General features: G+C 39.0%; 2 protein-coding genes across 5 annotated transcripts; one reads left to right on the top strand and one right to left on the bottom strand.

The window, feature by feature from the left end:
* Window positions 1–40861: 40861 nt before the first annotated feature.
* APIP (APAF1 interacting protein) lies at window positions 40862–67799 on the bottom strand. 3 transcript variants are annotated; one of them, XM_082058447.1, is made up of 8 exons: window positions 67682–67799; window positions 67249–67443; window positions 54284–54384; window positions 51285–51333; window positions 49922–50039; window positions 47438–47573; window positions 43522–43689; window positions 40862–42971 (listed from the first exon to the last, which is right to left on the bottom strand). In XM_082058447.1, exons 2-8 carry the CDS (start codon window positions 67282–67284, stop codon window positions 42872–42874), a joined length of 708 nt encoding a protein of 235 aa, XP_081914573.1. In that variant the 5' UTR covers window positions 67285–67443; window positions 67682–67799; the 3' UTR covers window positions 40862–42871. The 3 variants fall into 3 exon arrangements, with proteins under 3 accessions (XP_081914573.1, XP_081914572.1, XP_081914571.1); XM_082058446.1 differs by lacking the exon at window positions 67682–67799 and having other exon boundaries at window positions 40862–41620; window positions 42849–42971; window positions 67249–67674; XM_082058445.1 differs by lacking the exon at window positions 67682–67799 and having other exon boundaries at window positions 67249–67674.
* On the top strand, window positions 67730–141371 carry PDHX (pyruvate dehydrogenase complex component X). Of its 2 annotated transcripts, none has more exons than XM_082058444.1 (11): window positions 67730–68019; window positions 78384–78467; window positions 93075–93175; window positions 103629–103834; window positions 105899–105997; window positions 110882–111065; window positions 112582–112729; window positions 123606–123664; window positions 126050–126208; window positions 129727–129791; window positions 140587–141371. In XM_082058444.1, exons 1-11 carry the CDS (start codon window positions 67878–67880, stop codon window positions 140618–140620), a joined length of 1281 nt encoding a protein of 426 aa, XP_081914570.1. In that variant the 5' UTR covers window positions 67730–67877; the 3' UTR covers window positions 140621–141371. The 2 variants fall into 2 exon arrangements, with proteins under 2 accessions (XP_081914570.1, XP_081914569.1); XM_082058443.1 differs by lacking the exon at window positions 140587–141371 and adding an exon at window positions 135696–136099.
* The last annotated feature ends 2808 nt before the right edge of the window (window positions 141372–144179 follow it).

Genomic DNA, 144179 nt, shown 5'->3' with positions numbered 1-144179 from the left:
GGCGTATTAAGCTGCAGTAGGCCATATAGCACATGTTAAGCCTCTGATGCCTGATTATCTGTGTGGGTGGCTCTCTTTTAGTTGCAGGCAGAGCTGGGGACAGAGGTCAGTCCCCTGCTGAAGGTCTCTGGAGAGGTGCTCCCAAGAAACCAAGAAGCTACACGGTCCTTCTGTGTGGGGGGAGAAGTTGGACAAGTCCCTTCTGTGGCATTTCTGAGGGCTGTGCACTCTGGTGAAAAAAGCACAGATCTTTGAACTCCAAACTCCCAATATTTCAGCCAGAGAGGCTGGTTCCCCAGCCTGTTGAGTTAAGAGCATAATGCAGAGGGAGAGTGAACCTTCTGGGCCTACTTCTTTGTTAATGAAGACAGATTGTACCATATATTTATTCTTTGTATTGACTTTATCAGATTGAAATCTTATGGGTCTGGTCTATTTGTGAGAGCTTTGTGTGCATTGTTCTGCTGTTTGGTTTTGATAAAATGTGGTATTGTACTTCATGTTCTTTAGCTACGTCAAACGTTGCTTCATGGCATTAGTCCATACCACAAGTTGTGCAACATATTGCAGCAAAAATATTGATGCTTCTTGGGGACTAAGAGTGCTATTTCAGTACAAGTTAAATCAAAGAAGGGAAGGCAGATTTGGAGGAAGAATAATTTCACCACAAAATTAATTTGGGCAGTTTGATTATAAGCAAAAAGTCACTTCTGTTACCCGTGCAAGCATTATGCATTCATCTTTCTAGAAACAAACTTTTTTAAAAAAACTTTTCAGTTCTAATCTCAAGATGAACCCAAACAATAATGAAAAAAAAGCAAAAACTTTTGGGTGGAAGACCTTCTGAAAGCACATTGAACCAGTGCTAGAGGAGAGAATGACAAGAAATTTTACAGTAGCTGGTCTCTCCCCCAGTGCGTATTCTCAGTTAAGTCTCAAGAATTAGGACAGTTCAAGCCAGTATGAACTGTGCAGTGTTTCTCTCACCAGACCAAATTCCTATAATGCTGCTGAAATGAACGGGGTCATAGCAGAGGTGGATTTGAACTGTTCTGCACTGTGCTGGTTTGACTGAAAATGAGTTAATTTTCTTTATGCAATTAGAAAACTTTCTTTTTCATAGATAGCATGGTCATTATTTGGACTTAGTTTGAGACCAAGAAGGTAACACCCCAGGACAGAGTTAATGTTCTTAATTGCTCTGTTCTGAGAGCCAAGGACATTATGAGGGCTCTGCCCACAGGTGTGAGGCATCAAGGAAGGGGCGCATCGGTGGGTCAAACCTTGACTGACATCCAAACTGATCAATAAGAGTATTCCATGCCGTTAGCTTCATACTTCATATTTAAAGAGAGTTTGGATCTTTCAGTCTCCCTCTCCTGTTTTCTTTGGCTCTTCTCTTTGCTCTCAGGGGAGTGCTGTTTGGGACTTTTGTTAGTTCAGCCTTTTGCCATCCTGTTGCTTGCAGAGGTCTCCGGGTCTTCCTGCTTTTTTCTCTCTTCTCTCTCCAGGATTGGCTGTTGGGACCAGGTGTTGCTTTCCTGGGACTGGCTGTTCAGTGTGAACAGAGTTCACAAAGAATTACATTGAGTATCTTTTATTTTATATTCTATTTCTCTTATATATATATTTACCAGTAGTGTATTAGTATTTTGTTATTTTATTAAACTGTGTTTATCTCAATCCAGGTTTCTCCCTTCCCTTTTGATTCTCTCCCCTACTTGGGCGGTGAGGAGGGACATGGGCGAGCAGATACCATGGTTGTATTGCTAGCTTGGGTTAAACCACGACAGAGCTAGTACTTGGATATAATCACTCTGGGAAGCTCTGAAAGGAAATAAATACATATGGTCTCTGTGGCTATATCTGAGCTGCTAAATTTGTCAGTGAAGAAGCACTCCTCGCTTGTTTATGCCATTACCACTCTCACAACAATCCTGGCACATGTTTTGTCACTTTCTCAAGGAGTTCCCAGCATGTTTTAGGTCTAGTTGTTCCCTTCTAGTAGCCCACATGGGGCAAGAGAGTTTGATGGCCCCAGGGACCACAGGGTTTAGTTTGCCTGGTGGGCATAGTGGCAGGATCTGCTAACTGAGTGGACTTTGCAGTCCTGGGGAAACAGGGGTGACAAAATTGGCTGGCACTTGGGCACTTCACGCTGAAGGCTGCCATTTTAGCTGAACCCTTGCTGAGCTTGTACTACTGGGTTTTTAGCCTTTATAGCAAGAACATAAAGTTTATTTCCCCTGCAAAGTACAAAGCTCCTTCCTGCCCTAGTGGTGCCGAATTTATTCTTCTCCTTATATTTCCTAGGCAAGAAGGACACAACAACACAAATGAAATGGTCCTGCTTACAGGAGAAATGCTGCCTCCATTTCTCTAGGTAGCAGCCAGATAATGCTCTCACATCCACCCTTTGGACTCATGAGATCTACCCATTCATGCTGGGCTGATTTAAGAGATTACCAGCATGATGGCTGCCACACCTGTCTGCCAAGGGTTAATTGTACTGCAAGAGGGGAGGTGACAAGGCAGAGTACCAACTTCAGATGCTCTCTAGGTGATAAATGCACACAAATTGCTCTTCTGCTTTTGGTTTGTGCTACTCTGCCTTTAAACGTGGCAGTGTGAGGTGGTGATTCATGACCCATCAGCTGCAGCTAAATAAAATCTGAAATTTCATTTCCAGCATAACCTCTTTGAGACTGACTCTGTCTTTTTTTTTTTTTTTTTTTCCACAAAGCCCAGTCCATACTGAGACTGCCGGTTGCTACTCTGATATTAGCACTACTAATATTAGCCACAGCAATAATAACAGCAGTGAGTACCTACATGAACTAGACGATGAGCTTATGAGATGCCACAGACACCTTTTATCATACAATGCAAATGTTTATGTCATACAGCCTAAATGCCTTGACTCCAGCTGAAAACCAGACTATTGGCTTTCTCCCAGAGTATTTCTGGGTATCAGTGTTGGGGTCATAGCGCCACATGTTAGCACAGAGTCAGGCTATCTAAATCCAGCAGGTCAAAGAGAGATGTTCCACACTTATGCAACAATTTGTTCCACTGAAATGACTCCATCTTGCTCTAAAACCAACACTTATACATATTAAAGGAATCTCTACCCACTAGAGTTTTCATGTGGTGTTTTTGCTTATTAATTTCCTGAGTCCTCGGGTCATCATTTGCATTGTTTATCTTCCTCTCTTTTATGTATGAAAATACTGAGGCTAATTGCTATGCTATTACAAAGGCCTCTTGAAACAAAGCAGGTTTGGAGGATAATTCAGAGCAGGTCCTCAGTATACAGGAAGTTCAGTTGTCCAAGTAAAAGATACCACACAAGTTTACTGGCTCTGTTATTGGTTATGTTAGTCTCTAGTAGTTTCAAGGCTTCATGAAGAAAGAGGCAGCAACCTCCATTAGTATCTTCTGTATCTGTTGCTATGAACAGATCAATTTATGTTTTGCATAACTATGGATCTTCTTTTGGAAGTAGGTCTGCCTTCATTTTACTGACACTGTTTTACAGCTGTTGATATCTTTAGGGACATAGATTCAAAACTGTATTTAAGCACTGTGGATAAGATGTCTTGAAAAGATGATGGGAGGAAATCCTGCAAAGTCTGGTAGAAATCTTTTCATGTGATACATAATTTTTTGTAGGTTGTTGTAATACATTCTACTGAACTTTAAATAATTATATTGCTGTAGAAGAGCTTCATAGATTTTTTAAAGTTTTTACAGAGAAGTTAGCCATGAAATTCTACAGTATTTCCAGGAGGAAAATGAGAATATATGCCTTTATTATGACTACTTATCCCAAGGCTGTAGTAAGATAAACAAAAACCTTAGCCAGTGAAAGGAGAAAAAGCTGAATATCCCATTGCAGATTCCTTGCAAAACCTGTCTTTTTCTTTAGCTGCAACTGTTAATTGCTGGCAAATCATAGCAAGAAATGTTGTAGTGAAGCAGGAACCATATAAAAGGCACTGCATTTCTAAAAGCGGCTCCTATATTTATATGACACAAAGGATTTTTTAATATAAGCTTTGATTTTTTCCAGGGAACTTAGTAGTTGCAATCAAAATGGAACAAATCTAGTAATGTCAGAAATATTACTATAAATTATTCATGAAATACTGAAGAAAAAGAAGATGGAAAACAATTGTAGACATCCATATGAAGGGGCTGGAGGGGCGGTTGTGCTTATGTATGTTGAAAATATATTTTTATTCTTCAATAAAATATAAGTAACATAGGAAAACCTAACAATGATGTGGCAATTGCCAAACAGATCCTGCAGAAGTTGTGCCATGATTTTACCCTGAAAGAAAAGATGGAATATCTGTGCTAGTCTATGAAATCTAGTGTTTGATTCAGATGGACATTCCAGGAAAATTACTTCCACATAATACGTTAATACTTCAACAACAAATGCACTGGCAACTGTAGCAATAACCAACTAGAGCATTCAATAGTCAAACAACATTATTCTGTGGTAATTACCTCTGATAGAAATTCCTTTGTGTTAATTTTATGTTTACTTTAAAGCAGGCTCATAATAAAGTATGCTTATAATGGCATGACTTTTTAACTATATATATTTGCATACTGTACCTCATCAATGTAAAAAAAGCCCCAAGAAACCAAAAGAAATAGTAATACTTAGAAGCAGAATGGGTAGGAGAAATTTAAAAAAATAACAAAACCTCTAAATCACATGGAAATGAACATGTATCTCTCTTCCTACTTTGATGCCTAGATGAATAAACAAGAATTACTTTCACCTTTTTTTGGTAACAGATTCTTTTACAGAATTATATATGTTTGGTTCATCACCGAATTATGAGCTGTAATTAGGTGTTTCCTAGGTGCTGTGAATCACAGAATCACAGAATGGTTGGGGTCGGAAGGGACCTCTGGAGATTATCTAGTCCAACCCACTTGCTAAAGCAGGTACAACTAGAACAGGTTGCACAGGAATGTGTCTAAGTGGGTTTTTAATATCTCCACAGAAGGAGACTCCACAACCTCTCTGGGCAGCCTGTTCCAGTGCTCTGTCACCCTCAAAGTAAAAAAGTTACTCCTCATGTTTAAATGGAACCTCCTATGTTTCAGTTTGTGCCTGTTGCCCCTCATCCTGTTGTTGGGCACCACTGGAAAGAATGTGGTCCTCTTGACACCCACCCTTGAGATATTTATAAGCATAAATAAGATCCCCTTTCAGCCTTCTCTTCTCCAGGCTGAACAGACCCAGCTGTATCAGCCTTTCCTCATAAGAAAGATGCTCCAGACCTCATCTTAGTAGCCCTCTGCTGGACTCCGGTAATTCATAATGTTGTAGTGGCTTTAGCAGCTAACTGATGGAGTAAATGAGGTGCAATTACTGCATGTGAAGTGTTAATGAAGAGTTAATACACTCTACAGTCATCATTTAGTGTATTACTCAATTACATACCCGTGAAGAGGAGCTTTTAGCCTAATCAGAGGGTAATTTTGTGGATCATTTAGCTTTTTTAAAGGCCTGCTAATTTAGCATTTCTTAGTTGATAAAGCTGATCTCCATAAATATACATGGTAAGAATTCAGTAGAAATTATAACTAAATGCATAGTGGTTTTAGAATATCGATTTATATTACATATATTGGTGCCTACTTCCTAACTTCCAGTTAGGATATATATGTAAGTATATACGTGTGTGTTATGTGAACGGCTGTATTTATTAATGTTTTTAGAAAGGAATCCAAATATTTATGCTAGTTTTAGAAGCATCATAAAGGTAGTTTTCTTAATAAATAGCTTATTTTCTTTCTAGATGTTATGAATCACATTTTATGTTTCTTAACTATCAAGGAGTAGTTCATAAATAATCAGTCATGCTAAACTGTCACACTTAGTTAAAGAACTCAGTCCTGGGTTTACTGCTTCATTGCTTTATATCTTTAATTACCTTTATTTATCCAGTATAAATCACCTAGAACACATGTTCTCCTAAGCAGCCCTATTTCTGCATGTATTCTGCAAATACTGATTGCAGTTCTAGCTGAAGTGCAAAACACAACTGTATCTCTTTTTCTTTGGCATGTTTACAGAACTCTCTTCAATACTTCATAATCTTTTTATTCTGAAATAACTCCTTCTTTCACCCTCTGCTCTTTCTTGGACATTTCACTGCATCAGTATTCTTGCTCAAGTTGCCTTCTTATATAGGTGCACACAGTTTTGTTTCATGCAAAGTCCCCTTCCACTACTGGAAAAAACTTCCTTAGATATGCAGCCCAAAATATGTTAATGACTTATTCTACCCTTTTTGCAATTGGATTTGTACTCATCTGTGCCTAAAGTGCTCTGCCTCCAAACCTGCCCCACACAGCTAGTCTCTAGCTGACAGCGTGATACTCTACATTTAAGAAAGCAATTCACTCAGAAGTGGTTTGATAACTTCAAACACAAACAGTACTTTCATAATAAATGCCTGGAAAAGCCACTTGGCAATCTAACCTACTCAATCAGGTAATTGTAATGAAAAAGTGATGATGGGCTAAAGTGATAGTAACTAGAAAAGCCAGTCGATGGCTGCCAGAAACACATTCAGGCCAATGTGAATGTCACTTCCCATTTATTTTCTCATAATCTATCTGTCACAGTAGACAGACAGGTTTGCTATAATGGCTAGTGTCTGCAGATTAAATGTGATTAATTCTCGAAAATGTAAGGAGTGCATCTTCATGCAAAAAGTTAACTAGGCTCTAAATATTGTCTTGCAAATCTGCAAAGGAAACACAGACAAAAGACAAAAAGTTAAACGAGCTGGATTATTTCAGGATGATAATTTAGTGAGATACATTATTTTGAGTTGTCTTTTTTTTTTTTTTTTTTTTAAATGTTTTAACTTATGTTCAAGGACTACAGGTCCTATATATGTGTATATGTGAATATAAACAAGTGACTATAGCTGAAAAAATGAAGTCAGGTGTCCTAGTTTCTAGTTCTGTAACAGGTTTGTGACAAAGGACAAGGTATTTCATGTTTCTGTTCTTTGGACTAAGTATATGTGAAGGATTCAGACAAGCTTTCACTTCTTCCCCATCCTCTCAAGGTTTTACCCTGTTTTCAAAATTTTCCCTTGAAACTTCCAGCTTGTGAGTAATATGGCAGCATCTGTAAAAAAAGTACGTACCATAAAAATATTTGCTAAGATATAGCGAAGATATATCAAACACATCATCAAGTCATTAGCACCCTAAGCTTCTGACATCAGTGATGCCTGCAATAAGACTGGTAGAAGCTGCTGTTCTGGCTGGTCTTGCTTTTTCAAATTCCTCTTTGCATGTTCACTGCCAACTGTACAAAACTGATACGCGTTTTTGATGAAACAAAGGAAATATTATTGGACAAGCTGCTGATAACAATATGTTGTTATTTGCATATCTAAATGCTGGCTTGTGAATAAGTACTGTTGGCCTGGGAATGGGTAGGTTTCTGTTAGAGTGACTCAGACTGTAACTTTGCCTAGTATGGGAGATTTAGTGAATAATAATCATCAACTATCCTCCCATTGTAGGTACACAGAAAGGTAGGAGCCACTCTTTCCAGTCCAGGAAAACTTTTGTCACTAAGTATATAGAGGAAAAAGCAAGCCTTTGCTCTAAAGTAATTTTTTTGATGTTCCATGAAAATGTTGATAATTTTCCTCACAGAAAGTTTCATGAAATTTTCACAGAGATTTTTAACCAGTCTTGGAGTTTATGATATTCAAAATTATTAAGACCTTTGACTCCACTTGAGTCCACTTATTTGATTTTTCTAATGAAAATGTGTCATCTATTCCAGGCCTTACACAATGCAGCTAACAAGATCATTTGTGCCTTAATTTAAATGTATTACCCCTTTAATTGGGATCTAGTTCAATTTTTTTCCACTTCTTTCTCTTCCCTACCTGCTTACCTTACCTGCCTTTGATAGTATTACTGCTCTACCTTTTTAGTGATAAATATCAATGTCCCCCCTGTCTCCTCTCCTCCAGTTCCTGTTGTGCTTCCAACATTTCTATCTATTTGCTAACAAGTTGATAAAGCTTCTCTCTTGCACATTACACTGGGTACATGAATTCTAATAGTGTAGGGCAGGGATGCTATACACCTACTGCTTATTCATTCCCTCCAAACTAAAGCACACTCTTGGGAGTCAGGCTGACTAGAAAGAGCTCCAGGTACCCACCCTTTGAAGGGAAAATCCCAGGTAAAAATCAAAATGACACAAACTCTTTATGACCTGTGGGCCTCTTCCTTGTATAACAAGTGTTTCTGACACTGGAACTTCAAGTGCTTTTTGCACTGCTCCAGGCTTTGGAGATGGTCCAAAGCTGCTCTTGGAAGACCCTGGTGAAACATAGGTGTACTTTGCATGCAATGAGCCATCATGTAACTTGTCCTCAATTTCTCTGAACTCCATCATTTCCTGAAATAAGGGGTGCTTCCTTCCAATTCCTCTGATGGATTAAGGTCTTTCTCAAGACATTACAGCTTCCCACTCACAGAAGAAAGCAACTTGGAAAATGTAGGCGGTGAGGCATGAGTGAAAACTCTCCTGCCCTGCATTTAGCTGAGGAGCAGGCGTTCCCTGTGCCATATCTGGGCACAGACAGGAACATGAGTCCTGTGTCCTTATCACAACCACACCACTCCTGGCTGTGGGACTGGGACATGGTGGTGATATGCAGGGGTCAGCATGTACCTGGGTTTCACCCTGCTGTGAATTTGTATGTGTGTAGCCATGTCTATAATCAGATTCAAGGGCTCAGAATCCCCCTGGCTCCCAGTTTGTATAAGCATGCTTTACCTCCAGCAAAGCTGTTCAACTAGAGATGTTATTAGGGAATCCTGGGACAGCTGGGGTTGTGCTCATGGTAATGAATACCAAACCATGGTGATGACCCACCTGGGATGTTTTAGGACGAACAAGAAGCAAGAGAAAAAGGTATAAACGAAGAAGGGGGGTAAAGTAGCTGTGTGCAAATACTCAAGTCAACAGTTGGCCGTTCTCCCCTGTTGCTTGTAGTTCATGCAACACTGAGATCTTTCCACTAGCATGCTCACTGTAAGAGCGCTAGTGTAAAAATGTGACCTAGTTTTTTGTATGAAGATACATTCATGATTAATCTCTGTGAGATAGTTCCTGTCCTTAGTCTAACAAAAGTAATATCTTCTTATAGTCTGTTCAGCACTTTGTCTTTCCAAATTGCTAGTGAAATTTGAAAATTCACTATGTGCATGGTTTTACAGATGACCTACAAAGAAGTGAGACTATTAGGCAGTTTATGAATATCTTTGTTTAGTAGTGCCATTTTTAAGGGATAGGTAAGCAGGATCTGCTGTGCAGGGGTGGTTGCAAAGCAGATGATAACTCTAACCAGGGGGCAAGTGCTCCAGGCTTCTCCAGTGTTTGTACTAAATGCTAAAGAGTGCTGAAGCCAAGTACTCCTGAATTCTTCTTTCTGCTGTGATCCAAAATAGGACATTTTTCATGATGCCCTGCACGTTCCCCTCTGCTAGGGCTGTGGGAACAACGGGAAAGCTGAGTTTTCATGGCTCTGCAGGGGGCAATCCTACAGGCAGCAGAGTAGTTGCATCCATTCTGTTCCCTGATGAGCTTCTAGAATATGAAAACGCTAACCTGCTCTGCAGGCAAGATTGAGTAGATGATGATGCCCTCTAGTGACTTCCCAAAGAGAAAATAGGATGGTGCAACTAACAAGGGAATGTTTTTGATCTAATATAAGACCTGTGATGATAAAGAATTGAAGTCCTTGGTGTTTATTTTTTCTTTCTGACTGAATGCAGTTATTGCATTTATTGCCAGCAGCATGTTAAATTGTTCCAACTCAACAAGAGCTTTGTGAAATATTTGGCTTGTCACAGTTTGAGTTTTATCTCTCAAGCTTTTCTGTTATAGAATTCTGCTCTCCTAGAGTCAGATTTGCATAAAACAAAATTTGCACAGCTATACTAGTCCCCATTTAAATAAGGAAAGACCTTTTTATAATACAAGGACTACGTTTTCATGCAAACCTGTTTAGTGTTACTGTAACTGTTTCCTTGCCATGGGAATACTTGAAATGCAGACTAATAAATGTAGTAACTGGATTTATTCCCTGCACTCACATTTTGGGAAATCTTCACAATTTCTTTATTTTTTCCAGCTGAGTTAGGTGGAATTTGTATCAGACCTTTTATAAGAATAGCTATGTAAGCAGTGTCTTCTGACTGGAGAAAATTAATCACTTTTGAGGAGTGTAGGCATGGTAGATATAAAAGGTTGATAATCACTAGGTTTTCATTCAAAGGAGTTCTGATCCACTCACCCCCTCCCTTTACTATGCCCTTATTTTTTCTCAAATCTGTCCCTTCTGCAGAGGTGATCATGTTTGCTTCTACACTCCCATATCTGTGCAGCTTTTCTTATTTCCCCCATAAATGAACATTATGATTTTTAAAGCACTGCTTCCATTCACTTACTACCCTTAAAGAGCCTCTTCTGTGAAATCTAACACACTTACACATACTATTTAAGTATCATTCTTGGATTACGATCAGAGTTTTGCTGTTTGGTGTCCCTTCTCTTGGGAAGAGAGCTCTTCGGCAGAAGGATTTTTTAATTTTTTTTTTTTTTCTTTTTTAGTGTGTGTTTCTGTTACTGAAACTAAATAAAAACTTCCAGATCATCTGAAGACCAAAAACTCTTGTAGTTTCCCTAGTTGTTTCACCATGGTGGTTTATGGCTTTGCTTAGCCTCAGTCTGAGGTGAAGTTATACAAGAATGAGGTGGGGAAAATACATTCACATTGTGCTTGGCAAAGTAGTCACTACCCTACATATTCAGTGCCTCTTACTTGTTCCAAGAATGCATGAAAATGGTCAAATGTATAGTAAATAAGAATATTTTGCCTCCTACCCAATCTGTATTCACCTTGTTTGCTTCACTCCTTGTGTCTTCAAATACTTAGTCTCCAAGATCTCTAGGTGAAGACTGTCCTCCTGTTCCATGGGTTATACCCAGCCCAGCGTGGCCCTCAGCCCTAGCTAGATCAACACTGTGCCACTGGGTGGTGGATGAGTTCAGGAGGACTGCATGAAAAGCTTACAGGCAAAGTAAGGAGCAGGTAGCATTGGAGATGGGAGAGGTTAGAAGGGATGCAGATGGTGAAGGGACACAGAGGACAACAAAAGCGATAAATTGAAAAATGTAGGGAGAAAGGGGAGGTACATTTGGCTTCAAATTTCTTTGTATCTCAAGGCTTCTCCTAAAAGCTCAGAAGCAGAGGCACAACATTTGCAAGGAGTGAACAGTAAGGAGGGAAATAAAGATGGTTAAAACTGTGCTGGACCCTGTACTAATAGGTCCCATAAAAACAGAGCATCGTGCCTGCAGAACCTCCCTTCTGGAAGGATGAAGTGAGGAATGAAACATAGGGAGATGTCTCTATTTGGTGTTTGGTGTCCTTAAGTAAGAATTAGTCTTATGCTTTGATCATACGTTTTTTTGGTGTAGGGCCTGTTGCTTTGTTATGTACTCAAATTCTTTTAAAAATTAAGGCCCTACCTTATTCCTACTACTATAATTCAAATTTTTATTCATTAGTAGCTTTTTGTGTACAGGTTATTTATTAAAATATAGATAACATTCTGAAAAACTGAGTTCATGCATTACTGGAAGAAGAGAAAGCAAGCCTCTGCTGATGAGTTTCTGTCTGCACCTGTGAATATCCCTTCAGCAACTGCTCTGCCTGATTCCCTCCTATGGAAGAGCATTCCTTAAGGGTGTACCTCGCCATCAATAGAGGACTGTTTCAACACATTCAAGTTTTTACACACACAGAATTATTACAGAAGGTACAGGTTAAGGACCCTATGCCTGCATGCCCATATAGGGTGAGGAAGAAAAGAGGTTTTCTCCTTGTCAGGCAGGGTGATGCAGAAGCAGAAAGACTCGCTGAGATACAGGCTCAATATAGAAGCAGAGATTAAAAACAGAGTTGGGAGTGCCTCACTGCTATGTCCTTTTCATCGCACAGGGGAAAAAATATTGAACAAGTTAGTATTTGATTTCTATTAGGAATTTTTGGGGGAGGTGTTATTTGTTTAGCTTATCCCAGTATAAGGGTTACTGTGGACCTGGGAAATTCTGTTTCTGAATTCTCACAGTCCTTGTGTGTTGATATGGTGAGGTTTTAGGTTGTTTGGGTTTTTTTGTATCAAGTGATTATCTCTGTAAATCAGGTCTTTAAAGTATCTCAGTGCATGTACTCAAGTCACAGGGCTTTCAAATTCCCTCTTTTTCCTTAGTTTTCATTGGTTCATGAATGTTTCAGTTTGATGAATCAAAACCGGTTTTCTTAAAGGCTGTCCTACACTGCTTCAGTTTAGTTTTAACCAAAAATTCTGTTCACTGCAGTTCTAGTGATAAGCTAAGAACCAGTCCCAGATCTCAGTTAGGCATTACTATTCTAAAATATCCAACAAAAATGCTGTAAACTTGCCAGATGCTGCAAAACAAACCTATAATCTCTCTTGTACTTGTCATCGGGTTTCTCAGAAGTTCAGTCCCTGAGTACCAGCCTCTTTTAATAAAGAACTTTTCTTTTCATTTTTCCTTCCTTTGGTATTTTGAATGTGAGGAAAGTAACTCTTTTTTTTTTTTTTTTTTTTTTTTTTTTTTTTTCATTATAGTGACTACTTAATTACCAGTTCTTCACAATTGCATCATTTCCCTTGTGGGAATTTTTGAGTATTGTGAGTATTTTGACTTGCTTACTTTTTGGGTCTTTGCTACTTCCTACACTGGGTAACTCTCATATCAGTTTTAACCTTTTGCATTTTGTGCTTTCAGATCTGCAGTTGCTTTTATTGGTTAAAGTTCCTTTGATTATTTCAGCTAATTGCTGCTGAAGTACATACAATTTTGGAAGCTAAGAGAAGTCCAGCCATCCATATTATTTATATAATATTCTACTTTTTTCAGGATACACTTCACATACCAACTAGTCTTCCAAATACTTCTGTTTAAAAAAAAAAAAAAAAAAAAAAAAGAAAGTTATTTCATACTGTTCTTGCTCTGGCTATAAATGGTAATAAATGGTGGAGGAATACAGAATGTTATGATGGTGCTTGTACAAGAGAGTTTATATTCTGTGTCTCAGATAAGAAGTGCCAGAGGGTCACAGAAGAAGAAAAATCACAAGATGCCAGCAATGTAAACATTATTTTCTTCAGTAGGCATTGAAGGTAAGGGAGATGAATGAAACTTTTGTGTATGAATGATATTTTTTATGCCCTTTTTTTGCGCCCCCCCCCCCCGCCCCATGCTGTACCTGAAAAAGCAGGATAGATAAGAAGAGCTTGTCATCTTTCCAAGGGAATCAACATTTAGGAATGGATGGCTTCTACACTTAAGTAAGTTGTTCTTTGCCCATTGTTGAAATATCACAGAAAGATTGAAAGGAACATGTCTGTGCACGTAGAACTGGGAGCAGAGTTTGGCTGCAAAGTCTTGATGACTGGTGAGGGTACACAGAAGGGCAAGGACCTGTGTTTTATTTGCATAACTGACAGTTGAAAAAAACCAATGCTTTCAATTATAGACTAAAAAGTGCACAAGAAACCCTGTGATAGTGATTCCTTTAATCCTTCACTTTCAGTCACATGATAGGACAGGACCACACTTTGAGACAATCTGATTTTCTTCCCATAGTTTTAGGATTCTACTGCAAATCCCTAATTGCTGTGGAATGTTGGTAATAACAAGCAAGACATTATCACTCCATCTGGATTGTACAGTACTAGAATAGTTTGCATTTCTTTAGTCTCATTTACCATGGGGAATGTAGATGTAACCTGACTGGTGAACCTACATGACTGGTATTCCCTTTTTAGGAGTGCAGAAATTGACATGAACAGTGCTGGTATGTTTTTTCTTCTGTGCTGTACAGACTAGGAAAACCTGAGATTAGAACAGGGTCTTCAAATCCTTAAGGGGTTAATTGCTTTAACCCCTAAACTCTCTATACAGCTTGCACAAATATCTTCATTCTCACTTTCAGTGTCTTAGGCATACTCTGAAGAAATTCATAAGAGAAACTTGTTTAATGGTGTAACACAAAACAAATTTTCTCAGACTTTCAAGATATACTGCATTTTAAAGAAATATGTAAGAATTTGTTTGAGTACTGAGAACATGCATAATTTCTTATTCCTGAAACCTGTTTTGTGAATACTTCTATGGCTAGCGTGGTTATTTGAGGCGTCAGTTCATAGATCTGCCATTCCTTCTAGGGTCTCACATACTTGTTAGCCGATGGTTTTCACTACACTGTAAGACAGAAAAAGATTTGAACTAAGTCAAACTTTTAATGCTATAAAGTCCACCTAGATTATTTCTAAATATCACATTCTTTTGAGCAAAATATAGCAGCATCTTTACAACAAAATGCAGAATTTCAGTTTCTCACAATCAAGATTTGAGAAAGGTGTTGGCTTTTTTACTGCTCTGACAGGTGGGATTTACAATTTAATTGAAAGTGTGTCATGTTGACTACTTTTTAATGCTTTATTATTTTTATTTACTTTTTTCCCACTCACAACCTAGAAATGCAAGTAATACAACAGAATTGTCTGGATGGTGATTAACAGACAGTGGCAGAGAAATAATCGAAGACATGAGGACCATATGTGAGGTTTGAACATTCCATGTGAGATGCTCTTACCACGTTAAGGTGCAAGGCATGAGAGGGAAAACGACGATATCTGACTTGCATGCAAGTCTGCAAACAACTACGTAACCTGTGCTTAGGAGGAGGGGAAAATTTAATAATTTCATGGTTATTTTATTTCCCAGTAGCACAATTACCAGTAATTCCCATGGTACATTATACATTATGACCCACAAAGAAGTAGCTTTTTGTCTGAATTAGCTGGTGAGAGCTCAGGACCCTGGATGTGTCACAGAATCACAGATTCACAGAATGTTAGGGATTGGAAGGGACTCTAAAGGATCATCTAGTCCAATCCTCCCACTAGAGCAGGAACACCTAGATGAGGTTAATCAGGAAGGTGTCCAGGCAGATTTTGAATGTCTCCAGAGAAGGAACCTCTACAACCTCCCTGGGCAGCCTGTACCAGTGTTCTGTCACCAGTGTCTGTATTTTGTCTGTATTTTGCATCCCCCTCTCCCTTTCTGGAGGATGTGTACTGAAATGACCAGCTCACTTCCCACAGTCTATTAACCAACTGATGACCACTCCTGACCTTGACTAGACCGGAATGATTACTTAGCCATTTAGCTGTGGGAGATAAAGTTAGTCCCAGTTTTTGGCCATACTTCATCAGTTTTCAGGCTAGGGCATGTAAGCATGATGAACCTGTCACAGCTGTGGTTTAATGGGTATGAACAATTAAGTAATTATAAATCAATAAGGTCTGTAACTCTGTTATTATAATAACTACATTTTAAAAGGTGCTACTTAGTTACAACTCAGGGATTATTTACAGGCAATAGTTAAAGTCAAACTGACTTCCTGCTGTTACACAGAGTAATTGTATGAGCAGCATGTCAAACAATAATTAATTTAAGACGAATCTAATTCTCTGCTGTACTGAAGTGTTATTTTCCTAGACAATATGCTGTTGTGTCTATCACTGGTTATATTTTAAAGAGAAAATATGTATTCTTTTAGATGAAAATGCAAATTGTCTTAATACATTACTTTTCAGTTAGAATAGTATAATTTCCTTCAGGGTTTTTTTACTCAGCATGCAGGAAAAAGGAAATAAAGTATCAGGAAAAAGAGTATGGCACATTCCATGTATGAAGCAATCCTATGAAGAAAGAATAGATGGGGAAAAACTAGTGCAATCATTTTACAGGATTGTTCCCCACAGTATATTTCCCAGTGCTTTGTCTGGTCTAGTTCGCAAAGATGCAAATTATGTCATTTTTACTGCTTCCCTTAGGGAAGATTATTCCAGTCTAATAACACTCACAGTTAGGAAATTTTACTGGTGTTCAAGCCATTTTTCTTTACCTGACTTTACCTCATTGCTCCTAGTTGTAAACTCTTGCAAACAATTCAGAATAGTTCCTCTCCTTCCTGGGTGTTCCGAGCCAAGCAATGCACAAGTATTTGTTGTACTCTTTCATTGAATTCTAAACTAAATGATGGATGTTTGGGCCTTGGAGAGCCTCCAGGTTTGAACACAGCCTTTGATCACTGCCCTGTATGCACAGGTATGTCTGTGCATGGAGATACTCATGTGCAGAGAATGTGTACTCATGAAATGTTTACCCCAGACAATGCCCCCACAGTACCCACTGACAAAGCATTATCTTGCAAATGGTTTTCTTTTCCAGTTGGAAGAAAAGTCACCTCCAAGGATGGTAGTCTTGAGGAAAGGTGAATTCATAAGATCACTACAGAGTCAGAAAGGTGGACAGGGACCCCAGGAGGTCTCCAATCTGACCCCCATCACAGGGAAGGGTGAACTATACATACAGATGATGTTGTACAGGGTTTTGCCCAGCTGGGTCTTGAAAGCTCTCAAGGACATATGTTTGCCAGCCTTTCTTGGTGACCTGTTAGAACACTCCACTTTCTCGATGGACTTTTTTTTCTTTATACCCAGTTGGAAACTAACTTTGTACTTGGTAGTCTGGGGTTCATTTTATGTGTGATGTAGACTTTTCAGCAGAAACAGTGGCTGCAAAAGGTCACAGCACAAGGAGTGTCTCATTAACTTTGAAAGGCAGCACAGACATTTCCAGTCATATGAACAGTTACCTTCCTGCTCTGGCTTTTGCTTTTCTGTCCACTGTTAATCTGTTTAAATGATAAACCTGGGGAAAAAAAAAAGTATTTGGAGTAAACATCATCTTGTGAAGGCATGCTTAAAATGTGCTTGTGTTAAAACATTTTACAAGTCAATTCTATTTCTATTTCTATTTCTATTTCTATTTCTATTTCTATTTCTATTTCTATTTCTATTTCTATTTCTATTTCTATTTCTATTTCTATTTCTATTTCTATTTCTATTTCTATTTCTATTTCTATTTCTATTTCTATTTCTATTTCTATTTCTATTTCTATTTCTATTTCTATTTCTATTTCTATTTCTATGTATATGTATATGTATATGTATATGTATATGTATATGTATATTATGAGAGCCATTTAACAAAATTCTGAACAGTTTCTGCTGTTTGATGAAATACTTAGCATTATATGATGATTGGTATTCACAGTGTGCAGTCTTTCTGATGGTAAAATTAATTCTGTCTCAATGACCCCATTTTTCATTCCTGCTCTGTATTCCTCTGTTTATTCTGCATTCCTACTGCTGAACAGCCACCAAGCCTTTCTCAGCTCCATCTCACTGGTGCAAACAGTCTCCTCTTTTTAATCTCAGTCACCTACTGGTGTCTCTCTCTGAAATATAACAATATATCTCAGAGTTCTGGCAGACTTGTTTATCACCTTGGAATTGCATTCCTCTCAGCTGGAGGTGTCACAGATAAAGAGATAATACCCATACTTTTTGCAAGAACAAGTGTAGTAAACATTTATTCTACTTTGAGATTTCTGCCCCTGCTTGCTCTCCCCTATGTCATTTCCAGATGCCATATTTGTTGAAGTGGGCTTCTCAGTCCTAGGCTCTGTATTTCAGCTAGAGTCTTGTTAACACCTGAAATAGATATTTCAGGTGTCTATCAGGCTGTGCTCTGCTTTACACATCCAAAGGTGGAGTTAGCCTCTCTTTTTGTTGTTGTTGTTGTTGTTGTTGTGGCAGCATAATATTTATACAAGTGCAGCCTGTGCTCAGATAGATCCCCTGCTTCCATGTATTCAAAACTATTTTCTGGACAGTCATTCCCCATTCTGTTTTTATACAGTTGAACACATCTGTGTAAATGTAGCATTTTCCAGATGATCCTGTTATTAAGTTATATTCTATTTTTCTTCCAGTTTCTTATGTTTTCTTATTGATAACTACAACAGTCAGAATTGTTTTCTGAGGCTGTTCTCCATATTTTCTTCAGAAGTAAGAATTTAGTAAAATGTAGATGCAGTTCTCCAAAACCCAACAATACAATTTGATTAAAATATCAGATGTAATTCTGTTTGTAGAAGTCACAGTATTTGTAGTGGGGATAATAGGCAGTTGTTTCGAAAGACATATGTGGAAAGGGAACAAAATAGAATGTCTGCTTTATAAATATATGCAATGTTGTGCTTATGATATAATGATTCCAAAACCCCAGGATGAAGCACTTCATACAAACGCTGCCTAGGAAATCCTTTAAAAATAACAAAATGGAAGACTTAAGTTCCAAAGCATTCATTTTTAATTTAACAAAAAATCAGGTTTACAGTAACATTAGTTTGTAGAGATCTACAGATACATACAGAACCCAAAATAATAACTGAGAAATACTGTAATAACTTTTAACAGAAATATTTCAAAGGGGACAGGCTTTTCAAAAACTTGGCTTCTTTTTAGGAATCAAAACAACTAGCAGCATTCTTAGAGACTTTTAGCATGTATGGCTTTGAGCGCTTCTGAAAATTTGCCTATAGAGGTGGATGCCAAGCACTTGAAAAAAATATCCTTGAACTCTGTGGAAATCTGGCTACATTTTAGACAAATGCCTGTTCTATGATCTTTTGCCCTTTGATATAGCAAAGCTTCACATTGCTATTTGATTAACTGTTTGCTGACGGATATTTATTAGCTTTAGCTGACTTAAAACAAAACAAACAAACAAAAAACCCACCACCTAACAACAGGGAGGGGAATCTTGGATTTCGTAGAGATGTAGCTAAGCTTTTTATTTGGATGCAAAGTCAAATAGCCAGCCAACCAATCAATCAAATTTCTCAGTCCCTTGGGAGGACCTGGAGCACAGAGCCAAATTCCAGCCTGGAGAGTCTTTCTCACACACCGGTTCTTAGTTACATCAAGGCTTAATGGTCTTACTAATGTTACTGAGAAACGTTTCCATGTATTTTTCCACCACCAAATGGGGAGAAAACACAGCAACGCTTTATGCTGATACAAGGAATGATTAGCCAGTTTGGAAACATTGAAGTTACAGGTTACATTACAAGTAAGTACAATAATTAATCCCACTGCAAAGTAAATGGTTACTAATAAAAGAAAGAAGGGTCTGTATCAATTGGATGTATCCAATAATTCACAAAGATTTTATTTTTAAATTTCATAGACAATTATTATATTAATCTAAGTTTAGTGCAGCACCCTTTTACTAAGGTTTCTGGAGTGAATTCATGTTTTTCAGGTATACATTTTGACACAATACATCATTTCTATTTTCAGTCCTGCTAGTGTTAACATTAACCTGGGAGTTCTTTTCCAGTCTCCAACCCTCCGAAGAGCATCTAAAGTGAACATGCAGAATATGTGTTCCCGTAAACACCTTGTGTATTTAACTGACAGCTAAAATCTTGTCATGGCTTTACTGCATTTCTGAGCATATAACAACCAAAATATAATCTGATGCAAATCCAGATTTGATCAGCAGGAATATCTTGGCTGACCTGAAAGCTCCTAGGTGAAACTGTAAGGCTACCTGTTTAATTATACCCCCAGCTCTTGCTGACAGACTGCCTAGAAGAACACTGTTGCATCCTTTTTTGTCCATGTATATAAAAATGGCCCATTTTTTTTTAACATATGGCTCTCTTGCTGTACTCATGGATGTTAAATTTACAAAAGTAGTAATTATTTACAACACTATGTGGTTAACTTGCTCTTGTACCAACTACCAGTTCTATACTGATTAATCAGTATTTAATTCTACATTCTGCATCTCTATTGACTTTTAAAATATTTTCACTTCCTATCAGACAATTGTATACTGAAGGAATTATTTTAGTTCTTATTTGGATGATTAGTTCTTTGGTTTTTGACTTGGTGGTAAGGGTAGACTTGTTCAATGGTTTTCTCAAAATTACATGAATGTAGTGTCTGAGCAACAGAAGTGGCAGAACTATTCCATGGATGCAGTAACCTGGGCTTCATGATAGAAGAAGACATTAATGCTTCTTTTTATAAATTTTTTGTGTACTTGTTCCCCATAGCTTCTTAAGCTTCTTTCCAAAGATTGTACAAGAGATGCTGAGCTATAGCAGCAAGGTAAAGATATGATTGCATAATAGATATGGTTTAGGATTATGGTTTTTACTGGATCTTCTCTCTAAATAGTGAATGATGTGTAACTCACGGAAGAGACAAAGTAGAGAAAGAGCAGCTGGTGCTTTGACAGATTCTGTGATATTGTAGTTATGTTTCTAATACTGTGCCAGGTGCTTTAACGAGTTTAGATAGGTAAATAAATAAGGATCGTCATTGATTTTCCTGTTTCCTGAAATACGATTTTATAGTTGTCAGTGAAAACAATGTAACTGAGGCCTAGAAAAAATAGGAGACTTAATGATTGGAACTGTGCAAATGAAGTAATGGGGTGCTTGAGAGGTTGACTGGGTAGCTAGGGAGGAGGTGATTTAATGGGGTATTTATAGTTGATCGAAGGGTCTGTATTTGTCTTTTAATAAGGACACAACATTCAGGAAATGACTGAATATAGCCTTCAAATACTTACAGCATGAACACACGGTGCAGATAATGACTGAAGCTAGCATGTGTACATATTGTATGTGTAAGTCATTAGTCAATTGAAAAACGTGTTGCAGATAGATGACAGAATCTAAGTAGTAGGGAGAGCATGGCAAAATAGAAAATGAACAGATTAGATGTAAATACAGGTGGGAAGATGAGTTTTGCATACAAATTGTTTGACTCAGCTGCTTGAAAGATTGACCAGCATCATGCTTTGTTACTTACTGTGCTATATCAGTAAAGGGAACCTGAGCAACAAATCTGATCTTGATTTAAATATGTGACTGAAAGTTCCTGACACCAGGAGACTCCTGCCAGGGATGTGGGGCTAATGGATGAACAGTCAAACTTGCAACAGCATACAGAGACCCTGGGGAGTCAGTGGGAGTGGGGCACAGAGAGTGAGAAAGAATTTGGAGCTGACAATGGCACACATATAACCTTTAGGATAGTTTAAGTATCATATTATTAAGAGTTTAACTTGATTTAAATGTAAATGTTTATTTTAGTGCAACATAGATCAGATAACATTAATAATATTAATATGGTATTATCAGCTCCCAAATAACTGTTTTTAGCACAGACTGCAATTTTCTCCACTGAAAGTGTAAAAGTGAGTAGGAAAGAAACAACGTTGTTTAATGCACAGTGGAAAAGTCTTGAGATTTTTGTGAAATGCAGTCAAATTTTTTATTTTTAAAGCTGTTGGTTTAAAATGTCCTGTAAAGCCATACAAGATTATAACAAATCTCATAATTTTCTCTTTAAGTCTCTGTGATTTTTATTATTGTGTAAGTTGCATTTTAACATACACTTGTGCTTTCTGGACTCCAACCCTACTGGAGCATGATCAACTTCAGGATAAAAAACAAAGACAGGATATGAGTATATGTACTCATAGGAGATGAAAATTAAAATTGTTATCAAGTTTTTAGATGGTAAATGGGCTTGAGTCAATTAGAAAAATCACCTTTCACCATAGGTTATAGCAATTAATTTATTAAAGTGAGAAGTGGTCACCTCGTGCAGCTTCTGAAACAGTTGTGCTTCTTTCAGTGACAGGCAGAATTTTCTCTGCTGCAGGACCTAGCAGCAGAAAGCATTTCTTGTCAAAACCCATAAAGCTGATGCTTTATCATCCTCTAAATCCCTCATTAAAACCTTTTTCTGCTGTGATGCTCATGAACCACTCCCATTAGTTAGGCAAGTAGTGAGCTGTAGTAAAGTCTGTTTGCTTTACAGTTATTCAGTCTTTCCAATCCACTCCCACGTTGTGGTTTATCTTTTCCATCTGTTGTTTTTTATCCCAGCCAATAAGGATGTTTTTAGATCTCTGATGCAGGAACTCTTTCTTATTATTGTTTGCAAAACACCTGATTAAATTAAATCCATTTGGGGTTTCTACATGCAACTAAAATATAAACAATAAATAGTGACTTTATAAGATTAACATTATCTCTAACCCAAAAATCTGAAAATAAGACTTCAGTAATGGGTTATTTGCTGTACACCGGGGGGGAAATAAGCAGCAGAGTAGGCACTGGGTTGCCACAACAGAATCCCATCATCAGACAAATCCTGCCCAATAATATGGAGGAGCGCTAATAGATTTAGTGAACTGTGCGTGCCTAAGTCTACACAGCTAAGTATACACCAGCCAGACTAGGAAGTTATAACAAAAAGTATTTCCATTATAAGATTTTTTTAGTACACAGAAAATTAATTTCTCTATAGTTAGGTTTGACTTATTGGTTGTTACTAACCTCTGGTCAACCACTTGTGCACAAAAAGCTTCCCACATTAATGGAGCTTAGGAATGGAATGTAACCTGGGAGTCCTCATGTTTGAAACACAGTAACGTATCTTGTCCTTCAATGAGAAGTGTTTCATGACGGAAGTGAAGAGATTCTTAATTAAACCTTACAGGAGAGGTTTCAGGTGAAAGTCCTGGGTCAGAACCTCAGTGTGACTTGGCTTTCAGCATGTCACCTGGTCTGTGATATTGATAATTGGGTCAAAACCAGCAATAAATATGAATACACAGTGCATCACTAAGCCAGAAGGAAAACACTATGTCTTTTGAGACCTATGTGTAACTGGTCATACCTGTTCTAAAATGAGTACGTTATTTGAGAAGCATTAAACTAATTATAATAAATGACAGGCTGGGTTAATTATTACTTGGTAAATCTTTATTTAAACTTTGTACTAAGATTCATTTGCAGTATACTCTTTCATGCAGAACATAAAAGATGTAATTGCATGCAGACTGGGCATAGTGTTTCCTCAGGTCAAGTAAGGAATAACTTGTTTATACACTTGCCTTGTATGAAAAATCCATGCTTTCTGTACATGAATAGGACTGTTTCTATTAGTTCTTTGTACAAATTGAAGACAGTCATTTTCTTAATGCTTGGGGGACTCACTTTTCTTGCTAGCCTGATGTAAGGGAACAAGTTATAGATGTGCTTGAACAGAGCAGCAGTAACTTAATAAAACCCTCCAGACTCAGTCTATATTTTCATCCTTCCCCACTCCATACATCAGTATTTCTAAATTAGCTGGCCTGATTACTTCCTCTTCTGGTCTTGCAGGACTTGTTAAAAATTTAGGGCCCACACTTTGCTTCTAGGCTCTTGATTAGAGATCCCTAGGGATGAAACAAAGTAATCAGTGCTGAACCTTTTTTACTCAGCTGACTGAAGCTGGCATTCTGCCTTCAAGACATCTGTTACGGACAAAACGTATGTGTAGCTTTTGCGTGTGCTTCATATGTGTAGTTGTTGCACCAAGGAATTTGTGTGGATCAACAGAGACAATGGAAATGTGGAATAAGACAGAGGCAGATAGAAGTAGAAGTCACTTTGGAAAATGTCAATGCAATTTTTTCAAGATAGTGTGGCATCCTGAGAGAGGGGAAGTGCTAGCTAATCCTCAAGGGTTTTGCTTATTTGTCTGCAAAATAGGATTCAGCTTTTTAATTAACCGCCCCCCAACAATAACAACAAAACCAAACGAGCTCCCCTCACCAAAAAGACAGAAACCAAACCAAACCAAACCAACAACAAACCAAAAAACCCCAATCCTCTGAAAGGTTCTGAACCTGACTTCCTTGGATTGCCATCAGACAAACTAAGAGCACAGGATCCTGTTGAGATTGAGGGAATTCAATGTCAAAATTGTAGATAATTCCCAGCCAGGCATGAAAGATTTCTTCTAGCAGATTGCTCCTCACAGCTGCTGTCCTTTCTCCCAAAGCTGGCTCTTCTCTTTGTTCTCACTACAGCTTTCATAGATTTTTAGAGCTCAAAGCCCCTGGATATTCCCTGCTCAAGAACTAGTGTCAAACTGGTACCATCTCCCTGTGCTTATTCTGGATTTTTTAGAATAGCATGAAGCTCACAGGGCATGAGGGATGAGATGAATAAACATCAGCAGAAGGGTTAATAATGAAAGTCAAACCAAATCACTTCAATAATTGCTAGCTGATGTTCATTCACATATCTAGGCCAGTACAGGTGAATAATAGAACATCAACAAACTCCTAAAACTCCATTGAACTGGTAACTTCAGGAGCTCCCACAGAGAGGGAAAAGAAAGAAAAGTAATTACCTTTGCTATAGGGGATCAGGAATCAGATGCTAGCTGCACCACATACACAGAACAGACTGTAAAAGTAGCCTCTGACCGTCCTGAGGAAGACTGGAACTGCACTTTTTAAAGTTGCCCTCGAGGCAACTTACCTCATCAGTAGCACTTCTCTGCAAGTATTTTGGGTTCACAGGGTTCACACTCTTCTTTTCGGGGATCTCTGCACTGTGGAGCTCTACTCTTTCAGAAAGGTCCAGAATCTTTGGCTATACCACAGAGAAATATGAACAATTACAGAGGAAAGAAACTTAGATTCTTCCAGCATGGGGAAAATGGATGGTCTGCCACAGGGTACTCATTGTTACATGACGCAGCCACTGTTTTTTCTGTTACCAATCATATTTAGAAAGTAAATGTTTTTCTAAGCTCTGCTATTTTTATACCCTTTAAGTACTCTTATTCTAAGTCCTTCATCCTATACTTGTTCCTATTTTTTTCCCGTATTTCTTAATGTCCCCTTGATATCTTTGCAATATTTGACTTTTTCAATAGGTTCACTTTTTCCTTTTTCATTTCCTTCCTTTTCTTTATTCTTACCTGCATATTCCTTCCTCTTTTCCCCAGTATTATATTTATTTATTAACTACACTTAAGTAGTTACAGTTAAGCATGAGGTCCTATTATGCTGGTTACAATCTAGAAAGCACAGCAGAAAGGAATAGTATCCTCCTTTCACAGATTAAAATTGTGGCTCTGGCCAGTCACAGTCTTGTGTTTGATAAACCTCAGCATGTGGTTTGCCCTTGTGCCTGTCAGGGCATTGTACTGACTTATACTGAGCATGCTGTCAACCAGAACCCCCAGATGCCTTTCTGCAGGGCTGCTCTCTAGCCACTCCTCTCCCTCTCCCTCCTCTACTTGTGCCTGGGGTTACTTCATCCCAGTTGCAGAATCTGGCATTCAGATTTGTCAAATTTCATGCTATTAATCAATACTCCAATCTGTCTAGATCCCTCTGCAAGGTCTCTTGTCCCTCAAGAGATGAAACAGCACCTCCCAGTTTGGTATCATCAGCAAACTTGCTAATGGTGCATTCAACTCCTGCATCTAGATAATTGATAAATATATGGAAGAGAGCTAGCCCTAGAACTGAACCCTGAGGAACACTGCTAGTGACCAGTTGCCAGACAGTAACCCCATTTACAACAATTTACTCTTTGAGCTCTGCCATTCAGTCAGTTATTCAACCAGTGCACCATGAACCTAATCACCTCTGTCACGGAGGCACCCCGAGGTTAATTTAAGGGACAACAGAGTCCAAAACAACTTTTATTGAACCGGTGAGAAACAGGGTTTTAGCACTCCAAAAGTGACTTAAATAAAGGTTCGGATATCAGTTGAGGAAAATTATTAAGGGGCAGCAACTAATACAACAGGCGGTCCACAGTGTGCTTGCACGTGGCTTCACTCAAAACAATGCCGGAGCCGGCCCTGAGTCCCAGAGAAATACACACTTGCCTAAACACGGTGCAGGATTATTTTTTAAAGAGATACACGCACTTGTAGTGAGTACGGGAAGTGTACACTCGCGATTCCGCGAGGGTAAATTTATAATACACTCGCAATCCTGTGAGGGTTAATTTACTTACACGTGCAAGTGTGCACGGAATCCTACACGTGCTTATGTGGAAGCATGGGAGGAAAATACACTCGCGATTGTGTGAGGAAATAATTTATACACGTGCTCGTATTGGGCACAGAAAGTTACGCGTGCAAGTGTGCACAGAAGGAAAATACACTCGCGATTGTGCGAGGGGCTCTCGGCGGCCACTCGCGATTGTGCGAGGAAATAATTTAAAGTACATGTGCTTATGTGGAAGCACGGGAGGAAAATACACCCGCGATTCTGCGAGGATTAATTTTACACGTGCTAATATTGAGCCGGAAAGTTACACGTGCATATGTGCACGAAAAGTATAACTATACTCACAATTCTGCGAGAAGTTTTACTCACACCCGTGGCGGTGAGGCAAGCAGAGTCTCCATCCCGGGGAGGGGGGCTCTCAGCGGCAGCATCTTGCTCATGCTCCAGGAGACCCATGACAATGGGCGGAGTCTCGACGAGAATCCCGTTTTTATGGCTGATCAGATCTGACTGTAGGCATTCTAGAAGCTTCTCTGCACCCCCACACTGGCTAGTGGGTGCCCCTGAAGCCTCCAAAACATCCCCCACACTGGCCGCAGGCGCCCAGCAGCTCTGGCTCCTCGGCACTCCCTTCTTAATGTTCCACAGACACAAGGCTATCAGTCATATCTCTCTCTCTTTTTTTTTTTTTTTTTTTTTTTAACACACGTTTTCCCTCTGTGTGCTCTCTCTTTTTTCTTTCGTACTTTTCCAGAGAGAACAGTTTATTCTCTATGGTTACTAACCCTTGGCCACTTTGCTGAGTGGATATCTTTCCACCTAAATCAGTGGCAATGATCTCAGGTTACAGGATGTTTCATCAACTACAGAACACCCGTATTGCATAACTCAAGTAAGTTGAACAGTACACCCATCTTGAAACAACACTACGCACACAAGTTAATTGCATAGTTACTGTGGAAAAAAATTATTTGGTGGTAACTATTCAGTGACTCTATCAGCAATGGCTTCCTTGTTTAACTTGAGATAACACTTGCAGTGCTTGTTGTTTTCCAGTAATCACGTAACTGACTGGTATGCAAACAATACAACATTTTGGAAAAATGCTTGCACATAAAATCCCAAGCTAACACAGCAAGAAAAGGTTCTAATTCCAGAAGTACTAACTCCAGAAACATTACTGACAACAGTTACCATAGCTTATTCAAAAATAAATGAGGAAAAAGTGCCTTCATTGAATTCTACCCATGTTCTGCTGCAGAGCAATGGGTAAAGATGACCAACGGGGGAAGAAGGAGGAAGAAAAGAGGTATTTGATTGACATGTGTAAATGAAGATCAAATTGTCTTATTGGTTTTGTTTTCCTCCACTGTGGTAAATGATATAGGTGAGGGAAGGTTATTTGAGTTACATAGTGAAACATATGCTTAGCTCTTTCTCATTTACAAAGCAAAAGGACTACTGTCCTGTCACTTTGAGTTATTACTACCTCTGATTTTCGGAATCTAAACTTCTAACTCTGAGAGCAAGATAGAATCAACTTCTGTTGATGGGAGTGGAAATTAAATAATTCATGTAATAATTACATTCTAAGTTTTTAACATGGAAATGAATATTTGGTTGATAGAAGAGAAAAATGAATTTAAACTTTCTAAAAAATAAATAACAACTTTTTGTTCCATTTTCTTGAAAGCAGTTTTGAATCAATAGGTTTTCCCGATGGATTTCAGCATCTGTGCTGCATGTGGCCAGAAAGAACCAGGGTCAGTCTACATAAGGATCAACATCAAAATGAAGTATGGTTATTTATTCAAGTCCTAAAGTGGATACTCCTATCTCAAGACAAAAGTCACTTCTTTAGACACCAGTTACAATGACACTGTTATGTGGTTACAACAAAAATCCTTCCTCTGATACGATACACCCAAATGGACTTTTCTGGTTTTATTTCAGTTGAGCTTAACCCCTTTCTAGTCAGAATTCACATATTCACATATTCACAAAGGCAAAATGTATCTGTGTTACTGTATTGTTTTGAAATCACATTTACTCATTTGTATGTATGTCAACATTTGAATCAGGCCTATTATCATTTTTTACTGGGTGTCTGGAAGATTTGGATGTGGTGTCTTCAGTGCTAATGTATACAGAGATTTTGCAGAAATATCATCTACTAGAAGTTCACAGCGGCTGTTGTTCTGTCTGTATTTTGTTAAGGTACTTCATTATTAATGGAAATTCTAAGGGAGTTGTTATCCCATATTAACACATAACAAGAGATTTCAATCTATTATTGAGTCATAATCGCTACTGGCATGGTGCTTTTTTCAGTAGTAACTGGTTGGAGAGCAAACTTTGGACATGTTACTGCAGCAACACCCACTCTTCTAGGGAAAAGTATTATCAATGCAAGTTAGAGGGTGTGTTTATTAAAGGTTACCAGTTCAAAAAATGAAAAATTTGCCTAGATGAATGATTGGTAGAAGCATCTGTCATCCATTTCAGGACCAAAGAAAGATTATAAGAATCATGGAAAACAAAAGAGTTTTTTTTTAAAAAGAGAGGCCTTGAAGCTGGATTGCTCATTTGTTTAGTTTTGTTCTAAAGTGCCCATTCAAACCTCCATTTCATGCATCTAGGACTATTCTCAAGCATGTGAAGTATTTCTATTAGAGGTATCTAATCCATAGTTTTTTCCCTTGTCACTTAAATTTCTCCTAGAATTGTGTACAGTCAGCAAAAGCCTTGAGTAAGTAACCACCTACCCCAAACCTAAGCACTTTCAGGAACCAAGGTCTTGATATACATTTGGAGGGTGTGAGCACATCAGTGTCAGACTCTGAATAAAATATTTCTCAAAACAAAGTGACACAAAGTAGCTTTTTATAGCCCATGTTATATAGATTACACTCATTCAGAAACCTCCAAGACATTTTAATCCCTTCATCTGCTGAAGGGTCTTCATATCTCCATCTCCCATGACTAAAGCTTTGATGAGTGACTTCCTTTGGCTGACCCATCTTTCTCTAGTTCAAGCTAAAACAAAGTGGGACACAGATTCAAGTATCTTTAAATTAAACAGAGATTATAATTCAAGTATCCCCTTGTAAACTTTTGTTTGAGGATCCATAGGTGATCACTGCTATGTTTTTTTCTGAGCCACTGAAGAGTTTCACAGTGTCTTCAGCAAGAAGGAATGAGAGTACTACCTCCAAATTTAGAGTAACTTAAGTTTTACAGCACTTCATGAAAATGGGAGAAACTTGGTTGCACCTCTTCATTGTGAAAAGGTACCAGGTTTTCATCATTCTGAATGAGACCATTCTATGAGTTGAGACCATGAGACTAGCTGGGTACAATTTGAAAGACCTGGTACTTCCTTTTCCTCAGGAATAAATTAATAATCCATCATTAGGTTTGTTTTTTTTTTTTTTTTTCAAAAGAGAGTGTTTAGGCATCTATCTTTAGGAACAGATGATATACCGAGATTTATCAAATAAGAGGAGGCTCCTCTGTGCTGTGTTCAGTTTAACGCTCAGATATGGCTTAAGATTAAAGACCTACTGTTGTTCATATTATTTGATACTGGTTCCTTATTCTACTTCATATACAGCTTGTATTTTAAAAATTTAGATCTTCTTCTACCTTTGAATAAAAATGTTTTTACAAGGAAGTCCATTGCAAGTATCAGAAACCTACCTCATTTTTTGGAATAGCACTTTCAAGCTATACATGACTGAAAGATGCACAATGAAGTACAAAACTTTTACAGAGCTTAGGTGGATCACAGGTTAATCAAGGACCTCATATTTCTTCTCTGAATAGAAAGCGATTTTTACCCAACTGGGAAATCCCACCTTTATCTTCTAAGAACTCAAGCATGGAAGTCATAGTTTGGGGGAGGATGTTGTGAATATGAGCCAGCAGTGTGCCCAGGTGGCCAAAAAAGCCAACAGCATCCTGGCTTGTATCAGGAATAGTGTGGCCAGCAGGACTAGAAAAGTGATTGTCCAACTGCACTCAGCGCTGGTGAGGCCCCACCTTGACTACTGAGTTCAGTTTTGGGCCCCTCATCATAAGAAAGACATTGAGGTACTAGAGAGAGTGCAGAAGAGGTAATGGCCTTAAGTTGCACAAGGGGAGGTTTAGATTGGATATTAGGAAAAAATTCTTCACAGCAAGGGTTGTCAGGCACTGGAACAGGTTGCCCAGGGAAGTGGTCGAGTCACCATCCCTAGACGTGTTTAAAAGGTGTTTAGATGAGATTCCTAGGGACATGGTTTAGTGCTAGAGTTAGGTTATGGTTGGACTTGATGATCCTGAGGGTCTCTTCCAATGAAAATGATCCTATGGTTCTATGATTCTGTGATTTTATACTACTGTTGTGCTCACTTGAAGCTGAAATGGCCAAATAGGATATTTTAGATAGTCCCAAGAAACTGCATGAGTTATAGAAGATAATTTCCAAGGACATCTACAAATCCTGAGGAAGTATTGTACACTCTGCTCCTGAAATCACTGTCTTAGGCTCAGCCCCTAATGGAGAGCTTGCAAGAGTTCTGCAAGAAAGGCTTCATTTGCATACATTATTCTCCATCTCGGGGAAATTATCTCTGGCCTGATCTTAGACTTTTTAACATTTTGGTCTTTCTGCCCAATGTAAAGAACATAGAAGGCAGTGAGAATTTCCTCTATAGACATTAGTAATGTTAAGAAGTACAATTTCAGTGCACACCTGACAAGGTGTGAAAAAACAACTCATAAAACTCTCCTGGCTAAACAGCATTTCAGTGATCCCTGCTGCACTTCAGCTGTCTGTCTTCTGTTTACTTCTTTGAAAACAAGGTTCTTCTCTTGTTTGTAGAATTTGAGCTCTGTCATTTCCACTGGACTGACACTTTGGGATGAAGTAAGATGAAAATATTCTATTAAAAAAATAAAGAAAAATAAATATGAATCTATTTCGGTCAACTGCAATTCAAAATAGTAGCTTAAGAATTTTAACAAAATATGCAAATGAGAAATACCTTGGATCAGTTCTTAGTGTGTTAATTTGAAGGGAGGATCATTACAACTGTGACAAAGCTGATGTTTGCGGGATGGATCATTAAGTTATTGATTTCTCTATTAGCTTCTGAGCACATTAAATTTGCATCTATGTCTTACAGCTTATTGTGTGATAAACTTAATCCTGTAAAGGGAAATCTTCTTTCAACGTAGTTGACATCTGTAGCATAAGGCTGACCGGCCACTTAACTGTTTAACTTCAACAACTTAATGACACTTCTGAGCTCTTGATGGCTGCTTTTCTCTAACGTGTTTTTTGTTTGTTTGTTTTTTCCCATGTGCTAGTTTATTTTTATGTTGCATTCCCTGGTGTATTACTTTGAATTTATGGGATTTTAACACCCATTCCCTACAGTTTTTAGTTTTCTCTTTCTTGTTCATCTGCACTGTATTCCACTGTTCAGGAATCCTGTGCTCATTCCTTGTGCTCACTTTTTACTGCATATGAATATTCTTCATTCTTCTTTCATCTGGAAGCAGTTCTCATGTGTGGACACTTCTTCCATGGAGAAGTCTTTGTAAAAATCCCCCCTGTGTTGTTAGGATCAATTTTGCATATAGTATGAGGAAAAAAATCAGACACATGTAAAGACATGTAAGGCAGATAAGAATGTTGCAGAGATTTACAGAGTTTTGAAGGATTTCTGGAAGTGAAGCTGTGAATGGTCTATCACTCATTAACAAAGGAAGTAAGAAAAGCTGTTTCAGGTTGCTTTTGGTTTTTGTTTTGATTTGTTTTGATTTGGTTTCCAGAGATTAAGCCTTCTGATAAATTTCTTCATATAGATTTCTGAACAGATTTCCACATACACAGAAACATGACCAAGGAAAGCTCATGACTTGCATAGTGCTGTTATATGGCATAATGCCACAACTTTGTTCTCGGTTTTGCAGCCTGGGAACCTTTATCAAGTTAAAGTTAGACATAGACTATATATTAAAAAAAGACATGAAACTTAAACATGGCTGGGATGAGTGTCTCCCATCCTTTGTCTCCCTATGTGAACAGGCTGCAATATGTTGCTATTACGTTTTATTTGGCAGTTAATTTTGTGCAATGTGAGTTTAGGCTTACACTAAGTTATTGAGTGTTGTCTACTTGATCAGCCATTGTTCTCTTCTGGTCTAATTAGAATTAGTTCCTCCTGTTCAGTATGTGATAGTTCTGGTTTTAAGATTTTCCAAATTAAGGAGGAATCTGTTGTATTAACTACTTAAAATGTCTAGACCTTCTTTCTCAAATATAGCAGTCTTCCTTATTGAGGACCAGGAATTTCGAACAGGACAATACACCTTAATGTAGGTTAGTATATGACTTTTTTATTAAAGAAATTTGGTCTAACTATTCAGGCTATTAGAACTGTGCTGTTTTAATAATAGTTAAAGTATAGTAAAACATGTTTCATTAGTGCTTCAACTGCAATAGACGGTGGTCATAATCCTGTTAGTTTAACTGTGCTTATCTATTAATGTTCCTACGATTGCTATTAAATGCTTGCTTATTTAGGTGTCTGAGATGTTAATGATGTTCTCTTTGCCTTTGCTACAAGTAAATAATTTGTTGTCATAATGTTTGCCCTTCCCTCACTTGAAACATTATTCTCCTCTTATGCTATGCCTTTAGCCTTGGTAGACTGAGCTGTCACTGAAATGCTACTAAATGGGTTCTCCTCCCTCTAAATATTCTGAATATCTCACTCTCTATATACCTGAATTCTATATTCAGAAAGTCCAGCTCCTTGCTTCCTTCCCCTACACGTCTCTTTATAACCCCATGGCAAGTAAGCATGACAGTAGCCTTGGCTTTCCAAGTTGAGTAAAAAATAAATAACCTTTCAGACATCTCTACAGCACCTCAGCCATAAGCCTCTAAGCATGTTTACATGGAAGAACTATCAGGTGACAAGTGTGACAAATTCTTTACTTTGGCAATGGGATTCTCCAAATAAAAATTTAAAGCATGCAACTGGATTTAAAGTGGAAGTCAGGGACCTCCATACCTAAGTATTAATCTGTTCAGAAACATTTAAGTGCCTTGATTTTTAATTGCTAATGTATTTCTTTTGTGGCCCTTCTACTAAACTCCTATTTGGACATTCCTTTATTCATATACAAGTTGAAAAAACTACCTGCGTTATGAAGTCTCATTGTTTTTCGCTGTGTTTTTCAGAAGCATAGTCCTGAACTCTTGTTTTTGTGGTGCATGTGATATTTCAGAAGTTATCATAACTTGAAGACAAGGGCATTAAACAAAATGATGATCCAAGAAGACATGGTAGCTTGATTTTGAACCTGTGACACAAGTCATAAAAGGGCTAGTTCTTTTATTGTATTAATTGAGTCACAGGGATTGTTAAGTTAAACTTAAAATGACCCTTTTAATTCATGCCATAATTTCCTTCCTCTTTTTCCTGACCTTCTTTGTGAGACATACCTTTGTTGTCCTTTTTCACTATCAAGGTAATTGAAAACATAAATTATATAACTAGCTTTTTACTTTTTATGTACCACAACCACTCACTGGAATATAATGATCTAAGCACAATCTTCATCTGCAGAAGAGAAGAAAGTGATTCCAAGCAAACAAAACAGTTACAACTTTTAAATGTTGTTGAGTATAATGAATTAGCCAGGAGGAGTTAGAGCCTGCTGATGCCAACTGAAGTGCTTGGGGACTTGAGATAGAAGTCAATGATAAGGAGCAGCTTTCATGCATTCAAATAAATTACATACTGGGCTTGGCTTAAGCCTGGCATCAGAATGATCTCTGGGGTTTTCCCTACATTATCTTCGTCTGTGATTATGCAAATATCCTTTTAATGCAGCAACTCCATAACAGGAAATTAGTCTCATGCTTGCTCACATGCTCTTGCAACCAACAGACATTTGTTTGCAAAATTCTAATGTGTCTGAAGTACAGAAGGCACATTAACCCTTTAAGTACCAAAATTTTGCTAACATGCAAATAACAGGACATGCTCAGATATGTCAGGGATGCAGCAGATGAATCAGGAAAGAGGTAAGTTTCCTAGCACAAAAATATTCTTGGGTTTGAAAGTTCAACCAGAATGCAAATGGTGTCAAGTTTACGTTTAGTTTCAAAGAAAAGGAAAACGGGAGGAAGAAATATCTTATAAAAAAGCAGGGTTAAAACTGAATAAAACATGGAAATGAGACAAAGCATAAAGACAAAATAAATTTAACTATTATTGTTAAATGCATAGCAATCTGCTGAGCCCAGGTAGTCTGCCATCATCATTCACACACATAGATGTACTTAAATTTATTGCAGTGATTTTGTTTTCAGGAACTGCACCAAAATGGGGACTATGAGGGTAACTTGTTTTGTCTGGAGAAGAGAAACTTAAGAATGGGAATCAGAGGAAATAATTTGGAAAGAGAGGCAACTGGTATCCTTTGGGAGCGGCAGAATTGAGGTCACAAAAATTGTGTTGTGTTACTTGTGGTAGTATTACTGTATTAATTAATCTCTGAGCAAGTAGGAAAGCTCACTTGTTGATTTGTTGTTTTTGTAAACCTCTGCTGGGTGAAATTATCTTGGGTAACCTTTTTCTTAAACTAAGGGTTTCTAGTATAAGGTCATATTTCTTTTTAGGAAAGAAAAAAAACCCCAAACAAACAGTTAAGCATTTTTTGATCTGGGATACTCTAGTGATAAGTTGGCAGCTTGTATGCGAGATGCCCCCCACCCCCTTTTTCTCTTTTGCTCCCCTGATTGAAACACAGAAAGCTAAATAATTGGGGTTACGGGGGAGCCTAATGAAATTAAGAACCTAACTTTCTAATGGGATTTAGGGTAGTATCTGATTCATTCAAGCCCTTTTGAAACTCCCATCAAAGTGAAATGTTCAAGACATGACCTTAAGGTAACATTTGAATCTAGAGTTCCAGCTCTTTGCTTTAAATGTAAGACTTATTCTTTCTTCTCTATCCAGTGTATTCTGGTTTTAATTGCTAGAAATCACTCTTAGAGAAATCGGAGCTACTGTGAGGCTCATTAAGGAGTGAGAATTCATGCTTAACTATTTAAATCAATTCTTGTTGATCTGGTTTCTGGAGATTACACTTTTAACTTTATCTGTCATAGGCGGGAGAAACTTGCTAGTAAAATAGCATAGTATCTCAGAGTAAAAAAAAAAAGCCAATACACGTAAGTAGGTGTTTGCAAATGCTATTCAAGCAACATGAATTTTCTATGATTCCCCATTAAATCTTATCTAGCCAAACATGCTCCGTTCATTTTTGGTATTAAACAGTAGTCAGTCACTAGTTTTTTCTGACTGCTCCAGCAAAATGTAGCAGATGCTAGATTAAGTCTGAAGACATATACAAAAATTTTAAAATCTGCTATTTGGAATTGATTTTGTTTTCAATAGATTAAAATCACAAGAAATAGCCAACTGCTGTGGTTCCACTAGACATTTCACCTCCAAAATAATTTTGCAATGGTGCAATCAATATGCTGAACCACTAGAATTCAAATTTAGCAGAAACAGGTCCCTGTGCAAATGATGTCAACCAAAAAGTAGTGAGACTTTTATTGACTATCTGATTTATGTAGTGAACCCTTTGGGTAGTACCATGATAAATGCCTGAGGGCTCTTTTTGAGACTCACAGACTTAAAAGTTTGCTCTTTTAAAAATCATATCAGGTAGAGTTCTTATGGCATAACATTAAGCTTTTAACACTAAGCTGACTTAAAATCAAAGTAAACAGATAGGTTCACTAACTTCTATGAAAGCTTTGATTAGCTCATAGCAAAGTGCAGTCACAGGCACCTCCATATTCTTTGTTACAAAAGTCTACCCCAGGTCAGAGGGCTGTCTTTGGACACAAGCTGGGTCTGTAAGGCATGACTTTTATTTCACCTTACACTATGGGAAGGAAAACAAAAACAAAGCCTGCAAGGGTTCCCTTCCCCTTACAGCAAAAGGCAACAACAAAGTTAAAGTAGCTTCAAAATCAAAGCATTCTACTATTTTTTTAATAGCTACAAATCTGTAGAGTGCGTGACTGACAACTCCCTTCAGTAGGGGGAGCTTAACTTCTATGAGCTCAGAGGTTTTTTAACTATTTTGAAATTAAGAAGCATTAACAACAAACTATGTATTTTCTACTATACCTTGATACAGAAGTAAGCCATCTAAAGTGCTCCAGGTTGCCCCCCACCCCTCAATTTGCCATCTTCTGTAAAATGGCGAAAAATGTTACAGATATATTTATCAAAAACTGTGGTAAAAAAGTATTTAGAGGAAAGCTATGGGTTTGTTTGTATTGTTCTACTACTCACTGTGCTTTTTTAGATGTTAATTTTTAAATTATTATTTTGAAGTTAAATGAAATAGGACACAAGTTGTTCAGGCATTACAGCATTCACTGGAGGACCTATATTGGCAACATAACTGCTTACTGTATGTTAGAGCTCTATCTCCTAATGTTTCAAAGATGCTACAGTCCACAGTTTTATTTCCTTCTTGGAAAACAAGCAGAATGTTTGCTAGGAAATTACTTTTATTGGGAAACATTGGATTTAATTAGTATTTTGGATGACCCAATTGAAATTGGAATTGTGTCATTTTTACATAAGTCTACCTGGTGATAATAAACCTAGATAATCAGCTTTGATGGAGATCAAGTCTTTGCTGCAAACATAAAAATATCTAGCTGGTTTATTAGCCTACAATTCACATCAGAAAATGATCTAGACTTAAAAATGATGGGAGTTTAGCAGCTTTAGATCACATGGGAAATTTCGTATTTTGTTTTCCATAATTGGAGCTTAACTGTAAGAGTTTTCTGAAGACTTTGGGAAACAGTTTATGAAGCCACCAAAGCTGTGAAGGAATAGATTTCTTTGTTGAGAGTTCATACACAGACATGAGAAGAGTGTATATAGCTCATTTCTATACCACTGAATGGGATTCTGAGCATCTTGGAATCCTATAAGAAAGAACTTTGCTACTCCTAAGGAAATTTGATATTTCACACAGATTTTAGAAAGGTTATAGAGTGGCAAATTGTAGCTGGATGAGGAAATTAATATTTGTAATTCACATGACCCCAGAGGAATATATTTGGCAAAAAATACCTTTCCTTGTGAGTGTTCCTTTGTAGTTTGTCATTACAAAACAACATCAAGTGTAAAATCATCTTCATCCTTACAAAACTTCAGTATTAGGGAACAAAGCAATTATGTTCTATTCTGATAGCATCGCCAGAATACTACAGTGATTTACTTTTTTTGCAGAAATCTAGCAGTTTAAATAAATCACAAGTAATAGATGGCAACTAGATTTCAAGACTAAAGCAGACTGTCACATCAAGAAGTATTTTCGTTAGCATGCTCATAGGGAAGATAAGCTAAGGGAAACATAATCTGCTATCCCTTCATTGCAGTTGTACCTCTGAGAGATACATTTTGTGCTTAAGTGGAGGAGAGGAGTATGCAGCCTGTCCAAAGTTATTCTCTGATCTAAACAGTAACATTTCACCAATGTTCTTACTGCAATCCACATAAACTCACAAGATGTGGAGCCACTGCAAAACGTTTGCCACTGGCAGGTATCTAATAACGAAAAAATGTATCCATAAACATATAGGCAACAACCTGCAGTAACTTAGTGATAACCACTATTGCATAATAATTAATGTCACCCTCCCCCTAAGGTTTAAAAGTTACACACTGCAGGTACAGCACTACATGCAGTGGGGAAGGACAAACAGGTCTAACGGTAACAAGACACTGATCTTAATTAAACCTGCCAGTCTGTAAGCATAGCACCACTACTCCTTTTCTATTTTAAGAATCAGGTAGCACAACGATTTGGGAAAGGAATTCAGAAATAAAGTAAATGGTATAAACCACAAAACAGTCAATGCTATTCTTATGTCTCTAAAATGTATATGGAAATCCAGAAAATAACTCCATATAGTTATTCCTTTAATCTAAGAATATAACAGCAAAGATTTTCTTCAATTAAATTCACTGTTATTAATGCTGGTTGAGTACTGAAGTCAATCATCACGGGGAAAAAGAGGCCTATCTGAACTATATGGCAATTCCTTTAACAACTCTTTAGTTCGTACATGACAGGGACAGGAAAACTTGAGAGCAAAGCTAAGCTATTTCCTGTTGAGAAAACTGGAAGCATCCCAGAGAGGTGAGGGTGTCATGGTTGAGACGGACAAACGACATAGACCACCTTCCAGGATGAAAATAGTAGATGCCATTTATTGCCACAAGTGCATTTTTATACAGTTTTACCAATTCATGTGTCTCTTCACTATTGGTTACAAGTTACAGCTCTAACATTTCATTAGCTATTTTTGCTGTCATCAATGTTACTCTTCTACTCCCTTCTCTCTCACGGGTACATCCTTAACATCTCCAGACACTCCTTTACTCCCATCTTTCTCACGGGCAGGCCTTAATATCTTCAAGGCTAATTTCTGTTCCCATGCCCTTCATCAGGGAATCCAAGGACCCAACATAGTCCCACATGGAGGGTATGTTGTCTTGGTAGATAAGTACTCAGCAAGTTTCTGATGGCAGATCATTCTATAATGAATCATTCCTGTGGAGTGGTAACTTCATCAGTTGAGGTCTTGATGCCTTCTTTGACGGCTGCTGCTGTTCTGGTGGCAACAGATGCTGAACATGCTCTTTTGGCCAGCATAGAAAAACAGGCTCTGGCTGCTTTGAGAATGTGGAGATAAGAGGGATCTGGTTGCTGAAGAGCTGGCAGCATAGCAGCAACAACTCTGGTGGCTACACCAAGAAGTCATGGCACAGGCGATTACATGTTACTGCTTAAAAACAGCTGGTTCCCAGGAGGCTGGATCAGGTCAGCAAGAGCTTGCCTTATACCATGATGCCTTATTGCAAATGAGTTTTGTCAGAACCCAGTGACAGACTGTCACATGGGGACACGAATACCCACCAAGCTAAAGCAGGATGTGTTTTGTGCAAGTTCAGCACAATGCAATTACCAGTAACTAGAGAGACCAATGGCATATGTTGTGTTATAACCAGTAGTCTGACATACATAACTAAAGAAAAGTCAATGGTCATTAATGGGTGAAAAATATAAGAAGTTTCTTCCCGACTTCTTGGTTGATCCTGTTATGGTGATTCCTATAACATGCAACTCGAACAATGGGTTACAACAATTTCAAGGTATTTTCATTATGATCTCCACCCCTGGTCCGTTTGGGCCAGGTTGGTCAGTTTAACATTGCAATGAACTCCTAGCCTTGCTCCAAGCCTGGCTAGCAACAAGGGCTTCCTGCTATAGTAATCCCCATAATGTGCAATTTAAACCCCAGGTTTAACTTTACTCTCAATTTCCCTACCTCGTCCCCAGCCCTGAGTGGTGCAGGGTGATGGGGAACAGGGATTGTGCCCAGTTCATCACGTTGTTTCTGCTGCTCCTTCCTCCTCAGGGGGTGAACTTCTCACACTCTTCCCCTGCTCCAGTGTGGTATCCCTCCCACAGGAAACAGTTCTGCCTGAACTTCTCCAATGTGAGTCTACCCTAGGGGCTGCAGTTTCTTCACGAATTGTTCCAGTGTGGGTCCCTTCCATGAAGTGCAGTCCTTCGGACATCCACTTGCTCCAGTGTGGGATCCTTCACAGGCTGCAGATGGATATCTGCTCTGCTGTTAACCTCCATAGGCTGCAGAGGGACAGCCTGCCTCACCATGGTCCACCACAGGCTGCAGAGGAATCTCTGCTCCAGCACTTGGAGCACCTCCTCTCCCTTCTTTTTCACCAACCTTGGTGTCTGCAAAGTTGTTTAAACTGGAGTTCACGCTGGAGTTCCAGCCTGTGCAGTACAGCAGCACAAAAACAGTAGCAATGCCCTGGCCATCTGCCAGCCCAGGCACTAACTGCTTTTATCACTATGATTCCAGGCACAGCAGAGTAAGAGGATAAGCAGTACAGCAAGCAGCAAAAACAAAAAGCAGCCACCAACGAGCACCAGACTCTAATTTACAGTAAGGCAAGCAAGCCCCACAGCAAGCACAGAAGCCTGCCAATTAATAACTAAACAGCAATAACAGCTATAATTTAATCTAACACATTCCAGTCAAATCTGTCATTATCTTGAACTCTTTGAGACTCACATTGGATGTCAAAAAGGCTGGTTTAACCCCAGCCAGCAACTAAGCACCACATAGTCAGTCACTCATTCCCCTGTGGTGGGACTGGGGAGAGAATCAGAAGAGTAAAACTGAGAAAACTTGTGGATTGAGATAAATGCAGTTTATTAACAAAGGAAAACGCCACACACATAAGCAAAGCAGAAAAAGGATTTAATTCACTATTTCCCATAGGCAGACAGGTGTTCAGCTGTCTCCAGGAAAGCAGAGGTCCATCAGGCATAACAGTTACTTGGGAAGACAAATGCTGTAACTCCGAATGTCCCCCATCCTTCTTGTTCCCCCAGCTAACGTATGTAGCATGATGTCATATGGCATGGAGTATCCCTTTGATGAGTTGGGGTCAATTGTCCCACTTGCATCTCCTCCCAACCTCCTCTCCGCCTTCTTGCTGACAGGCCAATATGAGAAGCTAAAAAGCCCTTGACTGCTTAACAACAACTAAAACATCAGTGTATTACCAACATTCTTTTCATACTAAATTCAAAACACAACATTATACCAGCTAATAGGAAGAAAATTAACTCTCTCCCAGCTGAAACCAGAACACTTACCCTGTCTCAATTCACCCTTGGGACTAGAGTCTCAATACTCGATCAGCAAGTTAGTCAATCAAGGCTTAGACATATGGGGGGCCATTCCAGGAGATTTTGAAAGAAGACACTAAAATGCATAAATACGTGAGACAATATTTTAATAAGCAATTTGATTAAATCTACCTTAGGCTGGCTAACCACAGGTCAGCTTTAAGGTTGTAATAAACAAAATCTTACTGAAAGTGAACGAATGAAAAGAGGGATAAAACAGAGAAGACCCATAGCAGTCTCAGTAACAACTTTCAAATGCATGTCATAAAATTATGTGTTTCCTAGTAATTTTAATGACAACTAAGAGAATTTAAAAATACAAATACTAAAGGCTTAATTAAAAAAACAATAATACAGCATGACTGAATCAACAGTTCAAAAAATGCTTTAAACTTTATACATAATTAGAAGGGTTCATCCTCACTTCCCCCCCCCCCCCCCCCCAAGAATATATACTATATTATACTAATATATACTACTATAACTTTCAGAAATGGAGACCTAGATAAAGTTATATGATGTACCAGTAGAGCAGGATCAACAAATGCAGGGTATTGAAATAGAAATTTTTAAAGCACGCAAACAAAATACCACATTATTTCTCCACAGCTTTTTTAAAAATCCTTTTTTTGCATCTGAATTGTCATCCGTCCTACTGTAGCACTTGACAGGATTCATAAATAGCAATGATTGTTCGGCATTTCCTTGTTCTTTTAATTCTTCTTTTTGAACGTGTTTAACAATCAAAACTGACTACCAATATCTGTTAATCAGTCGAGTATAACAGCACCCCCTTCTGGTTTTAACACTGTGAGGTGGAATCTGGAACTCCCGTCTCACGAAAGAAACCTGTATAGGAGAAGTGAGATAAAAGTGAAAATATTCTAAAACTAGGTCTTTCATAGTAAAAAACAGGTAAAGGGATATTAACTCCACTATAATAGCTGAACTTATTCAATTTCAGGGGCTGAGGAACAATTTTAGAATGGTTCTTGCAGGCCACGAGTTAGCCCTACGCAGGTGTGGTAGCCCGCACATCTTCACTCCAGCAGCACTCCAAATACCTGTTCATGCATAGACTCAATTTACAGCAAGTCTCCTGTCCCACTGCTTCTTTCTCTAGTGTAGGCATAAAGGCTATTGATCCAAGTACCTGTCTGTTCTGGGCTCATGCTGCCCGAGCAGCCATTTGCCATCTCTTCCGGTGCAAACGTGGTGAGTGGAGAGGATTATCTGATGGACCAAATCTGGGCAACAAGTTAGCCTATCCTGTTTAATTAGGCCACCACTTTGGCCTAGCATCTCCTTTATCATCTCAGTACTGGTATCTTTAAACTTACCTATATCTTCAAGAAGTGTCCTAGACTCTCAAATGATACACTACCACTGTGTTTTGCCATACTGGGCTGTAAATTCCTTGTGGGAGGATTGTTTCAGGGATCCTTCATGCAAAGTACTGATAGATCATATTACCTGTGTGCTTTTACTTCAAAATATTTGTGATGAAAACTTTCAAAACACTCATCATTGCTACATTAGAAAACAGAAAGTCATGGTAATTTGCTGTATGAGGTAAACAGGTGACACTAATCAATGAAACTTAATCAAATTGCAACCAGCCATTTCTGCAGAAGGAAAAAAAACCCACAACCCACTATATAAGTAACACCACTGAGATGGACTGAAATCAAACCTAATCCTGCAGGCTGAAGAACAAAAGTGAGTCTATTCTCTGATTAGATTAGCTTACTAGCCTGGACTTTTTTTTTTTCTCCTTTTTCTCCTTTGGCTTTTTCTAGTAATGCTTGATACAATTTAGTTTTAAAAAGGAATTGCACTCTGTGCTGTACATAGGTGCTAAAATATGCACAGGACACAACTATTAACATATCTTTTTGTTGCATTGTGTGGTAAAGGAGCATTACTTCAGGCATAGATAACAATTGCAGTGGTAATGGTGTGGGAGTGTGGGAGATGTACAATACTGAAGTTGCCTGAGTGGGAGAGCAGACTGAAGTAATGGTGTCATCTGTAGCCTTTCCTTCCAAACAGATCATCTCTACAGATAAATTCACACCTGAATAAAAATGTTGTTGTCATTTACAAGATCCCGTTTTCTCCTGCTGGATGTTTTGAAGGATCTAGCCCGTGCTGCTTCATCTGCACTGCGATATCAAACAAGTAATCATAACACTCACACCTAAAATTAAAAGGAAAAAAAAAGTGATGTGTAAAGTAAGGCTCAAATCTTACCATGTTTTATGAAAATTTTTCTTCCTTGACCTTTGCATCACCAATGTGACAGTATGATTGGACAGTTCTATTGTAATTTCTTTCCTTTACTGTAGCATGGAAAGTGCGTGGCATTTTTGCTACATGATCCTGATTTGCTGCATTTCCATCAGCGAATAAAGAAGTAGATTAAAAAAATGGGACTAGGGAAGACTACACAAACTGTATTGGCAGGTGTCATATAAAAGCAGAGATTGCCTGCAGATTTCACATGAGAAGGGACTTGTCCATGTGAAAGGAAAAAGTTGGCAACCCCATTATCTAGCATTGGTATGAAAGGAGAACCAAGCGGTGCAATCATGGATTAATGCATTCTCAAAAGTTCCCTATACTTTAATTGAGGCCAGAACTTAATGTTCTGAATCATTGTCCAGGGGCTGGAAATACACCTCACATTAAGGCCATTAAGATTTCAAAGTATAATAGCAAAAGATACCACATTCCTAAATTGTACTCACATTGTTTTGGCTTTTTCCCATGTTTCTCCCCACACATAAACTCCGTGACGTCTGACCAATACAGCACAAGAGTCCGGGTATTTTTCCATTGCACGTGCCATTCTTTCCTTGAGATCCTTCTCTTCTGGTGTATTCTCAATAATGGGAACCACTAGTGTATCATCATATCTAAAAGAAAAATGAATGTTCATATATTTAAAAACCCACTGTGTTTGGATCTAAGAAACAGATCCTCCTTCGACTGTGTAAAGATGTTAACAAATTCTCAACCCTAATGATTTTACGCTCCTCTCTTATGAGTCACTCTGTAACATAAGAACTCTCAGGAACATCTCTCACTCCCAAACATATGCTACGCTGCCAATATCCGAGCAACACTAGAGGCACAAAAATAAAATAACGCTTTAATGTATTAGGTGTAGCTGTTTGTTCATGTATCAACTTTGTTGTTGAGTTCCTTTACAACTTCTTCATACTCTCTTCATCCTGTATTGGCATCACCTACAAGCTTTATCTCAGAGTAAGTTATTTAAAAGAATCATGAAGAAAGAAATTAAGCTATTGCTGGAGAGCAGGAAAAAAAATATTCAGGTAGTCCAAAAAGCCCCTGGAAATAAGATATACTTGCTAAGGCATATAAAGAGAAATCAGAGTCAACACATGAAAATAAATTGTCTGTGATGGAGTCACTGGTGGGCTATATGTGATCTTAAGAGAGCCTGAGAACCCCAGTTCAAGAGACAAGATGATGCATGCTACTCAGAAGATCTTGCCTAAGAGTTTCTGCTGAAGGAGGACTGGGATACTTGGCATTGTGTGAACCCTAATTAACACTGGCAGAAACTTGTTTAAACAGTTCTAATAAGTCTCCAGTTCAGGTTCAGATTTATCATTGAGATCACAGATATTTCATGAGTAGATGCTAGCAGCACTTGTATAAAAACAGAGAGGAAGAAATAGTAAAAAATTACAGCTTGTACTTTGAATCAGATATTCAGAAAATTAAAAAGTCTCATCCCTTACAATTTTCAATGCTCCTGCTTTACCAAGGAAGTCCATAAAAATAGTGAATGAAGAAAATGAAGTTGTATATTTGTAGATTTACTTTGACTCTTACATATTCTGATCATTAAAATCAGATTTGGAGTGTTTGCTACTAATGAGGCCAAATGAGCTAAGGGACTGGTTTGCTATGTTCTGCTTTCTACTTGGATGTGAGTTTGGAAGCAGGTATAAATACCATAACTGATTCCTAATCATAACTATAAGCTTTTTATCAAGAACTAAAATCTATAAAACCCCAAGAATACTCTGAATGAGTTAAATACCTGATATCTCTTTAGTTTTACTGAAATATAAGCAGCCTATGTTTAGCCAAACCTCCTTCTGAGACTTTCAGAGCTATTTACTACAGATCTATTCTCCTTCTACTGAAGTAAAAGGTGAAGCTATTCTGGCATCACTGGGATCATATTTAGGCCAACAAATACTTCTGACTATCCTATCTGTAGCATTTTTTTAGATAGCTTCTGGAAAAGGTTTATGTAATTAGAAACAATATATTGTCAAAACCTTTTTTGAAAGATCCTATTCTGTACTACGAAATTGATTTTGAATTCAATGGGGAGCCTTGTGTGAGGTAAGACAGTGGAATCAGTATGGATGAATATGTACTTAGGAACCATGTAATCTGGAGCTTTGATTTCTTTAGTTTTTCTGGTAAATTAACAGGATGATATGGGACAGCACAGAGACATGGAACCCAATAAATACAATGTCTCCTGATTAACATTTAGGAATGTTTGAGAATTTGAAATGCATATCCAAAAGATAAAACTGTAGTGGATTTTTTTAAAAAACAATGTTGTTAGACTATTCAATATAAGGGATGTCTTTTGCTACATTAAAAATACAAATGCTAATGCTGACAAGAAGGTAAAGCTGGCAAGTCAACCTCAATGGAATAAAATATGCCCAGGCGTAAAATCACATGCCAGACAGAGGGCTTGATCTCTTGCCAAAGGGCAACAGTTTGTTACAAAAATCAGCATTAAAAAGTGGAAAGAATTTAGCATTCCAATTTTTCATCTAATTGTGACATATTATATAAATATTGTTTGTGGATCTCAATTTAACACTCTGTGGGTGGAGTCCTCAAAACAAGACATCACACATAATTTGGAATAACTCACCACTTAACTCAGAGCTCATCCTTGAAAAGTAATAACATTATCTTTAACGAGTTGTTTATTCTGAATTTTCTTCCAAAGTCTGTCAAGTAAAATCTGAAATTCTCTGCTCCTACAACATGCCCTAAACTAGCACAGGCAGTGATAGATGAAGTCCACCCAAATGTAGTTTGTGTGTTATCAATGTGACCTAATGTTGGTTGGCTTCAGTTTCAGTTTAACATTGTATAGAATCATAGAATTGTTTTGGTTGGAAAAGACATTTAAGATCATCAAGTCAAATCATCATCTAAGCACCGCCAAATCCACCTCTAAAACAAGTCCCTAAGAATCTATGCGTCTTTTAAACACCTTCAGGGATGGTGATTAAACCACTTCCCTGGGCAGTCTGTTCCAAAACCTGATAATCCTTTTGGTGAAGAAATTTTCCCTAATATCCAACATAAACCTCCTTTGTCGCAACTTGAGGCCATTTCTTCTAATCCTATCACTTGCTACTTGGGAAAAAAGACCTACACCCACCTCGCTACAACTTTCTTTCAGGTAGTTATAGAGAGTCATAAGGTCTCTCTGGAGCCTCCTTTTCTCCAGGCTGAAAAATCCCAGTTCCCTCAGCCACTCCTTGTGCTCTAGACCCCTCACCAGCTTCATTGCTCTTTGAATTCACTCCAGCACCTCAATGTCTTTCTTGTAGTGAGGGGCCCAAAACCTAACACAGTATTCAAGGTGGGGCCTCATCAGTGCTGAGTACAGGGGGACAAGCACTTGCCTAGTCCTGCAGGCCACGCTATTCCTGATACAAGCCAGGATGCTGTTGGCCTTTTTGGCTATCTGGGCACACTGCTGGCTCATATTCAGTCAGCTGCTGACCAACACTCCCAGGTGCTTTTCAACCAGGCAGCTTTCCAGCTGCTCTTCCCCAAGTCTGTAGCACTGCATGGGGTTGTTGTGATTCAGGTGCAGGACCTGACACTTCGCCTTGTCGAACCTCATGCAATTGGATCCAGCTTGTCCAGATCCCTCTGTAGAGCCTTACTACATTCAAGCAGATCAACACTCCTTCCCAGCCTGCTGTTGTCTGCACACTTACTGAGAGTGCACTCAATTCCTTCATCCAGATCACTGATAAAGATATTAAACAGAACTGGCCCCAATACTGAGCCCTGGGAAACACTACTCATGACTGGCTGCCAACCGGATTTGACTCCATTCACCGTAACACTTTGGGCCTGGCCATCTAGCCAGTTCTTCACCCTTCAAAGAGTATGCCCATCCAAGCCATGAGTAGCCAGTTTTTCCAGGAGTATGCTGTGGGAAAGTGTCAAAGCCTTTACTAAAGTCTAGGTAGACAGCATCCACAGCCTTTCCCCTCATCTACTTACCAGGTCAACTTGTCATAGGAGGAGATCAGGTTAGTCAAACAGGACCTGTTTTTGATCTTTAGATATTTGTCAGGACACAGCTCTTTATTTGGTTTGTTTCTGTAGCTCAACAGAGCACAGTAGCTTTGACATTACAAGATTTTATCTCAAATCTCTTCCATAGGCTTGAGACCTTCTTAAGGAAAGCCAATGACTGAGGTATTTCAGAGGTCTTTTTACTTCTTATTCCTAATACTTTATATTACACACTTTAACACACATAACTCCAATGACTTGTCATCTATTTATACTGCTGAAAACAAATGATCAAGCAGCATGCCTCTTTTCTTAAATACAAAGAAGTACCGGTAACAGCCTCCTGAAGTACACTTCTGGATTCCTTTTATCATCTCCTGATGGGTAATACTGAACTCACTCCCTGGGTAAAGAAGGGTAGCCATAACAGCAGCCTTGGAATGAGTATGGATCACTGCACCTGCCCCTAAGAACAGATAAAAGAAAGAAAAAAAAAAAAGAAAATAGAAAATATTTTTAGAATGAATTTTGAAATGTGTCTATTAAGAAAACTTTATTTACCTAATTGATTCATTTCCTTTGGCCAGACATCTTAGCAAATGGTGATCTACTGTATTAAAGGAAAAAATATATCACAACCTAAATAAAGGTATGAGATAGTTAGTCATCTATAAAGGATAATTATGGATTGTCTTAGGACACTAGTGTTAGTAAGTGACAAATTCCAGGAGAGAAACTACTTGTAAAAATTCAAGGAGAAACACTACTTGTACATTTCTTTACATACTACAATGCTTGAAACACTATTACTTATCAGAGTTCTGAGATTCTAATGAATTCTCAAAGTTATTTGTAAGATGAAATTTTAAAGACTTTTACTTTCTTTTCATGCTAGTACTCCTCTACAATTATCCACTGATTTTCTGAAAAAAAATTTATTGTAATCTTATTGTGTCATGATGGAAAGATAGTGTCATGGTTTAACTTGAGCTAGTAATATAACCATGATAGCTGCCTGCTCACTCCCCACCCCTATTGTCCCAAACAGGGGAGAGAATCAAAGGGGATGGGAGAAACTTGTGGACTGAGACAAACACAGTTTAATCAAATAACACTAATATACTACTAATAATAACCATACACATATATATATAAAATAGAATATAAAATAAAAGATACTCAATGCAATTCCTCACAAACTCTGTCTGCACCACACCGCCAGTTCCAGGAAGCAGCACCCTGGTCCCGAACAGCCAATCCCAGAGAGAAAAGAGAGAAAAAGGCAGAAAGGCCTAGAGATCTCCGCAAAGTGGCAGGATGACAAAAGGCCGAGCTAATCAAAGTCCCAAACAGAACTCCCCCAAACAGGTCTCCATCTTGGTTCCAACCAAAGCCTAACCGGAAGAACCCAACTCTCCTTAAACATGAAGCATGACGCTAATTGGATGGAATACTCTTATTGATCAGCCTTGATGTCAGTCAAGGTCTGCCCCATCTATGCCCCACTTCCTAGCTGCCTCACACCTGTTGGCAGAGCGCTCAGAACTGTCCTTGGTTCTCAGACCAGAGCAATTAAAAACATTAACTCTGTCCCGCGGTGTTATCTTCTTGTTCTCAAACTAAATCTAAACAATTATGATGCCAGCTACCAAAAAGAAGGGTTTCTAACTTCAAGAAGGAAAATTAACTTGTTTTCAGTCAAACCAGCACAGATAGGTAGACAATATTTTTAATTTACTTAGAAAGTTTCCATATGAAATGAGGTTTTCTCCATTACATGTGTCTTGTGCAGGAAGATCAGAAAAGACTCCCTAAATCCTTTCTAAAGTAACAGATAGAAACCTTCACAACAGCAAAACCTCTCTATTACTGTGCACCTACAAGAGAAAAGTTTCATATTTTTTTCAACCTATCCATAATTAAGAACCTTTGATCGCAGCCAATGGTTGTAAAAGGATCTAAAACATAGTTGCTGAATAGGCAAAACTACCAGTAAAAAAAAAATTCCCTACCTCCTCCTGCAACCTATTAATCCACTGCAGCAAAAATGAGTTCTGAAATGATGACCATAGGTCTAGCTACATGAGAAGACTAAAATGTAAACGACAGTCAAAGGTTGTTACCACAGATTACCTCCCATTGTACCTATTCTTTCGCAAATCAATCCATTTTGCAGTTTCCTGTTTATTTCACTGTAAGAAGAGAGAATCACAGAATTATTTTGGTTGGAAGAGACCCTTAAGATCACCAAGTCCAACCATAACCTCAACCTAGCACTAAAAAATGTCCCTAAGAGTCTCATCTATACAACTTTTAAACACCTCCAGGGATGGTGCTTCCACCACCTTTCTGGGCAGCCTGTCCAGTGTTTTACAAACCTTTCCGTGAAAAAATTTTTCCTAATATCCAACCTGAACCTTCCCTGGTGCAACTTGAGGGCATTTCCTCTTGTCCTATTAATTGCTACTCAGGAGACCAGCATTCTCAATGCTACAACCTCCTTTGAGATAGTTGTACAGAACAATGAGCTCTTCTTCAGGCTAAACAGTCCCAGGTCCCTCAGCCACTCCTCGTAAGACTTGGGCTCCAGACACCTCACCATCTTGTCACCCTCCTCTGAACTCTCTCCAGCACCTCAATGTCTTTCTTGTAGTGCGGGGCCCAAAACTGAGCACTGTATTCAAGGTCGGGCCTCACCAGTGCTGAGTACAGTGGGACGATCGCTTCCCTAGTGTACGGTATTGAATTTTGATTTTGTGGATATGTATACACAGTGTTTCAGTCATCACTGAACTAAAAATATTTGCTATGCACCTCTCATAGTGTAGGCATTCATAAAAAGAGGTGTGCACTGGCTCTTCTTTAGATTCTTGTGCGGTGGAGGACCACTGATATGCTGTTCATTCATGTCACAAACAAACATATCTTCTGCCTGTAAGAAAGAAGAAATTATTTTGACCTGTGATGACTCTTCTCAGGAGACAAATATATACAGCACATATTTAATACAGAATGTGATCTCAACTTTGTAAAAGTGCTGTAATGCACCACATTTATACTAGCTTTTAATACTGTTTACTGACATTGTGCAATGTGAGTTAATATTAGGTACTCTTTTTATTCAGACTGCTGCCAAGCAGATATTTGTAAAACTAAAATTTCCTTAGAAAGGAGACAGCCTGTACTTAAATAACAGAGAATAAATCAATAGGAAAAGTAGTAGTTGATTAAAAAAAAAGAAATGTAGATGTACTTTTCCTTCGCCCCTTAAGAAATCAACAAAGCACATGAATTAAACCTCCATATAGTATAATATAGTATAGTATAATTTGTAGAACTAATTTTTTAAGCCTTGCTTTCAGTGGCTTTACATCAATGTTGCCTTTGCAGCAATCAGCTACTCATAATAGTACAGAAAATGGTTCAGGACAGCAATAAAACTTTCTTCTTTAATGTTATTTTAAAAATCAGCAGGAAATACAGTTGCAAGAGACTTCCTGGCTCACTGCGCTCAGTCCACTGCTACTGCTATCGAAGAACACAACCATCACAGCCTTGCCATGTTATGCTTTTGCTTGCCTTGCTAACATCTTCAGCGAGCACTGCTGCAAAATCCCAGGTTTCCATCAGTGAAGACATTCCTTTCACTTCTTATTTTATTTATCCTCAGATCTATAAAACAAGAAATCCTTTCTACATATTCTATTCTGGGGGAGTTCCTGCTGTCACAAAATAGTTTTTATTTACCATTCTCCCCTCCACTTATATTCTGGGTTTTTTTCTGGAAAGGACAGATAGAGGAGGTCACCTTTTCACGGGAGAGTCACTCAAATTAAAATAGAAATAAGGTGTTAATGCTTAATTACACATGTGCCACATGTGCCACTATAAAGCCATTCAAGCTTGACAAAGAATAAAACTGGACCTGAGTCATGTTTGAATTTCACAGTCTACTGTGTTAATTTAAAGCAAAGAGATCATTAAGACTAATCTACACTGGCCACTGAAGGACATGTTGGCTTGCTATGTTAGTGGAGTACTGGACAAAATCCTCAGTTGTTTCGATACAGCAGTACAACAAGTTTCTAACTTTACATAAGAAAAAATCAAACCCTAAACAAAGGTATGTTCATCTATCTCAAGTTGAGCTCTGAGGTAAAAATACAGTTCAACATACCTGTATTCTTTCCTTTTGGACTCCTGAAGGAGCAATGTAGATTTCATTCCTAAGAAAAGTTACAGACAGGGAAAAATTGATAAACACAGGGTTGTTCAACTGCACAGGCTTTAGAGGTCTCAATCCACTGAAAAGGAAATAGCAAATGTAGCCCTCATAATTTAATAACTTTCTTACTCCTTCTACAGATTGACATGTAGATGGTTTTCAAAATAGAACTGAATCATACAAGGGCATTTGAAATCTCTAAATTGCAGTGGTACAAAACCATGCTTTCAGCTTGCCAAGAGATTTGAAACACACATAGAAGTGCAGCCTTATTTTTCCTACACATAAAAATACAAAGCCTTTCCCTGCAATAAGTCCAAACAGGAATCCCCAGAATTCAGAATAAAAATGGAATAAGGGAAATTGCAAGCAGATGCTGATCTATGAAAAAACAGGTGACAAAACTATAACTTAAAAATCCAAAACTATTACTTAAAAATTATCTGTAGTACTCTACAACATAAATAAGTTTGTTTTTTGTTATATTTGTGTACTTTAGGTTTTTCATGCATTTATATGTTTATTTATATAGATAAAAAGATAACACTAATTCAATGCAATTAAATCACTGAAATTCAAACATTAGTGCATCACTTCTTGCAAAGTTTACATAAACAAAAACAATGAAAAACTGATTTAAATTAATTCGATTTTAAGATGAGACCTGAAATATTTTAAATTGTGATCACTATTGAGTTTCAACAGTAACATATCAAATTCAGGAGCACAGAGACATCTAGTGAATAATTAGTCAAGTTACAGATACATCTTGTAAGGACCACCAGATGTTTATATTTCTGGAGAAGAGCACTTAGAAGAGCAACAAAGTTGGTGAAAGATCTAGAGCACAAGTCTTATGAGGAGCAGCTGAGGGAACTGGTGTTGTTTAGCCTGGACAAAACGAGACTGAGAGGAGACCTTTTTCCCCAAGCAGCGAGTAATGGAGGCCAAGAGGAAACAGCCTCAAGTTGTGCCGGGGAGGTTTATATTGGATATCAGGAAAGGAACTGGTTGAGTCCTCATGCCTGGAGATACAAAGATGATGTTTAGGCACAGCACTTAGGGACATGGTTTAGTGGTGAACTTCGCCGCGTTAGGCTTATGGTTGGTCTCGATGATCTTAAGGGTCTTTTCCAACCTAAATGACTCTATGATTCTAGCTCTTCCAAAAATACAACTCTTATGATGATGTACTCTTCATAGTCGTTAAACAACTGTGAAGCACATCAAAATGTGGCCTTAGCATATTTGTAATTGTCAATATTCATGATTAACACTGCCAACATTGCATTAATTTAGATTTAATTCCTTTGCGTAAGAAAGATGATTGAGAGTGCAATATATTGAGAAATCAAGTTGTAATTTGGCTACTAATGAAATACATGCATTTCTTCTTAAAACATTTTGTTTTTATCTTTTTAGAAATTAATCATAAAGGGAAAAATCTGATCAAGAAATACCTTTGAAATATAGGACACCTGATACAGAATTCTAGATTCATTTTTAATATGCTATCCCACATCCAAACTGGCATTTTTGAGTAGTTGATAAGAACTGCACAGTGAGTAATGCCGAGTGGGATTAGCTGATAAGACTAGTTGTTAGAATTTCAATCAAATTTCAATTGTTATTTCGTTATTTTCTATGTAACAATTTGAAGTCTGATCTCTGCCTCCTAGCTACTCATTTTGAAACATACCTACTGTCCCTTTAGGAATATATACCTATATTTATACCTTTTATACCTATAAATATATGCACCTTAGGTATATGTTTATACCTTTAGGTGTATAACAGTACAGCCACAAAGATTACTATTTCTAGACCATGTACAATATCGGTACCAACTCAAGTATGTATTTCAGTAGTAGTCTGAGCTATACAACTGCTGAGGAAAACTGTACTACTATGTTAGTTGACAAGACTTGTCTTGCCACAACTAACACGAATTGCACTGAAATGATGAATAGGCTACATTTAGCTACCGATGAGAAATTAGTACTAGAAATATTTTTCCATAAATGAAAAAACATTAAAAAAAATTAACCCTCTTATCATTTCTGTCTTTATTATTTTGCAGTTGCTTTGCTTGCAAAATCAAGCAGGGAAGTGAAATGCACAAAGGCATTAGAACAGCACAAATATAAGCATTTATAGCCTTTACTTCATATATATATATAGATAAAAAATGTATCTAAATACAAAAGGCTGTTTGTGTCTGCATGCAAGTGTATGACAGAAAAATGAGAGGTCAGACAATTTCAAGCTAGAGTGTCACAACACCCTGTGACTGCAGACAGAATTGCAGGCACTGTACAAAGTGTTTTGCAGAATGAAGACTTCTGTTTTTTCAGTGGCCACTAAGAGGAGCTCTGTCTCCATTAAAAGCTTGGGAAGTATGAATAGGGGGAGACAGGTAAATTAAAAAGTAGTGCTCCTGAGTAGTGGATACATCCCAAAAATTGTTTTGCTGTTACTTGTCGTGGTTTATTTTATGTTAAGAATATGTCCTTAGAAATTATCTCAGTAGAACAGTAATTTATTTCTCAAATGAAATGTCTTGCCTGCAAAATTCACAGGCATTTGAAAGCTGTGTGCCTGGTGTAACCCATTCTTAATTCCACAGTCAATTAAATGAAAAAGGGGGAATACATTGTTCCTTAAACAAAGGAACAAAAAGCATCTACCTTAAACAAAGATAGAAAAAGGACAGAAAAAAGACACTCTGAAGTTGGCTCTCTCCATTGAAGGGACTGCAATGATTAATTCAGACTAGCCGCCTCCATTCTATATAGTTAAATTTGGTGTACTATTCATTTACCTCTCTAACTTCTTGTTCACTCTTCCAAACATTTTTCATGGAACTGAAACGCACTCAACAACTACTAATCACAGCGACCCTCTCTCTCTCTCTCTAACCATCATATTCTTTCTCTTCCATCTTTACTTACCCATGTTTCAGGCTGATTCCTCCACCAGTTCCTGTTACCCAGCCTAAACCATAAAACAGTCTACAAAGCTCTGGGATAAGATTTCTTGGATGTAAATTCTCCTAAAAATAAGTTAAGGAAATAAATTAAAAACCATCAGAAACATCAAACCTAAGAATTTCAATTCTGAAATTGAGTTCAAAGGGGTAGTACTTTCATATTGCAGTATGACAGTCTAATTTATGCTTATGAACATCAGTTACAAAATGACTGCATGTTTGCACAATGCCCTTTACACTTCGCAGGGGCCATTCGCACCTTGAAATGAACAAACAAAACTGCTAAACAAAATGCACGTCTGATTATCCTTCACAGGAAGGGTCTTATCTCAAATTTATGTGAGTGCAGTGGCCCACAGGTATTACACAAGTGAGATTAAGTCACAGACTACTGCCGTAAAAAAAGAAAAATAAAAGCATCTAACATTAGCCATTTTGAAAAGCCCAGCTAATGTTTTTTTCCTATTGAATCTATTCTGTAGGTTTATTTTGCTTGATTTACAAATTTCAGTAGAACAAACTTTATTAGTTCTGTTACATAATATTTTCACATAGCAGTCAAAAATACAGTAGAAACCATAAGCAAATTATTTGATTCCTACATTTTTACAATGTTATGTTACCTTTTATGCAGTTTAGCCAGAATTTATATTCCATTATTTTAATATTTTAGAATGAAAAAAGTTCTTAATTTTTTCATATTCCATTATCACATGAATAAATATATCTACAATAGATCTATACCAATCTATTAACCAAAGATATCTGTAGTGTCAGAGATTTACTCATAGCTAATCTAAACCAGAATGGCTTTATAGTACAAGCCAAAACTACTGGAAACTCTAAACTGTACACTGAACATGTAAAACTAAGAAAGCTGTACCTATGTCATATTTTAGCCCCAGCCTACCTGCAGCCGGCAGCTAAAACCATGTACCACTTGCTCACCCTTCCCATGCCCCTGATGGGATTGGGACAAGAATAAGAAAATAAAGCAAAACTCGTGGGTTGGGATAAGAACAGTTTAATGGAACAGCAAAGAAAAAACAACAAACTATTCTATTATTCTAGTCTATGACCATTAAAAAGTCTCAGCTTTATTTTATACTAACTGCCTCACCTCTAATGCAGCGTAAAATGACTGATGGCTGTAATTAAAATGCTTTGTACTTGATATGCTCCCTTGTTTATAGATGCTGCAGATTTGTAGAAGCTAAAAGAAGAAACCAAAGACAGGAGAACGGTATGCATGCAGTCTTGTTATCAAAGTCCAGCCATAGATTTTGTTGCAGGTCTGCCTCAGCCTTAATACACAAATATGTCCCAGTCACCACTTCGCTGCCACTTGCAGTTCTGTACTGTTTCTTGCCTTTCTCTTCTCATCTGTGACCAGCAGGTTGATGCAGGTGATTCCCCCCTCTATTCTGCTCTGGTGAGACCCCACCTGGTGTCCTGTGTTCCGCTCCAGAGTCCTCAGTATAGGAAAGACATGGACCTGTTGGAGAGCATCCAGAGGAGGGACACAGAAATGATCAGAGGGCTGGAACACCTCTCCTATGAGGACAGGCTGAGACAGTTGGGGTTGTTCAGCCTGGAGAAGAGAAAGCTTCAGGGAGACCTTATTGCAGGCTTTCAGTATTTAAAAGGGACTTATAGGAAATACGGGGACAGACTTTTTAGTATGGCCTGTTGCGATAGGACAAGGAGTAATGGTTTCAAATGAAAAGAGGGTAGATTTAGATTAGATAGAAGGGAGACTTTTTTTTACAATAAGGGTGGTAAAACACTAGCACAGGTTGCCCAGAAAGGTGGTAGATGCCCCATTCCTGGAGACACTCAAGGCTGGACTGGATGGAGCTCTGAACAACCTGATCTAGTTGAAGATATCCCTGCAGGGGAGTTGGTCTAGATGAACTTTGAAGGTCCTTTCCAAATCAAACCACTCTATGATTCTACGAACAGGAACAACAATGAAAGCACCTACAGAGCAATAGCCACAACCCGACCATGTGGTGGTTCTGCTGCAGGAGCCTGTGCCAAAACCTCCCACTGTGGCTTGTGCCAAAACTGCCTCCCCCTTGCACAAACCACAGCTCATGCCTGAAATACAAAGCACCAAACCGCATGGTCCATATAGAACTGGGAACATTCTCAACCACCCTGCTACCCACAGCAACAGAGAGAGAGGGGAAGAGAAAGAGAGAAAGACAGCACCCCTGCCCCCCTTTGTAACTGAGCATGATCTTATATGGTATCCAATATGCCCTTTCTGGGTTCTGAGTCAGCTGCCCTGACAGTGTAGAAATTAACCCTGTCTCAGCTGATCAAGCACATTCCACCCCTTATTCTATATAATTTATGGCATGCTCAGGTCTTACCAACACATTTCAACTAATTACTACCACCTTAAACATATATACACATACACACAGGTGTTTTTTTTCTCAGTTCATGGCATAATCTTATTCCTTTGGAATGTTAATTGAGTACATGACTTTCGACTGTATCTATCAGGACAGCCTCCTGGGGCAAGAAAGCTGGAGTGTCACATTGTACTGCTGCATGCAGCATCTAGGACTCATAGTTCATGCGCCTGGTTTACAGAATAAAGACGTCAACCCTGAGGAGGTGGCTGGCTGCCAGCTGTTAGAGCCAGTTCTGGTTCCATCATTGCTGCACTTTGTTTAGTTTAGTAGAAGTTCATGTTTCATTAACCTGAAAGGTACATACTGAGTACTGTCAGTATGGTGTATAGTATTATGTAGCAATTACCATCATACAGTTCACATCATGGGAGTATTCTTACCCAGAATCAAATCCCCCTGAGGCACGCATGGGACTCCTCCATCCTTCAGCATTATCCACAAAGTGCACCCAGGTCCCTAAGCAAAAGCAGTTCCATGGATAGGTTTGCCTTTGCCCAAGGCAGGAGTAACCCAGACTGTTTTCCCTAACACAATTCCTCATGTGCAACACAGGGACTCTATCCCCTTTACAGTACACGGAAGCTTCGATTAGGCAGGGCCAGCTCGACTGATAGATCCCCTAGTGTTAACTAACCAGGTGGCCTTTGCTAAATTTGAATCCAAATTTTAATCCCAAAGTTCCACCACCCATTGTTCTTAGCGTAGTGTTTAACAGTCCACTGTACCACTTGATTTTCCTGGAGGCTGGTGCATGATAGGGAATGTGATATACCCACTCAGTGCCATGCCCTTTGGTCCAAGTGTCTACGAGGTTGTTCTGGAAATGAATCCCATTGTCTGACTCACTTCTCTCCAGGGTGCCATGTCACCACAGGGCAGGCAATGGCATAGGGCATGGTATACGTTTCCAGTCACCTGATGGTTGCTTCCACCACTGTAAGCACATAGGGCCTGCTGTGGCTGGTTTGTGGGAATGTAATATAGTCAATCTGCCGGGCCTCCCCATATTTATACTTTAGCCATCACACCCCATACCACGCATGCTTTAACTGCTTGGCTGGCTTGATTGCAGTGCACGTTTTACAGTTTTGAATAACCTGTGTAATAGTGTCCATGGTCAAATCCATCCCTTGATCACGAGCCCATCTACATATTGTATGCCTTCCCTGATAACCTGAGGCATCACTGGCCTACTGAGCTATAAATAATTAACCTTTGTGTTGCTAGTCCAAATCTACCTGAGACACTTTAATCTTGGCAAACTGATCCACCTGCTGGTTGTTCTGCTGTTCTTCAATAGACCAACTTCTAGGCACATAAGCATCTACGTGGTGCACTTTTACAAGCAGGTTCTCTAGCTGGGCAGCAGTATCTTGCATAATTCAGCAGCCCAGATGGGTTTGCCTCTGCACTGCCAGTTGCTCCTCTTCCATTGCTGTAACCACCCCTACAGGGCATTTGCCACCATCCATGACTCAGTATAAAGATAGAACACTGGCCATTTTTCTCATTCACAATATCTAAAGGCAGCTGGATGGCTTTCACCTCTGCAAACTGACTTGATTCACCTTGGCCTTCAGTGGCTTCTGTGACACACTGTGTGGGACTCCACACAGCAGCTTTCCACCTCCAGTACTTTCCCATTATATGACAGGACCCATCAGTGAACAAAGCAGATCGCTTCTTATTCTTGGGTAACTTACTATACAGAGTTGTCTTTTCAGCACATGTCACCTCATCTTCTGGTGGTACTCTGAAATCCTTACCCTCTGGCCAGTCTGTGATCACTTCTAAGATATCTGGGTGATCAAGTTTCCCCATGTGAGCCTGTTGCATGATCAATGCAACCCACATACTCCACATAGCATCAGTTGCATGATAAGCAGAAGAGACCTTCCCTTTGAACATCTAGCCCAGCACTGGCAGTCGAGGTGCCAGGAGGAGCTGTGCTTCAGTACCGACCACTTAAGGCCACAGCAGTCTACTGTTAGTCTCCACTCTCCACTGGACTTCCGCACTGGCCATATGGGACTGTTAAAGGGGAAGTGAGTTTTACTGATCACTCCTTGGCTCTCCAGTTGATGAATCAACTTATGGATGGTAATCAAGGGAGTCTCAGTTAGTGCAATATTGCCACCAGTAGCAACTGGCACCTGCTGTTCTTTGACCCTTGTCAGTCCTACAACAGAAGGTTACTCCGAGAGACCGGGCAAGGTAGACAGCTGTTCAATGTCCTCTGTCTCCACGACTGCTATGTCAAAACCCCACTGGTACCCTTTTGGGTCCTTAAAATACCATCTTCTGAGGCAATCTATACCAAGGATGCACAGAGCATCTGGGCCCGTCCCAATGGGGTGATTTTGCCAGTCCTTTCCAGTCAGACTTATCTCAGAATCTAACACAGTCAACTGTTGTGATCCCCCAGTCACTCCAGAAATGCTGGTGGGTTCTGCCTCTTCATAGTTTGATGGAATTAGAGTACATTGGATGCCGGTATCCACTAAGAGCCCTGTACTCCTTTGCCTCTGATGTTCCAGGCCATCGAATCCACATGGTCCAATAAACCCGGTTATCCATCTCTTCCACCTGGTTCAAGGCAGGGGCCCTCTAGTCCTGGTCATAGTAATCACTGCTTCCGTTTTGCAAGAATGAATCAGAAGCCCCTTCAAGAGGATCAAAAGCAAGATCAGCTCTTCTACTCTGTCTGGGCAACTGCCCACTTGACACTGGAGTAGCATTTTTCCTGGCAGAATCCCCTCTTGTGGTTGTCCTTCCCTGCAACTCATGTACCCATGCCTCCAGGACTGAGGTGGGTTTCTGATCCCACCTCCTCATGTCTTCTCCATGGCCATGCAGGAAAAAACACAGGGTTTCCTGTTTTGTATACCCTTTATATTCTCTTTCTTGATTGGAGAGACGCTCTTTTCGAGTAGCTGAGATCGTAGGCTGTACAGGTGGGGAATGGAACTTGTCTTATAATGCTGGAACTTTCAGGATATTTTTTCAGCTAGCACGTCTTGCGGTTTCTCCACAGCTGAGACGCAGGCCTGCAGGGAGGAAGATAGACTTCCTTTGTATCACTGTAGTTGGCCAGCCAATTCATCCACTATTTGTTCCTCACCTTCTTTCCATGACACTACTGCCAATGAGCTGGCGAAGGAAAATTGTGCACTCTGCAGGATCTTTCACCACATGGGTTGTATGCACTGGACTTCATTGGGATCTGTGGGTAAATTGTCATTATTGGTGTCATTATAAATCACCTCCAGAACAGGTAATTCCCTCAAGTACTGGATACTTTTCTCCACGGTGGTGCCTGGGTGACAGGTAACATCTTCCTGGATGGGATACCTTTCCTTCACACCCTCCAGAGGCTGAGGGTTTGTGTCTTTTCCCCAATTGCCTTGCCAATGCCTCCTTCCTTAGACAGGGATCCTAGCTGTGTGGCTTCCCTACCCTCTAATTCCAAGCTACCTGCCCTGTTATCCTAGCATTGGAGCAGCCAAGCAATGATGTGCTCACCATCCCAGCAGCTGAAATATATGCTGCCACCCACCTAGGGACAGAGATCGGGTGATTATCTCTGTTTCTGCCTCGTCCTGTTATCAGATGGAGCTGGGTCATTACCTTCCCTCACTAAGCTAACTGATTTTTTTGCATATTTCTCTTTCTGTATAGGGGCAACTGATACAGACATGGGTTGGTTCTTTGATTCAGCTGCAGCACCTGCTGCCTGGGTTTGGGTAGCCACAGTGCCTGTCATGGGGGCTTGAGCAGCTGCAGTGTTTGGCACAAGGGTAGGAGTAGCCACAGTGCCTGTCAGTTTGTTATCCCCCTCTTCACCCTGGGGGTGCTGTATGCTGTTGAGCAGCATTTGGTACATACTGGCTAAGGCCTAGCACAATGCAGTAATTTGTGCTTCTTTGGAATAGCCAGAACATTTTCCTTTTAAATATTCCGTCACTTTATCAGGGTCCTGTAGCTGTCCAGGAGTGAAACGCCAAATCATCAGGGGTGAGAAATTCTCTATATATCTGCCCATGTTTTCGCACATGCCTTTCCATCCATGACCATCCAGCCTCGGGGCAAATGAGTGATATTCTTAACACATTCTTTTGTAACCCTGTATATGACCTCAGACACATTCAGGAAACATAGCAACAAGTGCATGCTAACTTGAATATCCCCAGGGCATTCAAAATCCACAAAAACTAATGTACCTAAACTAGAGGAGATGAGGGAGGTGAAAAAATGGGGGAAAATTCTGCATCCCCTCCACCTTCCCCATATACTGAGGGACGTTGCCTTAGATAAGAAAATAACAATACCTTATAAAAATTCCAACCGAGATGTGCAAAATAAGAAATCATGATCTCATAAATTGATATTATACAGGACAGCAATATGATAAACCTAATCCTTTTCCCAAATATAATAAACAGCACCACAGAGAACACATAGGGCATGTAGGAATTCAGATAACACAGCCATGTAGACAAAGAAATAAACATCATGACCGCTCAACTAATATAGTAAATGCATATTTTAACACACTCCGGTCAGCTCTGCCGTTATTCCAAGAACGTATAAAGCAATGGACACACATCGCAAACCGATGACGTGGCCGCGGCAGCTCGCGCCGAAACCACCTCCCCGTTGCCCGCCTCCACCTTGCCTCAGTGTTCCAGACCGCCCTGGTCGAGGGAGGGAGGAGAAAGAGGGGGGAGGAGAAGGAGGAAAGGGAGCATGGGGGAGGGGAGGAGGAAAGGGAGGGGGGCGGGCAGACCCGCCCCCTTTGTAACTGAGCATGACCTTATATGGTATCGGATGCCACCTTTGCCTAGTTCTCGGTCAGCTGTCCTGGCAATGTAGAAATTAACCCTATCTCGGCTGACCCTGCACAACCTAATAGGTAGCAGTCCTTGATAAGTGAGTACTACACTGGAAAATTAAAAATTTTGAATGTTGGAATCATTTACATGAGAAATATAACCAGTATACACAGAGAAAACTGGGAGATGCTAACTTAATTCTGTGTGATTGAATTTATGCATTTGCGTGTTGCCTTGAGTATTTCTTCTGAGAGAACAAAAATCCCCATTTACCAGTGTAAAAACTAAAAATCATACGTTCTTTCACAAAGATCCTGATACAATTAAACCCATCAAGGAAGAAATTAAACAGTACAGAAGCAGAGTAGTAATTTTATTTACATAAATTTATCTCCCTGGGATGAGGTAGTATTTCCACCTACATTACCACAGTGATACAGCTGGTTTTCTTTCTTACTTGACTGTGTGACAGAAATCAGCAATTAAGCACAACAAATGTGCTTCTTGCATTTGTTTCAACAGAAAAAAAAAGGATTAGTTTTAGGAAGTCTAGACACTTAGGTCACCAAATACAGTTACCTGCTACAGCAGCCAACTCTCAAGCCTGATCAGTACTTCAAAGTTCAACTTAAAAGTATAGTACCATATTCTTCAATCGCACTAGTTTCTGAAGCTATTATCTTTAAAAAACTGGGATTCAGTTCAGTTAGTATTCTTGCCTGCTCTGATTTTGTTTCTGTTATTTAAAGTCTCTTTTAATATAGTAAAAAGTGATCTGTTCATTCATTTCAATTGATAGAAGCAAGACTCTAACCAGCACTCCTAGAATATTATGTAAGAAGCTAAGATTTTCAAAGCACCATGAGCCTTTATCAGTTCACATTACCTGAAATAAACAGAACAGCAAAAGTAAGGGTGCATGAAGGAAAAGGACTCCTACATTTACAGTAAAAAAAATGTGAAATCTTCCCGTTCACACAGCTGAAAATGAAACTACTCCTTCCTAGCTTTTTGCCACTGAGAATAATATACATCAAATATACTCCAACATTCCTCAAATACTAATTACTCTGAAATGTACCGTGAATCCAAAAATATTAATGAATGTGTTGTATATTTATAAATTCAAAACAAGTGCACAGAAGGTGTAAATGATGGGTCCCAATTTTGTTGTTCTTACTTATTTACACAGAATTAATGGCTGTACATAATTTTAATCTGTTCACCTATCACAAAACCAAGTGCCACAGCATCTTGTTTTGACTCTTATTTAAAAGGACATTGCTGTCTATTTGTAGCCTATGTGCAACACTAGTATTTTTCATTTCAAGTAAAAATTATTTATTTTCTACTTTTACTGGAATAAGCTTATATTTAACAGGTTTATATTGCTGTTATTTATGGAATGTACACAGCCATAAAACCCCTAGATTATAACACTCCTACAGTTGTTTCATATTTTCCCTGTTTGATGAATGTTGACATTTACTGCAAAATTCATATTCATAGGAGAACATGAATGCTTTTCACTACTTCAAATCATTAAAAAGAATTTTAAATAAAAGCTCAAATTCAGAAGCTATCCTCAGAGTTTAACAACATTTTTTGAGGATCAGTGGATACTGATTGCAACCATAAAGTATTTAAACAAAAACATTACTGCATTTCGTGTTTAAAATTACTGATAATGACAGTTCTTTCCATAACTAAGAAAGTGTACTTGCTGTAATAAGCCTGAGAATGAACATGTGTGAAAGCAGAAGGCAACTCAGCAGGATTACTGTTTGTCAAATCTCAATTAGCAGTACCTTTAAATTTTATTTTTAAGTTGAAGTACAGATGCCATCCGTTATCTCTTCCTTCATATTTCCAACTCAGGATATGGCCCACTAGTTTTCTGATACAGCTAACGTGAAAAATTTAGCTTCTTTCCTGCTATGTTATTACCATTTTAGCCTAAGTTTCTACATGGTGTTAGGTATAAAGGAAAACTCCACAGATCTCCATGACCTAAAAGAAATGACTAATTTTTTCACTCCATTAAATCATTATTTTGAAAACAAATTTGCTGGTAAATTTCTAAATAGAAAGTGACTGAAAATTTAGAATATTTCCAGCAGTCAATTTTTTTTTTAAATTATTATTGTATTCTGCAAGACTGTGGTGGTTCAAGGAAAACTAGCTTTTCCTTATTTAATTCAAATTACTGTGCCTAATATAAATTAAAAACCAAAACAAACCTACCTTCCCAAACAAAAAACCCAGAAAACAGAGTAGATCTAGTATAATGGAAATCAAGGTGGATCCAGCCTACTTGTGGAACAAACACATTTGTAAAAGATTTTAGAGATAATTTTCAAAAGGTGTAAAACTGACCTAAAATGTCATTATTTTAAGATATTATAGTAAATAAATAGTTAATAAACAGTGCCTGAAATATGTATCTCCCTTTCATATATTGCTTGGACATCATACATTTTCCTCAGAAATAAGCACAGACTGCACAGATGAAATCATACCATTGATATTTCATACTGACAGGTAGTAAATCATTATGAGGTTTCTTTGAATAGCTATGTAAGTTTGATGTGGCAAAACAGATTTGTGCTACACTGTACAAATAAAGTGAGAAAAGTACCATTAATAAGCTAGTAGATTTCTGTTTAAAATCTGTCTTTAGCATAGAAATTGATCAAATAAAAACTAAAGTAGCAAAAATACTGTCATGATCCTTCAAAAAAGTTTATTTCCTACAACACCTTCGGCACCACACAAGGATTCTATAATACAAAAGGGAAGGGTTTTTCAGTGAGTAAAATAAATAATTGTAAGGAAGAGGTAGGAAAGTAATGTGGTTAGGATTCCTACTCTGCTTAAAAGCCTCACACTGTCAATTTTTATAGCAAGTACATACCTCTAACTGAAATGGATCACTTATGGTGTGCCTTTTTTATGTTTGTAGTTTTTTAATTGCAGCAATTAGAAGCTTTAATAGTTTTTCTTAAAATGATAAGTGACTAGCTGCTCTATTACTCAGCTTAGTCACATATGCCCATAAAAGAACATTTTCAAGAGAAATGTTTGTTTAGCAGCAGGAATCCAGATTGGGGGGGGGGGGGTATACTGTTAACACCCACAGAATAAAGAGAACAAAAGCAAAAAATAAGTAGCACATACCAAAACTGGTAGACACTTATTACCAATACCTCCGCTGAAACATCAAGAAAAAAGTGCTGCTGTCACTGTTCTCTCCCACCACTGCAATACCACAGTGACTTCAAAAGTTGAAGACTGAGTGATTTTTGATGGTCTAAGGTAAAATCATAAGACTTAAACAAAGGGGAACTAGGATTTTGTGAGACTGCTAGCCTTTAGAATCACAGCAAGCACAGGCTTTGTTTACTGCAGCCCCTCTGGACAGACCACTTGCATCTTGTTGCAGGGGGCTACACACCTCAGGAAATGTTTGTATTGGACTTGGAGAACCAGGTGTGGAGAGGCAGTGGCAGCAGCACGGGAGAAATGCGTATGGGTGCAAGACAGCAGCAGTGGTTCTGAGGCAGGAGACAGGCTAGGTGAAGTGATGGAGACAGAAGCCTGGGGCAAGTTTGACAAGGTTTGGAAGTACCTATCTTAACATCACATTTAAACTTAAAATGACAGCAAGTCACAAACTCCTTAGGCCAGGGGTGTCAAACTCATTTTCACCAAGGGCCATATCAGCCTCAGAGTTGCCTTCAAATGGCCAAATGTAACTTTAGAATTCAGCCCATGGGCCTTGTGTTTTCTACTCAGTTATGTGCATCACCAACACTGTCTCATAACACAACAGACACACTGTTTTTTCTCCTTGAAACACAAACATGTATTCGCTTTCCCATCTATCATTAAATTGCCTTCCTTCTGCCTCAGTCTTTAACTTACTAGACATTTTGGGATTCAAATTGATCCACTAAAGATGGTATGGTGTGCCATCTAAGTAAAAGACCAAGATGTCCTTTAGGACCAGGTCAAATAATACTCAGGCCCTCTCATGCAGGCTCAGCTTTCCTTCAAACCCTCTTCCCCATACAGCAGAGCTAGCCATATCCATGGAAAACAATGTACAATTCATGAGTGGGACCCTGGCCACTGGTTACAAAATATCTTTTTAGAGGTACTTTGTTTAAAATAACATGTAACCGCTAAAGTTCATGTATCTAGCTAATTTATTAAAAAATTAAATTAAATGTTTGCGCAGTTGAGAGTACCCTAATTAAGTGCCCCATTGTCCCCTCACTACGATCTCCCCCTGCCCGGTAATTCTGCTTTTTCAATGCCCCAAGGCAGTTACTAGTGTCCCACATCAGTCTCACCTATTACTCTTATCACTCATTACTCTTACTACTCATAGGCTCACTGCTGTCCTGTAGCTATGGCCGCAGCTCCCGCCGTTCTGCTCCTGCAACGCAATGCGTGTCACACACGCTGCACGCATGACTACCGCGCTGGCAGGAGCCTGGAGGCGAGGAGCTCAGCACTGCCGTCATGTGGAAACAAAGTGCTGGGCCAGATAAAACAAGGTGGCGGGCCACATTCGGCCCGTGGGCCAGGTGTTTGACACCTGTGCCTTGGGCAGTCCATTTAACTGTACCAGGTTAGAACTATTTTCCTAATGCCTAACCTAAACCTTGCTTGTTGAAACTTAAGCTTGTTATCTCTTAACAAACACTTATGGACATAACGAAGACATTCTCCCCTTTCATCTCTGTGACAACACTTTACATATTAAGATAACAACTCCATTTGCTCCTCATTTTTTTTCTTCTGTCTTTTTGACTAAGCAAATTCTTTCCCTCTTTCCTGACAGGCCACATTATGTAGTCTGCCAATGATTCTCATCTCCCAGTTGTCGGTCCACACTGTTCTTGATGCTTGGGCTGGTCTCTTGACCAGTTCCACATATGAACAGGACAGGTATTTCAAGCCTCATGCAGGTGATGCTCCCATATGCTGTAGCACATTTGTTTTCTTTGATGAAGCACAGTACTGTCAGCCACCGAACTATAAAAAACCCCAATCAATCCAGCACAGAAAAAAACCCAAACCAAATCTAAACCCCAAGGGTTACTACAAATAAATAAATAGGGCTCCAAGTCCTTGTAACTGCAGCCAGACTGTAAGCTGGCAACATTTCAGTAAGTGTAGTAAATTTCAAACATTTCTATACTCTCTGTTCATTTTTAACTATGAAAGTTACTAGCTGATTACTAAGGTTACAAATATAGCCTCTACAGCTGCAATTGCGAACTGCTGTCTTGGAGCACCCGCTAACACGAAGTGCCCCTAGCCAGGCGGCAGGCAAAGCGCGGGCAGATTGCGGGATCGTCAGCAGCATCAGGGGTGACAGAGGTGGCTATGGCAGGGCCCGAGCACGCCAGCAGAGCACTTGTTAGTTCGCTGTCCCGCCTCGGGTCTCCAGAAGTTCCTCCCAGCGGCAGAGGGGACCCTGGAACGCACAACTCCGCCTGCAAGCAGAAGTGGGCAGCCCCACATGGCGCGCCACTGGGCTGCTTAAAGTGGCTGCTGAGGGGATGAGGCGTGCGGGCCTCCGCTGCTGAGCCCATTTGAAGCTCACGCGGCCTGAGGGGTAGGCACTACGTGTGGGGTCTGCGTGTAGCCCTCGTTACCTGCGCAGCGGCGCGGTCGTTGGCGGCCGCCGCCATGACGTAGGTCGGTCAGCGAGTGCGGGGTCCTTTTTCGGGGGCTTCTTCTGGGGACCTCGCGGGCGCCTGCCGAGCGCTTGCCTACCCTTGGCACTGTGTTATTGATCCGAGCGATCCCTTGGCTGGCGGCGCGAGTCCTCTTCCCGGCGCGGAGGCAGACTGGCCGGGATGGAAAGACTAGCACCCTTCCCCCTACTCTCTACCCCTGTCGGGAGAGCAGGGAAGGGCCAGTAGTGGGAGTAGCTGGAGGGGAGAATCCCAGGTGCGGACAGGCAGGCAGGGCTCAGAAACGCACGCATGCATCTGCGGTAAGCTTGTACTTTAGGCGATAGAGGCAGTGAGGTCCAAGCAGGCGAGTGGCTGGAACGACCGAGGCTTGTGCTGCGGGAGGGCTTACCGCTGTGCCAGGTGCAGGCGGGTGGCCAGCAGTAGAGCAGGGGGCGTTGGTAAAACCTTTCCTCTACGCTGAGGCGGCTTGGCTGCGGAGTGGGGGGCGTGCCGCTTCCCCCCCTTCCCCCCTCCCTCTTCAATGCTCAGGCAACGAGAGAGACAGCCCCGGCTCCTGGGAGGGCGGGGAAGCGAAGAGAAACAAGATGGCAGCTGCTTTGTGGTTGAGCTGTGGCCGCAGGGGGGTCGTGAAGCTGCTTCTGGGCTGGCGGCCAGCTGTGGGTGCTGGCGCGTTTTTCCTCGACCGAGGAGGCTGGAGGCGTCTGCACGGGACCCGAAAGCTACTGGGTGAGTGATGGGCTGGATTCTGCACCCTTGTTGTTATTTGGGTGCCTGCGCTGTTGGTCTGCTGCTGGAGCTGCGACGTTAACTAAGGGATGGGGGTGGATGGTGCTGAGGTAGAAGTAAGGGCTGTGCGAAGTGGTGGGGAAGTGTGAGTGTCTAGTATTGCCGGGTAGGTGTGTAGAGTGGCAAGGTCGAGCAGGGCCTTTGGTGTACTGCTTAGGAGCGACTGAGTAGCAATGACCGATTGGGAAGTGGATGAGAAGCCATGCAGATGACTTAGTTTAGCAGGGTGCTCTTTGGTTTGGTGTCTGGAGGTACTAGAAGTACATCAGGAAGGGTATGAGTTTGATGGGAGAGTATTTGAGAGAGATGTGAGAATTATTAAAGGTCTAGAAAAATGTGATCACTGAGAAAAAATGAAGGAATTTGAGTGTAGAGAGGAAAACAGATTCATTGGAGTTTAGGCCTTCAAATATATAAATATTCTGTTGTAGATAAGGAAAAAGGTGCTTAACATAGTTGAGAGTTTTCTAGGTTGAGTATGGTTAAGTACTGAAAGAGGTTATGGTTTAGTTTGGTTTGGTTTTTTTTCCCAGCCCCATATGTGGAGATTTCACCACTTTTCTGTCATCTTTTTATTCTACAAGTCATGTTTCAAGTAGCTGGAGAAGGGCATGGAAGCTATATTTTCTGTAATTATTTTATTATTTTTGTTTTAAAAATTGACTTTGAGTTTACAAATTGCATGTCTACCATACATTGCTATGCAGAAGTTTAGTGTTTTGTTCTCCCAAGTCCTCTGCCTACAACATTTTCCAAGAGTGTCATGAATATTTTTCTTTCTGTGATATGCTAGCAAAAGCAGCCTGGAAATAATTATTATGCTTTGGTGGTGAGTATATGAGTTGAGAGGAGAGAAAAGAAGTCTTGTGTGTGTTTTTCCAGGGTAGGGATTAAATCTTCTCGGCACTGTGATGGTTCAGTTTTTATGTGTGTTTTTTTCTGAACAACGTGCTAGCTGGAGGTGACTAGAAGTTTACAATGGTTTTCTAAATAATTCGTGTCGGTTTTATGCCATATACCGTAGCTGCTGTTTAACAATCAACATTGAGCTGTAATTACCACAAACAATAAAACAGATTAAAAATGTATGCAACTGCCATGTGGGAAAATACAGTAGAATTTCAAATGCTAACCTGTAGCAGCTACAAGTAAAACAATATTTTCTTTTTAAATTAAGACCTGTGATGTATTTGTTAATTGTTTTTTGCTTGAATCCATTTGGGAAACAAAATGTTGCCATATGCACATTATTTTATAATTGAAGCAGTATGTTGAACTTTCATTGAATGCTTTAAAGAAAAACTTCTATTACATCAGTAGTTGTCTTGCAGTGTGTTTTAGGTCTGCAGGGACAATTAAATAAATGTTCTTGACCCTAGGTTTCCCATAGCATAGTCTCAGACATTTGTGCTTAAAAAAAGTTATTTAGTTGAACAATAAAGTTAAAAAGAAAATGAAAAGTACAACAAAGAAACAGTCCGGACTGAGTGCTTTTCAAGGGGAGGGACCCTGAGACAAAAGGGGCATGGGCTTTTAAACTCTCACAATCTATGCACCTGCTCTTCATGTGTCCTTCATGTTCTGTCCATGCATCTTTTGGTCCGACAGTAATTCTGAGTCTGGGGACTTTTTTTGTTTCTTACTGGATTCTCTTTCTCTGCCCAGGCAGCTCTTTCACTATTCTCATCTAGATGGTCTGCAGCCTCTGCCGGTGTTTCCTCTTTATCTCCTGGTACTGGTCTTCAAGGCCCACTGTAAACAAGCAACCAGGTTAAGATAAGTTCACAATATGTGGCCTGGAATTCCAGTGAGCCTGTCCGCTTATGCTGAGTTTGACTACTAATGCTAAACTAGGTTATTCAAACAAAAGAATACAGCTAAAAGAAAATAATACAGTTAAAATAGTTTGATTAAACTTACATCTGGCTGTAAAATTCTGCTGTTTCAGAATTTATTTTTCTGAATGAAATTACCACATAGAGTAATATAATATTTATATGTAATTATGTTTTGAAGTAAAATATTAGCAGCCTTCCAGGTAGTATTAAAGTTGGTTACCCACAACTCGTGAGGTCTTGTATTTAGCATCTTCAAAGGAAGTGGAGCACAGGGTTAGTTTTTAAACTATTTTTCTTACAGTTTCTAAATGTACTTGCAGATTCATAAGAACAGAATTACATTGAAGTGTTTCCATCAGTCAAGAAGGGAAGGAAGGCTATTTGAGTTTATAATACTGTATTTACAGCATAAAGCGTGTTACTAGAAGTGGAAAGATGAATGTTCTTTACTCTTGCTTTGTGACGTAGAGTGCATTATTCTGCTAGCGCTTAGATATTTACATTAGTGATATGGAGATAATATCTCATTAAGAGCATTTGTATTCTCTTGTCTGCTGAAGCTGCTGAGGAGCCCTCAGCTCCCCATGTCTTCCTGAATAGGAGTAGCTGAACATTGTGGGATTTTTTTTTCAGAAACGAATTTTCTTTTGAGCCACAGGATATATTGGTCTTTTTCAGATAGCAGAAAAGTTCTGCTATGTAATAATAAAACCCCCTTATTATTTGCTTGAGCTTTATGAGTCAAATATGCTGTATACCTGGTGGAGAGCTGGAGAAGGATGAAGGAAATGATTTTTTTTTTTTTTTTAAGTTACCATTGTGAGTACTTGTCTGATCTCCCACTTAGTAGAGGTTTTGTGAAGTTTTTATCTAGTGACAAGTGGGTTTATTCTGTGAGATGTCATTTGTTTCAGTGTGACTGTTAGTAATAAGACTGTTAGCCTACTATATTGGCTATTAAAGGCATAGTCACATGCCTTCTAAGATCAGTTTGAGTGCTGATCCTCAGTTACAGTTACCATTTCGCAGTGAGGCACAGTAGTATAGAAAATGGCGGTTTCTCACTTTCAGATTTGATATGTGTCTTGACTTTTGGATTCTTTCTTCTGCTTTGCATCCTGTTTATTTTATTATTTATTTATACACTTTGTGTGTACTTGCTGCTTGATCTTTTAACTTGATCAAAGGACCAGAAGGGACTGTATGTTTTGTGGTCATTGCTCATAATATGAAAGGGAAAATGTTACAGTGGCACAAATTTGTTGCTCAATTTCATGTTTATGCCAAAGTATGGAACAAATTCTGGGGAATGGTTCAAGTGACTCTTTACTGAAGTGAAACATATGAACCACCATGTTTAAAATTTTTTTCCCCTCATTAGAAATTTGAAATGCTTTCACTTTTTTTTCGTGGAAGTATGTCCACTAGTTCTAGATAGCCCTAGATATTTGTGGGATATGGCTTCAAAATCATGTTTTGATTGCCAAAGTTGATTTGTCAAGTTAGACAGATGAAACAAAGAATACTTCTTTGCATCCTGTAATCTACTTGTTGTTATCTGTAAATACTTTTTGAGTGAACATATATAGTGTAAATTGTGAACTCATGCTTTATTTTGTAGTATTTGAAAAATGGTCATAGAGAAAACATGATTTGGTAAATGAACACAGGCATTCATAGAATAATACACATTCTTAACATAGTTTATTTGTCTGTGTATTGGTCCAAGTTGGGGGGTTGCAAGAATAAACTTGTTAAAAAAAATCCTTGGAGGTAACTCAAATGGCAATTGCCAGTGTTATGAGGAACACTGGATAAATTTCTAAGCATTATAGTAATGTTAAACTGACATGTATTCAAGTACCATGGAAGGGCTGAGACAAATATGTGTATTTCCTCATGCAGTCTTCTGGGAGCACGAACTGTGCATACACTGGGTTCATTTCCACTGGGCTCAGTTCAAGTGTTTTGAGGAGCATGATCCTCATTGTGCTGCTCTCCTGGGGGCTTTTGGGAATAAATAACTCACTTTCTGCTCTTGGTGCATTCTAAAATGTCAAGATCATTGCTGGCTGCTGAGGTTATTAAACGTTTGCTACAGTGTTTCTGTTTCACATTCTTAAAAAAGTTATTAATGGTTTGGGTTGGAAGGGACCTTTAAAGGTCATCTAAACTCATTCCCACTGCAATGAGCAGGGACCACCTCAATTAGCTTGGGTTACTCAGAGCCACATCCAACGTAGCCTTTAATGTTTCCAGGGATGGGGCATCTACCACCTCTCTGGGCAACCTGTTTTAGTGTTTTACCCCCCTCATCTCCATTTTGGACTCTTCTTTTCCCCAGACTAAACAACCCCAACTCTCTCAGCTGTTTTTTGTAGGAGAGGTTTTCCATCCCTCTGATCATCTTTGTGGCCTTCTTCTGGACCCTCTCCAACAGGTCCTTGTATTGAGGGCTCCAGAGCTGGATGCAGTACTCTGGGTGGAGACTCACCAGAGTGGAATAGAGGGGCAGAATCACCTCCCTTGACCTGCTGGCCACGTTTCTTCTGATGCAGTCCAGGATAAGATTTGCCTTCTGCAAGCGCACATTGCTGTCTCGTGTCCAGTTTTTGATCTACCTGTTGTGCTGTGCAGGACTGCTTTCAATCTCTTCATCCCCCAGCCTGTATTGATAACAAGGGTTCCCCTGACCCAGGTGCAGGACCTTGCCCTTGACCTTGTTGAACCTTATGAGTTTCTCCTGGGTCCACTTCTTGAGCTTGTCCAAATTCCCCTGGAACGCATCCTGTCCCTCAGGTGTGTCAACCACACCACTCAGCTTGGTGTCTGCAAATTTGCCAGGAGTGCACTTGATCCCATTGTCTGTCATTGATGGAGATTAATTAAAAGCACTGGTTCCATTGTTGGCCCTGAGGACCATTTATCACCCATCTCTGTCTGGACATTGCAAAGGAGATGAGAGCCTTGAAGATGCAGAGCGTAGTGGCTGACCATAGGAAGTTGACAATGACCGATTGAGAACTGATCCTCTTACAGCTACGTGAGAAGTTGCCAAAACACTCAATGTCGTTCAGCAGTTGAAGCAAACTGGAAAGGTAAAAAAGCTCAATAAGTGCATGCCTCATGAGCTGACTGAAAATCCAAAAATTAGTCATTTAGAAGTGTTGCCTTCTACAGAACAACAATGAAATATTTCTCAATTGGATTTTATATAACAACTGGTGATGACCAGCTCAGTGGTTGGACCAAGAAGAACCTCCAAAGCCAAACTGGCACCAAAAAAGAGTCATGGTCACTGGTGGTCTGCTGCCAGTCTGATCCACTACAGCAGGGGTGTCAAACTAATTTTCACTGGGGGCCACATCAGCCTCGTGGTTGCCTTCAAAGGGACGAATGTAATTTTACAACTGTATAAATGTAACTACTCCTTAACAGTTAAGTAAGCTGTTTAGGAGCAGTTACATTTATACGGTATTACTGTTAGAATCAGCCCTTTGAGGGCAACTGTGAGGCTGAACATATTGTTAAATAACCTTGAGGCACCAGCATGTCACATACCGTCCTCATCCATTGATCTGTTCTGAAAACAGTGACAAACACAAAGCAAAATACAAGCCCAACAATTCAAATGTATTAAAATTCACATTTTAGGCTTGCCTATTCTGTTTTCTGGCAGGATGTCTGACAGTTTTCCTGAGGTCAGTGTGTCTGTGTCTGGTTTCAGGTCTTGTGCTGTAGCAATTTATAAAACAGCATGGAGGTTGTAATCAGTGATGTGTGATCTGTGCTTAGTTGTGTTTAGATTCATAAAAATCATAGAATCATTCTGGTTGGAAGAGACTCTCAGGATCATTGAGTCCAATCATAACCTAGCTCTAGCACTAAATCTTGTATAAATGCCTTTTAAACACCCTCAGGGATGGTGACTCCACACTTCCCTGGGCAGCCTGTTCCAATGCCTGACAACCCTTTCCATGAAAATTTTTTCCTAATATCCAATCTAAACCTCCCCTGGCACAACTTGAGGCCATTTCCCCTTGTCCTATCATTTGCTACTTGGGAGAAGAGACCAACACCCTCCATGCTGCAACCTCCTTTCAGGTAGTTGCAGGCAACAATAAGGTCTCCCCCGAGCCTCCTTTTCTCCGGGCTAAACAGCCCCCGTTTCTTCAACTGCTTCTCATAAGACTTGTGTGCCAAGACTTGTCCTCCAAGACTTGTGCTTCAATTCATTATTGAAAATGTGTTTGCACAGACAGGTGCTCCCAAACATTGACAAAATATGGACAGCATGAAGTTGGAGCTGTGGCATCGAAGCAGAGGGCAGTTGTAGACAGTAAAAAGTCCTCAATTTTAACATACTCAAACTTTGCTCTGATGCCACTATAGCTTTGACTATCAATTAATTCCATCTGAAGGTTATGGGGTGCATTGTCAACATCAGTGGTGAAAGTATTGGCAAAGATGGCAAAGTTTGAGTGCTCTCTTCTAAAGTTTGAGAAGCACTGGTCAAATTCATCAATTAACTGGCTCAAATTGATACCCAACTGAATGCATGAAAAAGCACTGGGAAGTGAGGCTGAGATGCTCTGACAAGTAGGAAAGTGTGCAAGATTGTCCTTGTCCACTTGGGACTTCCATAGGTGCAAATTACACTGTGATCATGTTGGACATCTGCGTGATGACTTGTTCGTGTCCCTGCAGCTTCTGATTGAGTTGTGCAAGATGCTTGGTTATGTCACATAGCATAGCAAAATCCCGCAGCCTGTTCGGATCTGACAGCTCAGGCTAGGGTTTTCCCTTACTTTGCATGAAAAGTGTAGTTTCTCCCCTAAGCTCAAAAAATCGTTTCAGGACTGCACTTTTGCTCAGCCACCTTACTTCTTTATGGTATGGCACGTCTTCATGCTCCAAGTCCATTTCCTGCAAAAACACTTGAAACTGGTGATGATTCAAACTATGTGCCTGAATGAAGTTCACTCTTCTCATGACTATGGTCATAATATTATCCAGTTCCAGAACCTTTCCATACAGAGCTTCTTGATGGATAACGCAATGATACATTATCAAAGGTGTGTGGCAGTTACTTTTTTGCGTTTTCTCCTTCATTAGTCCAACCAAGCCTATTTTTTCTCCACACATTGGAGGTGCACTGTTGGTAGTTAGCCCTACCAGCTTTTCCCAGGGTAGTTTATGATTACTTATATACTTCTCCACCACATCAAAAATGTCCTTCCCTGTTGTCATCCCATGCATGGCAATTGCATGGCAATTACATCGAAGAGCTCCTCGGTGGCAGAAAAGCCCCTCCACTGCCACCGCCCCCCTGACGTAATTCTTGACTTTCAATGCTCCAAGACACTTACTAGTGTCCCCTGTCAGTCTTACCTATTACTCCTCTTACACAGACTTGCCACTCCTATAGCTACAGCCACAGCTCCAGCTATTCTCCTACTCCTGCAGCATAATGCACATCACACGCCCTACACATGTGAGCAAGCACGCTGGCAGGAGTGTATGGGCAACGAGCTTGGCGCTGCTGATGGGTGGAAACAAGGTGCCAGGCTGGATAAAACAAGATGGAGGGCAGGAATTGGCCCGTGGGCCTTATGTTTGCGACCTCTGCACTACAGCTTTCTGAATTCTGGCGAAACCATTCCACCTGAGAAGTATGCTCAGCAAATCAACGAGATGCACTGAAAACTGCAACACTTGTAGCCAGCATGGGTCAACAGAAAGGCCCCAGTTCTTCCTCATGATAGCCCCTGACTGCACATCACACAACCAACGTTTCAAAAGTTGAATAAATGTGTCTATGGAGTTTTGCCTCATCTGTCATATTCACCTGACCTCTCACCAAGCAACTACCACTTCTTCAAGCATCTTGACAACTTTTTGCAGGGAAAATGCCTCTACAACCAACAGGATGCAAAAAATGTTTTTCAAGAGTTTGTCGAATCCCAAAGCATGGATTTTTACACTATAGGAGTAAATGAGCTTATTTCTTGTTGGCAAAAATGTGTTGATTGTAATGGTTCCTAGTTTGATTAATAAAGACATGTTTGAGTCTAGTTATGATTTAAAATTCACTGTCTGAAACTGAAATTACCTTTGCACCAATCTAATAGTATCTAAAAAGGTATTTATATATTTATTTATGTGTCTTTGGCCCCAGAACTGTTCTTTAAAAGTTTAGAGAGATAGTATCTCTTGTATTACAAGCTATATGTCAGAATACTGATTTGATATACTGGACCAAATGACAAAAGAAGTAGTGTGCTATGAAGCCAAGGAGTGTGCTGTATCATGAGCTCTGTCCTCAGAAGAATCCCACTTTATATGGCATTCAGCTTACTTCTGTGCAGTCACACTTCTCTCTGTATGAGTTTACTAAGCAGGCTCAGTCAGTTGGCAGACGGAGTGATCTGCTAGCTAGCTGTGTCTAGTACATGGTGTTGCAGGGCCAGGGACATTATGGTGTTGTGTTGCTTAAATACATTGGACTTTTTTTATTTGGCTTGTTAAAGGAAAGAAAAGGCTAAGAATTTACCAGGTCTCTGTATATAGACGCCCATGAGAAGGATCTCTGTAATGAGAAATCTTTCAAGCTTTTTAACAGATACATGAGATCTAATCACTGCAACTTGAAATTAGGCAATTTCAATCTGCAAAGTAGATATAGTTTCCTAGCAGAAAGGATAAATAAACATTGGAAAAGTTTATTAGTGACACAGGTGGATCATCAGTGTCTGAAGCACAAGGATCAGAGGGCTCTGTTAATTTAAAAGAGATACTTTAATTTGTCATCTGGAAAAAATTCCACAGCCTGTGGCAAAGAGGAGGAGGAGAGGAGGAAGAGGATGTAGTGTTTCTGCTGGACTTTGATAAGAGCAATGAAACTTCTGGTCTAGGAATTCAAGACTCTTGAATCCCCATTTCTTTTTTAATGTTGGAACTTTGGTAGAATGGGATTACATTATTTGCTTTGGCATGTCCTTAATATTGCAGTTCAGCACTAAGACAGAGGTCATAATGACGGGTGTAGCCTTTGATTGTGAGTCAGAAATTCTGACAATTGGCTAGATATGTTATGCACATTTGTACCCTGCTCTGTCCTCACACTTGTGTGCCCATGACTAGAAGCCTGAAGATGGATAAGTACTCTGAAACAGAAGAGAAGATGCCTGCCTGACTGGTACTCTGGTTAGACATTTGTAATCTTACTGCTCACACACTGCGTAACTAGGAAGGAAAACTATGGTAAACACCACTGAGGAATTTGTGTGTGGAGTGATACTATCCTCTGTAGTACTTCCGGGTTTATCAATGGGGAGCAATACCCCTCACCTGATACTTCTCACCCAGTTTCTTGTGATTGCAGTGGTTTTGGCCTCTCTTGAGGAGTGAGATATGTGTGCGTGCATTTGTTTGTATGTTGTTCTCTCCTCTGGGCTTGCTTATGTCTGACAAATCTTATATTCAGACTTCCTTTCCTGCCAAGCAAGTAGGAAATGAAAGCACAAGTCTTTGAGACTTGTCTCATTCACTTGTGTTCTGGAGTAGATCAGAGGCTGTGGCACATCATTTTAACAGAGGTTTTGCTGAAAGGGGCAGGTTTTATTGATGGGGCAGAACTAAGTATATGCAGCACCATGTGTGGAAAACCCCTAAAATGGGAAATGTGGTTTGGTTGGTTTAGTACATGTGACTCTGATACACAAGAGGCAGGGGGTATTAGCAGGCTGTGTTTTGAAATCTGTGGCATTTTGAGAGTGAGGGGGAAATAAAATAAAAAATGCTTGGTAGCTTAATGCTAGCTGCTGTTTTTTGGGGGTTGGTTTGTTTGTTTGTTTTCCTAACGCATGTTTGTGTTTTATAGCTGCTTTTTCATTCTGCACATGATAGCTTGTGCGTAGTTGGAGCTTTAAGCAAGTTGTAGATATTTTTTCTGTTTGCGTTACTGTTGGACAAAAGTTATATAATCCTGTTTCAATTACATCTGCTGTAGAATTGTTCAGTAGGTCAGGCTCAACTGAAGAGTACTTGAAATACTAGTTTGTATATTTTTAATAATGCACTAGGACTTGGTTGTGGAGCAAGCTTCCATTAAAAAATAGTTGAATCCAAGCTGACACAGCATGAGTCATCTTCATCAGATCCAAATTTTCTACATCGTATTTTTACTTAAGACAGAGTTCAATTTGCTAATACTTTGTGTTATTTATGACTTCATACTCAAGTTGACCCTTATTCTCTGTGTAACATGCAGGTTCTATATTTGCCTTGTATTCCTTGGTGCTCTTAGGAGGGCATGCTTGTATGTAAGCTTAAAGAGCATCAAAATGAATCTTTTGTTTAGCTGTCTTTCTGATTCATGGACTTCTAGTTTCTTTTGTGTTAAGCAGTTAACTGAGAAAATAATTATACTGAATTAGTCTAGATAATCATGTGTTTATTTTACAGGTACACCTGGTATTAAAGTTCTCATGCCTGCACTTTCTCCTACAATGGAAGAAGGAAACATTGTGAAATGGTTAAAAAAGGAAGGTAAGATAGCATTTTCTATGACTGTGTTTGTTGTAATTTTTTAGCTATATGAATTTGTTATGTAAAAACAAGATCATTCTTTCTGGTTGTACCTTAGTATTTTGAGGCAAAATGTTTGGTATGTGTACACTGTCTTTTTGAGCAAGACGCAGTTTAATATTGTTAGTTCTTGAAACTTTTTTCCTTTATTTAATTGTCTTCCAAAAGGTTGCATTGATCATGTATTTGAAAAAATTCCATTAGGCTATTCCAGGGTGTGAGAGTGCGTGTGTGTGTTGTTTTTAATTCCTAGTGTTGTCATGCTGATCAGTACCTTTGGAAGTCTGAGCGCCTTTGACTTTAGGGAGGATCTCTGTTTCATTATTCTGGTGCATTACAAAATAACATATAGTATTTGTATAGTTGTTATTCAGGGCTTTTTTAATGTCTAAATTGTAGTCTACAGTTAAAGCTAATAGAACAATTTAAATTACTTTCATAACCCAAATTCCAAATGGGGAAATTTCTTTCTAAAAAAGACCAAACCCAAACCAAAAACCAAACTACTCCTCCAAAAAAAGTCTTTAACAACCTTGGTTATCTTAGATTCTTTGTACTCTGAAAAGTGGAAAGTAATGTACTTTCTGCTAAAGTATGTTGAAGTGTGGGAGATTTGAAGGATTTTCTTGAGGTTGTTGTGTGGATGGGTTTCTATTAGATGGAGATTTATTTCTGAACCAGCCAAAGGAATCTCAAGGCCAGCTCGAAGGCTGAAAAACAACACCCGCTGTGGGAGTGAGGCCTCAGGGCCTCAACAAGATGTATATATAAGGAGGCTTGCTTCTGTAATAAATGGCTTCACTTGAATTCATATTGGATTGTGTGGAGTCCATGATTTTTTGCCCTCGCATTAGAGCAGCTAGATAAATAGTGTGAGTGTATGTTCTGTCTTCACATAGGTTGTAGGTAAATGAAAGATGATCCACAGAAGAATCGGCAGTGCTTGTTTTGTCCGTGACCTTTCTCCTACCCTTTCCCCTCTCTAATTTAATATCAAAACTGGATTTTGACTGTAGTTTTGGATTCCAGGTAGCAGTTGTCGATTGGTATAGGGTGCATTGCAAAGTTTTAGGTAACTGTAGGAATATATCTTGTTCTCAGATATTTTTGGATTTGCTGAAGAGTTGAATGCATTTGGAGAAAAGAAAATCAATTAAAGCATTTTATCTTTGACAAACACAATTTGGTGACCTAAACTATTCTGCCTAGGTAAGCCATGTCCTTTGTTTTGATACACCCAGCACCATTGCGTTAGTGGAGTACTTTGCTTTTGTATGTTTCGTATACGTTTTGAGAAACAGCTGGAAGGCAACTTCTTGCTCCAGTTTGCTCATAAAACTTATAGTAAGAATTTCTGCAGAATTTACTAGGAACAGTATGGCAGTTTATGTGTGTAAAAACTAATTGCGCCAATCTTCTTGAAACTTGTAACTTCAGTTACTCAAGTATCAAGTTTGAGATTATGCTGAAGAAGGGAGCCATCCTAAGTCTTTTTTGTAGTCATTAGTTGTCAACAGCTCTAAGACACTAAAAACCTGTCTGTTTTACAACAAATACAGCATTCAAAATTGCAAGAGAAAGCAAAGAAAGGAGCATGATAGGAGTTTAAGTAGATTCCAGTTTGCTCCACAGCACGAATTAATTTGTTTTCCTCATTAAAAAAGTCTTGGGATGCAACAGCTATGTAATGATTTTTCTGTCTTTCCACACCACTGCCACCCCAAAACAAAAGGAAGAAAAAGCTCCACATCTATTTTAATTCAATGAAAATAAAATCTTAATCGATGGTTGTACTGCAAGAGAAAACTATTTAGTATTTTCATTGCTCTACTTTCTATTTAGAAACAGGACCAAAACTACATATAGCATATTGCCTTATTTGGCACATCTGTGAACATAATTAGTGCCTATGGATATCTTTGTCCTCTGACAGTCTGGAAAATGAACATAATGACAACATTATAAAAGAAATGATAAATTTTGAAGAAAAAGCAGAGTGATATAATGCTTATACTCCTGTCTGAAGGGGATGCTCATAAGTATGTAATCTTCTAGTGAGTTGGCCATCAAAATGTAGTCGCATTACTGAATACGAATGTTTGATAATCTCATATCCAAGAAAATAAATACTCTAAATCAATTGAGAGAAGAAAGCTGATGGTTGCATATGAAATGTTTTTCCCACTCCGTAACCAGCAGGGGTCACTAGAATACTATTTTTATTTTTTTTATTTTTTTTTTCTGCTCTTTGTGTAATTATCAAATGTTTTCATTATATGGTTTCACAAGGTGGACAGATAATTTCAGTACTGCAGAAGGAAAAATGCAGTTTAATTGACAGCTTTACTATTTTCATTTCTAATGCAATTTCATATTGATTCCCGTGGGTAATAAAGTCTCATAAAAGTGAAACGGTGTTTCTAAAAACTTGTATTTATTATGTTTGAATTTAATGTTGATGAAAGATGATATATTGACAGCACAGGAGACCAAATTCCTCTTCTTATTCTGGGCAGGAAATAGAAGAGGCAACAGTACTAGCAATTTCGGCACGCTGCCTTCTGAGACGTCACCTCTAGGGACTTCAGTCTCTACGCTCAGTCAACTTTGATTTGATTTGCAAAGAGTACATCAAGGAGCCTAGGGAGCACTAGCAACCAGGAGAGCTGTGAACAGAGCAGGCAAACAAGAGTGGAACGAGGCAGTTCGTGCAGAAGGGCACATAGGAAAGGTGGAGAAGCTCTGCCAGCTCAACCAGGGAGTATGGTGTCCACCTGCCAGAAGGCCATGGTGTCTGTATAGTTGGCACCCATCACAAGTGATTCAGCTGCCCAGACAGAGCTCTGGTGGGAAAGTGCGGCCACCCAGGTGTCAGGCTGCAGGGTGTGCCCTACTTCTACACCAATACTGGATGGCAGCAGTGAGCACAGCTGTGGGAGGTGTGACTAGGTAGGGGAACTCCTCTGCTTAGTGGCAGAACTCTGAGAGGAGGTGAGTAGGTTGGAGTATCAGGGAGTGTGGGAGGGAGATAGACCACTGGAGTCACACCCTGCCTTACCTGGAACAGGCCCAGAGGTAGACAGGCACACACAGTAGAGAGGACTCTCTACCTTCTCTCTGCATAGTGGAACATACTGACTCAATGGATAGGGGGCAATGGCAGCATGTTCCTGCCCAGTGCAGAAAGAGGAGTGTCTCTGCTGTGACTATCCCACCTTCCCAGGTTCTCTTGCAAAATGGGTATGAGGCTCTGCAGGTGGAACCAAACAACAATATTGAGGAAGGTGTTTCAACCAAGTTGGAGGTGCCACAGAAGATAAGTTGATCTGCATGGTCCATCAAAAGAAGTGCTACAAAGAAAAAAAGGCAGGTTGTGGTCATAGGAGACTCCTAAAGGGAGCAGAAGGCTCAATATGCAGACCAGACCCACTTCTGAGGGAAGTCTGCTGCCTTCCTGGGGACAGGGTTAAAGATGTGAAGAGAAAATGTCCTGCCCTGGTAAGGTCCTCAGATTATTATCCTCTACTAATTTTTCAGGTCGGCAGCGATGAGACTGAAAAGGGAAATCCAAAGCAAATCAAGAGGGTCTTGAGGACCTTGGGATGACTGGTTAAGGGATCAAGAGCACAAGTCTTCCTCTGTCCCCCCAGTTGCAGGATATGATGAGGAAAGATACAGGAAGACACAGCAGATCGATACCTGGCTGTGGGATTGGTGTCACCAGCAGAATTTTGCGTTTTTTGATCATGGGTTGGTTTACATGACACCTGGCCTGCTAGCAACAAATGGGATGCACCTGTCTCAAAGGGGGAAAAGGTTACTTGAGCAGGAGTTAGCAGGGCTCATTGAAAGAGCTTTAAACTAGATTTCAAGGGGAAAGGTGAGAAAACCAGGCATAGCAGAAACAAACCCAAGGGCTGCAACCCAACATTTGAGGGATGCGGGCTAGTGAGGCCCTTTGGTCTGCTCTCTCATTGGAGGAGGGGAATGGAGAGCTGTGCGGTAGAAAACACAAAAGGGTTATAGATGTTATAAATATGTTAGAAACCACAGTAGTGCCTGAGAATGGTCACAAAGGAATTAGGGCATCTCACTACAAAAGGTGGCAGGATCCATAACCCAGTTGAACTGCATCTATACTAATGCACACAGCATGGGAAAAAAACAGGATGAGATGGAAGCCACTGTGCAGTAGAAAAACTATAATGTACTTGCCATCACAGAAACATGGTGAGATGACTCCTACAACTGGAGTGTTACATTGTTATGGCTATAAACTCTTCAGAAGCAATAGGCAAGAAAGGAGAGGAGGTGGGGTAGCCCTGTATGTTAGGGAGTGTTTTGGTTGTCTTGAGCTTGATGAGGGTGATGATAGGGTTGAGTGTGTATGGGTAGGAATCAAGGGGAAGGCCAACAAGGCAGATATACTGGTGGGAGTTTGTTACAAACTACACAGGACGAAGACACAGAAAATGTTCTGCAGGGAGCTGGGAGAAGTTTCAGAGTTGCTAGCTGTTGTTCTCATAGGGGGGACTTCAACTTACCAGATGTCTGCTGGAAATACAACACAGCAGAAAAGAAACAGTCTAGGAGGCTCCTAAAGTGTGTGGAAGACAACTTCCTGACACACTTGATCAGTGAGCCAGCTGGGGAAGGCACCCCACTGGACCTGTTGTTTGTGAACAGAGGAGGACTCATGGGTAATGTGTCAGTTGGAGGTCACCTTGGGCATGGTGATCATAAAATGATTGAATTTTCTGTTCTTGGGGAAGTAAGGAGGGTGGTCAGCAGAACTGCTACTTTGGATTTCTGAAGGGCAGACCTGTTGAGGAGGCTGGTTGGAAGAGTCCCTTTGGGAGGCAGTCCTGAAGGGCAAAGGAGTCCAGGAAGGCTGGTCACTCTTCAAGAAGGAAATCTTAGAGGTGTAGGAGCAGGCTGCCCCGCATGCCAAAAGATTAGCCAGTGGGGAAGAAGACTGGCCTGGCTGAATAGAAAGCTTTGGCTGGTGCTTGGAATAAAAGGAGAATTTATAACCTTTGGAAGAAAGGGCAGGCTACTCAGGAGGACTACAAGGGTGCTGTGAAGTTATGCAGGGAAAAAATAGAAGGGCCAAAGCCCAACTAGAGCTGGGCATAGCTATTGCTGTAAAGGGAATAAAAATGTTTCTATAAATACATAAGCCACAAAAAGAAGACTAAGGAGAATCTCCATTCTTTAGTGGATGGGAGGGAAGCATAGTGACAGAAGATGACAGAAGGGCTAAGGTACTTAATGCCATCTTTGCCTCAGTCTTTCATAGTAAGACCAGTTGTGCTCCAAGTACACAGCCCCCTGACCTGGAAGACAGGGACAGGGAGCAAAATGAAGCCCAAATAATCCAAGGGGAAATGGTTAGCAACATGTTACATCACTTAGATACACACAAGTCTGTGGGGCCAAGGGTACTGAGGAAGCTGGTGGAGGTGCTCGCCAAGCCACTTTCTATCATTTATCAGCAATCCTGGCTAACCAGGGAGGTTCTAGCCAACTGGAAGTTGACAAATGTGACACCCATCTACAAGAAGGGCCAGAAGGAGGATCTGGGGAATTATGGGCCTTGACAGGTCTGACCTCGGTGCCTGGGGAGGTCGTGGAATAGATCATCCTGAGTACCATCATGCAGCACATACAAGAAAACCAAGTGATTAGGCCCAGTTGGCATGGGTTTGTGAAAGGCAGCTCCTGCTTCACCAACTTGATCTATAACAAGGTGACCAGCTTAGTAGTTGAAGGAAAGACTGTGGGATGTTGTGTACTTAGACTTCAGTAAAGCCCTTGACACAGTTTCACACAACATTCTCCTGGAGAAATTGGTAGCTCCTGGCTTGGACAGGCATACTCTTTGCTGGGTAAAGAACTGGCTGGATGCCCAGTCCCAAAGAGTTGTGGTGAATGATGTCAAGTCCAGTTGGAGGCTGGTCACAAGTGGTGTTCCCCAGGGCTTAGTATTGGGGCCGGTTCTGTTTAATATCTTTATCAGTGATCTGGATGAGGGGATTGAGTGCACCCTCAGTAAGTTTGCAGGTGACACGAGGCTTGACGGGAGTGTTGATCTGCTTAAGTGTAGAAAGGCTCTACATTGGCATCTGGACAGGCTGGATCGATGGACTGAGGCCAATTGTATGAGGTTTAAAGAGGCCAAGTTCTGGGTCCTGCACTTCGGTCACAACAACCCCATGGAATGCTACGGGCTTGGGGAAGAATGGCTGAAAAGCTGCTTGGTGGAAAAGCATCTGGTGGTGTTGGTTGACAGCTGACTGAATATGAGCCAGCGGTGTGTCCAGGTGGCCAAAAAGGCCAACAGTATCCTGGCGTGCATCAAGAACAGCGTGGCCAGCAGAAGTAAGTAAGTGATCGTCCCCCTGTACTCAGCACTGGTGAGGCCCCCACCTTGAATACTGTGTTCAGTTTTGAGCCCCTCACTACAGGAAAGACATTGAGGTACTGGAGAGAGTTCAGAGGAGGGAAATGAAGGTGGTGAAGAAAACAAGTCTTATGAGGATGGGCTGAACAATCTGGGACTGTTTAGTCTGGAGAAAAGGAGGCTCAGGAGATTTTATTGCTCTCTACAACTATCTGAAAGGAGGCTGTAGCATGGAGGGTGTTGGTCTTTTCTCCTAAGTAGCAAGTGATAGGACAAGAGGAAATAGCCTCAAGTTGCACCAGGGAAGGTTCAGATTTGATATTCGGAAAAATTTATTCACAGAAAGGGTTGTGAAGTAGTGGAACAGGCTGCCCAGGGAAGTGGTTGAGTCACCATCCCTGGAGGTGTTTAAAAGATGTATAGATGAGGTTCTTAGGGACATGATTTAGTGCTAGAGTTAGGTTATTGTTGGATTCAGTGATCTTGAGGGTCTCTTCCAACCAAAATGATGCTATGATTCTATGAATGCAGTTTGTATCTTGTGATTTGGATACTTGGTTGTCAGTAACTGAACAGAGCACATAGGCAATTGAATGCCAATTGGGTTTGATGTCCTAGAGGGAAATTTGGTTTAAAGCAAAGATGTGGCATAAGACCAATGATATGCTCTGCAAAAATGTTCTTTCCAATCCTGTCTGTTGAATAAGTTGGTTTGTATTTGATCTGAAAGAGGGCATCGATTTTGCAGTCTTTAATGAACATAACTATGATCCTTTCTCTTGTGCTTGGGTACTGAAATACAGATGAGTTTTTTTGAATGCTGCAGTGAAATATGCTTCTTAAAATTACATTTAATCAACTGCCTTCCAAACTTATGACCACTTCTCAGCTGCAGCAGTGAGAGAACAAAAAAAAAAAAGTGGAAAAGTGGTTTGCCTGGTTTTGTGAAGTCATTTCCTCTTGCCTTCCCTGTGAAAGAGAATCTTTACCTTTCTGTGAACTGCCTGGCATACCCAAGTTCAGAGATGTCATAAATGACAAAACACATGAATCAAGGTATTTGCTTTGGTTAGCTTGCACTGTTGGAGTTACTGCTGCAGGTTGCTTAGCACTGAGATTTCATTTTAATGGTGCAGAACACTTACAGGATGATTGCGGGCTGGGAGAAGAGAATAACTAAGATACAGAGTTAAGCTCCTTTCTTCTTGCCTTCGTTCAGTATGTTACAGAATTTGCCCAATAATTAAATTTCTTAACATCTATGAAGTACTTAATGGTCTGATATATAGGCTACTTGAATTAATGATCCAATGGAATTAAAGTATTGATACAGAGCCTGGAATTATGACTCTCCCTTATAAACTGTTTACACTTTAGTTATTGCGAAGTGCAGTGCAACAATTAAATAATTAAATTTAAAAGGTCAGGTGATATTTTGTGTACTCCCCTGCCAAGTTCCATAATAGGAACAATTATGACTTACATAGTTTTATAAGTGACTGAGTTTTGAATGTTTTCATTGCTTATTATTATAGAGGTCATAAAACACTTCATTTTCCCCTTCTAATTCAGGTAGTCCTGAAACAGGAATTTTTTTTTTTTTTTTTTTTAAGGCATTTGTCTCTTACCTAAATGCAGGTGGTATTATTGTGATGCTTAAGTATAACAGAGTGTGGTATCAGGAATTTAATGGAAATGCTTAGACACATAATACTATTGCAGCATTTCTGGTACTGGGGTAATATTAAGAAATTACTTCATATAAAAAATGTAGTCATGTGTTGGGATTGTATGTAATGTCCCTATTTTTCAGTGCTGTGTAAGGAAAAACTTATCATATTTTGTTGGAGGCCAAAACATTCAACTACCTCAAACTTTTTCTATGTAATTTCAATTTCAATGTTGACCATCTATTCAGTATTGATGTATTTGAAGAATCTAGACCTGTAATATCTTTATCATATGCTAGCATATATAGGTATTCTTCAAAAGTAGAGGAAGAGTATACTTAAGAATTAATCAGACTTGTGTAATGTAGCAAAAGCAATTTCTAACACTTGTGCGAATTTTTATTTCACAAAGTATGTTTCTAAAAGACCATATTTATATAGCAGACTGAGGAAACGAGCTTGCAAACATGCTTTCCAAAGAGATTAAAGTTTCTGAGGTTTTTATTTGAATATCTTTAGTAGCATAGATATAATTTATAGAATTGTGATAGTTGGTTAAAGATGTCATTGCCTGCGACATTTGTCTTAAAATTACAGTTTTAAATAGCTTGCTTTGACTTATGGCTTGCAATGAATATGGAAGGCTCAGGATTTTATTTAGGGCAGTGTTACTCAGTCATGGTGTTGTGGAAATAAATTTCATTGTGTGGGTACTTCCTCTTGGAAAACCTACTGTAAACATCAGTATTTGGAATATGCTAATGCTATGCTGCAGCAGTTTGTGTCTCTGAATTGTGGAGAGTTTTTGGGCCGTGTGCTCTGAACAAGCCAGAGCTTGAAGTGACTGAGGTGCACTAGGACCGCACAGAAGTAAACAGAAGCTTGTCTGCCCTCGACCCAGGCTGCAGGAGGGGCACTGCCGTCGTCATCGCTGCGCATGAACAGTTTGTGGACAGTGCCCTGCAGCTAATCACCATCGTGGTGGGGGAAGAGTGACTGCAAGTGTAACCAATCATAGCCTGTGCTTGCCGCATGGCCTTTGGGTATAGAGTATATAAGGGTTGGAAAAACGTGGTCTGGCGCACATTGCTATTCAGTGTTGTTAAGAGTTCATTAAAGGGTATTGATGTTAAATTCATATTGAATTAGACTCATTACTCTCGCCGGCCCGCCCGTCATGCTCAAAGAGGTCCTGCCGGCAATTTTGCATTTTCCACATCATTACGTCAAATGGTAGCAGAGGATGGTTCGCAAAGCAGGATCTCCGGAGCACAATTTACTGCGGTAAGCAGCATTCATAAAGACGGAGCCAAGCCGGGTGGTAGGAGAGTGTACTTTGTCCGGTATCAAAAGACAAGCACCAGACGAGCTGGCCACTCGCCTTCTACCGAAAAGACCGTTTGCCTAAAAGCGTAAAAATTGGAGCTCGAGGCAACAGTGGCACTGTCGACGAGTATGCTCTCTAAGAGAGGTATCGAATGGTCACAGGAAAACCTAATCACATTGATTTTTTTAGCTCAGAAGTGGGGACACTTTAAAGAAATTCCACTTTCGTTTTCCCCAACGGAGTGGGACACTGTGGATTAAAACTATCAGAGGGAAAGAAGAGAAAGAAATTAAAGTTCTGAGAGAATTGTGGAGAAACGTGTTAGAATCATTAGAAGTAATGAAGTCCGAACAAAGCGCTGCCCTGAGAGCCGCGAGGGGGCTTGTCCCAGAACAAACCTGGACTGATAAAACCTGTCGGCCAAAAGAGAAGAGGGGCCTGTGGGCTACTCTGTGGGGTCTGCCTGCCGTTCGGGGTGGTCGAGGGGTCCCGGCTCAGCCACTACTCTCGCAATCCGATTTGCGGCGGGAGTTGGAAACTCTGCCGTCCGTGAACAAAGAACCGGAAGTTTCCCGCTCTGAGTCTCTGGGGCAATGTGAAAGCGGAAGTGCAACTAGGGGACTGTCCGGATGAGGCAGGCCCTGAGTGCTGCCCTCCACCTACAGCTCCACCTCTGCCCTGCCCCGAGCCAGACACGCCCCCCTCTAAGACCATCGGTCAGCCGGGCCGGGCCTGGCCGGGCCGCTGGGGTCGGGGCTGCCCCACAACTTGCCTCCACAAACACCTGTGGAAGTTTCTTATGAGCCTCCTTCTACATCATTGGGCTCACCCCAAGTAGTAGAGCAGTTACTGCAAGAGATTACCAGCAAGCTTGAACAACTTGACTTGCGAATGTCAGATGTAGAGAAAAATAAGAGACCAATAGAGTTTCAAAAACCAGCTTGCCTTCCACAAACAATGCAACCAAGGGTACCTATAGATTCTACTGACCAACCACAGCCCCGACCTGGGAGATGGTCGGGGTCATCAAAGATGCCATCTTAGAAGGTGATTGGTCTCCAGCAAAATTAACCCTACCGGTAATTCAGAATATGAACACCCAGACAGCAGTATGGGAACCACATGAATGGAAAATTTTACAGCAAGCAAAACAAACAATCACCAACTATGGTATACGTTCAGAAGCGACCAGACGAATACTGAATTGGATTTTTACTGCTGACTTATTGTGTCCCATGGACTGCCAAAATTTAATGTGCTTATTGCTAACTCCGGCACAATTCCTCCTGTGGGAATCGGCCTAGTATCAACAAGCGCAGCAAGAAACAGCCAAACACACCAGTCCAAATGACCCATGAACCAATGTGGTACCCGATGCCTGTACGGGTCGTGGACAGTATCCTACAATAGAAGTCCAACTGCAATTTGGTGCTGAAGTTCACCGGAGAGCTGCACAACTTGCCCTAGATGCTTTCTTAACCTTACCAGGACCCTTAGCTCCCTCATTCAGCGGAATATGCCAAGGCACTACAGAAAATTTCTCGCATTTTATTGACCGGCTACATGAAGGAGTAATGCAAAAACCGGACTTGTCAGAAGAAACGAAAAATCAAATGTTTCGGTTGCTAGCTTTCGATAATGCAATTTTAAATTGGCATATTCTAATTGTAGATTTAAAGGATTGTTTCTTTACCATTCCTTTACATGAACAAGATACACAGCGTTTCGCATTTACACTGCCTTCTGTAAACAAAGCGGAACCAGCTAAAAGGTATGAGTGGGTAGTGCTACCGCAAGGTATGAAAAATTCTCCTATACTGTGCCAAATGTATGTGACATGGGCACTTCAACCTATTCGTGCATCATGGAAACAAACAATTATTATTATATGGATGATATTCTGTTCTGTCAGCAAGCTGAGTTTACAGAAAGTTCCATAGTCCAAATTACGATCAAACTCAAAGAAAAGGGATTGGTCATAGCTCCAGAGAAAGTTCAAAGGTCTGCACCTTGGAAATACCTTGGTTGGTCCATTTGTGATGTACAGATTCGTCCACAAAAAATCAAATTACATACTGATTTACAGACATTAAATGATGTCCAAAAATCGTTAGGAGACATACAATGGATTAGAAATTGCGTAGGCATTACTAACAATGATATAGCACCTCTTACTTCACTTCTAAAAGGAGGTGATCCAGCTAAGAAAATAAGCTTACAGTCCGTGCATCTCAAATATCTTTCTGATATTATACAAAAGGTACAGACAAACTGGTCTAGCCGAAGACTTTCTGATCGACCAATTTCCCTTCTTATTAACAATCTAGAACATCCATGTGCAATCATCTGCCAGTGGCAAAACAAAGACGGGGAATTCCCCATAGATCTTGCTACAGATTCTTCCTTTTGTGCCACTGTCAGATTGAAAACAGAAGATGATTTACGATTATTAGAATGGGTTTTTCGTAGTGTCCAACCAAAATTCAGCATTCAAACAAGACCAGAATCAGTTGGAGAATTGATTCGAAAAGGAAGATCTCGAATAATAGAATAATTAGTGGTCAGGAACCAGATGACATCAGTATTCCAATAAATGGAGCCGATTTAGAATGGTGGCTGAGAAATTCGGTGCCTATTCAGAATGCATTATTAGGATTTATAGGCAAGGTACATTCACGACAACCAAAAGGGAAGCTATGGCAATTCCTTAGAACAAATCAGTGGTTAAAGAGAAGCAAAGTAAAAGCAAAACCTGTTGAAGGGCTAACAGTATATACAGATGCAGGAAAACGAAGACACCAGGCAGCATGTGTCTGGCAAGAGAATAGTCAGTGGAAACAGCATTTAATTGAAGGTTCAAAAGAGGATTCATTGCAGACTTTAGAGCTCACGGCAGTAATATGGGCCTTAAATAATTGGCTGAAATCTGCTTTAAATGTTGTCACAGATTCTTTGTGTGTAGCAGGTGTAATACCCAGAATGAAAAATGCTCTGCTAAGACAATCGAATAATCCTCGATTAGGAAAATTGTTTGTACAGTTGAGAGCTATTTTAAATCAAAGAACCCTGCTGTGTGATTCACATTCGTAGTCATCAATGGAATCTTGGTCTAGGTGAAGGAAATCAAATTGCAGATAGTTTAGTAAGTTCAGTACAGCACATGCCTCCAACAGATAAATTCCAACAAGCGAGACAAAGTCATGAGAGCTTTCATCAAAATGCCAGAGGTCTGCAAAGACAATTTGATTTAACTTTAAATGAAGCAAGAAGTGTTGTACAGGCATGTCCTCAGTGTGGAGGCCAGATGTTAGGTATAGGAATCGGTGTCAATCCTCAAGGTTTAAAAGCCTTAGAAGTATGGCAAATGGATGTGACACATGTGCCAGAATTCGGAAGACTTAAATATGTGCATGTCACAATTGATACTTTTTCAAAAATGATATGGGCTACTGCTTTACCAGGGGAAAAAGCACAACATGTATGTAAACATCTCACAGCTTGCTTCGCTGTAATGGGTGTCCCAGAAAAGATTAAGACAGACAATGGCCCTGCCTATGTTAGCCAGAAAGTTAGAACTTTTCTAATGAAATGGGGAGTGAAACACGTTACAGGTATACCTAATTCCCCAACGGGCCAAGGAATCGTCGAGAGGGCACATCAAATGATTAAGGGGTATTTGAACAAACAGAAGCAGGAGGAGTTAGATTGTCAACAGCAGTTAGCAAAGGTGTTGTTTACCTTGAATTATTTATGTTTAGCTGGAGATCATGAGGAGCCTCCTGTGATCATTCATCATTATCAGATCAGACTAGGAAGGAAGAACACTTTACCAGAATTCATGGTGAGATATCGTGATCCCACCACTGGAATGTGGAAGGGACCAGTACCTGTTATTTTTAATGGTAGAGAGTATATGTGTCTCTCCACAGATCAAGGTCCATTGTGGGTTCCAAGCTGAGCGGTAAAGCCGGAGTTGAAACAAATTCAACCGAATGAACTCCCTCCCAACCTTTGGAGGACGCAGAGTGAGGCGTAACCTTTGCATTAATGTAGCTGTGACATGTATGTGTAATATAGTTATATAAGTAGGCCTTTAAACGCTACTACCTTCTGAGTAAGTTTATCAACACGCAGCACATCGTTTGTTACATGTTAAGTAGGAGTACCTTTAAACCAAAGTTCTTGGAATTTGTTTAATCAATCCATTGCGATATTTAAATGGCAATGGAATACCTCAAGTTTACAAAGAAGAAAAATATTAGCACGTGGTTTGACAACCATGACAATTGCAATGATCGCCTTTCCGTAGGGCCAGAGCCACAGGAAATCGAACCGATTGATTTTTGGTTTAAAAGGTTTAACAAATTGGCTTGGCCTAGGGGGGTGGATTAAGAGTTTATTGCAAAGTGCATTGTTTATGTTGATTGTTGTTGTAATTGATATGTTATGTATAAGTTGTTCTTTATCACGTATCAAAGAGGGGTTAGAACGCATAGCTAATCAAGCCTGGCTTGTCCAAAAAGAAAAGAAAGAAAAGAAAAAAAGGAGGAATTGTGGAGAGTTTTTGGGCCGTGTGCTCTGAACAAGCCAGAGCTTGAAGTGACTGAGGTGCACTAGGACCGCACAGAAGTAAACAGAAGCTTGTCTGCCCTCGACTGCCGTCGTCATCGCTGCGCATGAACAGTTTGTGGACAGTGCCCTGCAGCTAATCACCATCGTGGTGGGGGAAGAGTGACTGCAAGTGTAACCAATCATAGCCTGTGCTTGCCGCATGGCCTTTGGGTATAGAGTATATAAGGGTTGGAAAAACGTGGTCTGGCGCACATTGCTATTCAGTGTTGTTAAGAGTTCATTAAAGGGTATTGATGTTAAATTCATATTGAATTAGACTCATTACTCTCGCCGGCCCGCCCGTCATGCTCAAAGAGGTCCTGCCGGCAATTTTGCATTTTCCACATCATTACGTCACTGATTCTCAGTTTTTTTATTTGGAAACGAAAGCCACAATATGCTAAATGATAGGGGAACAACTAGCTATAGAATATATTAAAGAATGTAAAGCAGCTGTATTAAAGGGATAAATATCTATCTTCCATGGTTAAATAGATCTAGATTTCATGGTTAAATGGTGTATGTTAGGTAGTCTTATGTTTTGTTCTATTTTGCAGGTGAAACAGTGAATGCTGGAGATGCATTGTGTGAAATTGAAACAGACAAAGCAGTGATTACCATGGAATCAAGTGATGATGGCATATTGGCTAAAATACTGGTAGGGATTCTGCCTTTCTGAGTTAGATTATACAACTTCTTTTCAGACTATTGTTTAGCATATTGCCCCCAAAACTAGTTTAGATAGCTAATTTTTTTCTGCTCAACTTTCAGAGTAATGCGCTGACTTGCTTTCCTAGTGAGAAATAATTGCTCTATTTATTTTGTACATATAACAGACTACTGGTACATGATCCTATGTATTTTTAATGCATTTTCAGTGAACCTGATTGAATTATGTTGCTTTGTACGTTTTGTACCTTCTGAATTATGTCCATGAAATATTGCCATTTATGACGTCTCTGAGTTATAGAAAAGTTACGATCAGTTAGTTAGTATATGGAATTTTCGATGGTACTGTACCCAGAATGCGTGATCTCTGTGCTAGATTATCTTGTGCTGGCCATTGAAGATGGAACGTTATACAAGCTGGGCTTATCTGAGGACAATTCTTAGAATTACTAATTTCCTGTATGCTTAAAATTAAATTGATTGATTAGGCTTAATGTAAAAGAACGAGAACTGGAATGAATGTGAAGTTCTCTGAACATCATTGTGGAGTATTTGTATGTATGAGATTCTTCCCTCTTACATGTGCACAGTTTGTTTGAGTTCCTAGTTTACTTTTAGCTTTAAATCCTGTTCTGTACCAAGATGGAAGCAATAACAACTGGACTACAGAGATCAGGATAGAGGACAATGGAAAATATTTTTCCTCCTTTCCAGTATTTACCCCTTTTTCCAAAATTTCCCCAAACAGTACCCAAATCTGTGAATTTCTCTTACCCTGTGAAAGCTTAATCTGTTAGCTAGCCTGTAGCACTTCCAACAAGAACACTGATATATTTTCTTTTAGAAATTGGGTAGATAAACATGGATAATCTTAACTATGATTTTGCAATGAATTTACAGCTTGGTTAAGATAAAGCAACTTATTCAATTACAATTGTACAATATCTAGTTAGGCAGTCAAGTGGGCAGCTAAATAGGGAAACAAGGTAGTATTTCTCAGGTTTAATGCATATACAGGCACATAGAGAGCTGCTTACTGTATTTGAACATCCTACTTAGGACCTACTGTATCCAAGAAAAGTTATGAAACACTTTGTAATGTTCAAGTGATATGGAAGAAATCTACTTAAATCACTGTGCAACTTCTTAGATTTTTGGTGATATTTTAAAATAAATATTAATGAATATTAATGCTCGTGTGAAAAGTCTGGTTTTAAATGACTTGCCCTTGTATTGTGTGGGAACTCAGTAACAGAAAGGACTAAATTTCAGTTCTCCATGATGATTCAGTTGTCTTTGGTGATACTTCCCTTTCAGTTCTTTGCCTCATTGTTTATATATCTTTATATAAAACAAACAAACAAACAAAACCAACCAAAAATGAAAGGCGTCAAAAAATTAAGAAGCAGGAATGTCCTAGAGGCAAAACTCCATCTCTTTGTACAGTCTTGATATAGCTTCGTCGAAAATGGAGGAAGTACAAGTGAGCATGTTATTAAAGACTAAATGATACATATGCAGAAATTGTGCTGATTGCATGACTTTCTGGCGATACAGTGATGGTCTTTTGCTGTTCCTGTGTGCGTAAATCCTTTATAAAGCTATATTATACTTTTTGTTGCAAACTACATTTTCCAGATTTTCATGGTACTTCTGTGCTAGTCTATACCTCATTTGAAAGAAAACAACACATATGAATTATAGTCTTTGTTCCCCCCACAAGACTCCATCCTTGTGGTTTCGCTGGGAGGACTAAAATTTTGTTTCTTTCTTTTTTTTTTTTCCCCCCTGTCTCCCAAACCCTTTGAAATTTTCAGAACGGTCTCATTTCCGTTCTGTTGGAGTATTGCAGCTGTTTCTTCATGCCCTCCACAATAATTAAGCAATAGGGTGAATTGGAAGAACTTTGAATAAAATAAATAAAAAATAACAAGAAATTGTTTTGCCATATATGTAGTAGATTATGAAACCCTTTTGTTGCATTGAGGATTAATTTAGCAGAAGTTAAGCCCCCTTGTGATGTGGCTGGGCTGAACCCCTGAGTGATATCCAGTTACATCAAATAACCTCAAGTCAGCACTGTAGGTCCGATTGTGCAAACGTACTTGGACAGATTCACGAATAGTATAATATGTACTAGAAGTCTGAGCACATTAATTTGCACAATTGGATTCACTGATAGTGCGGGATCTCTTGAGGTCCCTTCCAATCCCTAACATTCTGTGATTCTGTGACAGTCACAACCACTGAATTTACACACTTGCACAGATTCACATATAGTTTAATAATACTGAAAGTCTGAGCGCATTCAATGAGAAATTCTCATTACTTGATCCTGAAGTATTGAGGGTTATTAAAGCAACAAATGCAAGTTCTTTTAGATGCCATTGATAAATACACTGTCTGCAAAAACACACTTTAGTTGTAAAAACAAATGTTAGTTGCAAGAAATAAGTATTGATACCATATATATATAAACTATAAGATGACTATATAGTGCTATTAATGTCATTACAAACACAAGCTTGAAGTCTATGTGTCCAGGGGAAGACTTGGTATAACTAAGTGTGCAAATTGCACCCAAAAGTGTCCCTTTGCAGCAGGGAAGGTAGGTACAGACTGTCAACTGCTCCCAGAAGTCTTATTATGCTGTTCCCTTGATTTCTCAGTGATGGTGTCTTCTCTCACCCTTCCTTAATTGTTAGGATATTTTATGCTATTTTTTTATGTTTAGGTGGAGCTTGAGTGACTCTAGTCATACATACCTTTGTTATTTGTTGGTGTAAAAATATATCTTCAATTTTTAAGGTAAAAACTTTACTACACATGCTCACAAGTGTGCTGGAGGTGTATACCATTTGACATGGAGGTATGTTTTGATATTATAATGAGATTCTAATGAACAAAGTCCATCTATTGGACAAATTTCTGGCTCAGTAACTAGCATTTTGGATGGAATTGAACATTTATCCTTTTTAATTGACAGCAGCTATACCTTATCTTTAAAATTGGCAGCAGCTATACCATCTGGTTCTTGCACCTGCCCTGTTATACAGGGCCTGGTCGTGGTTTCTTTGTATCACTCCGCCCCCCCATATCTTCTTGATTGGTACTATACTGAGCTCCCCCAGGTACTACCATCAAAGAATGTGGGCCAGGTGGGGGCAGGAGGGCTGAAACCAGACAGAGTAGATTTTTCCCCCACCACTTAGCTGCCTTATATGCTGAAGATGGGGATATAGCTTTATTTTCAGTAAGTTTATCCTTACTAATTAGTTTCAATAATTTGCCCGCTCAGTAATTATTCCACACCCTTTGTCAAAATTTTTATTTCCAGTTGGTATGTTAGGAGAGAAGGGAGAGGGAAAAAATGTAGAGATTGAGTAGTGAAATGTAACAAGTGGAATGAATTTGAAAGGGAAAACTCCTGGCTGAGCAGAAGTGGTGATTTTGAGTGAAGATTATGCAGTTACAGAATTCTCCACTAGGAGAACAGATCTAAGACCCCACTGAAAAGCTGTATTGAACAAAACCATTTTTGTAATAGGAAGAAGAGGCGGAAGGAAAAATAAATAAGTAAATAAAAACAAGTCCCACAAAACAACGACAACAACAAAAACACCAAAAATCCCCACCCAAAACATCAAAAAAATCCTCTCTTGCATTGCACAGTAAGACCTGATGAAGAGATCCAGCCTTTAGTTTGAAACATTAATTGACAAAAGTAATTTGTATTTTGTATAGAGCTATAAATAAAATTGAATTTACTATGTAGATTTTTATTAACTGAATGCTCAATAACGTGAACTAGAGAGACAATTCTTTATTGACTTTTCTTCGCTGAGATCCTTTATGCTCTGTGGTAGACATTTTTACCATTTTAAACTGGTAATATCAAGGGTAATAGTCTTAAAAAGGTTCTTTTTGTTTTGCATGATCTGTTTAAATAGTTATTAATTCATAATCTGCATACAATTTTTGATAGTGTTTTCTTAAAACACTTTTTCAGAACCTGTTGATAACTGGAAAATATTATTCCAAAATTAAATGTGAGATTCCTTTTAAGCTGTATAATCTTTCACCTTCCTAACACATAGAAGTCAAATGTCACATTAGAAGTATTTTGTAGATTGTGATGTGTCTGAAATGCAGGAAGTAATAATAAGAATTCCACTGTGTTTAGGGTGAAATGAAGGTTAAAGTATTTCTAGTTTTAGTATGCAAAGTTGTGTAAGCACAAAGCAATGATTTCCTGAAGCTTAAAATAAAATTTCAACTAATCCATACCTCTTGTGGGAAAAAAAAAAAATATATATTTATATATTCTTTATTCATTTTAGCTCCATGTGGTCATATTTTTTGATCAATAAATATAAGTAGTCTGAAGCGTTTCTAACTGTACTCAGTACTCTAAATCCCTTTCTGGAGATGATATCTACTATCTCAGTCATGTTTCTGAGCATGAATGCGTATGAGTTCTGAGAATTCTTAACAACTCCATGGAGCTGTTGGACGTCATCTAAAAGGCGTGACTGTTTTTTGTTGTTCCACACTAAACAAACACTGTCAGATGCTGCTCTGCAAATGTTGCTTTATATACAGGCACTTGGTAATAATGAGACTGTTTAAAGCTTAATAGCATTCAGTCAAAACTGAAAAGGATTTGTGAAAAGATAAAATCATCTGAAAAATGAAATAGGCATGAGATTTAAATGTCTGTTTCCTTGATGTTTGCTAACCATTGTTTTACTGTGTTTAATACAAACATTTCATAATTGAGTTTACATAGAAAGTGGGAAGAATAATTAAAAATTGGGGGTTGGCCTTCCACAGAAATCTTATACTGTTTCTGAAGGCTGTAGTTATTAGATGTTGCTGTGACCACAAGTGTTGCTAGTAAAATTTCTCCAGAAGATATTGCAGTTTTTGGTCTTAGCGCTTAGCTATATTTGTAGTTCTAAAAAGGGTGGATATTGACTTAGTTGACTGCAAAAACCTGGAAGAGAATACAGAAGATCAGTGTGATCAGAATGGATACAAAGGTGTGAAATTTGGCAGTATATATCATGTAGAGACAAGAAGCTATCAATAAGTAGGTTAGAAAAGGACAAGTCATTGATTACTGCAGCCTCCTGTACTGACAGCGGGTCTAATTTGCCTAGACCATTTGCTGTCAGACACTCTTTACATGCTGTGACACTGTTCTATATTTGTATTTAGAAAAAAAAATTCTCAAAAGTAAATAGTTGTACAAAAGTTAACTGTCTTATTCTCTTGATGCCGTGGCCACAAATTGCAGCTCATAACTATTCCATTTATCGCAATCCTTTATGTACTGGGTGACTCTTGAAATATCTTTCCAAGGTATTCTCTTTTGCAAGTTTGAAAAAGTTTGCGTTCTTCAACCCCCAAAGGATTGTTTTCAAAATTCTCTTTTTTTTTTCTCTTATAATCCTTCAAACTGTCTTTAACAATTTGTCTTGGAAGTATGGTACTCTAAACTGAATTAAATATTCTATCTAAAGCCTCATCAGGGCTTTATAGAGTGAAATGCTTTTCAAGCTTTTAATGGAACATTTCCAAAATAAAATAGGCTATGCTTCTCTCACCCCTGCTTTTTTGCCTGTTTATATTGACTCATGTTAGCTAGTTTCCTGTGTGATCTTGGAGCCTTTTCGTCTTAACTAAAACTGTGTTATTCTGCTAACAGTCCTACAGTCACTAAGAACCAAGTTTTCACTCTGAAAGAAAATGCTGTTAAGGGCAAACTTCTATAGTAAATTCTATGTAATTTAGTCAGGGAGGTCTCATGTAGGGAATATCCACAGCAGAGTTGTGGATTCCATAATTATATGCAGGCATACTGGTGTTACTAATAGTTGCTGCCTAGCTACTTAGGAAACAACAGAATGGGCATAGGTACAGACTGGTTCCTGGAGCCATCAGTGTGCAAGAGAATATTCTACTTTACACACAGTGAGACACACATTTCTGCTGCTATTATGAAAGCTCTTTGGGTTGATATATTAGGTTGCCCATCTCTACTACAGTTGTACAACAGCATGTACCTGCATAGTTATCCTTTAAAAAAAAAAAAAAAAGAAAAAAACAAAAAACAAACAAACAAAAAAAGTAGTTCCCTGTCTGGCAGCATTTAAGGAGTGATGGTCTGTTTAGTCCTTTTTGTGTATGTGAAGGGAATTAACATACTTTGCAAAAATGAAAGCATCGAAATAGGTCGGGGGGGCTAGGTGGAAAAGAGAGGTGTTGTAAGATGGAACTCAGCTGCAATTAAGTCTATCAGGGCTTACAAGAAATTATCATTAGTGTCTATTTTCTCCAGGATAAATTGCATTTTAAAGACTAGTTTATATAAAAACTAAGAGGTTTGTAAATATTTTCCTTCTTTTAATTTATGTTGCTAAATAGTAAGTTTTCCCAGATGATCTGTTTTTTTTTGTAATACCTTGAAACGTCTTGAGTTTTTGTGTTCAACTGTAGAGCAACATATCTAATGAGTTTCAGAGGATCTGTTCTGCTATCCCAGGACACAAACTCACATCAGACGTATATTTAATTTTTTTTTTTAGTGTCCGTGTAGTTATTTTAATAATTACTGGGTGAGTAATGCTTTCACTGTTTTTAATTCTCTCTTCTTCAGTTTTGAATGTTTCTGAAAATTATTTTGCATCTAATAGCCTTGACAAAACTTGTGCAAACTCTTCATCATTTTTTTTTTAATATGAAGTACCTATTCTACATTTACAGCTACTGCTCTTTTAGATTATGTGAAGAGGAAATATGGGGATTGTCTCTGCCAAAAGTATTAGAGAATGATTCCTAGAGAGACATTAAGAAAAGAATAGCAGACTTCAATATTGATTTTTCAAGTTTCTTTAATAGTAATTCACAATGACTGCAAGTAGCATTAGTATTTCAGAAGCTGTGTTTTTCCTGTTTCCTTTCTTGTATTCCAAATGCATTCCAAATTCCAAAATTTATTTGTATTGCTGTTGTGCAGTGTTTTTTGATAGATCAAAACCAGAATATCTAGCAACTACGTGATAGCAGTATCCTGGAGCAGTGACACACAGCTTTAGCCAAGATATCCACATAATCCAATCAAAATCATATGCTGAGAGCTGAGTCTGAGAAGGAGGTGCCAGGAGGTGGAATGTAACTATATTGTCTTTCAGATTAAGGGAAAAGAGTCAGCTTTATTGAAGTAACACAAACAGATTATTACGGAAACCAAGTCTTCAATGGATTCTTTTAATGCCCATTTTTGGAATCTAGAGACAAGGGGCTTAAGTTTTAGAGTACAAAATAGATGCACAAATAGGTTTTTATTCTAGTCTCCTAATAACTACAGAGGAAACCTGATGTTTTGGAAACTGAAATAATAGGGGAGCAATAAGACTGGAAAATTTCTGATTTTTTTTTTTCCTACCTTAAGTATGATCCTTAGTAGTCTTTCTGCAGTATCCTATGGATATTTCTGCACTATATTGGGTGTTCAGTAGACATTTGTGTAAGGTTTATAATGTTAAGTTGCCTTAGGTTTGTGGATGGAGAGATCATTTCTTATTGAAAAACTCCCCTTCCAGAAGCCACTCAAAAATTTCAGAATGTGATGTAGTCGATAGGAAATTAGGAATGTTTGATGCATCTGAGTTAACAGCATTTAGCTGAAGTTTACTCACTTCCTAAAAGAAATGAGCCAACAATTTCATGTTCTTTGGTGCCAGCCACAATTCTGCACCACCTTGACTGAGTTCAGTGTGGAAAACTGAGCCAAATAAACACGCTATCAACCTAACACTTTGGTTTTTATCTCAACCGTAAAAGGCAGACGGTTCATTAGATTAAATGAATTCAACTTCTGTAACCCTGCTTGTTTTTTCTGAGTGTGTAATGTAAGTACGTATCATTTAAGAATGAGCAGGCTAACCATAAAATAGATACTGATGCATATATTCCTTTCTGGATAGGTCTTTAATGATCACATCTGATTCAGTGTAAAATGCAGTAAAAGATTAAATGACTGAATGAAAGTATCATTCATGTGATGCCAGTATGGTGATGTATGGTGATCACTCATTAACTTTTTTTTTTTTTTTGTCTAAAATACGTATTAGTTAAATTTTGACCAAAACCAGATGATGAATGATTGTTTAAGAACTGCACTTAATATTCACTGATGTTCATGACCAAAATGACAATTGATATGAACTGGAACTGCTTTATATAAAACTTTCAAGGCAGAGTGAGCCAGCATAGGTTCTGTCCATCTTTCTTCTCAGTGTAGGAAATAAACATCTACTTTGGTATATGTACATTAGTGACTAAAGCACTGAGCTGCAGTGGCAACAGGGAACTTCATTCCTCTTTGCACTTAATCTCTTCCATTTTTTTTCTCCCTGTCAGGGGTCATCTGTGCTTTGTTGGTTTGTCAGCAAAGTTAGGATCTTTTTGACTCATCTTGGCTGTGTGTACACAGTAATAGAAGCATTGTGAAGCTACTTATTTCAGCTCTTTCTACATCTGAAATTCTGGGCTTCATTGAGATTTATGCAGAGAGGTTTTCTGGTATTGTGAATTATGAAAATGTAGAAGTGACTCAAAAATCCAGAAGATGAAAAGTTAAGTAAAATAATACCAATTTTTCTTTGTCCTAGTTTTCAGATGCAAAGGCTGTGTGTTTAAAAACATGTTTTTTAAGAAAATACTTGTGTACACTTTAAAAAAAGTGTAATCTCTGCAGTCATCTGGGCTGGAAACTTGTATTGGAAAATAAGGAATGCTGGAGTTTTCACATAACTGTCTTGGAGTGCTGAACATAAGAAAGAACATCACTGGCTTGCGCTGAAGAGTAAGAGTTGAGAACATTGATGGCTTTGAATCCTTCTATAATACTGGGTTATAAACCCTAACTAGTACAAATTTTGTGTTATATTTCTGAAGGCTCAACTGAATGTCTTCATGTATCGTCATAGCACTACTAAAGCACTCTGACGCTAAAACTGTAGTAAGGACTTGACACCACAAGCATGTCGCAGTTCTTGGTCTATTCGGTTACAATATGTAAACTGCTTTTAAAAGTAAGTGTTCTTTCTTGTATGTGCAAGCCTTTGTAAAGCAAAGAGAAGACATAAACAATTGATTTATTCTTATTTTGGGAAAAACAATTAACTGCTGCATATTTATATGCTGTGGGGGGAGTATTTTGAACTTGGGGAATATATGTGGTTTTCATCATCATTGGTATGGCTCAAACATCTGAGTATTGTGCTGATAGTTTTGTTTTTCTAAATACCTTTTTCAGTGCTAAGTATGATAATGCTGTAAAGTTGTTAGTTAATAACTTCAGCATTTTGATCAGAACAAGAAGCATTGAACTAGCTCTTAAATTTTTTTTTCATCTAACAAATATTTTTAAAGTAGTAGTATTACACTGGAATTTACCTACTGTTCATGGGGGAAAAAAGAAGTAAAGTGACAAAACTGTAAATGTGAGATGTTTTATTAGAACATACTGAGGAAAAATTTGCCTTTGTTCCTTCTTAGGTCTAGTATCTGTCCTAGTGAGGGAGCTAGAACTACGTAATACTGTGAAATCTGGTACGTTCTGTCAGTGGAGTCAACAGTGTGCAGACAACAATCTTATCTGAGTTATAACTTACTAGTATTTACATCTGCATAGTACAGTCTTTACAGAATTCTGTTTATTACTGTTTAAGTGCCTAGAAAACCAAATTAAGGCAGTAGAAACAGTGTGATACTTGATACTTTCTATATTTTTATTCTGTGTGTCTGTCTTTGGGCTTTTCATATGGTAGTGATTTGCATTTTCTTGGGTAAAATGTCAGAATTGCAGATACATACTAGCTCCTTTTGAGGAAAATGTATGTGCATTATGGCTTTATGGTGGAAATGAAGTGTCTGTTTTCTTTGTTAGGAAATTAACTCTATTTGGGCTGATACAGTTGAAGGTGTATTTGACTATTTGTGGTCCTAAAGGGCTATCTCTATATTTGGCCTGATGGCTTGGAAATGTTGCTTTTGAGAGCCTGAAGAATTGTACAGTTTTCAGACTCTGTTTACAAAGATTAGACAACCACATGTATTTTGAGTTTATTCCAGGAGGTACTCAGTAGCCTGTAACTTGCTTAGTTTGATTTCTCAATGCTGACTTTAGATGTATAGGAGGCATAAGTTTGTATTCCTCACCTTATAATAGCAACTGTAATTAATCTTGGTAATGAGTCATCTTATTAATAGTAGGAATAAAATGTTACATATTTTCTTGATGAAATGTCAGGTATATTAATGACATTTCATCAAGAAAATATGTATCATTTTATTCAACGTCTACTATTTTTAGTCCTATTAGTCCAGACAGTGCAATGTGTAACTTAATGTTCTCATTGTCTTGAATTAAGGTGGAAGAAGGAAGCAAAAATGTTCGCTTGGGCTCGCTAATCTGTCTGCTGGTAGAGGAAGGACAGGACTGGAAGCAAGTTGAAATACCAGCTGACGGTAGTGATCCATCTTCTCTGGCTCCACCTGTACCTGCTCTTACCTCAGCTCCTGCAGGTCCTTCTGTTTCAGCCCCTTTTAAAGTGGAACAGAAACCTGGAAAATTGCAGTAAGTTTTTATGTTTGTTATGAAATGGAACTCATGTTTAGTTAGATCAGTAGAGCTAAACCAAAAAGAATCTTTTGTCCCTCTTTACCTAGTATTAAGCTGTTAGTTTAAAAGAGTGTTTCAGTATGTGTGAGGTAATAAAGCTTGTCTACCCAGAATATTTCTCTGCTTGTAAGCTCAATAAATTTGAACAACATGGTTTTATTAGAACACTTTCTATGGGTGTGCTTTTATTTTGACTTAATACTGCTTTATGAAGGATTCTAAACTTAGATTAGTAAGAAGTTGTATTTATATATGATGGACACTAATGCTTATGTATTGGATGCCTAGTTTACCTATACCTTGTTTTCTATTTATTTTATTAGGAGAAAAAAGTAAACAAAGAAATGGCGAATTCCAAACCCCTTCCAAGCTCTTGCACTTTTGATAGCAGAAAAAATTTCTTCTTATTTCCATAACAGTGGAATATGAAAAACTCAAAACTGTGGATTTACATGCTCTTGTTTTGATTTGTTAGGGTACTCTAAGCATTGCAAGCATCTTAGAGAGAGGAGTAAATTAACCTCAAAGTGTTAGTCAGGTAGCAATAATCTGTAAATCACTGGTTTGTGTTGCAGGATGTACCTTATTTGGAGGTATTGCCCCTTATTTGGAGTGAATTGTAATAACACAAAAACTGTAAAATTACAGCCTATTAAAGAAAATAATAGGAAACTAATTTTGGTGGCATGTACTATGCAAGCTGTTTGGTTTGGGTAGTTTTGGAGTGTGTCTGGGTTTGTTTTTTTGTTTTGGGGGGTTGTTTGTTCATTTGTTTTCTTTCAAACCTCATTACCTTTTCTATCTGGTTTGCTATGTTTACTTTTGCTGTCACCATTTAGGCTTTCCTCATGCAAGTGGAAGACAACTAATTGGGGTTCATTGCCCAAACATTACCTGTAGCAGGGGGATGATCCAAGGAAAGGGTCCTTGAAAGGATTAAGTATTGCATTTTAGTACCAAAGAACATCAGAACTGCATCTGTTTCACTGCAGCTGTTAATTAGAGATGTATTGACATCTTTGAAAACAAGTGATCATTTATGACATAGGTTTTCTTTGCCAGTGGTTTATGGACAGTTCTTAAAACTCAGCATGGTGGGAATATAGTCTCTCTTAGAAAATAATGAATTGGAGATTTTGTGGAAAGATTTGAAACCGAGTATTCATTATTTTCTGAAAACTTTGCTGCTTTTGTATCTAAGAATTCTGAAATCTCTACATGTTGTTGTTTTTCCTCATTTCAGAAAGCAAATAATGCTAAGGGGCACTATATGCTCTGTAGCTGTGTACTGTGCTTTGTAGTTGATAACTCTTTCTGTTTCCAGGCAGAAATGTTACTATTGAGCATACCCCAGATAGGTCAAGATGGCAGGTTTATTAGTATTATAATATATCTTAATTATATGCAGATTGAAAGGTTTTAGTGTGGGAGGGCTTAATATTTAGTCTTCTAAAGTGAATACCAAATTATGCAACTACATCTGTATGGCTTTTGCTTTCTGAAAAAGTAGCCATTTCATAAAATAAAATTGAAGCTAGGGCAAAGTTAATGTTATAATTAAACTGCATTAATGATGCAATTACAGCTAGGCAAACAAATAATAGAGATGAGCAACCCTCTTGTCTGAGCTCCTAAAACTAATTTTTTAATGTTACTGTAACAAGCTGGTCTTAAAAATGTATTTGGTTCTTCACTGATTACACTTTTCCAGAGGAATCCACAAGTATATTGCAACACTACTGTAAGAGGAAAGTTTGGACGTGAGTTTTACAGTCTTTATTTTGATCTCTTTAAAGTAATTTTTGTGTTTTTTTTAAATTCAACGTTATGTTAAAGCTTGGTGAAAGGGGCACAGTCCGGCTTCAGTGTTAGGATTGCAGTCTTTGTAGAGAACAGTTTTATTCCCTAGCTGTTGCTTCTGAAATAGGGTATATATTGTGTAGTTTCTCTTGATATCCATTAAAATAAATAAGTTAATCTTATTGTTGAAATATATTTTTTTTCTCCTGATTTCTTTAGGATTCGCTTAAGTCCTGCAGCTCGCAACATTCTGGAAACACATGGACTAGATCAAAGCAATATTACTCCTTCTGGGCCTCGAGGAATCTTCACTAAAGAGTATGTAGATATTTCAGTGAAGCTACGACCTCATATTCTATTATTTCTTTATTTGAACCTAGAGCAATCTCCATGAACTTGAATAGTTCATTTATTTAAAAGGCAACTTTTTGTTCCAGTTTTTTCTATGTGGGAATGGCTTAGTTGAATTTGAAAAACCTGTTGAGAAGGTATGGAGAATAGAAGTTGTAAGAAGCCTTTAATTTAAAAAAAAGAAAATTTTGTTTTTTATATTCCATCTGAGCTGCTGTCACGTTTCCTGCAGCTCAGGTGGTGGCTGTCAACTCCTGGGCAACACTGTTAGCTACCATTGTTGATCTCAAGAATTTTGCTACTCAGAGATGTATTCAGAGCCAAAATAAAATACCAGTAGCCTGTTTTCTTCAACTCCTTTTCTTGTGGGAGTTCAGATATTTTGCTGCTTTCACTGAAGCTCAGTTTTGAAATCTGTCGGGGTTTAATTTGTTCCCTTTTTTATTAGGCTAAGGAGAGCAATGAAGTGTAAATTATAAGACATCCTTTTTGATTTAAAGAATGTTTGTTTACAAACCTGTGGTTTGTTGTGATCAGGCTTCTAGTAGTTTCCTATACTTTTTGAGTGTTCTGATGTAATGATTGTCACTCAAGCCTTGGGATGAGGAACTTGTGTATAAAAACATGTTGTGGTATATCCAAAGTCCTTGGCCTTGAAATGGTGCGTTATTGTCACATTAGCATGTATATTATTGGACATAAGGATTTTGGCAGAAATATTTAATTTTGTTCTCAGTCAAGTTACTCCTTTTGAAAAATGCCATAATTTGCCTACACAGACCTTGTTAGCTGCTGTACTTTTAGTTCCATTCAAAAACAACCAGTTCTTACCCTGATGGTGACTTGGAATTGAACCCAGAGAAGTAGACATTGGAAGTCTGCTGGTTTTTTAGAACTCTTTTTCCTATGGTCTTTGGCTGAGTTGAGATAAAATAAGGTCTTGAATAGATATAATATCCTGTGTAACAGCAAACTATCAGTATGTTTTGTCTTAAGTAAGTGTAGTGTCAATTTATGATGTGTTACTGGGCTAGGGCAGGTGTAAACCCTCTGGGACTTTGAGCTGCCTAATTAACATTCCCTAGTTGTCATGGAGATGTAGCAGAGAGTTTTCTTTAACTACAAGAGTTATCTAACAAAATCTTCTTTATTCAAAACTACTTTCTTCCATACAAAATATTTGACTTTGAAATGTCATTTTAAGAAACAAACTTTTTTTATAAGTTATTTTGAAATGGTGTTAATCTTTCAGATACCTACAGGCTCTGCTATTATGTTCAGTTTGAAATGAAATGTTTGCAGATTTTTTGTAAAGAGCTGCTCCAGATATTCAGGAAAATATTTATTTTGCTAACTTGAGATTACTGTTAAAATGCATGCCATGCTTTATAGCTGTGTGACTCATGGTCTCTCTTCCAAGTAAGTGAGTGATTGATTCTTTAAGGGTGTATTGCAAGTTCACTTTTCACTTTTAAACACTTGAGTTTCCTTGTTGAACAGGGCTACACCAGCAGATTATAAGAAATAAAGAGAGGTACTGAGCTATGTAAGCAAGCAAGATTATTTCTTCCCAAATTTCTATCTTTAAATTCAATTCACTGTAAAACTTTTAACAGTAACAGGAGCTTTCACTTAGTAGCTTTCTCTGTCATAATCTACTCCCTTAGTAGGCTGGTACTTCATTTCTTTTATGTATCTGTGCAAGGCTGGATTACTGTTGTCTTCCTGCCTGTTTTTGTTTTATAGATTGTCAGCTTTTTTACTTTTAAGCAATATCTTCTGCTTTCTTCAGAAATGTACTAGGAAATCGATGTGTCAGTACAAAGTAACTCACAATTTCTCTCAAAGATTGCCCAGTGTTCCTAGTCATCAGCTCAGACACTGTTTGGGAGAGCTGAGTCAGAATTGCTGATTCTTTCAGGTTGCTTCTGCCCTTTCTTATAATTTTCACTAGTGATCTAGGGATTTATAAATGAAACCATAAAAAAGTGAGGAGGCTAGTTAGAAATAATAACTATGTTCTTCTGACGCTGTGTTCCTTCCATCTGTACCTTACTACCAGCTGTCACTGTGATTTGGGATCTTGGAGCTGCTCAAACATTTGCATTTTCAGCTTGCAAATAAGGCACAGCATACATATGTAGTGCTGGTTTTCCAGAGACTCATGTCATGCATATTTAATGAGTACAGATTTTTAGTGGGATCTATGCTGCATGCAATTTTTTAGCTGCCACCAGGGAGGAACGAGTTTCTCCTACAATGTTGATAGCGCAGTAAGTCGAATACCTAAAAGTTTCTAATATGTAATGTCCTCTGCTCACCTTTTTCCTTCTTCCAGAAAATCTATTAATTGAATAATCAGATGTTCAGGAGACAGAGCATTGGGACAATTTAGTAACAGTAACTGCCACTGGAGGAAGCTAGTGTTAATGTGTGCATCTCCTCTTGCACCGTCTGATCCTTAGTGATTTTTAGGTGTGTGTATAAACTCTACTTGTCCATTTCAAGCAAAGTATATTTTGAGCAAAAGTACTCGGTTTACTTTCACCATTGTTTGGATTTTGGCTAACATAAAGTGAAAAGACTACACACTTCTTTAGTAATGGTAAACTGAACTGTAACAGAGTTGCCAGTATTTGCATACTTCTAGTAATAACAGTTCAGTAGGCTACATCATTGTTTAATAAATGTTTACGAAGCTCTGGTATCTTTTCTATGGAGCAGACTGCTCTCTTTTATGTTTGTTACCTCTGTCTCATCTTTGTCCATTACCGTCCTGTATTGGTAGAGGTTTATAGAGTAGAAAGAGGTGTCCAACTCCCAGTTCTGATAAAGTATCTGTTTGCCTGACTTGTACTGAAATCTGTTTAATTTGACTTGCTTTGGTACCTCTTCCAAATTTATGTATATGCAGGCTCACAATCTTGCACCCATGACAGTCATAGCATTGCTGTACCTATTTTTTTAATTCACTTAAATCATGTGGAATTGGTAGGGGGAAAATTATTTTTATATGTAAGTATAACAAATATTTATATAATAAACAAAATATAAATATATATGAAATATTAGTTTATATATGTCTATTTTATAGATATATCTCATACTCATGCATGAGTTTCAAAAAGCCCTGAGTGAATCTTCTAATCTAAAAATAAGCTAAATTTTGGTAATATACTTTGCAGCTAACACACTAACAGCCACCAAAATTATAAAAGCATTTTGACTTGGCTACAATAGGTAGGACCATCAGTTTTTTTGTCATTTGCATGTTATGTGGAAGTAATTCTAAAGCATTTCTTTAGCTTTAAAATCTATAAGAAGCTATAGAAGCTTTATTTCAGGTATTATGTAATATAATGAGCAGATGGTCTATCTTATGACTGCCAAGTTAAAACCCTTAAGTGATTTTTTTTGTGGCTTCTAATATGTTAACTAGAGAAGTTGTATTATGTCATGGAATTACTTCTTTTTGTCTCAGATTATAATGGTAGGGGATGATTTTCGTTCAGTGAAATCTAACTTTTTCCCTGATACAGTATTTATGTTAGGTACTAAACACTTATTTTTAAAACAAATTTTGGCTAACATGTTAATTTGGGAAAACAAGTAACAGCTTTAATAACGAAAAACCTACGTGCCAAGCTCAGTTTAAAAAAAAACATATTGTTAATATTAATTTCCTAAAGTATGTATTAAAGCTAAAAATAAATGTAAGCAAGTCAGCAATCAGTAAAGACATCGTATAGAATATACAGAGCTTTACGGTTTTCAGTTCTTGGTTCTGGTGTGCTGCTTTGTTAGGAAGAACTAAGAACTCATATTTTTTGATATTTTTGTCTTTTCTACAGAAATTTAGTGATATACAAACTATTGACTCTCACTCAAGAATAGACTTACACTCAAGCAGTAATCTAATGAAGTTGCATAGCTTTGTTTTTTAGTATTTATGGCTTATGTTTTGAAAACATGGTATGGTTGTAAGTCTGATTTTTAACTTATTTTTCATTTCCTCTGCCAGTTTATGCAGTAAAATTTTGTATACATAAACTTTTGTGTACATGCTGTGGTGATATCATCATGAAGTGGTAGAGGTTTATCTAGAGTATATGATACAGATTTTTGTTATCATATATTGAGCATAAAGAGAGATCTGTTAATGGTACAGCTCTTCTAATAAGTTGCTAGTACAACAGTAATACCTGCAAGCCAGAAATTTTACTATAGCTCATTTCCCTTGCAATTGGCAGTGGTGGTGTAAATAGTCTTTTCTGTTTACCCTCATAGGTGCTATCTTTAGCATGTTACTTTATAAATACAATGAACCTAGGGTAGATGTGGTCTTATAGCTTAAAGATAGAAGTTTACTTATGTCTGTCATACTGTACCCATAAGAGGGAATTTTTGTGGTGGCAGCTATATCTGTGTAAAGACCCTGGGAGAATGCTTATAGAGCAGATGGGGTTCAGCCACACCTGGGACTGTTACATGTTACTCAGTTTTTGGCTTTGGTTCTCTAGTGTGGTGCTGTCTTTCAAATTGCCTATGAAGTATGGACTTGCGTACCATCTACGCCTGTTTGTGAACATTTCTGTTAGACAGATACAGAGAAATGAGTGATAAATTACTACTCATTTTTTTGTAAGCACTAATTAATTACATTAAATTTAAATGATTACAAATATAATGGGTGAAACAGTTTTTGAGACTTTATAGCCTGAGTAAGTATACTCTGGTGTCTTATTTAGAAGAATTGTTAGCACAATTCAGAAATTATCATGTACACTCACAGTTAGTGATGATGAATAATATGCTTCTCTAACACAAATGTTTTCTGTGTTTAATCACCAGGGATGCTCTCAAACTTCTGCAAGCGAAGCAGAAGGGCAAACGCAGTGAATTGAAACCTGTGGTTTCTCCAGCTCTTCCCCAGCCTACTGCAGTGCAGCTTTCTTCACAAGCAACAGCTATGGCTTCTGCTTATCCAAGGCCAGCGGTTCCACCAGTTTCCACACCAGGACAACCTGCTGCACTGGTAATGTTTCTGTTAAGTCCTCAACATCGCTACAGCTAAATATTGCCGTGGCTACTTAAGAGGCTATATGAGATTTCCAGAACTGGAGAGATGAAGGAAACTAAGGCCACCAAGATGCCAAGGCCAGGCACATGCATTTTTCAGTATGTTTGAATGATTCTGGAGCAGTGTAATTCAAACTGCAGAGCTCTTGGAACTATGCACACTACTTTGTGTAACTTGCAAATTGAAGCCATGAGACAATTTACAATGTGAGCCTTGGAAGGGGAAAGTCAGAGAGGCAGCAGTTTTATTTCAGTCCCCAAACATGAAGATGGCACTAGTTTAGAAATCAATAATACACCTCAATCCCTGCAGGATCAGTATGTCATTGTGTATTTCCAAACTTGGAGAAACTTGTATCCTGACTTAATTTTGCTGTACTTCATTGTACTGTACTTCACTTTCCTGCAGTATATGTAAATATCCATTGATGAGTTGTCAGGAAGCGAGGAAAGAAAGGCTTAGTGGTTGCTTTGAAGAGTAATGTTGCAAACTCTATCACCTAAATACAGTTTCTGTTAAAAATGTTAGAAATACCTATGCTGAAATGCACATTAGTAGAAATTGAAAAGCTTTTGTGAAAAATGCGGGGAAAAATCTTTCTGACTTTAGAACAAAATTTGAATCTTCAGAGGCTGAAGTTTACAGTGTAGCTACAGTTCATAACAATCAGAAAATGCTGCTCTTTTTTACCCTGTGCAAAGAACTAAATGAAGCACAGAAAGCTCAAACTTGGATATTTTTCTACTACAGGAAAAATGTTATATGATTGCAGCAGAACACACATATTGCAATTTGTTGTGTGTTGACTATTACTCAATATGTAGCATACGTGTAACAGATGAGGTATACAAAATAATACTGTACTGAATCACTTATTTTCTTGCTTTCTGTAGTCACTGATATTTCAAGTGATTGCTTGAGAGTTGACTTACCTCTATGAAGAAGCTGGGAAAACTTCTACATTGAAACTTTACTGAATATATCTGGAAGGAAAGAGGAGAGTAACAAAAGAGATGCAGTAAAGCCTGTCTTAAGGAACCACTAAGGGAACTGAAAAAGCAGTAGCTTACTGAGGAAATATTTTATTACAATTTAAATAGAACAAAACATATTCTGAGCAGTATGCCAAGTCTGACAGATGGAACAGTGCTTATATACTCTGGCTGGGAATTAGTGCTAGAATATTTGGAATTTTTTAAGCAGTCTGTTAGGACAGTAGGATTAATTCTATACTGTAAAGTGAAACTATTCGGTAAAACCTGTTGATCCAGGTTAAGTGGAATCGACTGGAACGCTCAGTGGTTTTAATCATTAATTTCAGTAGTTGGAACATGTCATGTTTTGGTATGTAGGGGATATTTGAAGTGAGCAGGAGTTAGGGATAACACATCAGTGCTGGAGTCCTGTTTCATCAAAGGGGAAGTATGTTTGCGCTCTTGATATTTAATATGCCACATATGATTTCTTTCAGGGCACATTCACAGAAATCCCAGCTAGCAACATCCGAAGAGTTATTGCTAAGAGATTAACAGAATCTAAAACTACTATACCTCATGCATATGCTGCTGCTGACTGTGACATCGATGCTATTTTGAAATTAAGAAAACAATTGGCCAAAGGTTAGTGATGAAACCGATTTACTGTAACATGGTACTAATGCATAGTTTGTCTGGTTTACATAATCGTACCCAGGTGGTGTAGATTTTTGTAGAGGCAGAACACTGTATACAAATAATCTTTTTCAGTATCCTGTATGTTGGACTCAAGCTGTAGTTATTTAGAAAAATTTCTTGAGATTTAAGGTCCTAATAAAAGATTGCCTTGGTTTTGCTAAAACTGTTTTGGTTTTTGCTAAAAATCAGCTGAGTATACTGTGCAATAGGAAATTTTAATAGTTTCAAAATTAACTATGGAGACTAGAGTGTTCTTTCCAAAATCTCAGTCCAACAAAGTATACGTCACATACATTTAAAAAAACAAGAGAATTTTTCAATAGAACACTCTCCAGACAGGTACTTCATTTTCATGCGAAGTATCACAAAGTGGTTTTTGCTGGGTTTCTTCTTGTTTAAGGAATTCTACTTAATGGGGTAAAAAAAATGAAAGACAATTTTTATTACTTTAACAGCATAATATTCTTAATTTAAATACATTCTATTATAATTTGAAATATTTGGTCAATATACTGATTTTAATGTTGTCTAGAGAAAGTGTCCTATGTTCCATAGTTTGTGAAGGTATTAAACCAAAAACTGTGGAAACTCTTTAGGAAAGCGTTGTTTTATATTAGTTAGTTCTTGCAATTGTCTGCAGTTAGTAGTATTTTTTTCTTTTTTTCTCTTTTCCCTTTTGGTCCCTTTTGCCTTGTTTAGTATTCTGTAAAGAGGACACCAGTACAGCATTTATAAGTACCAATATGGAAACAAATGTTTTTGTAAAGCTTTGACACCTGTAAATTAATTTGATCAAGCCAGATTTGCGACTAGGTTGGTTAGACTTGTACTAATCTAGGGCAATTTGCTCTTCTGTAGAGAAATTTCTAAAAATTTTATCTTTTGACTTAGAGATATTTAAGCCCAAGGAAAAAAATATTTTGTAATGTTTCATTTTTTCTGTCACGCTTACAAGACTATTTTCCATTAAATACGTGTCTTGAACAAGAATTTAAAGGACTGTAAAGAAATAAGATCAGAGAGAGAATTGCTGAGCGGTTGGAAATATAAAACTGTGTTTCTCTCAGCAAGGTCATGTTTCTGTCACCAATCTGGTAAGCTGTGGAAAAAAAAATGAATGAGTTCGCTGTGCTTTTTCAGTCACATCTTCCATCTTCACTTATCTCCTACACTACTTGCAGAAGCTATAGATTTTTGGAGATATTTTTCTTCACAGAAAAGTTATTTTAAAGAGTTGGAAACCTGTGCTGCATGTTTCTGCCTCTGTAATATCTTCTTTCACTCTGATGCCAAAACTCGAGTTATTTTAAAAAGTTCTAGTCCACTGATATATTTCAGTATCAGACCTGTAGAACAGTTATACAAATACAATTGAAGTGATATTGCAAAGTAGGAAGCAGTGGCTGACAGGAAGGTAGACAGGCCTGGGTAGGGGGCAATGTCTGCTTCCAGTTTCCTGCTTGTCCATGGAGCTCCAACTAATTCTGATACATTGAGAAATGAGGTTTGGTTGCAGCTGTCCAGGAGGAGTAGCCTTCTCAGGAAATCAGTCTCATTTTAAGGCAGAACTTGATAAATTATTCAAGATCATGTAGTATGATTGTCCACAGTACCTGCAAGTGATTATTCTGGTCTTAAGTTTCTATAAAGTGTGGAATATTCTTCACAAAGAATAATATTTACTTAAAGTGTCTGAGGTTAGCAATATTATTTGTTGAACTGACAGTATATTGCCTTTACCTAAAATGGTGTGATATCTGTTGCATTTTATCTGCTGGAAATCAGTTGAGATCAGTTGATGTCTACTTTATCAGTTATAGCCAAACTAATTATGCATAGCTTTTAAAACCAGTTTTAATTCTTTTAGAGGAGAGATCCCTTTTCAAATCAAGTTAGGAAAATATTGATTGTTGTTTCTTTTGATAGTTTTAACTAATTATGCTGGTGAAAGAATAATTTATTTGTTTATGTTTGGGTAGTATTCAAGGCACATGGATTAATCTCTGCCACTTCATAAATTTAATTTTCATTCATCATTCATTCATTTTTACTAAACTTCATTTTCCACACTGTTCAGGCTGCATAAGCAAGTAGTGAAGGAGACATGTACACGTACACTTCAAAGCCTGGTACTAAGTCTGTTACTTGGGTAAAAAATTCACAGTATCACAGTATCACAGTAAGTTTGGGATTGGAAGGGACCTCAAAAGATCATCTAGTCCAATCCCCCTGCTGGAGCAGGAACACCTAGGTGAGGTCGCACAGGAACATGTCCAGGCGGGTTTTGAATGTCTCCAGAGAAGGAGACTCCACAACTTCCCTGGGCAGCCTGTTCCAGTGCTCTGTCACCCTCACTGAGAAGAAGTTTTTTCTCAAATTTAAGTGGAACCTCTTGTGTTCCAGCTTGATCCCATTACCCCTTGTCCTATCATTGTTTGCCACCGAGAAGAGCCTGGCTCCATCCCCATGGCACTCACCCTTTATATATTTATAAACATTAATAAGGTCCCCCCTTAGTCTCCTCTTCTCCAAACTAAAGAGACCCAGCTCCCTCAGCCTTTCTTCATAAGGGAGGTGCTCCACTCCCTTAATCATCTTCGTTGCCCTACGCTGGACCCTCTCCAGCAGTTCCCTGTCCTTCCTGAACTGAGGGGCCCAGAACTGGACACAATATTCCAGATGTGGTCTCACCAGGGTGGAGTAGAGGGGAAGGAGGACCTCTCTCGATCTACTAACCACCCCCCTTCTAATACACCCCAGGATGCCATTGGCTTTCCTGGCCACAAGGGCACAGTGCTGGCTCATGGTCATCCTGTTGTCCACCAGGACCCCCAGGTCCCTTTCCCCTACACTGCTCTCTAATATGTAATCTCCCAACCTATACTGGAACCTGGGGTTGTTCCTGCCCAGATGCAGGACTCTACACTTGCCCTTGTTAAATTTCATTAGGTTATTCCCCGCCCAACTCTCCAGCCTGTCCAGGTCCCGCTGGATGGCAGCACAGCCCTCCGACGTGTCAGCCACTCCTCCCAGCTTAGTGTCATCAGCAAACTTGCTGATAGTACACTCAATTCCCTCGTCCAAGTCGTTAATGAATATATTGAATAATATTGGCCCCAGCACTGACCCCTGAGGCACTCCACTAGATACTGGCCTCCAACTAGACTCCGCACCATTGACTACCACTCTCTGGCTTCTCTCCCTAAGCCAGTTTGCAACCCACCTCACTACTCTATTGTCTAGACCACACCTCCTCAACTTAGCTGTGAGGATGCTGTGGGAGACTGTGTCAAAGGCTTTACTGAAGTCAAGGTAGACCACATCCACCGCTCTGCCATCATCCATCCACCTTGTTACATTCTCATAAAAGGCTATGAGGTTGGTCAAGCATGACCTACCCTTGGTAAAGCCATGCTGACTGCCCCTAATAACCCTCTTATCCTTGATATGCCTTGAGATGGCACCAAGGACAAGCTGTTCCGTTACTTTCCCAGGGACAGAGGTGAGGCTGACCGGTCTATAATTACCCGGGTCCTCCTTCTTGCCCTTTTTGAAGACTGGAGTGACATTTGCTTTCCTCCAATCCTCGGGCACCTCTCCCGTTTCCCAAGACTTCGCAAAGATGATGGAGAGCGGTCCAGCAATGACTTCAGCCAGCTCCCTCAGCACCCGCGGATGCATCCCATCTGGACCCATGGATTTATGAATGTCCAGACTATTTAATTGCTCCCTAACCCAGTCCTCATCGACTAAAGCAAACTCCTCCATTGACCTGGCTTTGTCCAGGGTCTCAGGGGTACAGGGCTCCCCAGGACAGCCTCCAGCAGAGCAGATAGAGACAAAGAAGGCATTCAGTAATTCTGCCTTCTCTGTATCTTCTGCCACCAGGGCACCCACCCCATTCATCAGTGGGCCTACATTGCCTCTGGTATTAGTTTTATCTGCTATGTATTTGAAAAAGTTCTTTTTGCTGTCCTTGACCCCTCTCGCCAGCTGTAATTCTAAGGAAGCCTTGGCTATCCTAGCTGCCTTCCTACATCCTCTAACAGCAGCCTTATATTCCTTTCAAGTGGCCAGCCCCTGCTTCCATGACCTGTAAACTCTCCTCTTCTGCTTGAGCATACCCAACAGCTCCCTATTCAACCACCTAGGCCTCCTGGCTCCCTTCCTTGACTTCCTTCTGAAAGACCATCATTTTATAATTAGGAGAAACAGTATTTCTTGAAAGTAAAAATGAGGAGGAAATAGGAAGGAAGGAAATAGGAAGGAAGAAAGGTGTCAGCTCATAGCTCTGGAGTTGAGAGGGTGAATTTGATGGGTCTCACAATTAGTTTTTGAGCTCTATTCTAGAGACTGGTCCTCCTGAGGTGTGGTTCTGTCAAACTGTGGTAGCTAAGCAATGCTTTAGAGAAACCTTAATTGACAGGCCAAAGTTTTTTCTTTAATATGTAATTGGAAATACAGTTTTTAAATCAATACGATTTGTGAAAATAAAGCTTGTTTTTTTCATTTCAAGCTTAACTTGTAATTGAAATTAATTAAAGCAAATCTGAAAGAAAACATGGTTTTGCAGAAGCAATGAGTCCATATAGTGTTTCAGGTGATCTTTTGGCATATCTGCAACTTGAAATGTATTTCAGCATCCTAGAGGTAGAAGATTCAGTTTGGACTGATGTCAAATAAGAGAAGAAAGGCCTTTTTTTTTTTTTTTCTAGCTAGCAATAAGCAGTAATAAAACAGTTTCTGTTTTTGTGAATAGATAAACTATTGTCACATCCCTTTTCAGTTCTTGAAAGAAAAGAACTGAATACCAAACCTTGAAAAATGGATTGGAAAGATTCATTGAAAAGGCATTTGTACAAATGCACAGGGAGGTAAGAGTTGACATTTCTTGGTATCCCAGTGACACTTACACTTCCATTTGCCAGTTTATTCTTAGGTGTGAAGTAGTTCATTGCACAATGTGCATTAAATAACTTCTCGGTAATAAATTATTTGGTAGAGAGGAAAACATGGTTTTTCTATCACTTAGGACAAAACTGTCAGTTTTAAGTCAATGAAACATAGGCTCCAAAGTCACATAAGTACTTCTGACACATTGTGATCTGGTAATCTTAAAGTAATATTTTTATTACTGCAGTTTTGGGTGATGATCCACAATTAGTTCTTCTTCAAGCGAATGACAAAATCTTTCAAGTGATTTGACCAAATCATTCTTTGTGCTGTTCACCTGTCTTTATTTTTCTTGTTTGTTTGGTGAGGTTTTTCTAGCATGATGAAGGAGAATAGCAGTAGAACAAGTGTTGAAAGATATATTTAGACCTTATAGATTTTGTGGAGTGGGTTTTGTTGTTTGTTTGCTTTCCAAAAAAATAGTCTTGTAGTTGCCCTAGACAGGGTGCCTAGGTCTTCAGAAGCTTTCTTGATCCTATCTGTAAATGTTTTGTATCATGAGACCAACATAACTCTGCGTTATGTCAGCTGGGCAGAGAATGGATTAAGAGCAGCCCTGAGGAGAACAACTTGGGGATGTTGGTTGATGAGAAGCTCAACATGACCTGTCAATGTGCAGCTGCAGCTCAGAAAGCCAACTTTATCCTGGGCTGCATCAACTGTATCCTGGCCACCCGGCTGAGGTCGAGGGAGGTGATTTTCCCACTCTACTCCATGCTTGTGAGACCCCACCAAGAGTGCTGGTGTTCAGCTCTTGGGTCTCCAACATAAGAGGGATATGGACCTGTTGGAGTGAGTCCAGAGCATGACCACAAAGATGATATGGGGTCTAGAGCGCCTCTTCTATGAAGACAGGATGAGAGAGTTGAAGTTGTCCAGCCTGGAGAAGCATCCAGTACCTAAAGGAGACCTACAGGAAAGCTGGAGAGGGACTTTGTAAAAAGGTGTGTAGTGACAGAACAAGGAGTAATGGCTTTAAAGTGAATGAGGGTAGATTTAGATTAGATATAAGGAAGAAATACTCATTGTGAGCGTGGTGAGGCACTGGAACAGTCTGCCCAGAAAAGTTGTGGATGCCTTGTCCTTGGAAGCATTCAAGGCAAGGTTGGCTGGGGCTTTGAACAACCTGATCTAGTGGAAGGGGGCTTGGAACTAGATGATCTTTAAAGTCCCTTCCAACTCGTTGTACCATTCTATGATTCTGTGATACCTCAAATGAGTAATTTTCCTATCTTCAAGGAGAGGCAGGCTTATTAGCAATCCAGTATTCACTCTGTATGATTCCAGATATAGCTGTAGATAGGTGCGTTTTTTTTCTTGTTGCCCTACCCCCCAGAATGATATTATAGTTTTTATATGTGGCATCTCTCCCAGCTTAAATCTTTAGGAGGGTTCCCCCACTTGGGTCATCTAGCTGCTAGTGCTCAACAGAAGGAGTTTGATTTACTGAAAACCATGCCTCTGAGGCAAGGTTAAAAATCAGCTTTGTTGTTATCACAGTGCAGCATCAAAAAGTATTTTCAAGGTACAAGTTAAATTTCTTTACATGTATGGATGTGTAAAAAAAGGGGTTTTCAAGAATAACCTGATGAAGTTATCCTTGAAAGGTTCTGTAGACAGAGGCACCAGCTAGGTTTTAGAAAAGTGTAAGTTTTCCTGTGGTAATATGGCTGTCTAACAAAGGAGTTACTACTCTTCATTCTCTCCTTCACCCTTGCTTTTGTTGATATAACAAATTATCTGCTTGCAGACAGGTATTTCTAGAAAGTTAGACTGTTTTGTTTTTCCTGGGGGTATCTCAATATTCCACAAAATCCAGAAAAATACATATATTTCACAAATCCATGGGCCTGGATGGGATGCACTCATGAGTGCTGAGAGAGCTGGCGGATGTTATTGCTAAGCCACTCTCCGTAGTCTTTGAAAGGTCATGGAGAACAGGAGCGGTGCTTGAGGACTGGAAGAAGGCCAGCGTCACTCCAGTCTTCAAAAAGGGCAAGAAGGATGACCCAGGAAACTACAGGCCAGTTAGCCTCATCTCCGTCTCTGGAAAGCTGATGGAACAACTCATTGTATATGTCATCTCAAAACATGTGGAGGAAAATGAGGTTATCAGGAGTAGTCAACATGGATTCACCAAGGGGAAATCATATTTGACTAACCTGATAGCATTCTGTGATGGCATTACTGTCTCGGTATGTGCGAGATTTGAGGGATTTTCTTGAAGTTAATGTGTGGATAGGTTTCTATTAGGTGGGGATTTGTTATCAAACTAGCCAGGCCCACAGGAATTTCAAGGCCACCTCGTCCAGCTGAAAATAGGATCTGCTCTGGGAGTGGGGCAGTTTGGCAGCTGCAGGGCAACAACACGACGTAAATCAACAGACCTATTAGCAGTGAGACTCAAGTGCATGGACAGCTCGTGAACATAGACAATATCCAATCAGTTAATGCATGCTTGGAGTGTGGACGCATAATCAGGAAGTAACTGCATAGATAAGGAGGCTTGTTTCTGTAATAAATTGGCTTCGCTTGAATTCATATTGGATTGTGTGGAGTCCATGATAATTCACCCTCACATGGGTAGATGAGGGGAGAGCAGTGGATGTTGTCTACCTTGACTTCAGTAAGGCTTTTGATACTTTATCTCACAACATCATCATAGGTAAACTTAGGAAGTGAGAGTTGGGTGAGTGCATGGTGAGATGGATTGAGAACTGGCTGGATGGCAAGGTTCAGAGGGTTGTGATCAATGATGCAGAGTCTAATTGGAGGCCTGTAGCTAGTGGTGTTGCCCAGGGGTCAGTATTGGCTCCAGTCCTGTTCAACCTGTTCATTAATGACCTGGATGAAGAGACTGAGTGCACCCTCAGCAAGTTTGCTGATGATACCAAGCTGGGTGGAAGGGCTGACACACCAGAAGGCTGTGCTGCCATTCAGCAAGACCTGAACATGCTGGAGGACTGGGAAGAGAAAAACCTGATGAAATTTAACAAGGGCAAGTGTAGGGTCCTGCACCTGGGGGGAAATAACCCCAGGCACCAGTACAGGTTAGGGTTTGACCTGCTGGAAAGCAGCATTGTGGAGTCCTGCCTGACAACAGGTTGACCATGAGCCAGCAATGTGCCCTTGTGGCCAAGAAGGCCAATGGTATCCTGGAGTGCGTTAGGAAGAGTGTGACCAGCAGGTCAAGGAGGGTTATCCTCCCCCCCTACTCTGCCCTGGTGATGCCACATCTGGAGTACTGCATCCAGTCCTGGGCTCCCCAGGTCAAGAAAGAAAAGGAGCTACTGGAGAGAGTCCAGCAGAGATCTACAAAGATGATTAGAAGTCTGGAGCATCTTTCTTGTGAGGATAGACAGAGAGAGCTGGGTCTCTTCATCCTGGAGAAGGCTGAGAGGGGATCTTATCAATGCTTATAAATATCTGAAGGGTGGTTGTCAAGAGGATGAGACCAGACTCTTTTCAGTGGTGCCCAACAATAGGATGAGGTGCATTGGGCACAGACTGAAATGTAGGAGGTTCCATCTGAATATGAGGATAATGGTCTTTACTTTGAGTGACAGAGCACTGGAACAGGCTTCCCAGAGAGTTTGTAGAGTCTTTTTTTGCTGGAGACCTTCAAAACCTGCCTGGATGCATTTTTGTGCTACCTGCTTTAGGTGAGCCTGCTGTAGCAAGTGAGTTAGGCTAGATGATCTCCAGAGGTCACTCCCAACCCCGACCATTCTGATTCTGTGATGTCTCCTTAAGTGGCATTATAGCACATGGCCTCCAGGAGTGCTAGAGTACTTCATAGTCACTTGCTGTTACTGAGGCTTTATCCTGTGAGTCAGTTTTCTCTCAGCTTAGTGTCACGGAGCTGTACTCGTAAGAACTAGAATGCTGATGTTGGAGGGCTACTGTGTACTGGTGATTAGCCCACACTTGTTTATCCATTTGTGAGGTTCTACATTAAATTAGACTGCCATATTCAGTTTTTCTACATGATGCTACAGGAGCTGTTTCTCCTTTTCTTGGAGTTTTGCATGACTACTTTATAGTGAAAGAGTGTCCAGGTCATTTTTCTACATGATTTTATTTTAAAATGGTATCTTATCACAAGTTAATGTCAAAGGCAATTTGTGATGTTGATATTTTCTTTAAATAGCAGCAGGTCATAAGACACAAAGTAAAAAATTGTCTTAAGAATGCTCACCTAAATTTTTTCACATCTCTCTTGCTGCTATGGATTCTTAATTAATATTTTTTTTAAAATGTAGGAGTGGAAAAGAGGCATATGTCTTAGCATACAATTGAATTACAGAGGTGGTACTGGTGGATTTTTTTCTGATGGAAATAATGGTGGTTTCTACTGCATGATGAGATGTAATGTGGAAGTTTTATGCAGCATTCCCTGCTGTCAAATTCTTTGTTTTAGGGGTAATGTATAGCAATTATCCCTACTATAAACTTCAGTGACTGAGGGTAAAATATTATCAGACTTATTTCATTTAACCATACTCCTGTATTTTCACTGCATTCCTGTCCCCTAGTGGAAAGTGACATTTTTGCCAAGAATTAGTGCTATAAATCAAGATATAAAATACCAAATATATTTTATGATCAAGATATGGATTTGTCTGTGAAATTCTGTCAATGCAACATGGTACTCGCAGATCCCATTGTATTACACAAGAATTTTGTTTATCTTAGACGTAGATTGCTAATCATGGCAAATGTTGCAGGTTCATTATGTGGTAAGTGGATACTTGGCTCATTCCTCCAAATTTCTGATCACTTAGGAATACTTCACTTAATGTAACTGTCTGTAAATAACTTTCCCTTTACAAAAGCTTTTCTAAAGGTACATGTATTACATGCTGTAAACTAGGCTTGAAAATGAAGTAGTTTTGCTTCTTTGCTGTTCAATTGACAGCGGTGATGATGGTAGCAGAGTAACTTTTTTTTTTTTTTTTTTTTTTTAACTGTGAGAATGATGCATTTAATATTGTGTAAATATTATGTGTCTTCAGGATAATCTTTTATCAACTGTGGCATATTTTGCATTGTATCGATAGTCTTTGCTTCTGCTACCAGTAGCTCAGTTTCCTAAAACCTGGAAAAAAATAATGCAGAGCATACATGGCCATTGTTTCTATACCTCCTTTCTCCCAAGCTTTTGAGGAAAGGAAGCAAATATGCTAAGTGTTATGCAGTATTTCTAAGCCTCACATTAAAAAAAGTCCAGTCCTCTCAAGGTGCTTCTGGCTAATGCTGTCTTTTGTGGTGTGTAGCTTTGCTTTTATTTTAACAATATTTGACTCCCAGATTATTTTGCAGCCTGCTTTGGAATATATTGTTAACCCATTTTAAGAATTGACAGATGACTTCACCTTGCTGATTCTTACATTATAACGCCCCAAAGGTTACTGGAGAGTAACATACTTCTGATTTATAGCTGAATAAAAAGTTGATCTCTGCAATTATTCCAGTTAATTCATCACACTACATAACTAATAGTAGTCTCCAGTATTGTCTCTGTATATTTAGATCTTGCAATAGATTTCTACATAGACAATAAATATGTAAAGCATAAAACACATATGGGCTGCTACTTATAAGAATGAGTAGAATACTAAAGTTTAACCTTCTATTAACAGCTAGCAAGAACATCTCTGCTCAGGAGGCTTTTCCTTGATGATACTCCTTTTGTCCCAAGAGGGAGAAAAGTTTTCTTGCTCTTATGATTGTAGTTTGAAGATGAGTTACTTTCTGGCAGTGTTTCAAAGAAGCAAATCTGCTGAATCACTGGAATCTCATCATCATGTAAGTGCTGATAAACAAATCTTATGAGCAATGATTGTTGTCTTCTTTTTTCTTTTTGCAGATGACATTAAAGTATCTGTAAATGATTTTATTATCAAGGCAACTGCTGTTACTCTGAAGGTAAGTGAATAATTGGCTTAAGAAAAATACATTTTATAGTAAACTTCCAAGGAGACAAGAGAAGTATTTTGTGAGCCTATATGGAGATATGAATGTGATCATAGCAAAGTTTGTAATCCTTTATCCTCATAATTTTAGCCGACACTTACAATACAGAATTTGAATCTTGAACTTAAGGATTAGATAGATCTATGTTGTGAACATAACAAAGTCATCAGTAGCATGTCATTTTTAGCTTGCTTAAAGGAAATTCAGGAGATAAACAGAGTGAACGATAATGCATACAGCTTTGTAAAATCAATGCATCTTTGATTATAGGTGAGTTGGTGTTGCAGGTCTGATTCTGAGAAGCTGGAGTTCTTGTGCACTGAGTTTGAAGAAATTTGAGGTGTTTTGTTGTCTGGGTTTTTGTTTGATTGTTTTTAATGGGATGTTAGTATAGTGTTTAAATGGAAGTAGTCTTTAAACTATTCTGTCCTGTCTTATTGCTTTGTTACAAATCTATGCTAGCATTTGTTTTACTTTAAAATAATACATTAAAAAAAAAAGAAAGATTTAACTCAGTATACCAAGAAATATGTTCATGATCAAGCTCGTGTCTCAACTATTTTCTGTCAGTGTTTCAGGAAAATACTTCCACCTGTTCCTCCCCACCCCAAAATTCAGTGGTGTGAACACATTTGCAAGTTTAAATTCAAAGTGGCTTTGTTGGCTCTTTTCTGGGCACTCACCAAATCATACTTTGTTAATATTTTCTTCCTAAACAATGCAAGACACACTCTTCTAACTTGAATGAACAGACAGTGACTAATTTGACACTTGGTAATTGGTTGGCAAACACCTTAAGATAGTGCTTGTATCAGTTCTTTAACATGCTAAACTTCTCCTTCATAGGATCACAACTCCAAGTATAAATTCTAGTTTTCATCTTGGTCTTGCAATTTAACAGCCAGATGTCTGTGAATGTGCCAGTGGGCTCACCGGATTATAGCCAATTAGAACAATTCTGGTGGCTTTCTGAAACAAGGAAGGAGGAGTAAGGCTGGAGGAAGAAATTAAAAGCTTTCCAGGCTGATATCCACAAGTAATTTGGCTTAGTAACAACAGCTGCTATAGCAGCCATCCTTTAAAAATAAAGTGTCTTTCATCGTGGAAGTAATGGATGAAATAGTATTGTCTGGTTTGCATCAAAATTAAGACTATTCTAATCCTGTCGAGCTTGATAGGAGAAACTCCTTGTCCCTACCATCTCTTTTGGATACCTTATATAGAGTCATACTTGCACAATACCCATTTGGAGGCACATTACAACTGTGTGTACAGTGTGACTTTCCTGAAGTTTATTTAACTTGCAAAGAGGAATAGTACCTTTTTTTTTTACTTTTTTTTTTTTCCCCTATACATTCTGGCATTGAAGAGTAGGAACTGAGAGTACCGTTACACCTCTTCTTCTAGGAGTGGAGATAGATAAATAGTTAGTATAGTTAGTTAGTTAGAGATAGATAGTGGAATTAGTTTATGTAGAGGTAATGTATCCCTCTCATAGTTTCTTCTGGAATACACTCTCCAATATGAAGTCAATTTTCTAATTCTTAATTTCATTTAAGTTCACTAAATACCGATCTTGGATTTATTGGAAATAATACCTTGGCAGTATCTATGACCAGTTACGTGAGACTTCATCTATATGTTGTAGTTTTTTGGAGGGGTGAGGGTGGGTTGGTTGGTTTGGTGGGTTTTTTGTTTATTTTTTTATGTGCGGGGTGTTTGGGCTTAATATGGTAAAATCAAAAGCCTCATTGAAAAGTAAACATTATCTCAATTTTAATTAAGTCCACACACAAAAAAAGCCACTGATGCATTTTAGGAGAACTTCATCTGAATAACAATGAGTGTACCTGCAGGATACTCTATTTGTAGCTTCCTTTGTTGAGAGCCAGGCTTGACACAAATGGAAAATAACACATGAGTGTAGTAGGATGTCCATTTCCATGCTTCTTAAGTCAGTATCCTGTGCTTTATTTTGGGGTAGAAATGGCACTGCTTTGTGTCTTTGCATGCTGGGCATCCGTAAAATGGTATCAATGACTCCTGAAGGAATTTGTTGGCTTTTGTTAATTTTTTTTTTTTTCCAGGAACTTAAATAAAATAAAATAAATGCAAGTTAATCATGTACATCTATTCTTAGATTTTTTTTTTCTTGCTCATGGCATTTCTGATGACAGATGTGACCTTTTCTTTTGCCTTCTTTTATAGACAGAACTCTGTGATTCTCTAATTAATTTGGTGAATGCCTGTATGTAGCCATGTGTTTTAAAGGAATTTCCTTGATAATTGATTGCACCATTATTCTTTTAACAGCTCTCTTTTTTTACTGTCTCCTAGCAAATGCCAGATGTGAATGTAATCTGCAATGGAGAAGTCTGCAGGCAGCTGCAATCCATTGACATTTCTATTGCTGTGGCAACAGACCGAGGTCTCATTACACCAATCATAAAAGATGTTGCTGCCAAAGGAATAAAAGAAATTGCCGCCTCTGCAAAGGTAGGTCTTAAATGTACAGTAGGCTGAAGAATAGAGTAACTGTATATTTTTTGTGTAGCAGAAAACATAGCATGACCCAGATACACATCAGTAGTAACAAAGACAGTTTCAAAATGGTTCTAAAGCAGTCTCAGCATTCCTTAGACTTCAAAATTAGTAATAATTTTGCTACTTTTTTCATTTTTAATTAACAACTTAGTCATCATGTTATTTAGTTGAATACTAGCTAGAAAAAATAAACATGTACAGACTTCTGCCATTTGACATAATTGTATTTCTTTAATCCTCATGAGAAGCTAGATAATGTTAATTTCTTTAGTATTTCCAGTCTTTAGGTTTGAGATTTTGTTTGCTTGGGATGTTTTTTTCCTCCTTTCCCAGAAATTTGCTTGTAGCTGCTTGTGTTACTCTATTTACAGTTATTTTATGGCACTTGTTTCTGTTTGCGTGTTTTTTTAAATGTGGTTGAGACTGTCACCTGACTGGTAACATTAAATTCCTCAGATTAATGAGCATTATTTTGCATAGACCAGGTGCGAGTTAGTGACTTGAATCTGTGGCAGTTGTTGCCAGCCATAGAAGTAGTATTTTGTGGCAGGCAAAAATACAATAAGTGATGAAATCCCCCAACACAAGCGTTTTTTTGTAATTTAATGAGTGCTAATCAAAGGCCTACAGTATCTGAGGAATGCATGGAAGTAGCTGCTAGGGCATAAAACTGTCCCCAAAACAGACACAAGCTGCACTTTGTAAATTTTTGTCTTTTACCAAAAAATCCAGAAATCCTAATAGTCTCTGTTGGAAGAGGCGAGCAAACAACAAAGTTGTAGCAGAAAAAGGCATTAAGTGTCATGCCACAAAACATTCATAATTGGGTGTTTTTAAGATATTTCCAGTCCATATTGCTTACTTAATGTTTAATTTGTTGTGAAAGGAAGTCCTTTCACTGATACAATAGCCAGCCAAGGAGGAAGGTCAGCTGAGGTTGTTACATTATTCTGTGATAGAAGAATTATGAGAAGTGAAGTATAGGTCCTGCTTTCATTATAATCTCTATACATCTGATACTGTGATGCAGTATTACAAACCTCTCTTACCATAAACTACTGTGTCCTACAGTTCCCATGATGGGAATGTACGCTTGCATTATGTTTACCAGGGCTATGATAAGTAAGCATTCCTGTTTCATTTCAAATTGAATGTGTGTAACATAGGTCACACTATGGAAGTCATTTGGTCAGGTAGATTGCAGGTGTCTACACCAACATAATTTTATTTTTCAACTTCTTCATTGAATTATTGAAATACATATGTGCCTGACATGCACATGTGGGAGGCACAAACTAAAACTTCAGCTGTTTCTTTACCAGTCTTCCTGTAGTTTGGCACGTGTGTTCTTTGTGTAGACAGGTTATATGTCCCTTTCTGCTGCATGTTTATTTTAATTTCTTTCTAGGTCATAAGCATCTTAGCACCATATTTTCATCATTCAATTGCACATACGCATGCTGTTCCCGTGGCTGTTGTGTATGGTTCACTAATTATTCAGATATGAATAAAAGCCTAAAATAAAATTTAGTATATCCTTTTAACTTTTAAATTCATAATAAGGGTGTCAAAGTTTTGCAAAACTTGGTGTAATCTTGAATTATTTAGTGGGTGATTCATTAGAATGAGACTCTCTTAAACTTCTTGGTGTTTATTTTTAAGCTGAAGTTATTGCAGTTCTTAAACTACAGTGGCATTTCAGAACCATTGCCTTGAAAATGTCTAGAAATGTATGAAGGGAGGACAGTTGTTCACCATGACCAAAAGAGTTAGATTTATAACACGAAAAGGGATTAATCCATGTCACAACTCTAACTACTAATCAACTCATTATCAGTGTTGAAGTTTATCTTGCAATGACTTACCTCCACCCACAAGCAAACAAAAAGAAGTCAATTCAATCATAGTTTCCACTTATTTCCTCTGGTCCTTGAAGGCAGGGGTGAGATTTCATAGAAATTACCTCATGATATACTGAATTGAGTGACCGGATATTCATAGAACACATGTAGAAAATCCCTGGAGAGCAGAACAGGCATTTTCTGGAAAGCGATCTAGAAAATATATATATAGATATGAAAAATTATTTTTTTTTGGGGGGGGGAGGGAGGGGGCAAAGGTCAATTGTTAGAACCTGGAAAAATCCTAGAAAACAGTAGCAGAATTCCTAAAAAGGGATTGGAAAATTCCTAGAAAACAACGAGGATTCATGGAATAATCTGCTCCAATAAAGTTTCACGAATATGATATATCACTTTTTAAATGTTGTGTTAATGTAGATTTTTTGGTTATTCATTCACTTCCACCATAATTTCCCTAACATAATTAAATGATTGGAATCTATAATCAGTTTTATTATTTTTACCAGAAGGAAAAACAGACTGTGATGATTTTATCAGCCTTCCCAGAAGCAGATCTGAGTCTATTTCCCTGACTGTGCTTTTTTGTCTTAAAATGTCATAATGCTGCACTTCTCATATGACATTTTCTATGTGCTTTTCCACCTTCAGAAAAAATATGATACAAGCCAAAAACACTAAATGTATTCTGTATGAATATGAGAAATCATCTGTCCTGCATATATTCCCACTTCATTCTCTGCTGTCATTTTGAAAAGGTTGTTACTAATGGAGGAGTCCTCTGACATGTTTCCAGTCACCACCTTTTCCTTTGGGTACTCACAGGGTGTTAGGAATGGGTTGGTGGCTGAATAACTGGCTCTTGACCTACCAGTGAGTGCCATTTCTCTTGAGGTCCACACAGTCCTTTCTTCCTTACATGACAACTACTATAGAAGATATTCATCATGATACCCACTGCTTCCATCTAAGGAGACCTCTGAACTACAGACATCCTAGGTGGGGATAAGGTTCTTTTTCTCTATGATCTTATCTTAGAACATAGTATGAATTTCTTGGGCTATATTTTGACAAAGAGTTTGTAGACAGTTTCTTCTGTGTATATTTAGAAGCAGAAAAGTCTCATGAATGAAATGGAGGTCACAGAAAGCATTGTCTCTAAGGTAGTTGAATACGTAGCTGTAAAAAATACATTCTCTAAATCTGCTAGAAAATTCTGAAGTCATAGGTGGCAGTTTCTTTAAACAAATATTTTAAGAATAATGCTGTGAATTTGTCTCATCAGTGTTATGCTAGATATTTTTGTCACCTAAAAACACCAGGGAGAATGGTGGTTCCATTGTGAAAACTGGATCAAGGTTTGTAAGTCGAGAGAACAGCTTCTATTGAACAGTCAATATAGTTGGAAAAATAAAGTTTTATGTCCATATGTTTGCCAAATCATTGTAGCTACAAGCACAGTGTTGCTGAGGTGCTTCTCTAAATCCATAAGCAGATGACTTTTTAATGGCTAGATGGTAAGTATAATGTCATACTGAAGTGAAAAGAATTATTCTGTTACAACACTTTAATTTATTTTCTCTCTCCTTTTACTTTTTTCATTTTCCTTAGGCTTTAGCAAAGAAAGCAAGAGATGGAAAACTGTTACCAGAAGAGTATCAGGGAGGATCTTTCAGGTAAAACTCTTAACAGCATTTAGTATGTGCAGTGTGCATTTGGAACAGTTTTACTGTCCACTATTCCTCTGTATGTTAATACATTGCCTTTTAAAATCTTGCTCTATTTAGAATGAAACTCTGTATGATGATTCTGAGGGCTGTACCTACACTGTGTCCTGTGTCAGGATTAAACAATTATCTTGACATAGGTTTATTTCATCTGAACCTGGTGTGAAATTTGTGTTTTTCATACTGAGACTGATCTGACTTTTATTTTTGCACCTAAATTTTCCCAATTGCAGAAGAATTTTGTTGTTGGGTTGTTGGTTTTGTGTGTGTGTGTTTTTGTTGTTCTTATTGTTGTTCTTATCGTTGGTTGGGGGGCAGGGGGAGGAGTGTTTCTTTGTTTATTTTGGGGGTTTTCTTTGGTTGAGTTTTTGTTTGTTTTTTAAATTGCACTCTGTAGTTAGGAAAAGACACTGAATATATTAATTTAATATATTAATAGTTTAAATATATTAGAAGGAGTTGTTTGGCAGAAGTATCACAGCAGACAGTGATGTCCAGTTTGTCTTCAATTCACTCTTGAGTAGAATATCTCTAGAGGGGCAAAAAAAGTTTCAGCAAAGGTGTGGTGTTAACTCTTACAGTTACTTTTAACTGAAACATTAAAAACTGATTTGATCAATTTTAAATAGCAACATACATTTAGTAAACATTTTTTTTCTATAAAACATACTCTGCAAAAAGAGTGAGTGAACTCAGCAATGAGAAATAAGTGGCATGTGTAAAACTAACATAAATTTAGTGGCACAGTTGCACAATTAATTTTTCAGTCAATTTTTTGTACTTCCCAAGTTTCTAAAACTGTTAATGTATTCTATTTTGTGACATGGCTATCATCAAGCAACATTTTTTGTTATATAAAATTTAGCTCAGCTCACTTCTTTGTCAATTTTTGAAAAGCTAAATCTGAATGCATATTTCAATCATATATTCTAGAATAGATAATCTGTGATGAGAGTAATAATACAGACTTCTGCAGAAACATTGCTGTAATGTATATTAACATGTGGGTTGCAACTCTGGAATATGTGTCCCTCATGCCGGAGGAGTGGTCAAAAAAAAAAATCTCTAAGCCTTTCAGCAGACAAAATCATGGAGCTGTAACAGTTTCTGAGACAGAAACACAAACTGCCATCAGAAAAAAAAAAAGGGGGGGGGATCCTCTATCCTCACTAGGCTGAAGACAGTAGCTTAAAGAAAAGGAGTGAATGGAGGCAAGTCGGTGCTCAGGATGGCAAGTGAACCCCCTCCTTGCCTTCCCAGGTGCCTCTGTAAAACAGGTATGAGGCTCTGGATGTGGAAGGCCAGTCAATGGATGCGGAGAGTGAAGGTCCGTGTACACGGGAGGTGTTGCCAAGGTCAGAAAGGCCTACCCCCTGTATCACGACCGCTTCTATGAGGAAGAAAAGATGGGTTACAGTTGTAGACAACTCCCTTTTGAGGAGAGCAGAGGGTCCAATAAGCTGGGAACAGGGTTGAGGATATCATTAGGAAACTTTCTAGCCTTGTAGGCACTCAGACTATTACCCGTTCCTGTTTTTTCATGTGGGAGGCAATGAAGCAGTGACCTGTAGTCCAAGGGCAATCAAAATAAACTTCAGGGCCTTGGAAGGGTGGGTAAGGGAATCTGGACCATGGGTTATTTTTTTCCTCTCTCCTTCCAGTTGCAGGCAGTGACACTGGAAGAAACAGACAGACCTGATCTATTAATAAATGGTTTTGTGGCTCTTATCACTGCCTCAGTTTTGGGGTTTTCAATAATTGGATGGCGTTACATGGTATCAAGCTTGCTGGTGTTGGTTGGGATTCACCTTTCTCAAAGGGAAAAGAGGATCTTTGCTCACAAGCTCACGAGCTCATTGACAGAGCTTAAACTAGACATGAAGGGGGATAATATCAGGCTTGCCCATGACACACCAAAGTTAGAGGGATAGGATGCTTGTGAGAGCTCTCAGCCTGTTGCTCTGAGATGTGCTGGTTACATTGGAGCACACTTGAAGTCTTACAGAGATGAGTCAGCATCTCCTGAGATAATAGGAGCAAACAGGGAAACACCAGTAAGAAGGTGACATAGAATCATTTTGGTTGGAAGAGACCCTCAAGATCATAGATTCAAACCGTTAACCTAACTATGGCACTAAACCATGTCCCTAAGAACCTCATTTACACATGTTTTGAACACCTCCAGGGATGGTTGCTCAAACCTTCCGTGGGCAGCTTGACCTTTCCGTGAAGAAATTTTTCGAAATTTATGGTCTAAACTGCCCCGGCACAACTCAAGGCCATTTCTTCTCATCCTATCACTTACTACTTGGGAGAATAGACCAGCACCCTCCATGCTACATCCTTCTTTCAGATAGTTGTAGAGAGTGATATCATCTCCCCTGAGTCTCCTTTTCTCCAGGCTAAACAATCCCAGTGCCCTCAGCTGCTCCTCATAAGACTTGTTTTCTAGACCCTTCACCACCTTTATTGTCTTTCTCTGAACTCTCTCCAGTACCTCAATGTTTTTCTTGTAGTGAGCGACCCAAAACTAAACATGGTATTTGAGGTGCAGCCTCACCATTGCCAAGTACAGGGGGATGATCACTTACCTACTTCTGCTGGCCACGCCGTTCTTGATGCACGCCAGGATGCTGTTGGCCTTTTTGGCCTGGACCTGGACACACTGCTGGCTCATATTCAGCCAGCTGTCAACCAACACCCCGAGGTCCTTTTGCACCAGGTAGCTTTCAGCCACTCTTCCCCACGCCTGTAGCGTTGCATGAGGTTGTTGTGGCCCAAGTGCAGGACCCAGCACTTGGCCTCGTTGAACCTCATACAATTGGCCTCAGTCCATCGATCCAGCCTGTCCAGATGCCAATGTAGAGCCTTTCTACACTTAAGCAGATCAACACTCCCGCCAAGCCTCGTGTCACCTGCAAACTTACTGAGGGTGCACTCAATCCCCTCATCCAGATCACTGATAAAGATATTAAACAGAACCGGCCCCAATACTAAGCCCTGGGGAACACCACTTGTGACCAGCCTCCAACTGGATTTCACTCCGTTCACCAGAAGTCTTTGGGACTGGCCATCCAGTCAGGTCTTTACCCAGCAAAGAGTATGCCCATCCAAGCCATGAGCTGACAGATTCTCTAGGAGAATGCTGTGGGAACATGCTGGGACATGACTGTCAGCCCTGCTGAAGTGCCTGTGCTCCGATGCATGCTGCATGCGCAACAAACAGGAGGGAGCCACTGTGCTGCTAGACCTAAGCTATGACCTAGTTGACATTACTGAAACTTGGTGGGAGAAATCCCATGACTGGACTGTGGCTATCAATGACTACAGGCTGCTCAGACAGGACAGGTGAGAAAGGAAGGGTGGAGGGCTTGCCCTCTACATCAAGAGTGTCAAGAGCTGTTTCTGAAAATAGCCACAAGCAGGTTGGAAAGCTCGTGGGTAAGAATTAGACACCAAGGCAACAAAGGGAACTTTGCACTTGGTGTCTAATGCAGGCCACCTGATCAAAATACAGGTATTGATGAAGCCTTCTTACTCCAGCTACAGGGGTCATTGAACTTGCAAGCTTTTCTTCTGGGGCACTTCAACCTTCCTGACATCTGCTGAGAAAGTAGCACAGCAAGCTGTAGGCAATCCAGGAGATTCCTGGAGTGCATTGAGGATAACTTCCTAAGCCAGGCAACAGACAGCCCTACCAGGGGGGTTGTGATACTGGACCTGAGTAAAGTCAGGATACCAAATTTTAGGAAAGCAAACTTCCAGGTCTTTAAGGAGTTAGTCAATAGGACCCCCTAGGAAACTGCCCTTGGGGACAAGGGAGCAGAATGGAGCTGGCAGATCTTTAAGGACACTTTCCATAGAGCACAAGAGCTCTTGATCCCCAGGTGTGAGAAATCAGGTAAGGAAGGCAAGAGGTTGCCGTGGCTCAGACAAGACCTGCTGGTCAAAATAAAGGGTAAGGAGGACTTGCACAGGCAGTGGAAGCAGGGACAGGTAAACTGGGAAGAGTATAGGTAAACTGGGAAGACTATAAGGACACTGCCCTCTTGTGCGGAGATGGGGTCAGGAAGACCAAGGCCCAGCTGGAGCTGAACTTGGCATGGGATACAAGAATAACAAGAAAGGCTTCTTCCACAAAAGGGGAGTTGAAACATACCTTCCCGATGAGCAAGACTGGCAAACTGGTAGCAATGGACAAGGAGAAGGCTGAGGTACTCAACAACTCTTTTTCACCTCAGTCTTCACTGGCAGCCTCTCTTACCACACTTCTCGAGTGGATAAACTGCAAGACAGGGACTGGGGGAGCAAAGTCCCTCCCACTATAAGAGATGCGGTTTGTGATCACCTGAGGAACCTGGACATATGTAAGTCTATGGGACTTGAAAAGATATATCCAAGAATCCTGAGCGAATTGGCTGATGTAGTTGCCAAGCCACTCTCAATGATACATGAGAAGTCATGGTGCTCAGGTGAAGTCCCCAGTGGCTGCAAAAAGGGAAACATTTCACCCATTTTTAAAAAGGGGTAGAAAGGAGGGTCCCAGGAACTACTGACCTATCAACTTCACCTCTGTGCCTGACGGGACTGTGGAACAGATTCTCCTATAAGCTATGGTAAGACACATGGAAGAAAGGGAGGTGATTTGAGAGAGCCAGCACAGCTTCACCAAGGGCAAGTCCTGTCTGACCAACCTAGCAGCCTTCTATGATGGAGTGATTACATCAGTGGACAAGGGAAGACCTATGGATGGTGTCTGTCTGTACTTCTATAAAGCCTTTGATATGGTGCCTCCCAATGTCCTTCTCTCTAAATGGGAGAGATATGGATTTAATGGATGGACTATTTGGTGGATGAGGAATTGGCTAGATGATCATATCCAGAGGGTAGTGATCAATGGCTCAATGTCTGGATGGACACCAGTGACAAGCGATGTCCCTCAGAGGTCTGTATTGGGACCAGTACTCTTTAATAACTTTATAATTTACATAGACAGTGGGATTGAGTACACCCTCAGTAAGTTTGCCGATGACACCAAGGTGAGTGGTGCAGTTTACACACCTGAGGGATGGGGTGGCATCCAGAGGGACCTGGACAAGCTTGAGAAGTGGGCCTATGTGAACCTCATGAGGTTCAACAAGGCCTGCACCTGGGTCAGGGCTCTGAGAAAACTGATCTAGTTGATGATGTCCCTGCTCATTGCAGGGGAGGTTGGACTAGATGGGCTTTAAAGGTCCCTTCTAACCCTTATTATTCTATGATTCTGTACAGATTAATCTTCTTTTCTACTTTTTGTAGAAACTATAAAAAAAATAGGAGATGGTGGGCCAGTTTTCTTTATAGACAATCTGTCACAAAAGAGTCCAAGCCTTTCCTAATATACCACTTCCCAGTTGTTGACTAACATGTTCAATGGAGAGAGGTGTGATGAGTCTTCTCTGTGTCTGAGTGATACCTGTATGCCCAAATTGTATCACGTGGTTGTCAGCAGCCATTGTAACTTAAAGTTGTGAAGTGCAGTCGAAAATATATTAGGCTTGGAACAGAGACAGGAAAAGTTTATTTGAAGGTATCACTTCTGTGTCCTGCTTTCTGCCTTTAGTACATGCAATGCAAGGATATATTAATGTAAAGAAATGGGACTTTTTAAAAGGTGCGTTAGTTGTAATTGCAAAAATCCCAAACCCTTGTGAGTCTGAATGTGCCCAGGTGAAAGCCAGTTCAGATCTATTTTAAAGGTACTGAGTTCAGTCTTGAGAGAGAATTAGGTCACAGTAGTCATTGAATGTAGATTATTTATTCTAGGAAATATATATTTTCTGTTATAACTGATAACTTTTCTCTTTCATTTAGTATCTCAAATCTGGGCATGTTTGGCATCAACGATTTCACTGCAGTCATAAACCCTCCACAGGCCTGCATCCTAGCTGTGGGCCGAGCAAGAACAGAGCTCAAGATTGTGGAAGATGAAGAAGGGAATGAGAAACTTAAGCAGCATCAACTGATGACAGTGACTCTTTCTAGTGATGGTCGGGTGGTAGATGATGAATTGGCTTCAAAGTTTCTGGAGACCTTGAAAGCCAACATAGAGAATCCAATGCGACTTGCCTTGTGTTAAATTCAGTGAAGATTGCATGTTTGGACAACATAGATAATTGTTATGTACTTGGGATTGTTTTTCTGTATAGAGGAGTAAATAGTTACTGTCAGATGGACAATTAAAATATGTAATTTATTAAATTAACAAAAAGTATTAATTTTCTTTCTTTTAGTCTTTCGCATTGACCAGGTTTTATACTGTAAAGATAAGACTTTAAAGTTAACATATTACATTTCTTTAAACACTTAGTGCTAATGGTGTATAACATTTGCCTAGAAAAGTCAGTCTCCTCCGTAATGGAAAATTCAAGTAAACTTTAAGAAACTTCAAAGGGAATTGTAGAATAATTTGGATTGGAAAGGGCCTTTAAAGCTCATCTAGTCCAATCTCCCCTGCAATGAGCAGGGACATTTTCAACTGGATCAGATTACTCAGAGCCCCATCCAATCTGACCTTGAATGTTTCCAGGGGTGGGGGCATCTGCCATCTCTTTGGGCAACCTGTTCCAGTGTTTCACCACCTTCATCATCAAAAAAATTTCTTCACAGAATGGTTAGGGTTGGAAGGAGATCATCTAGTCCGACCCACCTGCTAAAGCAGGTACACTTGGAGCAGTTTGCACAGGAATGTGTCCAGACGGGTCTTGAATGTCTCCAGAGAAGGAGACAACCTCCCTGGACAGCTTTATATCAAGTCAGAATCTACCCTCCTTTAGTTTAAAACCATTATCCCTTGTCCTATCACAATAGGCCCTGCAAAAAATTTGTTCCTATCTTTTTTTATAATCCACCTGTAAGTACTGGAAGGCTGCAATAAGGTCCCTCCAGAGTCTTCTCCAGGCTGAACAACCCCCTTCTCTCTCAGCCTTCCCTCATAACAGAGATGTTCCATCCCTCTGATTATTTTTGTGGCCCTCCTCTGGGCTCGCTCCAGCAGGTCCACGTCTTTCTTGTGCTGAGGACTCCAGAGGTAGATGTAGTACTCCAGCTGGGGTCTTTCCTGTGCTGTGATGGGATGCATTATTTTAAAGGTTAAATATCTAGCTTTTAGAGTGAGAAAAGCAAGAACCATAATTTAGCTAAGTGTTGACATGAGTGCTGGTCAATACTGAGATAACCGAGTAGCTAAGTTACGTTGCTGCAGTGCAAAGTTTTTCAGTTTTCATAAGACTTTTCTGGTATATTGTGCCATTTAATTAGATTGAAATAATGTTTATAAGATTTTGACAGACATTTCAGTGATTTCCTACATAAGAGCAAAGACAAGCCAAAAAAGTTTTAGTTTAATTTCATTTACATTACAGATGTAAAAAGAACAGTTGTACAGATGTACAAAGAACAGATAGTTCTTTGTCTTGTCCTTTACTAAAAGGTATATTGAGGAAAGCAAGATGACTGGAGATAAATAGGGAAAAGGAATTATAGGAAATTCTGAGAATGACTAAGACCATAAAGTCATTTCTCAAAATATTAAGTAATCTGGTGAAAGCCACAGCTTCCTTTGTATGACTAGAGCTCATTAAAACACATTTAAACTGTAGGTGCATCTTTATTCCAGTATTTTAAGATAACCACATAACCTAATGCCTTGCAGAGAGGAGATTAAACTTGTCTGAATATATGCATTCTCCATAAAGGACAGAATCTTGGCATCGTTGATTTTTATTTTTTGATGCAACCAACATTTAGTGATTACAACTTTTTGTGTTATTTTTTTTTTAAATAAAAAAGTTTTTTTTGTTAACTTCATTTGGAATCAATTAACATATTTTAAATTCAGGAGTTGCCCCAACTCAGATATCTTCTTCAATACAGCAAAATGTAAAAATACAGAATGTCCCGTGTTGGAAGGAACCCACAAGGATCATCGAGTCCAACTCCTGTCTCTGCGTATGACAACTCCACAGTTCACACCATGTGTCTGAGAGCATTGTCCAGTCTCTTCTTGACTACTGTCAGGTTTGAGGCCATGACTACCTCCCTGGGGAACCTGTTTCAGTGCTCCACTACCCTCTTGGTGAAGAACCTTTTCCTAATGTCTAGCCTAAACCTCCCCTGGCACATCTTTCTGCCATTTCCTCCGGTTCTGTCGTTGGTCACCAGTGAGAGGAGATCGGTGCCTACCCTTCCTCTTGCCCTCGTGAGGAAGCTGTAGGCTACAATGAGGTTTCCTCTCAGTTTCCTCCAGGCTGGACAAACCAAGTGACTTCAGCCACTCCTCATACGGCTTCTCCTCCAAACCCTTTACCGACTTTGTAGCCCTCTTCTGAACACTCTCTAGTAGCTTTATATCCTTTTTATACTGTGATGCTCAGAACTGTACACAGTATTCCAGGTGAGGCCGCACCAGTGCAGAGTGGGACAATCACCTCCCTCGACCGGCCGGCAGTGCTGTGCTTGATGCACTCCAGGTCATCGTTGGCCCTCTTGGCTGCCAGGGCACAATGTTGGCTCATATTCAAGTTGCTATCAACCAGAACCCCCAGATCCTTCTCTGCAGAGCTGCTCTCCAGCATCTCATTCCCCAGTTTGTATGTACAGCCAGGGTTGCCTATGTCCCAGGTGCAAAATCCAGCACTTGCCCTTGTTAAACTTCATGTGGTTGGTAATTGCCCGGTTCTCCAGTTTGTTCAGATCCCTCTGCAGGGCCTATCTGCCCTCCAGAGTGTCAACAAGCTCCTCTCAATTTTGTGTCATTGGTGAACTTACTTAGTATTCCCTCAAGTCCTATGTCCAAGTCATTTATGAAGACATTGAAGAGTATAAACCCCAAGATGGATCCCTGCATAACTCTGCTAGTGAATGGTTGCCAGCCCAACATCATAACCCCATGGAGCCTGGCCTGTCAGCAGATTGTTCACCCACTGCATTGTTTATCCAGCTGTATGCTGGACATCTTGTCCAGGAGGATTCAGCGAGAGACAGTGTCAAAGGCTTTACTGAAATCCAAAAATACCCTATCTGCAGACTTCCCGTGGTCAACCTTGGTGGGTAACCTTGTTGTAGAAAGAAATTAAATTGGTCAAGCAGGACTGTTTTTTGGGTCCTTTGAGATATTGTGGTTAACTTAAAACCAAAGTTAATTGTGCTAGCAGTCTTGTGATGAAAAACTAGCTTTGATCTCTTAATCTCATAGAGGTTCCAGTATGAAAGGTCAAATTTTGCACACTGAATATTTGCTGATGAATGCTCTTCTTTGCATAGATAGAATAAATATATGAGTAGAAAGTGTTCATTATCAGTGTATATTGAATTCTAACTTAGAGGCTTAAGTACAGTGGCCTGAAGTTTAAATTAACATAAGTAGATTAATTTTTTCTTATATATGAAAACAGAACCACATATTGTATGTGTTTGTAATGAAGTAACTGCATTTACAGGACCTGATGAGAATGTAAATAGTCAGTAGAATTCTGGGAGTTTGTCTTATTCTTGTTTGTGCAGGTACTTTTTTTAAAGACTTGGAGGACTTTTTGTTGAGCTGCTGCCATAATTTAAAAAGCGAATTGCAGGACAAAACCTTTCATTAATACTGAGTTGAGAGTTTTTGCTAAATGAGTTTGCTTCCTTGGCTTCTTCTGTTACCATAAATTTCATTAACTCTTAATCGAACAGGAGGGAGAGATTTTGGCTACCTAATCTAGTTTACTGTGCAACAGTGATATGCATTCTATATTTCCAGGAGTTTCTCAGTGATGATAGAAGATTAATTTACGATTTTATATGGTTAACCATGATTTTTTCCAAAGTTGTTTGTCAATCCCATGTTACTTTGAAGTGAAAACCCACCAATTGTCCTTAATTGTCCATATTGTCCTTAATAACATACAAGAAGTTCTCATTGTTTGCATAGCTAAATCCACTCTGCCCAAGAGAATTTGTAGACTGATTTAAAACGATATACTGTTCTTCATTTTGTATTTGGTGCTCTAGTGTTGTGTGCTCCCCAGAATTTGTATATTCTACTCTGTAGCTGTCCACAGTTAAGGGCTGTGTGACTTATGTTTACAACTGTAGTTTTGCATGTATATGTGTTCATGTAGTGTGAGTCAGTATGTTTTGCTTTTGGAGCCACTGGAAGGCGCTATTGTATATAAGTATAGAATGTTTATAGTGTCTCATTCCTGTGCCTACTAAATACAGCCATTATACTTTTCTGTGTTCAAAAAAACCCAGATGAAGACAATGCAACTTTTTCTCCAGGTTAAATAAACCTTTACAACTTTTGAACTAGGGAAATCTCAGTAAGGGTAATACAAGCTTTAATTCCAATTTCTTTATACCTGCCTGCTTGCTAGCATTATCATTTGACATTAAGATATATGTATGTGATTTCCAGCCATCAGTCTGTGAAGGAAATCTCTGGAATTCAGACATATGATAGCAGTCAGATCTCATTATTTCAAAGTAATCATACCCCTCGGCAACATCTACCACTTCAGCAAAAGTGAGACAACAAGTAATTGCCCATACAGAAAATAAAATGTTGAATATCTTCCTGAAGAATTTGTGGATTTGGGGATGGGGACAATGGATAGAATGGCCTAGAAAGTAAACTGTACAAAATAGTTATTTCAAGAAAATTTGCTTTGAAGTAAACATTTTACAGATGAAAAGCATAACTTTTCCTGATTTATTCCTTCAGATGTCTTCTGACAACATCTTTTTCACATGCTTAAGCAAGAAATACCATGAAGACATCTACTTTATTGAAGAACTAAAAAAAAACCAAAAAAACAAAAAAAAAAAAAAAAAATTACATTGTATGCTAACATCTGCTGGAAATGTCTGCCTTTAGGATATGCTTGGGGAATATTACTTTCTTCATATCATTTTCCTTTGCAAGAGCATAGTTAGATAAAAATAAAGGATAGCTGTTTTTCAACTTTGTGATTCTTGGCAAGTATTGAACTGTGTGTGAATTTTTAATCCCTGATTATACTGTCAGAATATTTGCCTTTTTTGAATCTTTTTTTCCTACAGTATATTCCTTATGAAATAAAATTCCTGTAATTAATCTTCCTATATGTAATCCCTTGGTCTCTTCCAACCCAAACCATTCTTTGTTTCTATGAAAACTAATACTCTTGAGCTATTTGTTCAATTTGATCTTATGCTGGTTATTTTTTGTACTGCTGCAAGGTTCATAAATAATTTATTACATCATTGTGCCAATTAATCTAGTGATGAGAGTAAATTCTGCTGCCTTTCATGTAGGTAATATTTTAACTTACATTCTGTACAACTTTCCTGTTGTGGAAGGGCTGTTTTTCAGCTTCTTGTTCATGACTGATTTGCCTTCACTCCCCTGTTTCACGCTATTCTATTCTTGAAATTAGAGAATTTTTTTTTTTCAGGGTTTTGAAAGAAAATACCCCTTCACTTCTTAGAAAGTACTGCCACACAACTAATAAAATCTAACTAGCCATCTGCCTGCTGTTAATATTTTTCTGAGTTTTCCAGATCAGGAGAGATTCTCATCTAGTACTATAGTGCATCATGGATCAGAAGTACATGGCTATTATTTCCTTTACCCTGAAGCCTACTAATAAGTAATTTCATTATCATTTAAGCATTATCATTTAAGAAGTGTCCTAGCAGCTATAAATTCCTCTTCACCAATTGCTGTTTATAGACTGTTGTTGGCATTTTTTGGTGGAGTTTTTTTTTGTTTGATTTTGGTTTTTTTTGTTGTTGTTGTTCAAAAAGGTATTGAATCACATAGTGCTTTGTAAGTAAGAAATATGGAAAAATATGGTTGTTCAGTGTACTTGTTTTTATGTTTATGATGATGATGGTTTTTCATTTTCCTTAAGGTTTCCAAGTATTAGCTAAATGTTAGTCCAATAAAATGAGATTAATGTTTTGGTAACCCTTCCTAATTAATTTAAACATTCTGATCCTTCCCTTTTAGTCTTTGTGTACTTGGTTAAGTTTTAGAAACATATGAAAGTTTCCATATTTATTTCAGCCAGATGACAGAGCTGAGCAGGGATTTCTCTGCTGGTTTTAAGCAGCAAGGCCAAACCCTTTGAGAACGTGTCATTTAAATTAAAGTTCTAGCAAACATTTAAAAATATGCCAGCTAGATACTGTTCTTGCAGAAAGAGTGTATCTAAGATGAGCATGAAATTGATCTCAAGATGCAAGGAAGATGAGCATTGCTGCGGTGGCTTTAAAAGGATGTTAGCACAATAAAGAAGTATCTTCAGTGTGTATCCTATCAGTTTCCTTTCTGACTATAGTAACGTAGCATGAAAAATGAAACGTTGTTTTACAGGAAAGTGCATAAATTGTGCTTTTTTTTTCTCTTGCTGTATTTTGCAGATTACCAGAAATATATGCATATTTATCCAAAATTCATTTCCAAATAAAGTGTATTAATTAACCTGTTGATCTCAGCACATAGAGCTGATCACTGTGTCATTCTTCAGAAGTGAGAACCTAGATATTGCTGTACTCTTCATTGGTGGATTAGCTTGGTGCAAGCCTTGATGGTGCCACTGTTTTTGATAATTTCATTCAAGGAAAGGCTTGTTTTGAAGGGAAAATTGAAAATACAGAAAGGCCAGAAAAGGGCAGACTGAAAAGCCTGGTTTTTTTTTTTTTATTTTCTGGGATCTCTTTAAGTGTAAATATAGTCACCAAACTATTTTAGTGTGTGGTTATTCTTGAGTTTAAAATATAGCTTAATGGTTTGATGTTTGGTTTTGAAGTATTTCAGAAAGCACCTGATATGAATAAAGAAGGTATAGTAAACACTAACTTGCCTTGTTCTGTTGGAATTAAGATGGAAACCTTGATTATTGTATAGCACTTCCTGCAGAACTCAATTGCAGAATCATGGCATATATCAAGTTGGAAGAGACTTATAAGGATCATTGTGCCCAGCTCCCTGCTCCTTGCAAGACTGCCTAAAACTAGACCATCTGGCTAAGAGCTCCATCGAGACACTCCTTTAACTCTGTCAGGCTTAGTGCTTCCCTGGGGAGCCTGTGCCATTGTCTGACCACCCTCTCAGTGAAGAACCTTTTGCTAATATCCAGTCTGAACTTCCACTGATGCAGCTTCATTCCATTTTCTTGTGTCCTGTCACTGGTCACCAGAGTGATCAGCACCTCTCCCTCCCCAGTCCTCCTTGAGGAAGTGGTAGACTGCAATGAGGTCACCCCTCAGCCTACTCTAAGCTGAACAAACCAAGTGACCTCAGCCACCTTTCACCATCTTGATCACCCTCCTCTGGACACACTCTAATAGTTTGATGTCCTTTTTAGTATTGAGATGCCCAAAACTGAACACAGTACTTCAGGTAAGGCCACATCTGTGCAGTGTAGCGTGGGACAGTCGGCTCCCTCAACTCACTAGCTATGCTGTGCTAAATGTACCCCAGGACATAAATTACCCTTTTGGCTGCCAGGGCACATTAGTGACTTGTATTCAATGATGTTTAGTTCCAATTGTCCCCAAAATGTTGAAGGCATAGAGAGCAGATTCCTTTAAGTCAGTGTGGCAATTACATCATAATAGATTAAACAGATCTATTGAAAGTTGTCAGTTAAGCAAAAGTTTTAAACTTATAACCTCTTGTGATTTCTTTATTTGTAATCATGTTTGAATAAAGCAGGAGGATGTTCACAGTAGCCTGCTGGAGATTTGTAGAAACATGCTAACCAGTAAATGTTCAAGAAACAGAAATTTAGGATCTGGGTGAAGACCCATGTGTTGATTAAACTGGAGTGCAAATTGTTTACTGGAAGCCTGACTAGCTACTTTGTGCGATTACAATATCTACCTAAACTGTATCAGTGAAAAGCTGTCACTATTTGCTTGAATTCAGTTTGAACTACTTCCCTTTTATATCAGTTTTGCTTCGATGTGTAGGCATCACAGTGGGTAATTATTCAGATACAACAGCCATACTGTTGTTCCCCTTCTCCACAAAAAATGCCCTACCTGGCTAATTAAACATTTGTGTTATTATGAGAAATAACCAGCTGGAAAATAACATACCTGTACTAAGAAAAATGATCCATGCTATGTTAATGAATACCACTATTTATGTCCTTAAAGATTAGAGATCAAGAGAAGTTTCTCTTCTATACCTCAAAAGTTCCTCTTGTGTGGCCTAGACCTAGATAGGAAGAAAGGACAGCTATGAACATTTTTATTTCTAGTCACTGTTGTAGGAAGCACATACCGAATCATTAGTGCAGCAGATCTCTCTCCTACAGTTTCATG

The sequence above is a fragment of the Streptopelia decaocto genome (assembly GCF_964273445.1).
Source record: "Streptopelia decaocto genome assembly, chromosome: 7".
Taxonomy (NCBI): Eukaryota; Metazoa; Chordata; class Aves; order Columbiformes; family Columbidae; genus Streptopelia; species Streptopelia decaocto.
This window is presented reverse-complemented; position numbering and strand designations above follow the sequence as displayed.

Bases quoted from the DNA above. Each gene is read 5' to 3' on its own strand.
- APIP (XM_082058447.1), bottom strand. From the start codon at position 67,284: ATGGCGGCGGCCGCCAACGACCGCGCCGCTGCGCAG. The intron at 54,385-67,248 runs GTAACGAGGGCT...ACTTATTTTTAG, and splicing joins ACGACCGCGCCGCTGCGCAG to GAGAATTTACATCCAAGAAA. The intron at 50,040-51,284 runs GTATGTTGAACT...TCTTTCTTACAG, and splicing joins TCCAAAAGGAAAGAATACAG to GCAGAAGATATGTTTGTTTG.
- PDHX (XM_082058443.1), top strand. From the start codon at position 67,878: ATGGCAGCTGCTTTGTGGTTGAGCTGTGGCCGCAGGGGGGTCGTGAAG. The intron at 105,998-110,881 runs GTATGTAGATAT...TTTAATCACCAG, and splicing joins CGAGGAATCTTCACTAAAGA to GGATGCTCTCAAACTTCTGC. The intron at 111,066-112,581 runs GTAATGTTTCTG...GATTTCTTTCAG, and splicing joins CAGGACAACCTGCTGCACTG to GGCACATTCACAGAAATCCC.